The sequence below is a fragment of the Vitis riparia genome, chromosome 6 (assembly GCF_004353265.1).
Source record: "Vitis riparia cultivar Riparia Gloire de Montpellier isolate 1030 chromosome 6, EGFV_Vit.rip_1.0, whole genome shotgun sequence".
NCBI lineage: Eukaryota > Viridiplantae > Streptophyta > Magnoliopsida > Vitales > Vitaceae > Vitis > Vitis riparia.
Window position 1 is genome coordinate 2,682,290 of NC_048436.1, and position 116,275 is coordinate 2,798,564.

Genomic DNA, 116,275 nt, shown 5'->3' on the forward strand with positions numbered 1-116,275 from the left:
AAGTCTAAAGAATATTCTGCTCCGTCACATCACCGGAGGTTGCGTATGCAAGGTTTCAAATTTGTATGCCTCCCTGCATGTGCCTCTTGCCTGTTAGTGGTGGATGTGTGCCATCGTCCCTCTGCCAATTACTACTCTAAACTTGTGATTGGAAACTGTTTTTGTGAGAACTTGTTTTCAAAACAGATATGATACTATGAAAAGTGCTTTTGAAAACATTAGAGAGAAGGAACGATGTTTGGTTGTTATAAGGGGAAGAAAGGGAATGGAGTGAGGTCATGGGACATGATTTTGATGGTTGGAATAGTTTATTGATTTGGGTTGCAGTTGTTGCTCAAAATTCAAAGAGTGTGTGGAAAAAGGTAAAATATATTTATTTATTTGTATCAAGGCAAAAATTATAAACCTAGAAGAAAATAAATATGGTATTTAGTTTAATTTAAAAAAATAAAAAAAAGGGGAAAACGGGGTAATTAAAATAGAAATAATGGGGGCCCAGAAAGTTGAATCAAAGCCCAACCATTTTCAATCTTCCATTACATCATCCGATTACCAAGCAAGAGAAATAAACGCGGTTTCGCCTCTCCAGTCTTCAAGTCTCCACGCTCTGTCTCTCACTTTGCACTCATCACTCGCCAGACATCACCGCTAGTATACTTGCAGTCACTCTACAAACTTTCTCTCTCTCTTTCTCTCTTTCTCTCTCTAGTCCTAGGTTTCCGCTTCCAGGACTCAGCACTCCATCGATTGTGGTTCGTTCAGAAATTTAGAAACCCTAGTCAGAGATCAGATCTACAAGCATTTCTTCGTTTCTTCGCTAGCGATGCATCTATAGTGGGAACCCAAATGGCGAACTCCGACCCCACCAAGCGGCCACGTCCTGGTCCATGGCCGCCGGCGCCAGACTCCACCGCAATGCCGCCGCCCTCCTGGGCCAAGAAGACTGGCTTCCGTCCCAAGTTCTCCGGCGAGACCAATGCAAGTGACTCCGGTCAGATTGTCGTCCCACCCAAGCCTAAAGAGCCTGATTCCAATGTGGATCTTGAATTGGGCCGGGTTAGGCCGCCTCCTGCGGCTCCTGCGGCTCCGGCTGCTCCGGCGGTTCCAGTGGCTCCAGTAGCTAATGGCGTGCCGGAGGGAGAGAAGGTTCCGGTGCCGTCAGAGAAGACTCAGACGGTGAAAAAGAGGCGGAACTCAGATGGCGCTCCGGTGCCTAAGAGTTCGGCACCGGGTCCAAACGGGCAGGCTCCGGCGGCACCGGCCGAGCCGCATCCTCGAAGACCGGCTCGAAGTGAAGAAGCGGTCGATGTACTGCCACAAACAGTTGACGATGATGGGTTTGTGGCTCGGCACTCGCATATGAAGTATGAACTTAGGGATACACCTGGTTTTGGTGAGTTCCATGTAGTTATGCTTGATTACTTGATGTTTTTAGAGTAAGCAGAACTCTAATTTAGCATTAATTTGTCTATAATTTGAAATGGTTTACTGATACTTAGACAAAATGTTTCAGTTCCAATTGGTTTATATGGGTTCCAGCATTATGTTTCGATATTGGGTTCCTTGATTCTAATTCCACTAGTCATAGTTCCGGCAATGGGTGGTGATCATGTAAGTATTTCTAATATATTTCTTCTGACTGATTGTACTTTATATTTGTTTAGATTGAATGCTGTAAATTGTAGATTTGCTTGATCTAATTGAAGATAGTGGGTGTAGGAGGATACTGCGATGGTGGTCTCCACTGTGCTCTTTGTGTCAGGAGTGACAACTCTCTTGCATACATCATTTGGCACGAGGTTGCCCTTGATACAGGGTCCTTCTTTTGTTTATTTGGCTCCAGCTCTTGCGATAATCAACTCTCCTGAGTTCCAAGGATTGAATGGAAATGTATGTTTCTAGTGATATATATATATATATATATATTTGTGGCTACATTCATGAGATAGTGTCTTGTCCTTTTGCTGGTTGGTTACTATGTGATCCTATCCATTCCTTGAGTTATATGCCAAAAATGTAGTATTGTTATATCATGCAATATGGACTTGTAGCATTTGTTTCTATCTGGTGGACTGATATGAGATATACCATTTGATAATACAAATTCATATATTTGTCTAGTTGTATCATATACAATTTAGTGTACTTCAATGATATCTAGAGGCATGCTGCCTGCTATTGGCCTTTAATATCATGGACAGCAGTTTCTTGTTTGCCTCTTATTGTCTGGAAGGAATTCTGAAAAACTATGAGTTAAATGTGGCCATTTGTTTAATCATGCTGATCGATCGCCTAATTTGGAGTCTTACTAGTTCTGTTCTTCTAAAGATAAAAAATGGATTCTACCAGTGCTATTGGTAATTGTCAAGAATGATCAGAAAGAGAAAAATATATTCCCTCTTTCCCTCTCCCTCTCCCTCTCCCTCTCCCTCCCCTCTCTCTCTCTCTCTCTCATATTGTGTGGCTCTATAACATGATTATATATGAATTATTCTCTCCCTTTTGGTTCTCTCTCCTTCTGGGATTCATTAGTCCTCTAGGTCATGGTTTAATGCTTAAAGTACAATTGCACTTAGGGAATCCTCATCGCTTCCTAGACTCTTCATTTGTCACTTCTCCCGTTAGAGCATAGGTACCAATCCTTCTTGATTCTTTGTAGCAATTGACCTTTACACAATGCATTAATAAAGAAAATGTTCTCTTATTGGTATTTTAATTTAATAGACTGGTTAGGTACTTATCCATAAAAAAATATACTGGTTAAGTACTTTTTTTCATATCTCATGAGCAATAAAATCAAATATTTATGGGACAAGGGGCAATAAGAAAACTATATATCCTCTTGTTGGTATTTTAATTTAATATACTGGTTAAGCACTTTTTTTCATATCTCATGAGCAATAAAATAAAATACTTATAGGACAAGGGCCAATAAGAAAACTTAGTTGGGAAAGAAAGATCCAATATATAGATTGGAACTCTAATCTTATAATTTTCCACATGTATAAACATTTGAAAAGCAAAAAGAAAAACATTCAATGGATCAGACTTCTTTAGGAGAGCTAGTCAGGCATTTATTTAGAAGTTCATTTACTTATTAGGCTCGACACCAATAACAAATGTAATATTTGATTGTTTGTTTTACTAATAGTTATATAGTATTTTGGAAGCAAACCTCATATGTCTTCATTTGGAACCAAAAAAAAACGAAAAAGAAGAAAGGAAAATGCAAAAAAATATTACCTAGTTCAGATTTAAACTGAAGCTTGGGATGCATAGAAAGTCTTGACATATTTGATTTCAATGCCTGTCAATTTTGTTTTGTGCTTAGTGTTTTTGGCCATTTCATTTTAATAAAATGTGCCAGTGCTGGACCTTTATGGTGTTCCATTTTGGGTTCTATCACCAATGCTATGAAAAAAGAATCACATTCTGGCTATTTTTGTGGGTTCTTCTTTTTTTTGGTTGATCTTATATTTCAAATATGTTTTATTAGGTGGGTCATGGATGCTACAAAATCTGGGGTGGAGCCATTGTTTTAGAAATCATACCTGAAACTGTCATCAAATTTAACTAGGAACCCAAGCTCTCCTTCCTCCAGTTTCTGGGATTTGTTTAAGCTACCTTGTGGAGATGAGGAATCCCCTAACTTTATCCTTATACATAATCGCCCTATGCTAAATTGCGGCTAGTCTACAAATTTATTTGTCCCATTCTTATAAGATGCAACTCTTTGCTTTGAAATTTGAAGAAGAAGATGAAGAAGCAAATTCCCTCTCCTATCTGTCAAAAAAAGAAAAAAAAAAAGGAGGAAAGAAATGAAAAGAAAAAAAGAAAAAAAAAGATTTAAAAAATTCCATGCACCCTCCACTTTTTCTGATCTCTACTTTTTCTGTGATATTGGCAAACTGAAATTTATCTCCTTTTTCCTCAAAGTATGTGTGTTGGATACTCTGATTAGATTGTTGGAATCTCCCAAATATGGAACATGAACGATCCAAATCAGCTGAGGCTCATGCTGAAAATTTTTCTAATGTATTATTGATACATTTCCTTTTGAGAGAGACGGCTAAAATCACGTTATGTAATTTAAATATTGAATGTTGGAATAGAAAATACGTAAGAATGAACAAATTATATGTTAAGAGCAATATTATTGTTCTCTGTTGACACCTTGGTAAAAAAAAAAAAAACCTTAAGAGAAGCAAAGAGCACTTCACACAGCCTTAACGGATGATGCTTCTGACATGCCACCTGAATCCAAAAAACTATCAACCCAATATAAGCTATCATCCCAAAATATGGATGGATTGAGCCGACATATTTAGGCTGTAGCCTAGATCAGCTTGATGCCACCTTGAGAGCTTGATTTTAGAGGATTCTTTAATTTCATTTTGGCCTCTAAATTGAATGAGTTGAAGGCCAGACTGAAAAGGCTTACAACCATTTAAATTGGGTTTTCTTGCTGTTAATTCTTGACAAAATGGGACTCAGTAAAAAATGGATTGGTTGGATTCTATAGTAAAGTTTTTAGTGCTTGTCAATGGGGTTTATTTAGAGCTCGAGGGGGTTGAGATCAGGGGCCCCTCTTTCTATTTATTTGTTCTGGCTATGGAGGTGTTGAGTCGCCTTTTGGTGGCGGCTAGGGAGGGGAGCTGCTACTTGTTGGGCTTTAGGGCGAGGGGGAGGGGGTGGAGGTGTCTCATCTTTTGTTTGTAGATGATATTTTGTTTTTTTGTGATGATTCTCAAGATCTAAGGTTCACTTAAGTTGGCTGCTCATGTAGTTTGAAGCAATTTTAGGGCTTAAAATGATAACCTTGAGAAAAGTGAATTGATCCCAATTAAGTAGGATTGTATATGTATAAGATTTCGTGATGGAGTTGGTAAGGTGGGGGAGATTCCATTGACTTACTTAGCTTTGCCATTAGGTGCCCCTTTTAGATCAGTTAGGTATGAGATGTAGTGGAGGAGAGGTTTCGTGGACGTGGAAAAGAAAAGCTATTTCTAAAGGGGGAAGGCTTAGGTTGATTAGAAGTATGCTGTGTAGCCTTCCAATCTATTGCATGTCCTTGTTTGTAATTCCTAGAAAGATTTGACTGATATTAGAGAAGATTCAAAGGGACTTTTTTTGGATGGGGGAGACTTTGGAGAAAAGCCTCATTTAGTAAGATGGTTGGCTGTTTTCTTGGATAGGAGGAAGGAGGGATTCAACATTAGTAAGTCTCTCTCTTCCAAATTAGACTCTCATTGTTTAGTGGAGTTGGAGATATGTTTCTGAAGGGAACTTATTTTGGAAGTAGGTTATAGAGAGGAAGTATGAGAAGTTGACACTCTTGTCAAGTGAGAGATGGTTATAATGTTGGAGTATGGAAAGCTATAAGGAAGGGATGAGATCTTTTATTTAATAGTGTCTCCTTTCAAGTAGGTAATGGTGGGAGAGTCAAGGTTTGTAAGAACAGATAGTGTAGCGAGAGCCTTTTGCTTCCCCTCCTTGTATGCGATGGCTTTGTCTAAGGAGCTTTGGGTGACAGATTTATGGGAGGATCAGTGCTTCTCTAGGCACTTAACAATTGGGAGCTGGACATTGTCGAGACTTTTTTCTCTTGATTGCTGGTGAAGTCGATTAGGAGGCAAGAGAATGACAGGGTGATCTGGAAGGATTCTAAGAAAGGTGTGTTTTCTAGTTACATTTTTCTATTCGGTTTTGGAACTAGTGAGGTCAATCCCCTTTCCGATGGACATCATTTGGAATACATGGATCCCACCCAAAGTGAGCTTTTTTGCTTGAAAAGCTAGTTAGGGAAATTTTTTGACTTCATATCAGCCCCAGAAAAGAGGATAGCAACTGGAAAATAGATGTTTTCTATGTGAACTTGAGGGAGACTCTATTAATCATGTTCTAATTCACTATATCAAGATAAGGATTCTATGCAATATGTTGTTCTCCTTATTCGGTGTAGTTTGGGGGATCTCCTCTTCGGTTAAAGAAATTTTGTTAAGTTGGCATGACTCCTTTATAGGAAGGGAAAGAAGGTAGATGTGGAGAGCTGCTTCTCTCTGCATTTTTTGACAATTTGGCAGGAACGAAATTGAAGAGCATTGGAAAACGAGGAAAAAATTGACCAAAAGTTCAAACTTTCATTCCTTTTGCAGTCTTTTAGCTTGGATTAGCATGTGCATAAGAAGAGGCTTGATGCCTTTGATTTTGTAGATTGGGTGGGCTCTCCTTGAGAGTGGGGGTGGTTTTTTGTGGTTTTGCTTTCAGGGCCTTCTTTTGTTTAGGTGCCTTGTGTACTCCTGTGTACTTTTTTTTTATTATACTATACATACCTTTCTCTGCCTATTAGGAAAAAAAAGGAAATTTGCTTACTCTCAACTTTGGCTTTTCTTTGGTTGTCGGTCATCTTAGATATTTCACTTGCTGATTTTGCTGTAGTCAAGAGCAGCTGAAGATTATCGGCACTAAATGTTTCAATATGGTGGTTTGTCAGAAAATGGATCTCTTATTCTTTCAAATTTCAATAGTTCCATGTGGTACTTGAACAACATAAGTTTGGTAGAGTAGCTGTTTGCAACCGGAAATGGACTCTTATTGTGTGGTGCCATGGTGGGAAATGGTTTTGCATGTGGGCCCCACTGTTTTAAATTTTTTGTAACCCTATATGCCTCCTCGGCTCAAAATATTGGAATTTGAAAGATACATGCTTGATATAATTTGTAGATACTTGGTTGAGCCTTTGGAATATGTTATCAAAATTTATGTGCTCTTTGATATTGCATTTTTGCTACTCTATCAAGAAATTTAGGTATGTGCCTCAGCAATTGAATGTGATAGTGGTCTCAGTTGCACATGATTTCAATGGGAGGGGAAGTTAAATGTTTCTTACTATCTTTGTTATTGTGAGGAAGGATGAGGATGATGGTTAAGTCTGATGTCAACTCATGATGAAGATTTTAATTGTCCCTTTTTACTCACTGCTTCATCCCTCCAAATGAACCTCCTTCCATAAAATAAAGTGTTTGATATTTTTTTGGGGGCACATCTCAACGCCATCCTTAAAAAAAACCATCCTTAAATTGGCCGAGTCTTCTACATGTGTCTGTTGCTTCTTTGCATTTTTTGTTGCTTGAGTGTAACACTATTTCCTGAATATCCAATGCATGTTAATAAAAAAAGCAACCATTTTACCTAAAGCATTATGCAATGGCAGACAATAATTGGACTATAACTAATTTTCAGGTTTTTGGCTGTTAAATGGTTTGAAAGGATTAAGGTTTAAAACAAATAACTTGCTGAAGTTTAACAGAAGATTTTGTTGGACTTATGAACAAAACAGAAACTTAGAAGGTCTTTCAGGTATAAAAAATGCTGGGTTAGTTTAAAATGTAATTGCATGAAGATAGAAGAATCAAACAGGACAAAAAAATGGTAGGCCAGAGGAGGATACTTGTTGGAATCTCACCTTTCTTTTTGATGTTGGATTGGTTCCTCATCCATTAGGAGTATGGTTTAAATGGACTTGTACCATTGGATAAGTATGAAATTGTAACACAGTCAAGCAAGTTTGGGAAGAATGCTTTTTACATGACAACTTTCTAATAATTTTTATGGTAAATTATATAAAAAAAGCTGTTAATTTTGTACTTTGTTACGATTGCCTTTTTTGTTTTTCTTTGTTTTTTCCCTCTTTTGGTTGGAATTGAGGTTTCTTCTTTTTGGCAAGGAATTGAATGTGATGGACACTCCCACCAAAGTTTATTATTTTTGCTTTTCCTAATTCCTCTTCCCCCCCCCCCCCCCCCCCCCCCCCTCTCAAAAAAATGAAAAAATAAAAAATTCTATCCCCGATATAATTATCTAATGTATTAATAGGCAAATGATAGCTTTAATTTTTGGTGAAGTTGTATATCATTGTGTTTTAATATTTAATGAGATTTACAATACATCATTTGAATTTCAGAATTTCAAGCATATTATGAAGGAGCTACAGGGAGCAGTAATCATAGCTTCAGCTTTTCAAACAATATTGGGATATAGTGGACTGATGTCAGTACTCTTAAGGTATGGATTTCTACATCTTCAGTGATGTCCATGGTTGATCATTTATCATGTTATCATCAAATGCTTGTGATTCCATTGTCCAAGTGAAGGTTTAAAGAATACTAGAAAGCTTAAGTAGATTGGATGGGAAATTAACTTGTTTTAGTGCTTTATTACTGAAAAGTTGACTTTTAAAAATACATACATACATGTACATACATATATATATATATATATATATATATATATATTGTTGTAAATTGTTTGCTGGTCTTTCCCATTAAAATGTTGAAATATTCTTACTCTTCATTTGAATAATTCAACCATATAAAAAAATTATATGAATTTTATTATTCCTTGGAATCGTGGTTCAAAACTTAGTAAGTCATGAGGTGCATCAATCTCGGTATCTAGGATTGGTATCAGGTGATACGCATAATATATTAGTTAAAAAACTCTAAAGGACTAATGAAAATTTTAGATAAAATAATATAAGTAGATGATCCTATCAAAAAAATAATATAAGTAGATGAACTTAAAAAGTTAACATCACATTTATGATTTAACATGATCTAAATAATTATAAAAGCTTCTTAGCATTAGTTTATGAATAATGTTACGAACTATGAAAATTTAAACACCACCATATTCCATATTCATTTTTAACACAAAGTGCTAATATTTTATAATGGAATATCTTCAAAATAAAAAATAAAAATGATAAAAGGTTGTTGGTGAAAATAATTATTTTGAAAATGAATCAATGTTTTTGTGTTGTAATTTTGAGTTGTATTGTGAGATTGGCAAGTGATTCATAATTGAATTGAAACTGTGTTATTGTTAAACCAAATGATACCAACTCAGGTATCAGACTTGTCGAGACCCTGACCAAGATGAATATGACACTGCTGGTATGTATCGGTATCGGCTGATACTTTGAACCATGCTTGGAATGCTTTTGGTGACGATGTATAGTTTAAATTTGTATCCTTGTTTATTTTTGGTCTTGGTTTGATTCTCCCCCACTCCCTGCGAGTAACATCTGCCTTTCGAAGATTTGGGTGCTCCATTTCTGTTTTGGAAGCCTTCATTGATTGTCATAGTTGTGCATGCAGCAGACAAATGATGCTACACAGGAGTAAATATAAAAATTATTGTTCTCAGAGTCAATTTAGAATTTCTTAGCCGTCCATGCTCTTAAGTTGATTCTCTTTCATTTTATTGCACCAAGTGATATGCTTATGGTACATATACCCATCATCTCATCTTCTGTTCATTTGCATCCTTTTCAGGTTGATTAATCCTGTGGTTGTGTCCCCAACTATCGCTGCTGTTGGACTTTCCTTTTATAGTTATGGTTTCCCACAAGTTGGTACTTGTCTTGAGATTGGTGCAGTGCAGATCTTATTGGTTATAATTTTTTCTCTTGTAAGCTCAAGGTTCCTCAGATTCAGTTTTCAATTTTTTGTTTTTCTTTCTTCTGTTATGTCATCATAGTTTATTTGTTATCACTGCTGAAAAGCTGCAATATTTCATATTTCTGTATGATTGTAACGTGTGCCAAAGTTTCTAATACATCCATCTCCATATTGCCTGCAGTACCTTCGCAAGATATCAGTTATGGGTCATCGTGTATTTCTAATTTATGCGGTATGTTTATTGTTTACAAATCCACATTTTATCATTGTCATTGTTGTTGATTTTTGAGCATATATCTTGTTATGCCAACTGTACCTTTGAGTGTAATTTGCCTATATTTTGGTGCCAGGTTCCCTTGGGTCTGGCAATCACATGGGCCACTGCTTTCCTTCTGACTGAGGCAGGAGTTTATAACTACAAAGGTTGTGATGTAAATGTACCAGCCTCTAATATGATATCCGAGCACTGCAGAAAGCATGTTTCCAGGATGAAGCACTGTCGAGTTGACACTTCCCATGCTTTAAAATCTTCTCCGTGGTTTAGGTTTCCTTATCCATTACAATGGGGTACACCTGTCTTCCACTGGAAAATGGCCATTGTCATGTGTGTGGTTTCTGTAATCTCATCAGTGGACTCAGTAAGTTTGCTTCCATTTATTATATTTAATCTCTTGAATGTTCATATCTTATTTGATTTACTGAAATGAGTAACAAATTATTAGATATTTGAAAGGTGATAGGGTTTCTAAATTTCTATGGAGTGTAAGAGCACTATATCATGTCTGTAGTGATGGAATAAGAGCTGAGGATTTCTCTGACACAGATATACACATGTAAAAGGAACTGAAGGATTTGTCTGGTTATCTGAAGTAGAAGTGATCTTATTACTTGACAGTTATTGTGCTTTTAATCAATTTACAGGTAAGAAACAGAAGGGAAAAAAAAAAAAAAGATTGAAGAAGACTGGAGGAGGGAAAAATATGGAAGTTTAGAAGAACGAAGAAAAGTCACTCAAGAGAAATGTTCTCTTGTATGAAGAATCTGAGAGACTCTAGTATCAAATGCTCTTACACTCAAAAGACTTTCTAGTCCTTGTTAAAAATGCTAGTGTAAATAGATACAATTCCTAGCCTATTAATTATTCTAGCATTCATCCAACACAACATCTCAGTGAGAGATCCTATCTATATTGACCTGTATACAAACTCAAACCTGGATTAAATCAATTTGAAACAAAAACTTTTTTTTATTAGAAAATTTGTCATTTATAATATTTATAAAATTCTTAATTACCCCTAATGATCTCTAAATTCTAATAAGTTTCTAGCTATCTAGATTAGTTAAAAAAATCACAAATAATATCTTTTCCTGAAGTTCCCCTAGAAGTGGCATGAAATTCATGATGAAATTCCCTTAGGACTTCCTTTGGGGGCCTCTTACAAGTCAGAAGCGGTTTGGGACGGTGTTGAGGAGTGGTTTCGCAAAAGATTCTCTTTATGGAAGAGATGGTATATTTCTAAAAGGGGGACAGATTATGCTAATCTGTAGTACTCTTTCTAGCTTACCAATTTACTTCATGTTTTTGTTCACCATCCCAAGACCAATCAGAATGAGATTAGAGAAAATTCAAAGGACTTTCTTTGGGGAGGAGGAGCCTTAGAGAACAAGCCTCACTTAGTGAAGTGGTCATCTATTTGTAGGGCAAAGGAGAAAAGTGGGCTAGGTGTTCGTTTGCTCTCTTTGATGAATAAAGCTCTTCTTTGCAAATGATGTCCATGTGGAAGTTTCGAGCAAATTTCTTGGAAACAGCGACCCAAATAGATGTACACACTTCAAGTAACAGTCACTTAAACATTCACAGTAAAAGCAGCTTGCTTCAGAAGACAAACAATTTCCTTTTGATTCTCATTGGATCTCTTTCACTGATTTTTAGCACTAGCAACCTTTTCACTTCTAGTATTGTAACCTTGGTTTCCCATATTCCCATATTAGTATTCTTCTTCTCTTCTGAAACCAATTCTCTGTGAATGATGTTAAGTTTCTCCTTCCAGTTTTGCTTGGGTTATATTCTGTTCTTTTTTTCTTATATCTCTTCTTATGTGGCATCCTTCTTTTAATTACTTTAAAATCCTTGCATATTTGATGTCTCTTCTGGTTGTTTCACTTTTGAAGGTCACTAGCTGTTTGTATGTTTTTTGAATTTTTGGTATTATAAGACCATACACATTTTCAGATTTTAAAATGGCATCTTTTGTCCCATTCCTTTCCTCAAAACTCATATCTCCTATATGCTTGCTTGCATATTTTACTACCTTTACTTATGTGGCAGTTTAAACCCCTTCAATTAACCTTTTCAAATTAACACTGATTCTTTGGACTAATTCAATCAATCCTTTTTAGAATTCTCTAATGTTTCCATCTTGTCCTACTGGGCCGAAAATGAACTCACTTGTTGCTCGTATCTTTTCAATGTTTATAACTTACTTCCTATAAATGTTTATTGGTAATTGTTCCTACCGTCATGCTGGAAATTTTAAATTAGCCCACCATTGCATCAGATTTAAATGGGTTTGACTTATATAACTGATTGTTAATTTTTTACCTTTGAAGTTTAAGTGACTTACGTGCACCATGGCATGACCAGTTGCTTTCTCTACACCCTTCATTCTTCTTGTTTTTTAAATTTTGTTCTGTGCATCAATGTGTGTATTAATGTTTCTTTTCACGCGTTCAATCTTCTCCCATCATCACCTCCCCACCCCCCAGCCCCCCCAGGATGCACAAGCCCATCTGCTTAGTTTCTTGGACAGATGCTATGCTGACTCTCTTTGTGGTATTGTATCTACCAACTTCGTCGTCTCATCTCCACTTTTCTAAATTGTGAGTCATACTAGATCAACTTGTCCACTCTCACCCATGTTCTGGAAACCATTGCCTACTAATTGCATTAGGACATTGACCCTAGCAGTTTGCTTATCAGGGACTCGTTTGCCATATGAATGTGCCAAATGCTTTGTTTTTATTTTTTATTTTCCCTATAAAAGGACATTATTCTTAATTTTTTTTTTTATAGACACAATTGTTTTTTTTTTTGGATGGGCAATTGACAGACATAAGTGTTAAAAAATTAGTAACTGTATGGCATTCTTTGGTATTTGCATATTGATTCTTTTTCTGCTGGGAGATCTATCAACAAATGTGCTGCGTAAAGACTCCATTTCTTCAAACAAGTGAATTGAATGAGTTTGATGTTAATATTTCATGCAGTAGGTGTAAGAAATGTTGACTTTTTTCTTCAGATTTAATAGAACTATCATTTTCTTTTTAATCTTTTTTAGTTGCATTTTTTGCTGTATGAAGCTTTGTGATCGACTTATTAAGCAATCTTGTACAATTAATCAATTCCCATTTGTTCTTATCAAATAGATAGTCAAGGAAAAAAGGAAAAATATTCCCTTCCTGATTGTTTCTTTTTCTAATTTTCTTTCTTTCTTTTTTTACCTTAGGTGGGCTCCTATCATGCATCATCGTTACTGGTGGCATCCAGGCCTCCAACCCCAGGTGTTCTTAGTCGTGGCATTGGTCTTGAAGGTATTTCTAGTGTCTTGGCTGGTCTCTGGGGTACAGGAACTGGGTCCACGACTCTAACTGAAAATGTGCACACTATTGCTGTGACTAAAATGGGAAGCCGCAGAGCAGTTGAGTTTGGTGCATGCATTTTGATAGCGCTATCCCTTGTAGGTAAGTGTTTATAAAGCACCTATTTTCATATTCTATTGATGAGCATATAAGATATTAAATATAGAAATATTTTGGCTTTTTTTTTGTTCATGAAGGGCAGGTTTTATTTTCTTTCTGTTCACCTGGGCATATGAATTATGATTTTGTATGCATAGACCTAGTAATTTCCATGAATGATGTATTTTTTTGAAGTTCTTGAAGAACCTTCCAAGAAAGAATTGTTTTGCAACCTGGATAGAGCCCATATCGGACACATCTTAAAATTCTTGAAATTGCCAATCCCACAAGGCTGCAGTTCTTGGGACTGCATTTTATTGCCAGTGAAATGAACCTTCAGTATTACTTTGTTTTCTTTTCTTTTTAATTGAAAAAATTGCAGAAAAAATGTGTAGGATAATTGTCCTTTTGTGAGGAATCCTTAGTAGGAATAAATAGTCAACATATGATGATAAGGAGTTTCCTTTTCTGGAAATACACATTTTAATTGCTCTTAAAAAATTGATGTAAGGTTCACTGAGAAGATTTCAAGCAAATTATATGGTATAATAGCCTCTGGTTTGCCAAGAAGGTCTCAATCTGAACTATAATGGCCATGCTAAGTCATTCTTCCTTCATTTTGGCTCCAACAACACCCACATTCAAATAACATAATGTAAGGTTTTATATGAAAGTTGCGAAAATATAAACAAACTTGTCAGACACTCAACAGCTAATCAGCCATTTATGATTAATAAGGCAGTTGTTAAAGGCACACCTTTGGCACACCTAGGCCCAAGGTGCAGTTACTCCCCAGCTGTGCCACCTCATTTGCCAAGGATTGCCTTGTTGAAGAGGTGTACCTTGTCTATCTCTCTCTCTCTCTCTCATTCACTCTCTCTTCTTTCTTCAAGTTCATGGCAAAGTAGTGTCATTTTGACTATTATTTTCCATTTTTAACTGAATATATTTGATGAGAAATGAGTGTATGACAAATACATTCCACTTTCAGTTGGTTAGATGTTATTGTTGATATAACCTACAGTACCTACCAACATCCAGTCTTAGATTGATGCCAAAAATATGCAATCAAGTATTGTTTCACTCAGGTGGGGTGGACATCTAACACCAGTATAGGTGCTAGGTAAATTGGGAAACAACAAAAATAGAAAAGAATCAACATATATTCTATAGGATTTTTAGCATGATGACATGAAATTGGACACTTTGATGCATACCATCTTAGTATGCCTTTCATTGACTTCATAAAGGTATGGAGGTCTCTACTTCTCTGCTATCCTTTAATTTATTGCCCTTCAAGGCCTAATCTCATTTCAATCATGTTCACAGGTAAAGTTGGAGGGTTTATTGCTTCAATTCCTGAAGTCATGGTTGCTGCTCTCCTGTGCTTCATGTGGGCAATGCTTGCAGCATTGGGGTTGTCAAATTTACGTTACAGTGAGGCAGGAAGCTCCAGGAATATTATCATAGTTGGCCTGTCTTTGTTTTTCTCCCTTTCAATCCCAGCCTACTTTCAGCAATATGGCATCTCTCCAAATTCCAATTTGTCTGTTCCAAGTTACTTTCAACCATACATTGTGGCTTCTCATGGACCTTTTCGCAGCAACTATGGAGGGGTAAACATCTCCTTGACCCTTCAATAATCAATAACTTGTCTTGGTTGCTTAATTTCATGCTATTTATCAAATGAGAACCAAAAATGATGTGACCAAACTAAAAGTTCTTATAAAGAATTTTTTTTAGTCAGCTTAGGTCGTTTTCTTTTGCTGCATTATTTCTAGATAGACTTTTGGGGATTTTATTTGATAATTATTACCTTATATATATATATATATATATATATATATACATATGGCTAGTAGATGGCTAGATTTGTGGAGCTGCCTGGGAAAAAATGGTTTAACAATAGATGGTTTTCGTTTGGCACTTCATATCTTTGAGCTACAAACAATTTAATTTTGGCCCTCTCCATTTTTACCAAAGTGCCACTCTAGCGGATCCCATGGTCCAACCGCTACAGGAGACTTGTATTTTTTTTCTGTGCAGGCAAGATAAGTTTTGCTAATGAAAATTCAAAATTTACTTTATTCTGTTTGCTTTGCAGGTAAACTATGTTATGAACACATTATTGTCATTTCACATGGTAATTGCATTCCTGGTAGCTGTGATCCTAGATAACACAGTGCCTGGCAGTCGGCAAGAACGTGGGGTTTATGTCTGGTCTGAACCAGAGGCTGCAAGGAGGGAGCCAGCTGTTGCTAAAGATTACGAGTTGCCCTTCAGAGTTGGGCGAGTGTTCAGATGGGTGAAATGGGTTGGGCTTTGATAGACAGGGATTTTAGTAGGTATGATGGGCATCATGACATTGTGAGGACCATGGGACAGCTTTCTCCTGGGTGGGGAGATTGTCTTTTTTGTTGTGATCCAATATATATATATATATATATATGTATTAAGTCCCAGGGGCTCAAGTGGTAAAATAGGAGTTTGAAAAACTTGTGTTTCTTCTTACACAGGATGGGACGTTTTGGGACTAGATTTTACAGGGGATGAGTTATTTGTGTACATTGGGGGATCCGGGAGGGGATCTGCTTTGTGTTGTAATTTTAAATTATAAACAGTGTATCTAGTTTTGAGTTATTAAAAATGTCCAGCTGGATTTTTTTTTTACTTGCATTCTTTTTTTCCAATTACGTTGATTTTTATAGCCTTTTTTTTTGTTCTTAGAAAAAGTTTCATAATCCATTCATCATATTGACAGTTCTTCACAGAAGTTGTCTGGGCCGGAATCCTGCCTAGTCCTGCTCTGTTGCATGTTCTTCATCTATTTACCACCACCCTTTGGTAAGCCTGAAAAATTGTTGCCTTTCCTGGAAAACAAACTGTTTGAAAATTTAAACCTTCTCTTTTGGGTGGGTTTATGAACTTGATATCTGAAAATCACCTGGGAAGGGATATATGACAAATCAACCAACCACTCTTCCTCATAAACATATATTATTTACACTATTCAACTTCCAAGTTGCGATTCTTTATTCCACTTATCGCAGCAGATTCATCATGCGAGTTTGACTTTCAGATACATTTATTTGTTTTAATTTCGTTTGTCGAAAACCACCCAACAAAACAAAATAACATTGAAGACATGACCTCAATATACTTCAAGTCAAAACCCAAGAGAGCGTTTCCTTCCTCTCTTATTAGCCGTAGAATATGAGATGACATACATGATGCTTGGCAGGATGATTACCATCTACTTGTGAAGGTTTGAGATGTTAAGAAACAAGGTGTTTAAATTTTCATCATTAAGACAAAATTGTCTTTAAAAATAAATAATTTTAAAAATGATTTTAGCCTTAAAACAAGCTGGTAGAGAAACAAATAATTTAATTCTTAATGCCATTAAATATTATTTAGACTTCAATTAAATTAAATTGAAGTGCGTTTAGATTGAAGACAAAAAAAAAAAAAAAAAAGCCACCTTAATAACATGTTCATGAGCAAGGTTCCATCATAGCAACACCATTTGTTGGTTGGGTAAAGGGAGGTGCGGCACCTCCACCATCTCCTTCCTCCTCCTCCTTTCTCCATTCTAATAATCACAATTTGATATAAACATATAACGAGGAAAAGTCAATTCCCATCAACCAATGTCCCCTTAATTGTTGACCACCTCCATTCTGGCATCCTCTCCCTCCCTCCAAAGAGTCAGATATGCCAGCGGCCCTGCGGTAGGTGTGCCAACCTTGTGTCTTACCACCACTGCTTCTACTCAATCTGCCACTCTCTCTCTCTCTCTCAACTAACCATATTTGAATTGTCTGAATCAAAACATGAATGTTTTTTTTTTTTTTTTTTTTTTTTTGCATCTCCTAAAAAATTTATAAAATTTATATTAAATTTCAAAATAAGGTGATAGCTAACAGGCTCATGCTACACATGCTTGCTACTTGCTGCCTCCTTACTTAACAATCAAACATATGACTTTATAACCCAAATGATATCGACACCAACCACACCCTCTCTCAACACCATCACAAACCCATTTCCTAATTAATACTATCTTATGCAAATGGAGCCTCACTAACACTAATTCATACCACCCTCGCTCTCCTCATTTTGCATTCCTTTTGGTTTGGCTCGTTTGGGTTCCCATGTGGACTCATCTCCCGGAATCCCTCCCATTTCCTATGGTGTAGATGCCCTCCACGCTTATCTAATTCCCATAAAGGTTTTGTAGTTAATGGCTAACATTAAAAGGTTAAATGAACTCTGCCATATTATTTGGATTGCAGGGTTCCCAACCCACCCCATCCCCATGCTCAGCCACACGTCTTTAATCTCCTCTTAATACAAGACCACAAAATCATGAATAGTAGATATGTTGCACATGCCAGAGATTCTCGGAGGGATTTCTTAGATATTCATGGAACAATTGGAAATTGGGATTTCAGTAGTGTTATTATAATAAGTAGACCACCCATAATCTCCCTTCACTTAATTATGGGCATGAAAATAGGGGTATGCGTACGCCACATGGCATCCTCTCATTATTGGTGGCGGCCACAACCTCAACTCTCATGAATCTAGCTGTTGTTGCTTTGTGATTTTATAGCCCTTTTTGAACCAACTATAACTGAATCCAGACAAGAAAGCTAACTGAATCAGATTTCTTCACGTTTTTCCTTTTTGCTATTTTTGAAGTGCGCCCACTAAACTTGATTACTTAGAATTATGTTTACCGCATAAAGGAGTTGAGAAATCCGATGAAATACTATGTGTTTGACAGTGATTTTAAGAAGTATTTCTAATTTTTATAATATTTAAAATTTTTCATAATTCAAATATTAAAAATACTAAAAATACTTTTTATAATCACTGTCAAATGTCAAACGCACTTTAAAAACATTTAATTAAAATTATTTTTAATTAATAATATGCCATTGAAGAAGAAAATTCCAAAAAAATCTCATAAGATTGAACTCGCCCTTATCGATTCAAATCATCGTTTATTAAATTTTAATTCAAATTTGAGTACTATTTAAATTTTAGTAATAAAATGGAAATTAGAAGATAAAAATGGGAGAAAAAGAATAATAAAGAGGATTATCATGCATATATTATATGTAGAAAGATGGATAAATACATTTATTTAATACTATATTCCTTTGATGTTATTCGACGTACAATAATTTCTATATGCCTGTTATGGATCTGAACCCCCTGGGATTGATAAACCATTTCCAAAGGGATGTTGTTATGTTGCCTTGAACGATGCACTAATCCCTTTAAATCCGGTACCAACGGGTATCATCCCCCCATGAAAACCTTGTATTCCATGAGGAGGCTCTATCTCGTGGAAACACTCTTTAATAAAACTTTAGCTTTAACTGATCGTGACCAAGAAACCACTGATTTCACTTGGTGGGTCGGGAATGCCTGACTTATCAATTTATCCGGTAAACTCAGAATGAAAACAATTTCAACTCATTCACTTCAAATAATTCTTAAAATAGACATTAATTAACTCCCATAGTTATATCACACACGTGGCACATTATCTGACTTGTCTATATATACAAAAATGGTAGGTTAAGGCCCGCCACAAATTTAAAAATCATTTTGAAGTTAGGATTATAATTCAACAATCACACGTCACATATATTTTTTTTCAAAGATACATGTTAAAATCAGAAAAATATCACAGCAGGCCACGTCATGGAGGAAGATAGTGATGATGGAGTCAATTTAAGAAGCTGATAAATGGAGAAAAAGTAGAGGGGGCTGCACGTGTATTCCAAGTCTTATTTGGAGCGGGCAGACGTAGAGTATTTGAATGTGTAAAACGTGTCACAGTAGTTATATAATATTTGAAAAATTGTAGGTGGGAATGGGTATGAGCAACAAGGAACCCAAAAGGTGGTTGGGAAGAAAATTTTCCCTTCAAAATTTTCTCACCTACTACTTACAAGTTACAACATGCATTAGCATTACTGCCTTGTAATTCAATCAAAGCTTTAGAGGCCCAAAAAGAAAAATGAGACGGTTCTGAGAAATGGGTAATGGAAGTTAAAGCCTTTTCCGGAGTCTTTGAGAGATCTCCAGTCAAGTCAATGTTTTCTAGGGTCAATTTATTGCAGTCGATGGCCCAAGTGGCTTGGCTGCCAACCTTGACACTTTTGTTGGTGGCCGGCGTGTGGCATGGTCAAACTCCCTCCACTTGTGTGCTTCATCCCCAATCCCCAATCTGTCTTTGCCTTTGTTTTGTTTCTGCTTTTGTTTTTTTGTTTTTGTTTTTTTTGTTTTTGTTTTTTTTTTAATATATGTTTTGTTAGTCTATCCTATCTTCTTCGTTTCTTTTGTTTGGATGTTTGTATTTTATATATTTTTTTTTGAAGAAATATTTGGGAATTTCAACCTTATGCGTTTCCCTAACCATGACCCCACCAACCATCTTATCCTTTCAGTCAATGGTCATTCTGCCTTTCGGTTTTTGAGGCTAATTATTATTATATGAGATGAATAGAAAAATTAGTTTAATTATGTACAATTTTTTTAAAACATTAAATAGGGTTGAAATTGACTTTTCTTATATCCGGAGAGTAATTAAGATTTTTTTATGGAATGATGATGATTCTATATTATTTTTAATACTTAGTAATGAGACTTTAGTGTTATTAAATTGGAGGGTAAATATTTTTTTTTGTCAATACATATTTTTATAGGATGTAATGGTTGAAAGAATCAATTTTTCTAAAAACTTAAACGTGTAGGATTTAAATTCAATATGAATATCATAACTCCTTAACATTCTCTTTGATTTTGCGATCCCATATTCGCATATGGAGAGACAAGACCGAAATCAGATTTATATCCAATAAACGGAGATATACACATGAAAAATAGATAGAATTTAGATTCATATCTAATAAATAAATAGGAGAAATGTAAATTGCGGGAATTTCTCACTAATCCAAACTTTGATATCATATTGAGCAACTATTTTTTCTAAAAGTTAAAGTTTATGGGATTTGAGTTCAATATATATATCATGTTTCTTAACAGAAATATGCAAATACTAAACTAATTTATGAAAGGTCTCCATGTGAACAAACACTACTTGGTCTTGGTAGGTTTAAAATTCATTATTATTTTCATTTATTTAAAAAAAAAAGAAAAAAAAAGAAAAAAAAAGAAAAAAAATGGTTTTAATGATGTCAATCATTTTCAGCAAGGTATCATTTAGAAAAAATTGACTTGACCAGAGTTGATCCTGCTGCAACAACCCACTAATGGATACATTGGAAAAACACACTGGATTTTTAGGTAGGTGGGGATGGGGATGAGGAAAGGTGACCTTAAAATATTTGGTAATTTAGAACCATCTGGCTCTCAGGAGTTAAGGCTGCTTGAAAGGTGTTTTGATAAAGTAACTTTTAGTGAGCAATGATCTCATGAGTAGCATTTTTTTGTTTGCAACTTTTACTACTTTCTTATATGATAAGTACTATTTTTTTTTAGAAAAAGCAGCTTTTGAATTGCTTATTTTAAATGATTCTTTAAATTTTTTAAAATTTTGTGGAACAATTGTTTTTTTTTTCTTAATATAAAAGAGTCTTCAAATACCAAAATATACTTTTTAAACATATGATAATGAGCAGATGATATTCATTCAAAACTACATTATATTATGTTAGTGAAGTAGGGCTTTGTTTGGATACATTCTTGTTTTTTTTTTTTTTTTTAAATGAAAACTTATATGTAAAAAAGTAAAATATATAAACTTCCCTTATATTCTTTAAAATTACTTCAAAAAATTTTTAAATTTGAGTTTAAATTTGATTTAATACCTTAATTTTTTTAAAAAACCATTATTTTTGTAAACCTCTAAGAATTCTTGTATTGCATATAGAAGTTACTATTTTTTTTTTAAAGTAAAAAGTGTAATCAAATGGACACTAAGGTGGTTTTTTTTTATTATTATTTTTTGTTTTTTTTAAAACTTGATTCTAAATATAATTTAAGACTAAATAATGCTTAATAGTGTTAAGTATTAAATTGTTTGTTTGTTTTTTTTTTAATATTTTATTTCTATTGAGTACTAAAAAGTAAAGAAAAACCAATAGATTATTTTTCATATAAAAAAAAATCAAATATTTTGATTTTTTCTATTTACTAAAAAATTTAAGAAATAAGTAATAATAAGTCAACAAAAAATAAAAAAAATAAGTTATCTGAATTTTGAAAACAAATTGCACCTAAGTTAGTTTAAGTTAACAACTTTGTTTTATATGTTCTTAGATTAGACTTTACTTCATTAGGGTTTACTCTGACCTTAAAGACTCAAGATCATTGCAATTCATTTTTAGGACAATTCGGGTATCGTTTGAATGTAGAAGGCATATGATGGAGGGAGATTTTCATCAAGTGAGAAAACAAAATTTAAAAAAGAAATTTTACTTTGATCACTTAAGCTTTTGCTGGGAGAAGCTAAACGCCTATTGGGAGTAGTTAAGCATCTTAAATGAGCGCTCAAGTGTTTGTGCCCAAAATTACTAAGTTTCTAATATTTTTCAAAAATTTTCAAGTTTTAAAAATAATTTTTGTTAATTTCGATTTCTAAAATCAACTTGGTCCACTATTAGTTATGTTATTTAACAACTCCACGCCTTAGAGCATATTGCCATTATTTCCATGCAAATCCAATACTCTCAAAGCTAAATTCTTGTTTAGTTGAGAATATGGTGGTTTTAGGGTCAATAGACCTCATGGTTTTTATATGTGTAAAGTCTTTAGGAGACGTTATAGGTAGTCATCCTCACAAGCCATGTGTCTTGTGAGGAATTACTTATTCATTACATTGTTATTTGAAGATCTCTTAGTCAAGGAATAAATGAAGGATAAGAATTTAATTTTTGCACATGGAAAGAACGATTACCTATTCAACGTCCCCCATCCTCTATATAGTTTCATGAACCAAGATTTGAACTTTCAATTGGTATTAGAGTAGGTTAAGTTTTAAAAATTAATTTTTTTTGCTGCTTGATCTTGATTCATTAGAGTTACAAAAAATGGGATCTTCTATAAATAATCCTCTACATTTTGATGGAAATAATTATCCTCATTAGAAAGCCCTAATAGACTTCTTATTAAGGATGTAAGGAGAATGAGTTTGGAATGTTGTAGAATTTGGGTAGAGACATCTATCAAATTTGGATAAGATGTATAGATCTACCAGAGAGTTAAAGCTTCAATAAGAATAAGATAAAATTGATAATGAAGGTAGTGAGGTTAATACTTGAGCTGTTTATGAAATTTTTAATGGTATGAATCTCGATGAGTTTCACATAATAATAAATTGTAGACATGCTAAAACAACATGGAATATACTTTTAGTCACGCATAAGGGCACTTTTGTCTAAATCACAAATGCTTTTGCCATTTTTTAAATAATAGGGATGCAAGGAAGATGAATTCTTCTATGCTAAGCTAATTGATGTTGTCAATTCAAGTTTTAATCTAGGGAAAAAGATTCCCAATTCTAAGGTGGTTAGTAAAATCCCTAAATCTCTTCTTGAGGAATTCAAACTTAGGTACTACCGTAAAAGAAAGTAAGGATATTAACTTTATGAGAGTAGATGAACTTGCTAAATCTTTACAAATGTATGAGATATCCCAACTTAATTCAAAGAAGTGTAAAGGCTTTGTTGGAATAACTTTGTACCGAAAAACTTTTTGAAACTTAATCATTTCAATTCTTTTTGTCATGCATACATTTTAATAGATGTTTTATTTACATTGTTATTATAAATACTCAATCTAATCAACCACATTGAAAACAATATGGGTGTAAGTGGATATACGGAGGATACATCTGGTAAGAATGTTGAGAAAAAGTTTTTTAGGAGCATGATAAAGAGTCTCTTGTACCTTACTACAAGTCGTCCTGACATTGCATTCAATATGAGAACATGTGCTAGATTTCAAGCAAGTCCTAAGAATCTCATCTTGTATTAGTTAAAAAAATTCGATATGCCAATGATACCATAAAAAACATCAACCAAAATATCAAACAATTTAATTTGCAAATCCATAAAAAAAAAAAAATAGAGTTTTGAAATAACGCTTTCTCTACTTCTTTAATTTCTCTTCATTTTTCTGCTTTATTTGTTTTTTTTTCTTTTACTTAAAGAATAGCGTTTCGTTTTTAGAAAAAAAATCATATTTCTCTCTCTCTCTCTCTCTCTCTCCTTTCACGCTTGATACTACCTATAAAAGATGTAACTTTATGCTCGTAGCTTACTTATTGTTGACTACTGTCAGATTGCCATATATTTGATTAGTCATCCTAAGTGTCTCCAAATTACCCTTTTCTCACACTTGTTCCAACCCATTTTCAACTTAATCTTGAGATGACAAATGGCTTCTATTATGACCCTATAAAACTAGAGAAAGTTGCCTAAATTTTCACCCACACAAAATTAAGCAAGCAACTAAGTAAGTTGCTAACTTACATAACTAATGGTATTGCAAAGAATTTTGACTATAATTAACCACCTTTAAGCTACTTTTCAACCAATTGAACATGCTCATTACCTACTAATTATTTTCCTTAATGGTTTAACTAATCAATTTAATAGTTGAGTCATTAGTCCTTATTATAAGACAAAAAAACTTATATTAACTTTTAATAATCTTTAGGTCATTACAAATTCCATGCTTATTGCTTGATCAATGTTGTTGGTTACTTAGTCTATTATCATTTTCTTAAATAGCTACAGTGATCTTATGAATTTGTTAATTGTTTGAGGGATTCTTCTTCTATCTTTCATCCCTAGAAGCACTTTAATTTTCCTAGAGAAATTTAATAATGAAGTAAATAGGAAATTGGATATGATTGATCTATAAGATCTATTATTGTTGCTAATTGAAAGGAAGTCTCTTGAAGCTTGGATTTTCCTATTTATATTCCTCTTTTTGGCTTTATCAAGCCAACATGGATCCTTACCATGTTTGCTATCGACACTTTTTTACCCTTCATCTTATTGAAGCTAAATACAAAGACCCATTATGGGATTTATCCACTATGTTCTTACTAGTTAACCTATTGATATGGCTTAACTTATCATGGATATTATAGTATATTATTGTGAGTTATCTCACTTTCGGAGTTTATCATTTACTCACCATTTCCTATATTCTTCTCAACACTAGGTTTGATTTTCAACATAATTTCCAGGTTCTAAATCCAAGAATTCCTATCAATAAGAGGTTTTAGTCTAAGCACATGAGCCATACATGTGGGCCTTTAGACGGAGCCTATGCCGATAAAGAGACAAAGATCAAGGGGATGAGTAGAACAATCTAAGGTTTTTGAGGACTTTTCGATAGTTAAGGACTTGCCAACATTTCATGATTGACAACTAGATTATCTCATATAAGAGAGGGTCGTTGATAGAGCCCTCAGAGCATATCTTAATACTTGCATTGATGAGCTTTATGATAGGTCACAACACATGGATGCGCAACTTGCCTCTATGAAGTCTTATATTTATTCTCAATTAAGCTTCAACACTCATCCCTTTTGTCTTCTTGACAATTCGTGCTAGATCTTTAGTTATTTGGATATATTTGATTTGTTGATGATTTGGGTGTATTTTAATGATACTTTGATTATCTATCATTTTGTCATGTATTGTGCATTTGGATGTGCCTTGAACATCTTTATTCATTTATAACCATATGACCTGAGGCGACACCAACTTTCTTAAAAACAATTGCTTCAGGAAAGATAAATATTCTAACCTTATAATGTATTCACCCAAACATCCACGACATTCGAATACAAAAGGAGTTGATGAATACGACCAACCCTCCAATCTGCCAAGAATCTCCCCTCTAGCGATACCCCTGGGGTTCGAACCCGTGACCTCAGTTCTGATACCACTTGTAAGACCTCAGGCGCTACCAACTCTCTTAAAAGCAATTGTTGTCAGGAAAGGTGCATACCCTAACCTTATAGTGCATTCACCCAAGCGCTCACGACATTCGAACACAAGAGGAGTTGATGAATACGACCAACCCTTCGATCTGCGAACAATATCTATGCTATTTCATTGTTCTTTCATTGTTTGTCTCTTCTTGATATACTTTGTAATTTTTGTGAAAGAAAAAAAAAGTGGAGAAAGTCATTATGAGCAAGAAATCAAGATGACAATTTATATTTGTGATAGGTTATGATCGATTATGCTTTATTGTAAGATTTAACTATTTTTTTTTCTTATACATTACCTTTCACATGTATTATTTTTTTAAATGTGTGCAAATCACAAGTTTCTAGAAATTTCAAAAATCTTCATGATCATGGTTGAAATGTCAAAAATGATTGTGTTAAATGATCGATTTAGGTTTGAACATCATTAAATAATATGTTAACTTTATTTTAGAGTATTGGAAGTTTATGTAATCATTGCTTTCCCACAAAATTGCTAAAAGGGAAAATTATTAGTAAACTTAAATGATTTTTGGTAAAACTTAATACTTATTACTTAATGACTTAAATTGACTTTAAGTTAAACTATACTTAAGTTGTTAATTTAAAACTTATTACTTAATTCTTATTTTAAGTATTAATGTTGTTTGATAAAATTAACTTAAAATTTATTTTAAATCATCAAATTGATATTTTTATCATCATAAATTATAACTAGGATAAAAGAGATCAAGTAACAATGAAGGTTGTGGAGTAAAGAAAAAGATCATGGAGGATAATTATGACAAATTATAGTAAAAAAGTAAAATAAAAATGTGAACTTCAAAATAAGTTAATTATTTTTATTTATTACTTAAAGTTATGTTTTACTTTAAGTCATGTTATTAAGTTATTTTACTAAACATATTTAATTTACTTAATAACTTAAATTTAAGTTATTAAGTTATTTTAAATTATTAAGTTGGTTTATCAAACACCCACTTACTCTAAGTAAGTTGACTATTTTGTTTCAACATTCTTGGATTCAACTCCACGTGCTCTCTTGAAATTTATATTCCCCTTGAAGACTTCATATCATTGCAATTCATTTTCATGATAATTTAAGTATAATTTAGTTGTTCGAAGTATAATAATATATATATATATATATATATATATATATAATTCGTACACAATGGAGGATGATTTTCATTGGGGAGAAAATGAAATTTGAGGTCTTTGTAGTAGTAGATCTTGTGATTTTATACATTTGTAAGGTTGAGATTGTTTGTTTTTGGTATTATTATTTGAAGATCTCTTAATCAAGACAAACAAAAGATAAAACTTTATTTTTTTGGTCCCAAAAAAAGAACAACCTATTTTCCTTTTCTAGATTTTTTGGTGAACCAAGATTCCAAATTTTACATTATTATATTGCCTAATGTCTTATGGGTCATTGTTTCGTCACAAAGACAATGAGTAATTTTTAATTGTTTTTTATGGTACTTCGTAACTAAAAACATGACTATGCTTTAAAAAAAAAGAATATATGAACTCATTTGATCATGTTTTTTGAAATTTATTTTTAAAAATAATTTTTAAATTAAAAATAAATAAAAAAACATGGTCAAACGGACTCTTAAGATTTTATAATTTTTATTTGTAAAAAATAGAGACTTGATTCTTTTTCAAAAAATTAGTTTTTCCAAATAGAGGGACTAATATTACCATTTCCGATTGTTGTCAAATATTTTACTAGAAAACCAACAAGTAGTTTGGTGTGGATGCATTTAGCTAAACACAAGAACCTCAAGGATCAATGTTTTGGGTTTTACACAAATTTGTATCCTTATTCTTGACAAGAGGGTTGGCCATTTTAGGGGCATCAATATCATGGATTCATGGAAATGGTTAATCAACTCTTCCATCTAATTTTATATTTGATTCACCTAAAAAAATATAAAAATATCTGAAAATATCTATGATTTGACATTTGATTACTATGAGTAGAGACTGAAAATATCTATGTGGATTGCCCAAAAACAGGCTATATAGATTAAGAGGAAATTGGAAATTGGAAATAATTGATGTGGTCTGCCCCACAAAAGGAAATCCCACATCGGAAGTCCGACAACGGGTATACCAAGCAAGACCCTAAGTCCGCATCTTAAAGGGAAAGTACTTCAAAATTGAAATCCAAATTATCAAATTTTATTTCACCATTAGAGGTGGGGTTTAATATCGTTGTTGACAGAATTAAAATTAATGAAATGAATTCGAATTTGAATAGAATGGACGTGCAAAGTGTATCAAGTGTAATATATCAATGGATCTTCGCGGAGGTAAAAAGAAAAATAAAGAAGGTAGGTAGTGTTTATTTGTTTGATTTATTTATTTATTCTTTAAATTTAGAGTATATTTGACAGTAATTTTAAAAAATATTTTTAATATTTATAATATTTAAAAGATAAAAATTTTCAAGTATTAGAAATATTAAAAATATTTTTTAAAATTACAATCAAATACATTCTTAATTTGGATTATAATTTAAAATTAAATAGTGTGTAATGATGTTAAGTATTAAATTATTTATTTTTTACTATTTTATTTTTTAATAAATATTAAAAATTAAAGAAAAATTAACATATTACTTTTACCATTAAAAAAAAAGTGTTAGGGTTTGTTTGGGAGTTATTATAAAATTAGAAGATTGTTTTGCTTGGGACTATATTGAAATGTTAGGTCTGAGTCGTGAACTTGTTGGGCACCGACCACCTCCTAAATAAGGGTTTAGGCCATTCAAGTAACCTGCCTCCTCCCTTGCCCAAAAAAGAGATCTATCATGAATTCCGACTTGAAGAGCCATCTTTCGTATTATTTCTTATTTAATTGTACATTAAAAAGATGGGGATGAGAAACTTTAATTAGTTAAGGAATATAATTTTTATAAATTTTTTTCTTTTTCTTATGAAAAGTAGGCAGAGGTATGATTACTTCCCAGAAAGTTGGAAAGGAAATAAGGAAAAGATATAGTTCCTTTATAATTCAATCCTTATTTAATTAAATCTTAAAAATAAAAAATCTGAAAGTTTCAAAATCAAATAAGATGACATCCATTATTAACAAATTATTAAATAAAATACTAAAAATAAAACTACCATAAATTGAATTTTATTAAAAAAACAATAATATAATAATTTTACAAATGAAAATAATTATTGTATAAAAAAAATGATGAGGATGGTTTAAAAAAAAAAACAGTAAAGAAAAAAGTAACTATAAAGAGCAAATAAATTTTATAATTTTTTTTTTGGTTTTCAATTTCCTTTAAATTTAATACAGAAAATGAGAAATTATGAAATAAATGTTGGTAAGTGTTTTCGAAAATAGTTTTAAAAAATAATTTTCTATTGACGTTTTGTAAAAATTTAACTTGTTTTTAATATTTTTAAATATGTCTTAAAAATAATATTTTTTTTGTCAAATGTGTTTTTTTTTTTTTTCTGAAGAATAGAAAATTGTTGCCACAAACCGTTGTAAAATATGTCCAAACATTCTAATGGTTGTTAACCAAACTTTCATAAATTTTATGTGAAAATAATTATATAAAAAAAAATTTGGATGCATAAAATAAAATAAATATAAGTACTAAAATAATGATCATATTCTTATCTTGATTCATAATAATAATAACACTTTTGAAGTGAGATTAAGTTACTTTATGAATTGTATTATTAAGGTCTTCAATTCACTACTCTCATACAATGGATGAATCACTTGTGTAGTGTATGTTGTTAAAAAATAAAACAAAAAAAATGACATAAGAATGAGAGTATGACTTAGGTTGTACATCTCTTAAGTCTCGTATCAAAAACTATATGAGAGTTATATACATTATTTATTACAAATTAATGGATAAATGTGGGTTATGAACTTAAATGCATCTATATAATCGCATAAGTTATACTTTTCCATTTTCCATAAACATAATGTACAAATTAATTTTCATAATGATTAGATTACAAAAGATATAACACACACATTCATATAAATTAAATCTTCTAACTTTCCATTTATAATTTGAATTTTCCATACATAACACTCTTGAATGTTCAATTCACTTACCTATCAATTAATACCCTTAAATAACATTTGCATAAATATAATTATATATGACAATACATTATAGGAAAAAAAGCTAACAATGTTAAGTAACTTCGTTTATTAGTATATAATTTAGAATAATATATGAAAATAATTTATTAATTTTTTCTAATTTTTGAAGCACCCCATCATAAATTTTAATGGGGGATGGAATGTGTAACGTGAGAGCTTGGTATTATATCGTTCTCATCATCCGATCCACTTGGCAGATGGAGTGGTGTCTGTGAAATTTGAGAGAGAGAGACGTAACATAACCTTTTTATCATTTGGCAGGGAGGGGTGTCGATGTTAGAAAAATACAGAGTCAACTAATTTTTTCTCATTTTCATCTACCGTTTTTCACGTAAACCATGTGGATTAGGGCTTAGGGGACCAAAATTGGAATCTGTTTTTCGATCAATGGGATGAAAGTTACCTGCAAGCCAGGGCACGACAGAGAAGCTCAGATGGGGAAATGCAATTGAGGTTGCCTGGAAGGGCCAACCAATTATGTGGTTTGAAATTTGTATCACGTGGAAATTGAGGAATTTCAGTTATAGAAAATAAGGGTGCGCTGCTGCCTCTCCCATGTGCCGTGGGGGCGGAGTGGTTCTCGACCATGGCGGGGTTCACTAGGATGGATTCTTGGAACCTTGGGCCATCTCCCCCTTCAACGCCAAGCAATCATTCCATCTTTCCTACTATTCTCTTCTCTCTCCACTTTGTTATCAGGGTCAAGACAAGATGTACGGTTACTTGGTAGCTTCAATTTTCAAACCCAAATCCGATTGAAATAGAAGTGTTTCATGTCAGAAAATTTTTAAAAATGTTTTGCACAAGGATTATACCGAATAGAAAGCAATTGATTTGGAATCATCCTATATCCAACAAAGAAAATTGGAAGGATTTTATGTAGAAATTTTTTACCCGATTTGCTAACTATTTTTAAAAATTATAATAACATGGAGAATAAGAATTTATTTGGACAACAATTTTAATATTTCTAAATATATTTTAAAAATAATTTTTATATTTATAACTTTATTTTAAATTATTATATATATTTGTATAATTATTTTTTAAAATAAGAAAATAACTAAAACATTTTGTGTGAAATTCTTTTTAAGAATATAAAACAAAAAAAAAAATTTTGATTATTAAAATCTATATTAACAATCTATTGAAAAAAATAGAAAATTATTTTTTAAAATAAATGTCAAACACCTTTTAGCTTTACAAATGTTAAATCCCTATTTCATCATTTTTTATTATATATGATAATAAAATTATTTATTTTGATAATTAAATTTCTTATTGTTTGATTTTAAATAATTAAAATAATAAAATAAGTTATTTCTTGTCTATTTCTATTACAATGCCAAATAAGTAGAAAAATGGTTTTTATCTCAATTCTCACCCGCAACAAAGAGGATGAAGAAATTGAAATCCATTTCTTTCATTTTAAATTTGTTCCAAAATTTAACTTCTTTATGGAAAATCAATTTCTTAGTTTATATTTGATATCCTTTTTATTTTCAATTTTTTTAAAATAAAAAATAATAATAACTTTGAAATTTTTAGAAAATTATATTAAAAATGTAATGATTTCTAAAACCCAATTTAAAAAAATTGAGGAATTAAATTATTTTTATGAAGTTAAATTTTAAAAGTGATTTTTAAGAACCAACGGTAAATTTATATATATATTTTAAAATTTTTAGCATTTATATAGAATTTTTTTATTTATTTTTCTTTAAAAATAGAAAGTATATGCAAATAATGCTTTAAATCCTCATATTTATTTTTATCTCTTACTATTTAAAAATAGACTAAAAAGTTTACAATGTTTTTGGCTAATCTTGTAAGAGCATGTTTGACAAAACTTTAAAATAAATAATACTTAATTTATTATTTAATTCTTAATTTAAATATTAAGGTTATTTGATAAAATTAATTAAAAACATATTTTAAATCATTAAATTGACATATTTATTCTTATAAATTATAACTATAGTAAAAGAAGTTGAGTAAAGTTAGAGGTGGTAGAATAGCATAGAAGTAATTAGGATAAAAAAGTAAAATAAAGATATTAACTTAAGAAAAAGTTAATTGATTTTACTTATTATTTAAAGTTACTTTTGAATTTAAATTATTAAATTTATTTTATCAAAAACACTTAATTTACTTAATAACTTAAATTAAATTGTTAAGTTATTTTAAGTTATTAATTTGGTTTATCAGACAGCTTATTTAGAATATTTTTTTGTTTATAATTTTTTAAAAACAATAATGATATTATAAAAAGTTAATTAAATATGAAATAAGTTATTGTACAAGATAAAATAAAATAAAGTTTATACAAGAAATGATATTTTCTTTATTTTTATATTAAAATTCTAGCCGTCGAATATGCTATCATGCTTAGAAAAAAGCTTTGAAGTTTTTAAACGGCAATCCAGCGTCAACGTTAAATACTTAAAACATTTATGGAATTCCGTTATGCAACTTTTCTTATCCCATGATATAGCGTACGGCTCACCGTGTAATTTCCATCATTTTTTTCTGGCTTCACAGTGGATAAAGGAAAGATAAAAAAATAAAAATCATGGTGTCATTAATATGGTATGATATTTCCGAAATGAAAATAGAAGCAGTTGTGAGATAGAAAAAGAGGGGGGTAGAGAAGGGTTTGGTTAGTGACGATAAATAGAAGTCACTGTGCGTTTCCAAAGTAAAAGAAAGCTGGGTTACTGCCGTATTGGGAAGGCGGGGCAGAGTTGGTAGGGGCACGGGAGAAGGGAGTGGGGACCTCACAAGAAGAGAGAAAGAAAGAGAGGGGGGTAGGTGTGAGATTGACCGAACCACCTACGCGCACACACATACATACCATCCTCTCAAGACTCGTCCACTGCCCTCTCCCTCTCCCTCTCTATATCTTAATATAAAACCCCCAAACCCCCTTTTCTTTCTCTCAGCTTGACGTTCCCTTGTTAGAGAACACCAAGCTACAAGCCCACAACCAACCCCCCTCTCCTCTCCTCTCCTCTCCTCTCCTCTTTTTCTTTTTCATTTGGTTTTTCCCCTAGTCATCAGAGATTCAGAATATGCAGGCTCTATCTCCATCTCCTAATCTCAAATCCTTAATCAGGACGAGGCCGCTCGTTCCCACTCACCGCGTCGCTCCACACCGACTCGTGGTTCAATGTGTTTACAAATCCGACTACTCTAACTTCTCCGGCGGCATCGGGTTCAGCCGAGCTGATTGGCAAAGCTCTTGCGCCATCTTAGCTAGCAAGGTTGTGTCGCAGCAGCAAGGCACCGAGAAGAGCGGCAACGCCGATCTGACCGCTGTTAATGGCCACAAGACACTAGATCTCGTCCCCATCGAGAATCTGCCCAAGCCGCTCACCATCACCGACCTCTCACCCGCTCCGATGCACGGCTCGGAGCTCCGTGTGGCTTACCAGGGTGTTCCCGGCGCGTACAGCGAGGCCGCCGCCGGAAAAGCGTATCCGAACTGCGAGGCGATACCGTGTGACCAATTCGAGGTGGCGTTTCAGGCTGTAGAGCTGTGGATCGCCGATCGAGCTGTGCTGCCGGTGGAGAACTCGCTCGGAGGCAGCATTCACCGGAATTATGACCTCCTGCTTCGTCACCGCCTCCACATCGTGGGCGAGGTCCAACTTCCGGTGCACCACTGCCTGTTAGCCTTACCGGGAGTGCGAAAAGAGTACCTGACTCGCGTGATAAGCCATCCTCAAGCCCTGGCCCAGTGCGAGCACACGCTCACCAAACTCGGCCTCAACGTCGCTCGCGAGGCCGTGGACGACACCGCCGGAGCCGCGGAGTACGTAGCGTTGAACAACCTCCGAGATACGGCGGCGATCGCGAGCGCCCGAGCGGCGGATCTGTACGGACTCCAGATATTGGCGGACGGCATCCAAGACGACTCGAGCAACGTGACTCGGTTCGTGATGCTTGCGCGCGAGCCAATCATCCCTCGCACCGACCGGCCATTCAAGACCAGCATCGTATTCGCACACGACAAGGGAACGTCCGTACTGTTCAAGGTTCTGTCAGCGTTCGCCTTCAGAAACATAAGCTTGACGAAGATCGAGAGCAGACCTCACCGAAACCGTCCGATCAGATTGGTGGACGACGCGAACGTGGGAACGGCAAAGCACTTCGAGTACATGTTCTACGTGGATTTCGAGGCATCCATGGCAGAAGTCAGAGCCCAGAACGCACTGGCGGAGGTTCAAGAGTTCACATCTTTCTTGAGGGTGTTGGGGAGCTATCCTATGGACATGACGCCTTGGTGCCCTTCTGGGGGAGATTAAGACTTCAGATTTAAGTTAAAAGTTAAAAAAAAAAAAAACACACTTCTCTTGGTCTCTTGGTAGAGCCAGAGATTTGTTATTTGCGTAACCCACCCATCCATCCATCCGCCCCTACAAGAAAAGGCAAAAAGTCCATTTAAATTCCCTTTTTATTATTTTCTTTTTTGGATTTTAAATTCATCAAGGGATTTTAAACAACAAGCAACATTGTTGTTGGGTAAATATGTAGTTTGATTATCCAGCACATTTGTGGTTATTACTCTGTAACAATGTGAATACCATTCCCAGCCAATCTTTGTATGTGATGCTTGGGACATTGAGCAAAAGCAAAAGCAACACCAACAAATAGAATGTCTATTTTTTATTTATTTATTTTAATTTCAATTTTCATTTAATACCTATTCCATTATTTCAATAGCCGTAGGCTTCTTTGTCGTAGTAAGACATTTTTTCAAATCATGCTACTGTTGGTTTGCCATCATTTAACTCCTGTGTTGTAACAATAGATCTGAAATCCAATAATTGATTGTGTGATATGATATCACGTGCTTTAAGTTTTTAACGACGGAATCTAATTTGGTAGACATCTCCTTTTTTGTCGCTTCGTTCCCCCTTGGATTTTCAATTTTTCTGTATGTTGCCCAGCGTCTTCTTCCTCCTTTCTCATAATAAATTCTATCCAATGCTGTTTAATAATTACTTTATCTTATTTAATTCTTGATTTGATTACATTATTGCATAATCACTTAGGGTTGAGAGATGGACGTGCAACTGTTGGGAGGGGCCAAGGCCAAGTTGCTTGGTGGCGTCTAGTGGCCACGTCGTCCTTTCCCCTAGAATGGTGAAGGACACCCATGACAACAAAGATCGGAGGCCCATATACGACCAAGTGTCATCTTCTCCTTTCATCTTCATTTATCCCAAATTTAACTTGCTTTTCTTTTATTATGGTTAAATGAATTCCGGGTAAAAATATATAATTCAATAAAAATGGAAACGAAACCTTTAACATGTGATTTTTTTTATATAAATATTATTGTTATTCTTACTATTATTGAGGAGTTAAACTTTAGGTTATGATTGATTTTTAGAAAGTATTAATAGAAGGGGAAAAATATTAAATTTTTTTTTATATTTGATTTACCATGAAAAATATAAAAAAATTTAAAATTATTTAAAGGCTTATATACTTTTAAATTATAAATTTAGAGAAAAATATGAAAATAATGAAAAAAAATTAAGATAGTAATTCCCCATCTGTCAAATTTTTCTTCTTCATCGTGAAAAACACACAAAATGATCAAAGACATTGAATGAGATAAAGAAGTGTTGCAAGATTCATAACACATAAGGAGGTGTTTGGATAAGAGAATAGCTGGAAACCAAAGCATGTGGTGTTGCCATGATGAGCTCATTAATGGACATGGCAGCACAAATGTTGAAGACTATTGTAGCCCATGGTGTTAGAAAAGGAGTCCATAATTGAGCTTTTGGGTTGGTTTTCCCCATTTGCATTGCCTCATTTTCGATATTTATGATGACTTTATTGTTTGATGTAACTTAATCAAGTCGCAATTCAATGCCCCTGAGGCCTAAATATTCCTGGAATTTGATTGTTTGGGCCCCCTTTTGGTAAATAATTTTCTTTTGAATTGTATGACTAAAGCTTAAATTTAAAGCCTAGCATGAGAAGGAAATAATTAGGGTTAAATGCATTATCCTATTGCATTAATAATTGAAAGTGTTTTTTCAACACTGAACAAATCCAACTTTGGGAAAGGGTTTGGAGTTCGGGTGGAGGTTGATAGCAAAATCTTTTATTTATTTAAATTTTTTAAAAACTTAAATTCTTTGAAGTGAAGGAAGTAAATCAAGAGTAACTTAAACCTATTCCAAATTGAAGAGAGAGAGAGAGAGAGAGAGAGAGGAGGGGGTTGGTGGGAAAATGAAATGGGTGGTAGGTGGGAGTGGGGATGTGGGTGTAAGTTAAAAAGTAGTTGAAAGCAAAAGCTACTCCAAATTATTTTAATGGTTAGTAATAAATATGAGGGTCTCAGGCTCTCACCGCCACCCCCTAATGACGTCTGTCGGCCATTCCTAATTTTGCTTTCATACTTGATTTCTCTCTTTTTCCTTTCCTTTACCTACTTTCATGCATTAAAGCTCGTCACATGCGCGTCACTCCTCGTGCCTAACCCCCTCCCTCTCTCCCTCCTCCCCCCCTTCACATTATTATTATCATGACTCAGCCCACCCAAGGTTTAAAATATCCGTAAGTAAGGATACATTAATATATCAATGAATATTTTTACATAAATATCAATTTAATATAAATAATTCAAAATTAATAAAAAATATTTAATTTTTTTTCAAAAAATAATAAAATAAAAAATAATATATAAGTTATTTTAGAAGTGTAATTGATATAAGTAAGATTAAATATAATATTTATCTAATTTATATAAAAAAAATTAGCTTGAATTCTTTTAGTATATTTATATTTATTTATTTTAAAAATTTTAAAATACTTTTATTAAAACATGTTTTATTACATTTTAAATGAAAAATTAAATTAATTCATATAAAATATTTTATTTGAAATTTAAGTTTTAAAATTTTATTAAAAATATGTGCTAACAATTTTTTCTATTAACATTAATTTATTTAAATAATTAAAATTATTATTAATTTATCTTATCAAATTAATTTTAATTTATAAAATATTAGAATTTTCTTAATTTTTTGTATTGTAGCAATTTTTTTGGGGTAAAATTATATTTTTAATATTTTAAAATAAAAACATTTAAAATTAAATAAAATTGAAAGGATAAATATAAAAAAAAAATTAAGAGTGAAGTGATGATAATTTTTTAAAATAGGATTAATGAGATAACTATGAAAAGTATTTAAAAATAAAATGATTATATAAATTTAAAATGAAAGATAAATAAAAAATAAAAATAAAAACATTGTTGCCAATAAATCACGAAAAAAATTCCTCCACAAGCGTGCTCTCTACTTCCGATGAAATTTCGGTTTTTTACCGAAATATCAATGATATATTAGCGATATAATATTTTTGATTATTTTACTGAAAAATCCCCATAATCGATGGTTTATCACCTCCAATATTCGAAATATCTCCGATATTTCAACGTTATTTTCTGATTTTATCATCAATGGTCCCACCCCATTTCCCACTTCATTACATTCCTACTCAATTCCTTGTTGCCTCCTTCAAAATTCATTAATTCAACCCATCCGACTTTATATTCCATATATAGAATTTTATATTATTATTATTATTATTGCTATTATGTAATTTGGGTCTCATAATTGAAGATTAATAAATCAAGATTTCGTCTCTGCAGTTATCATTTCATCTATATTAAGCTTTTAAAATCTAAGTAGCATAAAATGGTTTAAAGTGTGAGAGACAATCACAAGGCACAAAGGTATCAAGCAAAGTTCTCATATAAATGTAGACACATGCACTAAAGATAGCAAGCCTCAAGTTTTGGATTTACAATTTTTTATTGTTTAACTTTAACCAACCATATTTCACTATAAAATGAATATCATGTACGATGTGGTGAGGACGAGGACACATTCTTGCCCGTTGAGTAATGATGGAAAGAGCAATAATGTAATAGCAATAGCATAATGGGAATTAAAATGTCACGCATTTACAACATGCTTGAAGGTCGAAACAAAGGCAAGGTCCTTGTCAAGGACTCTTTTATCATTACTCATTAGATTGTAATGGGATTGGTGTTTGTTTTTTAACTAAATAAAAAAAAATCAAGATATTTGACTTTTTTATTCAGTTAAAAGTAACTCATTGATATCAACCAATATAATTAAATTAAACTTATTAATAATAAGTTCGTTTTAATAATATTGGTTAATATCAACAAGGTACTATTAATTGAATAGAAAAAATCAAATATTTTGACTTTTTCTATTCAGCCAAAAAACAAACACCACCTGATAGGGTTTGGTGGATTCGAACTTTCAAGTAATTGCAACTCAATGGCTGAATTCTCATTTCAATATTTTATCAACCACCCATGGATTGTTTATTTTTGATATGACCTTGAGTAAATCAGATTCATTCAACTCTACTATATTCTTAGCAACTACTTCATTTAAAGTCTATTAAATATGATACTTACTTCTACTTCTATCCTTCCCTTCATATGGCAAATTAAACTAGTGTTTTCTTCTCAAGTCCATTAATCCAAATTCATTACTAATTAATCCAAACATGCTCTCAACATCTAATCTCTCACGAGCCACAATTAATGTAATCGAAATTAATCAAATCCAACAGCAGTTAGCAGAAGAAGCCAATGGGGGTCCTCTGATTATTGATTATTAATTCAACACTTAGAAGATGAAAGCTGGAAGCATAGCGATCCATCAACCAACTCTTTTGTGTCCGTATAAAAACATATTTTGGAGATTAGGCCTCATTTGTTTATGTTGGATGGTCCATCACAAATTTAAATAGAGATTTGATTTATAGTTTAAAAGATTAAACACCCCCAAGTGTGCCAAACTGAAATTTATCAAATTTAAACCAGCCCAACAACCTCAATCTGGGCCCAAGATTGGCCTATTACTTGAGTATAGATTCAAAGCCTTGGCCCACTGGGTCAGCATGTCACCAACTGGTCCACATGAGAAATTGTTGGGCCAGGCCTGCTTCTGGCCCATAAGGGGGTATGGCAAAAAAAGAAAAATGAATTGTTGAGAGTGGGATTTGAACCCACGCCCTTTCGGACCAGAACCTTAATCTGGCGCCTTAGACCAACTCGGCCATCTCAACTTGATGCTGTTGTTTTCTTGTTTATAATATTTAAAATATTGTACACAATGTGCTAACTTTTTGATCATTGTAGTGCCCCATAATGGGACATGAGTCATTGCTTAAGCTTCTTCATCTATATGTGGGATTATTGTTGGATAGGATAGAATCCAACCCATCTTTGAATTTCTTTTGCTTTATAATAACACTTGACACTAATCCCATAGGTCCCTTTTTTATTCAGGGGGCTACTTTCTCCTTTTCATTTCAATTAAAAATATCTCACATAACACCAATGTCAATCCTTTTCAAATCCACAGTGCAACATGCATGATAAGGTAGACCAACTTAGAAAAAAAAAAAAAAAACAAAACCCTAGAATTTAAAATTGTTGACATGTTGAACACCAATCTCTTGCCTGTCCCAATCCTTTCAATGAACAAGTGAAAGGAGAAGAAGAAAAAAGGGAAAGCCATGAAACACCCACTTTTATCATATCATGTTAATAAATAAACATCCCTTGGTCTTTTGTAATATGACCATTACCTACCCATTAAGGCTGAAATTGGGGGAGAGCTAGGCTAGGTAGGATGTGTGAGTCCATTGCTATAATTGGAGTTTGGGACACTTGGAAAGTGGCATATGGTTGTGGAGAAGCATACTGAAATGGTCAACATGTGTGGTTATGATCCATGAGACAACAACCCAAATGAAGAAAACCCCCTTTTCACACAAAAGTGGAATGTATGTTGATGATAACAAACACTCCCTACCACTAATCCTTTGCATTCATAAAGCAGACACTGACTTAAGGAAATTGCTTATTATTAGTGTCCTTGGATTTGACAACACCACATTGTCTCTTTCAATGCCATACATTATTTATGACCATTGAATTTAAAGCCTGGCTAACACTGATGTGGGTTTGCTTTTAATATTGGGATTGGGCTGGAATGGTTGAATGTGGATGGGTGGGGTGGTTAAATATACTTATATTTTCCATCTAATGTCTCTAACGTCTAATGGGGTTTAGTCTAGTGTTTGTTTACATTATTAAACATTGTTGTAGACGTGGTTTTGAAAAGAAAGGGGACCCAACACCTTAAAAAATGTGTTTGTTTTGTGGTAAATTAGTGCATGAAAATAGTTTTTTTTTTTTAATTATTATTCATATTTTTATAATTTTTTTTATTAAAAAAAACCATATTTTCAATTGGAGGTGAAAGGCTTTACTGTCTTACCAACTTCTATATACAAGTAATTGACTTGGATCCTCATCCAAAAAGGGTCATAAATACATTCATGTGGAAACTAAAAATAATATATGGTGTCATTAATTTTCTTTTCACAACAATGTTTAATAGATACGTACTTCAAAATTATCTAGTATGAAGGATTGCCTTGATAAAGAGGACATGTGGCCAATGGCTATGCAGACCGTGGTGTGTGGTATCCTATGAACTTTGGTACTACAAAGACAATAAATTAAGATTTCTGAGATTTCAGATCAATTCTCAGAGATGATGTAAGGCCTCTTTAGAAAGTGTTCTCAAATATACCTTTTTAATCCCAATATATATAAATTGTGTAGAATAAGTTTTTGGTAAAAATTATTTTCTTTTAAGAAATAATTGAAATTATAAAAAATATTATGTAAACTTTTTATACAGTAAATGTATATCGTTTTTATGGAAATAAATAAAAAACTATTTTTTATATTTGATTATGAAAGTAAGACATGTTTGGGTATTCTTTTTAAGAACAGTTTTCTGTTTTTTAAAATAAAAAACATATAAAATAATTTGATAATTAAAAATTGTTTTTTATTTTTTTTAAAAACAAAAAATAAGATGTTTTCAGAGAAACATCTTTTTGTTATTTTTACTTGTTTTTTGAAGATTATTTTAAAAAATAATTATACAAATACGTAGAATAATTAAAAATAAAACATTGCATATAAAAATTATTTTTAAAATATATTTAAAAATTTTAAAAATATTAAAAACATTTTAAGTTTTCAAATAAACTTTTTTTTTTTATTTACAAAAATCAGAGAATAGTTTTAAAAAACTATTTTTCAAAATCAGTTATCAAATAGACCTTAATTTTTTTTTTTATTGAAAAACAAACAATTAAAAAAAAAATATTCCTAAAGATATTTGAAATCTCCCTATATACCTTTTTGCATCCACTAGGAATTTGTTTTAAAAATTTTAGTAAAAGTAACACAAATGTGGGGAAAAAACTAGAAACATTGCTCACGTAAAATTAGTTAAATTAAAATAAATAAAAAAATTCCCTTGGAATGTGCATTAGTGTGTAGTGAGAAAGGACATGGATTATGAAAATCTTGTCGTTTCATTTATAAAGAATAGGGAGAATACACAAATGTGGCATCCCCCGGATCACAAGAGTGGAAAGATGGTAAAAGGAAGGGCGTACATTGTTTTAATAAAAATAATCCAAAAAAAAGCAGCACTAAAACTGTTTGAAAAAATGCACACAGGATTGAGAGGGAGAGAGAGAAAGAAGAAAAACAGCATGAAAAGCACTGAGATTCTGGTTTCATGGGGCTTGGGGTTAGGACAGATTCCCTTAGGATGATGCCATTGTTGGCCCTCAAATCCACAATGTCCTAAAGCAAACACCATTACCCACCAAAAACAAAGCAAAAGGTTTTTGCTTTATTTTTTTGTTCTTTAACCCAACCACAGAGTTGGAATAGCCCTTGAGCTACTATTTCATAGACGAGCTTCCTTCTTCTTCTTCTTTTTTTTTTTTTTTCAAATGTATATACTTTTGATATTTTGAAAAACTTTAATTAAATGAAAAATCATTTATTTGAGAAAAACAATGACATGTCCTCCAAAATATGAATAAATAAAAAATGTGAAGTGGATATTTCGAAAGTTTTTTGAAAACAGTTTTTAAAAATGATTCTTTTTGTAAAATAAAAATCTGTTTAAAAACTTAAAATGTTTTTAACAAATTTTTAATATTTTAAGAATAATTTTTATATATAATATCTTATTTTTAATCACTATATGCTTGTATAATTAATTTTTAAAATAATCATTATAAAATAAGTGAAAATAATATAAAATAATTAAAAAAATATTATCTGAAAATATCTTATTTTTTATCTAGTTATCAAATGTGTTTTCTTGATTTTTTTTTTATCTTGATAATAAAAAATTATTTTAAAAAACGGTTTTCAAACAAAATCTTAATTTATTTGATTATGTTTGATTCTCACCACGAAAGATTAGAAAATACAAATCTTTAAAAAATTCTAAAATTTTCTTTGACATACTACCATCATTATGATAGGATGCCTCATCTTTCACATCTTTTATTTTTTATTTTTTCAATTTTGTCCTACAATGCAAAACCCTCCAAAGGATATCAATCTCAACTTTTTCTACCAAATCTTAATTAGCTTAAAAATCCAGAAAATTATAGAGAATTTCAAAGTGAGAATGATTGGTAAAAAGGAGAGAGTTGTAGGAAATTATTTTTCTAGATATGTTGAATCATTTTATTATTTTTCACTCTAATTATATAGACTCCCCCCTCCCCCCTCATACAAGCATATCTTTCTGTCTCTTGGACACTAAAAAGCAAAAAGCACCCTCAAAAGCTTTTTGATTCCTTAGAATAGGATATAGCATATGCTTTGCTAATTAAGCCCATTAAAAATACACTTTAAGAGATGAATATATTATATAGTTTAAAATGAAAATAACAAAGCACTATTGATCAATAAATTTTGTGTCCCCCTGAATGATAATTATTAAGAATATGATTAAAAAAAGACTTTGAGCATTTAAGACTTCTGCTCATAGCATAATTGGAAGGAGATGGAGGAAGGCAAAAGACTAAAAAGACAAAAAAAAAAAAGAACAAAGGGGGAAAAAAAGGGAAGAAAAAGTTGATGAATGAAATCTTGAGAAGCTATGTCAGTAGAATATATGCTGCTCTCTGATATAACAACTACGAAACCTCAAAAGAAAAGAAGAAAATGAAAATAATGGTGCGAGGAAAATTTAGAAAAGCATACCAAGTATTCCTCAAGGTGGCACATTTGCTTTACTGACACTAGGCCAGTTTCCCACATATTTTTGAGGTTGATGTGACCTGCAATATATATATATATATATTTGCACTAGTGTAATGCTCTGTGTAGTTGCACCAGGGACTGGAGGCTTCATTTCAATTTCAATCTCAAAATGTGGTACACCCACTTTTAGTTTGATCACTAAACAATTGCTCCAATGGTTTAATTCAAAATTCAATCATAGCAGTCTGAAATACATATGTTAATGACAAAAAGTAAACTGCTGATATTAGAATAGTACATATTGTCATTTCCCAAGGCTAATTGTCAGATAAACAAGGGTTTAAAGCCTTCTCACCAGTTAAACAAGATCTTGTTTTCTAATCAAACTTGTCTGGGAGGAGCAGACACCTCTTTTTTATATTCCCCAGCTCAATTCTCGAGAAACTTGCCTTCATATAATAGACTTGTTAGTTCTCATAAACAATCACCTCTTTTCTTTTAAATCTTTTATTCTTTAAGCAAGCACTGATAGATTCAAATCTTCCAAAAGAGGGGCACAATCTACCCTTCATTTTAAGATAACTTATCCTTTTGTCAGGTTGCATAATACCACACACTGGGGTGACAGCTAGAGTAATGGAGTGGCACCCCATTATATCTTCACTTCCAAATCAATTGAAATCTTCACAAAAAGATTTATGTTTGTTACACAATAAACAAGCAATATATATCAAGTTAAGATATGTAAAATGAAATTGGACAAAGGCCTTAAACTCTAGCATTCAAGGAACTGTCAAGGAAAAAGAATCCTCTGAACAAAGAAAATTTTCATATGGGTTTGTGTTAATCAATTCTGATTAGTTTTCCTCATTTTTAAAACACTGGTAACAAGGTTTCTGGTGCTGTCAGTTTGGAAAAGGTGCCCAGAAGGGAAGTAGGGATGCTAAGTAAAGATAGGTGGAGTTGCCACTCAATATAGGCTGCTAATATTTTGGATGCAATTTCAGTCATGGGGTATAAACTTTATGCTATCACATGAATGCTTTGCCCTTTTGTTTTTTGGGTTGTGAGGAAGTCTTCTTGGTTTAACTAGACATTAATATACAGGCCATGTGTCAAGAGATGGGAAAAGATAAAAAAACAAGGCAGGATGGAGAACAGCTGTCAGCATGTCCAAAAGGTTGACTTTTTGGCACTGTCAACCACTATTGCATAGATTTTTGAAGCCTTTGGACTTTGCCCAGGACCACTAGTGTGACAATGACTAAAGAGCTGTGTCTCTCAGCTCACTCTCATTTCACCCTCACATAGTGGTGTTATCACATGAGCATGGAGTGAAACCAAGATGATGGTGGGTTTGGCCCACCTTCTGATGTATTCTAACCGCCTTCTTTGGGAGAGACTTCATGTGACTTATTGCTTCCCTACTTTGCATGTATTTATATCAAGCATCTGCCCTCCTTCCACCACCCCCAACCACAACCCCAACCCCAACCCCAACCCCAACCCCCATATCAATAAACATAGCATCTGCCCCCTTTCCCAACATCCCCCAGCTCCCAACTCACTAATTTCTATCTCTCCCTCTCTCTGCAATTGAAAAGCTGAATCCATGAAGCAAATCCTTCACTCTAGTACTCTCCTCCTCTTCCTTGTGTTTCTCATCTTCTCCTCTTCCTCAAAGTCATCTGCTCGACTGCTAATAACCAAACAAGGTAACCAAATGTCGTCTTCTTCTGTCTCTTGTCTTGGGTTCAACAATTTTAGGGCTGAAGAGTTTTGCATCCTTGCAGGAGAAGAAGGGGTAAAGCTAAAAGAACTGATTAATGGAGTTTCCCTTTTAGAGATGGAAGGCAATGATTCTTTCGAGGTATATGATGCTTCTACTACTACTTTTTTCTTCTAATAACCAATTTGAACTTCCTCTTCTGATTGTTTTAGTTTTGCGATACTTTGCAGCAGCTGATGGGTGTGGAGGATTGTGAAAATGGAGATGAAGAATGCCTGAAGAGAAGGATTATTTCAGAGGCTCACTTGGACTACATCTACACACAGCACCATAAGCCTTGAGGCTGCCTCTTGGGAGGACTATACAAGTTCAATGGCTTCATTGTAAACTGAAATCTATCCTCCTAGAATTCTAGAGGATCTGCTATTTGGGGGTTCTTTTTAACCAACTATCACAGTATGACAATCATTACAGGCGGTTCAGGGTAGTGTTTAGTTTTTAATATAGAAGGTAACTATTACACCTAAGTATAGATATGACTGGCTTGTGTTGGTATGCTTTTGTTATAATGAGTGATCCTACTAAGGTTTCTACTTTTTACTGCCTAGAATTCTTTCCATGTTGAAATGAAGGAATGGGTGAGTTGCTTGCAAGGACAAGTGGCTTATATAACCTAGATTCACTATAGAGAGATGCTGGGGATAAAACTGAAGTTTGGAAAGGCATATAATCTATTGAAGGATGCTTCCCTTCCAGAATGATATGATGGGACTTATAAAATCTTGTTAGGTGAATTTGGAATGCTGATGAACTAGGCAACTAAGCAATTTATTAAATTGATGGAAAGTTGGGCTCATGACAGGTTTTCTCTGCATTTACTTTCAGCAATTGAAGTGTAGAATTCTATGATATCAGCTACCAACATAAATGCATATCTTCTTCCACCATGTTCCAAGTTCTTTCGACTTAAGGGTTTCACGATCACCCAGCATCTTAGGTGCTGTTTTGATGATACAATAAATGAATACTTTTTTTTTTTTTCTTTCACCATCTTCTGACAAGAAAGCAAAGGAGAAGAGCAGCATGTTCAACCACTCCCTAAACATTGCATTTTCCTTTTGAGATATGCAAAGAGAAGAAATAAGATCTTCAATTTCTCATGCATGGGATGAAGAGAGAGAAACAACTTTATAAGAACTTTCCTCTAATTATCAGCCTAACAATAATCTTTCAAGGGAACAGATTAAAAGAAACCAAAGAGGAAAATTTTATTTTTTTAAAAAAAACTACAAATTTTTTTGTTAATTTCTTCAGAAAGCCAAAAGAACAATTTAAAGCTTTCCTCTTTCTCTATATTGAAGCAATCTAAAACTACCAAAACAAAGGGGAAATGAATTCAACAGCAGCAAAACCATGGGAAATATTATATGATCTTACTCTTCTTTTTCCAGTTTGATATTCAAAAGAATCAGATTCTAACTTCTTGTTATTTTAGTGATAGGAGATCACTCCAATGTTACATTGCTAGCTTGCTTGTTGAAACGATATGGAATCAATTAGAAAAATTCCAGTTTTGTTTGGCCTCCAAAGCCAGAAAGCAAATAGCCTTCTTAAAACTACTTTTGAAAATATCATCTAGAGTTTTCATTAATCTACCTAAATATGCAAATTCATCAGGATAGCTCGTGGAATAATAGATCAAGAGTTATGATATCACTAGTAAATTATACCTGGTTTATTTAATGAAAATGTGGAGAAAAGAAAGAAAGAATACTAAGTAGTGTTCATACCCACTATTCCAAACTAAATAGACCTAAACATCCAATTTTTCCTTCTTAATTTTCTCCTCTTTGCAGCAAGTATATGCAGTAGTATTTTAGTGCAGTACATAACATGACAAGCTGAATGGTGGTGTGTCCCCTTTCTAATGCTAAACAAGGGGGAAGAAGCATTTCAGTGACATTTTTTTCATCGAGGTCCATTATTGGGAAAAAGGGCATACATATATTTTCACAAACTTAGATAGCATGTTAGCTTTCATTTTTCCTTAAAGGGAGATTTAGATAAGATGTTAAAACTGGTTCTGTAAATTTCAATGTAAAAAAACTGAAAAGGATCACTTATCTGATTGTGGAACTGTTCAGCAAAGGCTTGTGAATCAAACTCTTCACCTTTCATTTAGCAATAGCTTCCACCCCAGCAATCATATACTTTGAATTAGCCACTAGGTCATTTACTTTGAATTAGTCACTGGGCCCATCATGCCTGTCCAGTGGGTTATCGAGTTGTCACCCATCAGCAACACGGGAAGAAAGAAGCCCATGAATGCCAAAGCTACACAGCTGAAAGTCATGCACAGATCTCATTATCTGCACTTTCTCTTGGTGGAGCCAAAGGTCTGATAGTCTTTTGAATTTTTTTACCCTGGCAATGGACCCTGCATGCACTGCCCTCATTGTGTCAGAATCAGACTCCTTGTAACCAGTTGTACAAGGCTACATATATGATCTCTCTCTCTCTCTCTCTCTCTCTCTCTCTCTCTTTTAAAGATTAATTGATGAATCTGGATATGGATTTATGACACAAGAGAGGAGATTTCTTTAGGCATCAGACCCTGAAATGAAGCTTGAAGCCATTTCTACAGTGCAAAACTAAAATAATAAAGAAGAGCTAGAAGAGATATCACAGAGATAACATTGAAGATGAAATCTAAGAATAAAATTATTCAGAATATATGAACATATTTCAAATTTTAGATATGAAAAAAAGGAAGTAAGGAAGCATCAGCCATGTTCAACCACAAAAAAATTTAAGATGACAAGCACTGTATATGTATTCTCCTTATAAGACCATCAGTTCATATGATCCTGCAACAAAAACCATACACATTAATGCTCAAGTTATTCAAAACAATGTCCCTTATCCATTGAGGTGGAATAGTCGGAAACTATATATTATCTGCTCTGTTAAAGCAAATAGCAAAGAGTTAATTTATTTATTTTTATCATAATAGCAAAGAATAAATTTCAATAAGCCCAAATAACAGACTTAACATCATAAAAAGAAAATGGAAAATAAAGATTGTTATAAATACTTCCCAAAGCTTGCTACCTTTCCTTTCTTCAACCTTGTTGGAGAGATGACAACTAACTGACTGATTTGACAAGCCATAACTGAGTGATTGTTCTTTTGTGCAAGAACTGCATTAAAAGTGGAGTCCTCTAGTCTCCTTTCATAATTTTCATAAGATGGTTTGATATATATAAATAGATTCACATGAGATAAAAAAATAAAAAATAAAAAAGACAGATCATTCAATATAAGCCAATGATAAAGAAATCACTTATCAAGGAACTATCTACTAAAATCATGTGATTAAGACTCCATTTAGGCCATCTTATGCTGATACCAAATTGTTTACAAATTGAGAAGAACTATAGTTTAAACATCATTCCATTTGTTTCTTTGTAAAGAACTGCTAGTCCCAGCATTCACAAACCCTCTGAAAATAAATGATCCTCTTTGAGTTCACCATTTTTCAAAAGATTAATGGTATCAATTATGCATACCTCTACATGGCAAGATTCAAGCAGATGATCATTGTCTCATAGACATGCGGGATCATGCTAAATGCACTGCAAGCATTGGTAGTAAAAAGAAAATGAGGTTAGGGAAAGGTCATAGATATTTTTTTTTTGTTATAAATAAAATAAAATCTTATTTAAGAACTGAGTGAGGGAGCAAGGCATTCCCAACACCCTAACAGAATAAATATGTAGACGAAAATGCCTCTATAGAGTACTAGTGCAAGCCATTACAAAACAGTGTCTTCAGAGAAAAATGATCAAATAGGCCACATATCCCAGCCACCCAATTGCAGATACACAATAATTTATGGACTCCTTCAGCATAGAAGCATATAGGATATCAGTTAGTCAATATCCTGCCTCTGTTATTGATATCTCCATGTAAGAATTCTTTCCATGGAAGAGCTAAAATTCAATGGTCTTAAGTCCCATAATTATCATGAACTTATGCAACAATTATTGTCAGGAACAATTAGATTTGTTATCTAAGCATGCCATATATGCCATTACAAGATTGTGTTTTTTATTTAATGCACTTTATGCGAAACTAGTGAATGTGTTAAGATTTAATGATCTAAAGCATCACATAGTGGTTACTTTGTGCTTTACTAGAGAAGTATTTCCCTCCTTCCATTTTTGACATTATATTTTATTTAATAGTGCATTTAGTAATAGTGTACATGAAAGTCCTAAAGGGTTATGTTCAAAATAGTAATTGCTTAGAAGGGTGCATCGTTGAGTGTTATATCGTAGAGGAAACTTCAGAGTTTTGTATGGAGTACTTGTCAAGTATGAATGTGTATGAGATTCCTTTTAGGATGAAAGATGAATGGAAATGTGGGAAACCTTTACTTGGAGGTCATGCAATAACCATTCATGATTATAAATTGGTGGAACACATATATAATTATGTTCTACAAGATACAACCATTGTGCAACATTATATCAAGTGTCATGTACTTGAATATATGGATTTGTTACTCTAACAAATGTTTATACAAACCATGACTTTCTTATTTTTACTTGATAGTGAACATATGAAATATTTAAAAGAAAAATATCCTCTTCAATTTAAGAGAGAAATGGTAATTGGAGGATGAACATGTGTACACATTTAGCTATTGACTTAGAAAAAAGGTATGAAACTCATTACGCACTTCCCTTCAAATTTAATACTAACAAATTTTCAATTACACTAACTTACATATCATTAATGAACCTTGTAGGTTTCAAATGAAATAAATAAGAAAGAACCTATTGAAAAAGAACTTAAATGGCTTGCATAAGGACTAACCCAACAAAGAACTTATCATGAATATATCATTAATAATAGATGTTACCATATCAAGAATCATGATGGAACATGAGTAAACCAAAATAGTGTCATTAGTATTGTGACCTCGACCATGCAAATTGCATGTGCCAAAGATGAGAATTCGATGCTTGGTGACGTGTTTTTAAGGGGTTGTTGTAGAGATTTGAGACATTGATTATAACATGCTTAATATTTATGGTTTTAATTGTAATTGGGTTGAAAATAGGAATAATATCAAAGTTTTTGAGCTTAGATTTATATTAGCTGATATGAGAAAGATAAGACATAAATCAAACCCTTCCATTTTGGTAATGTAAACTCACTATGTATTCTATGTTGAAGTCCAAGTTGATCCAAGATGGTTTGTTGTATTACTAAAGCAAAAAATGGAGTTGTTCGACATAGAAGGTGATGACAAACATCACTCATTTGCAAATGGAATGCTTAATATTGAGTCTTTTGACAAAGTTGAAGATTGTGATGAAATTAGTATTCGTATTGAAGATTTGAATTGAGATAGTTGTATTTAATTGAAAATCTTATGAATCTTATCATGATTGATTCATCGAAAATCTTGTTATTTTGTTTAATTAGAAATCTTATTTTTCTGATTCAGCCAAGAAACTGGTTTGCCCAAAATGGCCACTTAGACCCACTGTTTTTGGATCCATAGGTAACATTTTGTCCTCTGGTCGTAAGGCCAATAGGCTTTTGTAGGGAAGGAAATCCCTGTCCCAATGCATAAGGCTAAAGAAGAGGAAAACTTGGGTGCAGACCTAGTCAACTGCTATTTCAGGAGTTCAAAAAACATTGCTGGTTCTATTGCCACTTGTAAAAATGGAGCCCACAAGCTCCTCAACTCCTTATTTGTGTGCCACAAACAAATGCATCAGCATTGCTCCTCCCTTAAATTTCCCCCTCCATGACAAAGAGACACAGGAGAGGAAGATAGGAAAACTTTGGTGAACGGCAGCAGCACAATAATGGCTCAGCTGGACAACAGTCGAAGATATGGGGCGAGTCCTAGAACTTCAGTGCCCGCATCGGTAGACCAAGTTCTCCAAGGTAAGCCCATACATGATCCAACGTCATCTCCAGCTTACCTGGTTTTTGTGATGAATGAATGAATCATAATGTATCTCCATTTGACCTTAAAACGACCAAGAACATTCCTTGCATAGCCTGGTCATGCTTTTTATTCTAAAAGTTTACGTGCGCAGCCGGTGATCCCCAGAATTTGCCGGTGGCGGCCTCGCCTTCATTCAGGAGGGACTATGAACAAGAAGATGATCACAACCCACCTAGCAAGAAATCAGTCCTTGCCAAAGTGAGAGAGAAGGCTAAGAAATGGAAACAAACTCTTGTCAAGAAGAAGCATGACAATGATGATAACGCCACGCCTGCATGGGGTGTTAACTTGGAAGATGAGAATGAGGAGGAAGAGGATCCTGAGTATCTTGGAGCCCCAAGTAAGACCAGTTCTGAAGCCTTTCTGTGTCTTTATTTTCTTGCCTTCAAGCAACTCCACTTCTCCATTAACTGTCTCCTCCTACATATTATCAAGTGTATGAATCAGAGCTGGCACCTGAGGGCTACAAGGAGACTGCAAGGCAGCATCCGAGAGCGATTCCCGTGATTCCTGAGAGTCATGTTTTGCCGAGTAATGCCAGAAATGAGGCGAATGATCAACCAAAAGAGAGCACTCCTATTCCTAATGCCACCAAAACAATAACTGAAACTGTGACTGAGAAGCTAGCACCTGCTTATGCCACAGTAGCAGAAGCAACCCAGACGATAGCTTCCAAGATTCAAGGCCTGACTGTCGCTGCCGCCACATCAACACCTACCACTGGAGGGAATGGGAGTAGCAGTGAGCAGCAAATATGGGATAAAGGGGTTTCAGTGAAAGAGTATCTTATGAACAAGCTGGAGCCAGGGGAAGACGAGAGAGCACTTTCTCAAGTTATCTCCGATGCCATTAGTCCAAGAAAAACTCCTGGTGAAATGGGTGTGGTGGAGAAGGTTAGAGAGGCTGTCACTATGTTGCTCCGGAATGGAGAATCCTCCCCATCAACAACTACCACAATTCCAAAATCATCATCAAACATTCCCATCACCAAGCCATCATCAATCTCTCCCATCTCTACCAAATCACCATCAAACATTTCCATCTCTACCAACTCAGCATCGTTATCTCCCCTTGCTACCAAGTCACCACCAAATATTCCCATCTCCACCAAGTTGGCATCGCAAACTCCCCTCGCCACCAATTCGGTACCACAGCTTCCCCTTTCTACCAATTCAGCATCACAAGTTCCCCTCTCTTCCAAATCACAAACACACATTCCCATCTCTACCAACGCTTATGAAGGTTAGTTTTTCTTTTCTTCTCTTCCTTTTTCACTTTCACACATTGATAAAAAAAAAAAAATTAAAAAAAAAATTGGTGGAAAAAAAATCCATGTGTGGGTGTCCAGATAATTGGGAGATGATCTTCACCACCCACTTTGTTGAAATTTCTTTTCAATCCAGTGCCGGGGATCATTGACACAGTAGGCTGTCTAACTATTGAACTGCTGGCTTACGTGCATGCCAAAGCTATGGAATATTATTTTTGGATGATATTAATTAAAGTCTAACTGTTCCTTCTGCATTGCAGCTAATGTGGAGGAAGAAAATCATGGAAGGATACTCCAAACCAACTGAGGAAGAAGCAAGAAAGGGTTTTCTGTGTGTTCAGTGTACAAGTTTGATGTATTAATAAATAGTAAGCATTCATAATTTTCTCCATTGGTATGAGCTTGATTCTCTATATTTAGCCTGCATTTCTACCTCAATGTATCACAGCAATAAATTCTTCAGTATGCATGATAAATTCTTCAGTATGTGAACGGTATATTCCTTCACTTGTGGAAGACAACATTCTCGTTGATCTATGAGATCCATGGACGGTCAAATTTTGCATATTCTATTTGAGAGTTGAATTTGATATAGTATATTATTTTTCAAACATAGGTTTAAGGTATGACGATCAATTCGTATATTATTAACGTGACATTATTTTTCAAAAGTATCATGACATTGATATTGGCATGATATTTTCTGCCAGCGTTTGAAAATTCCATCTAAGGGCCAAATGATTTGCCATGTGAATTGAAGGTTAATTTTTCTGATTGAAAAGGGATTTAGCCATCTTAATTAATTGAGAACTGGTCCAATAATGTAAATTTTGATATAGTCTTTTTGGTTGAAATGGGTATCGATAATGTAAGCTACGAATTATCAGGCATGGCTAACGATGGAAGAAATGATTAAGCGGAAATTAATTTTTGCTCTGAAATGAAGTGGCATCTAGGAAAACTATTTGCTTGAAACTGAGGCTCAAAGAAAGTCCGAAAGTGAAGGCTGGTGGAATTCTAGCAACAGATCCAAACATGCTTTCTTTCATTTATATATATCTTATGAAAGAAAAATTCTGTAATTGGAACACCCCTTTGGAGTTCTTGATTTGGCACTAGATCGACCTGTTAGTTTCTCAAAAACCAAGTGGTTGCTAGCATTGATATATAGAAAAACCTCGATAAATTAATGTTTGATTCATTAGTGACCTTACTTAAATGATAAAATCTTCTAGTTCCAACTCATGTTAGTGTCCTAAATTAATCACTTTCCTATATATATATATATAATATAATAATTTTTTTTAGAAATCCTTCATGATTTAAGTAAATAGTGAAAGTGAATCTCAAAGATGGATTACACCTAAAGGAAAGGAGGTGGGGTGAATCGGTGTTGTTGAACAATTTAAAAGGTCTTCCAACACAACATATCTAACCTCATAAATTTTTACAATTTTTTATTTTTTCTTCAAACACTTTTTAATAAAAAGTAAAGATCACATGCAGACATGAATGTAACAACATTCTCCCAACAATTTTCAAATAGAAGTCACATGCAATTATTTTAACACTCCAAGAGCAATTTCTTATCAACACAATTTTCGATCTCTATTGAAAATCTATATCAAAATAAACCAAAAAACATATTCAAGATATCCAATGGATGACACCTATTTTAGCTTATTTTTCTTCCATTCAACATATATGCCCAAGTAACTAATGACATCGAAAATTGAAAACAAAATCAAAGAATAGAATGAGAGAAAGAGAGACGATAATACCAGAATTTACATGAAAAACCTCCGAAGAGATAAAAAACCATAGGCCTACCATCGATTGAAAATGTCTAGTATGAAGAACAAAAACTGAATATAAGGTTTTACCTAACTCAAGCATACCAATCATTCCCAAATCACTTGACTAACACCTTTCCACTTTTAGCTTCACACCTTCTTCTTCCAAAGCACACTTGGAGTCCACACTAAGCTCGATTTTAGCCTCTTCTTGAATCCACATAAGAAGAAAATTAGTTTTCACCTAAACCCAATCAACTGAGTAAATGAGAGATGAATGAATGAAAAGAATCAACCCATTTTTTTTTTCCAAGAAAATCCGTTTTGAAATCAAGGTGAAAAGAAGGGGTTTTCTTAGCAATCAAACACCCCAAATTTGGAAAGAAAGGAGAGCACAAAGGGAATGACTACTAGTCTTTTTGGTGTTCTTTTTACATAACATGAAGCAAATTTTAGGTTTTTAATTGAAGGAAGCCCTTGATCCAATGGATGAAATATCATCAAGAAAGTGCAACCTAGATTGGAACAAGACATTTTGAATACTTAGTAAAAAATGCTTCCCAAGCCTTCCTAACTCCTTAAAAAAATATTTCAATAAAATTAACATTTAAATAACATGGTTGATTCAATTTCATCCAACTCCAACCTCAACTATATACCTTGGTCTCTTAGAAAATTCAATAACTTGATTTTCATTAGGCAAGTAATCCGAAAAAGGATTTGAAAAAACTGAGTTAGGAGAGACACTTAGGAATTTTATCTAGAATTGTCAATCTAACTAAACACTCACAAATATAAATTAGTAATTAATGAAGTGCATAAAAAAATGTCATTTATCAATAAATTGATAAATAATGTATACACTTTAACAACACTTACAGTATGTCATGTATATATGTATATTTTTCATGTATGTATTAAAAACATAATATTCCCTATTTATAAATCAATAACTTTTGTTTTGTTTCCAAGTGGATTAACTAATACTAACCCAAACCATAATGAATGATGTGAAAATGAGAAGTTAATGATAGGTTTTGGTATGAGAAGCATAACATTTTTTATGATCACAAGTGAAACTTCAAACACCGACTTTTTAAGGTCTTGTCCAAAGAACTGATTTAGACTACTGTTAACCTTTCACACTAGTAAAGTTTTTAGTCATTGAATTCATGTAAGTCCATTTGGGACCTCATGGTTACACTTTGATGAACTTGAGAGTCAAATTTGGAGCATGTATGCTCCCAATGAAAAGGGAAATGAGAGATTCCTATGTTTCAACCTAAAAGTCCATGTTCAAGAAGCTTTGAAAAGAAGATCAACAAGTCATATGTCAATTGAATCTAGAGTGCCCTTTTGTCTATGCATGGGAGAAATCTTTTCTAACCTTATCTTTTTCAATGAGTGCATGTAATTGTCGTTCACTTTCATGTAGATATTATTTGTTGTAAGTGTATTAACTTACATCGGTTAGATGAAAACCATTTCTAACACTATATATATTTAGCGATCGAACTCCTCTAAACAGTAAATGTGATTTAAAGCCATTAGAATTCGTTAGACCAAGAGTAAACAATATCTACATGGGAAAGAGTGGGTCATTGTAAATAATATTAAAGTCGATCCCCAACCTTAATATGAGACCATGTCTATGTAGTCTCTAAAAGGGTGTTTGTCTATCGAGTGACATTGTAGTTTGTATCCCATTTCTAGGACATAATGAGAATAATGTATTTGCATGGAGAGAGATGAATGCAATATACCATATAAGATAAAAGAGTTTTTTGATACTATATATGTTGTAGACTTTTTTTTAACTATATAAGCACATTTTTTAACTCATAAGGGTCCATCGGGCCTAGAGATTTACTTCAATTGACTTGAATATAAATTTCATTTTTTTACGCATATTCAACATGAAATAGAAAAATATATTTTCTTGAAGAGCCCAAAAGATGTGGTAATTTATTTTGCATATGCTCCTAGCTATAGGACATAGTAAATACTCCTTATAGAACTTTGCTTAATTGAGAACCTTACCGATGGAGCATTCTACCTTTTTTTTGTATGGAAGGTATTTTACTTATCAATAGTGTAATTTCTCTTCAAAACTTAACATTATGGGACCAAAACTTAGTTTTGTATGAATTTTTTTTTAATTTTCAGGGAGGCATGTGCCCTCTAAGCCCCACTTGAATATGTTAGAGTTCAAATATAATAAAAAAGTTGAGAGAAAAAAAAAAAAACTAAAAAATGAAAATAGAAAAAGGAAAATAAAATTGAAAATTATAAAATTTTCAATCAATCTATTATTTATAGAAAAGTTGAAGAAAATTAAATTAAATTTAGGAATGTATGCATCTTTCCACACTTGCCCATCTTATTTTTAAGGAAAATAGATATATATAACATTTTTTCTTCTTCTATTTTTCTTGCTATTTTTCATCTTACATTTCTCCATGATATCTAAATGAATATTATTTTCCTAAGTATATATTTTTTTTTTCACATTCTTCTAAAACTAAACACGGTATTAATATTTGGACTTAAAAAGATACTTTTGATGCTGATTAAATTTAAAATTTGAAAACTAACATTTATATATAAATTGTGAAAACTAATAAAAATTAATACAACATGTAAGGCCGACAATATTAACTCAGCATGTTCAAAGTGAATTTAGTGGTGAACATGTTGATTACTTCAATTAGAGTTTTATTGCCCTTTTCAATGTTGGTTTATCACTCTTTGTGATATTTGATAGTTGCTTACCATGTAAAGATGACTATTTCATACCTAAACACCTAACAAAAAAAATGTATAAAAATAGTTTTAAAATTTGAGGATTAATATAAAATAAAAAGAAATGTGACAATTAAATTATGTAGAAACATTTTTTTTTATTCTATTTTATTTTTAATACAAATATATTTGGAACATTTAACTTATAAAAATGAGTACAATCTAATTATCAAATTATTTTGATAATCTTCATAAGAATATTTAGATTATTCACATTAAACAGGTGTAAAAGAATGTTTGGGTCTGTTTGGGAATTGTTTTTTAAAACGGTTTTTTGTTTTTCGGAACAAAAAACATAGAAAACACATTTGATAACCAAAAGTAATTTTCTATTTTTTATTCTTAAGAACATAAAATATAATGTTTTTAGAGAACATATTTTAATTGTTTTTTTTTTGTTGTTTTCACTTATTTTTGTAAGATTGTTTTAATAAATAATTATACATATTTAAAAATGAAATATTAGATGTAAAAATTATTTTTAAAATATATTTAAAAATATTAAAAACATTTTATATTTCCAAACAAACTTTTATTCTACAAAATTTAGAGAATAAATTTCAAAAACCGTTCTAAAAAATTATTAAAATATGTTCAAAACATTCAATTTTTAGAATAATCTTTCAAAAATTTATTTTCTCCTAAAAGATTGACGACCTTTTTTCAATTTATTATTTTTATCAATTTTTTTATAATACTTAATTTTCAAAATAAAAAATTTTAATTAAAAAATTAAATTTATAGTTAAAAAAGAACTAAAAAAGTATTTATAAAATATATTAGAACTAATACTAATATATGAATTACTTAATATATATATATATATATTCACACATATATAGATATAATTATTTTTACATATTGAATAATATAATATAAAGTTTTTATATATAAATTTTAAATATTTTAATCATAAGTATTGTTCGTAAATAAATAAAAGTCGATTTACTAATTTAAAATTATTGAACAATTTCTAATTATCATAAGAGAAATTTCAATTTTTTTAGCAAATATATTAATGCAATATAGTTTTTATTTTAAATAAATATAAAATATTAAAAATAATATATTTTATTTTATTTTTTATTCATTTTACAAATTAAATATAAAGATGATATAACATATCCTTAGATATCTGATATAATATACAAGGATATCATATCCCATTAAAAATGACATCATATTTAATAGGATATGATATCTTAATATATACATATCTTATCTTACATATCCCACCATCCAAGTGTAGTCTTAGGTTATGTTTGGATTTGGTTTCACAATATATCATGTTCTTTAACACTTTCTTCATCTTATTTTTAAGGAAAATAGAAAGACATAACATTTATCTTCTATTTTTCTTAATATTTTTCATCTTACATTTTTCCATTTCCATGATATTTAAATGAAAAAATATTATTTTCCTAAGAACTTTTTCCTTTTTTTTCTAACATTCTTTAAATCTAAACTATTGACTAACACAAGAAGTAGAATCTAAACTTAAAATGTCATGTTTTATATATTTTCAAATGTTGATGAAAAATGAAAATTTTAATTTTAATTATTCTCTAAATTTATTGAATTATTTTTTAAAATATTCCTAAACAAACAAGTAAAAACAATTAAATTAAATATATTCAAAACATTCGGAATAAGTTTTTTGGCAAACTTATTTTAGAAGAAATCAATCATAGAATAAATTCTTAATTTTTTTAAGCATGTAATTTAATTTATGTATTTTAGTATAATTTAATATTTAATGAATTTTTAATTTTAACATTATTTTATTAATTTCGTTTGAATATATATTCATTTCGAAAATAAGCAAACTCCTCTCATACATATTGAAAAAATCTTATATTTCCAAGAAATCTATGTTCAATTATTTAAGCTTTTTACAATTTTGCTTGAAAATTTCCTTCTTTCCACAAACGTTAATCTACTTTCCTATTCAAAAATAATTATTGATATCTAAAATTATTGTTAATAATTTTTTAAGAGAAAGAATTTGGTTCACCATACAAAATAATCCAGAAGGTTGGCGAACATTTTAGAAGCATATGTTAAAACCTCTTCAAAATTATTGTGGTATGCTCTTGTCCGGCCTTTCTACTATGATCCATTAATATATGAAAGAAAAGAAAATTATCAAATAAGTAAGAAATTTCACTTTAGTATATATATTAAATATTGAATATCTTATTCCTTGTTTAGTTAATTCATTTTACTCGATGTTTTGCATTTATTAATTGAATTCTTTTAGTGTTGTTAATAATTTATTAATTAACACAAACTTGTTAATTCTTATTAATTAATTGCCAATTAGTTAAATTTACAATTAATTACAACATATTTATTAATAAATAAATAAATTATAAATGAGTTAAATTTACAATTAATTACAACATGTATCTCCATGCTCTCCTATAGGTGGACTAGACAATATGAAGTTTACTCTTCATCATCCCCTGCTTTTGCCTTCCCCATATGACTTGGTGAAACATGAAGTCTTCTTACCAAAGGCTTGGGTGCTCTAGTTTTCCGATTGAACCCTCGCACACAAATAAATCCTGCACCAATTTATCTATGATTTTTATTTTCCAATTAAATGATGTGTTAAAAACTAAGTTTCATAAAAAGTGATTTATATAAAATTTCCTATCATAAATAAAAAAAGATTTATATATAATTTCTTTTTATTTCCTTGAAAATATATTCCAATAAAACACAGGAAAATTTATTTCAAAAAAATAAAATTAATAAAATTAATAAAATTTATTAGGAAAATAAAATTAGTAAAAATTATTAAAAAATTGTTTACTAAGTTTTCATTTTTTCTTTTTTCTTTTCTTAATATGTATCACATTACATTCAAAATTTATATTTTGATAGATTTTTATCTAAAATAATATAATAAAATTTCTAATATTCACATGACTAATAAATTAAAATGAATCAAATTTTAAAATAACAATATCTTAACTTATAATAATTTATAATCTAATAAATAATAAATAAAATATTTATATAATATTTCTAAAAAAATATCAAAATTCAAATATGAGATTATATTTTACTCCTATTAATATATATACATTTTGTTACAAGTTCTATAAAATATTTTATATCATTTTATTTATTTCAGAAAAGAATCTGATTTTTTTTTTTCAAAAAAAAAAAATCAAAATAATTTAAACAAACATATTTTAGGACTTAGGGAATCGTAGAATCAGACCTTGCCAAAAGCAATTTTGGATTTCCATAATCGATAAACCTGTAAATACGAACATCATAAGTTATAAGTAGTATTTTGTAAGCCAAAACTATTCCACTATCATTCATCAAACTCTTTTACCTCTAAAAATTGATGTGGCGGAAGTTCCAAAGTATGCCATCCGCCTGGGTAGGTTCCATATCTCCGTCCTTCGAACAATGATTGGGTTTCGACTTGATTCATCATCAGCAAAAACCTACACAAATGATACTTCATGTAAACAATCTGAGATGAAAAGCTAATGATTTAGAATAAGTGACTACCGCTTTGATTACTTCACCTCGTTAACTTGAAAGTATGTACCGTTGAGTGGAAAGCTTCCTCTCATTGCAGTTCGACACGGAATCTGTTCATACATAGTCATGCATATGCCTCACTTTATTGAATTCAAACTTAGAGAGGATAGGTTTCAATTTTTTTTGTTTTTGTTCTCACCAGAAGTGTCCCACGGATTATTTGGGAATCTTGTTCTCGGGTAGCATTACAGAAAGAGCATGTCTCGTCCTTGCAAAGTCCTCCCGACCCCTCCAAATTACATCTTCTTTGAGGTTGTTCAAAAGAATCAGCTGTCTCACCTGGTTTCGAACATTCCCAAAAACAAGCATCTTATTCTAGTAATTTATTTGATTCCAATGATTAGCTCATCAACTCCATATCTAGCTTTCTATGATACCTGGTGACCATATGGCAAAAAGGAATGGGCATGGATCACATGATTCCCGTCTCATTCCACGCTGCAAAATTAACAAAAATAAATAAATACATCAATAGCAATTTTGATTCATACCCCAATTTGAATCCATATACAGTATGATTCATGAGACAGACTTACCTCAGTTAGAAGATGGTGTGAGTCTGGAAGTTCATAGCTACACAAGGGCAAAAAAATTTGTTGGTATATAAATTAGTAGGGTTTTCTCCATTGTCACAACTAAATTATAATGTTTACTTACACATGATGCTCTGTCCTTAAACGACTTATATTCTTCAATTTGCGTGCAGGGATGGAAGTGGCTACACTAACTAAAGCCTGTGAACCATGATGCTCCTCTTGAGTAGTGGGATACATGTGTGGACAATCCTGTACACCAGCTCCAAACTCTTCATCGAGTCTGATAGTAGGAATCTCATCGAAATCTTCATCACAAAAGTCTTCGATATCCTTTTCTTCAGACTTGGGTCCAGGAGATGTGGGCATTTCAATAATTGGTTCACAATTATTGTAAGTCCCTCCTGGTTGATAGTTTGGACCATCCTCCAGAATTGATACCGATACCCGTGGAATATGATTATCCACCACCAAATTTGAACCCACGTAGTTAGGTATACCTTCTTCCTTTGGGGCAGCTGGTTGATTTTCTATTAGTGATGCTAGGTCAAGTTGTCCATCACCTCCATTTTTTATTAATGGCAATCTGTTTCATAATTGATTAAAAAGGTAAGTTGAAAGAATGGTACAGTTATAAAATCAAGAAATTAAATTAACAAATGGATACAAACCTTGAAGCTACCACGCTTGCATAGTGCTTACAGTCTCCTCTCAATGGACACGCATCGCAATATGGATTTTTTTTTGTGCAAAAAACCTGTAAATGTGGTTATCAAATTAGTTTGTGAAAAATAAGGAGCTTGAATGAAGAAAGTAATACATTTTAAGAAATTATTTTAATGACATTATCACACCTTTCCAAAGGTAATCATTTGGTAATGAAGCTCATACCTATATTCAGTGATTAAATAATTCAATAAATTAGTAAAAAGAAAATTTTATAGCTAAGTAGTTCATTTAAGGTTATAATACTTGCAAAACTAAGAGTTGGACTTACAATGTTTTTTGATCAAGAGTGCACAACCGGGGCCATAGATATTTTTGTATGGTATCCATGGGTGGGTACCTATTATAAAACAATATTGTAGAATGTCTCATTTGACTAAAAATGGATGATTAATATGCAGTCTCGGTACTTACTGATCTAGACTATGTAAATAAACATCTGAAGGCAGTGGTTGAAGGGGAACCCAACCGAGACGGACGGTTATCCGACCAACATTTGTGTCAACCTTGTCATAGCAATAAAAATAGAATGCTGAGTGTATGGTTATACTCCATTCACCGTATAATTTAACATACAATTGAACTTCCTAAATTAAATCTTAAATCTTAAATCTTACCGGGAATGCATGATGGTGAAGTGTCAAAAGTCGTACACACTCTACGCTTTTTAATCCCAATCCTCGTATGCTCAACAAGTAATCCCTACAAATTAATAACAATTTGGATAATGAAACTTTCTAAACTTTATAAAATGAAAAATTCCTTTGTGGTGTACTTACTTTGCCTTCTCGGGTGGAACATTTCTTAGCCATTCCAAGTCAAGCTTACCATGGTCTCGTACCAGGCGATCAAGAAAATCCTGCAAAAACAACTCTAATTAGCTTCTATTAGAGTAATAATTTCACTTAAATGTCTTAATTAGTATTTTAATGTACCTTGATTCTTGCAGCAAGTACATTACTCATTCCTCGTGTTGAAATAGCTTTGGCTACATGCGTAACATTTGCATGCCTAACTGCTTCCCAATCAAGTGAATCCCTTGCATCATGGATTCTACTTTTCCGCCCTCTATTGGAATAGAATCTCCTTAAACTATCCCAATCAAAAGAATGATCTTCTTTGTCATTAGTTTTTCCTCTCTTTCCCTCATTAGAATTATTCAAATTTTTACTTTCCGAGTAACTAGTGGAACTTTCCATACAATGAGGATTAGATTCTGTGGCAGAAACAAATTGGATTCGATCCCTAGTTTGACAATCTTCCTCCTCGTCCTCCTCATCCTCGTCTACCAAGTAGCATGCACCATCATTCGCTGTTGAAGGGAGGGGAAATAGAGCAGCCAGAGCCATGAACGCAGAACTGCGAAAGATAACAAAAGAAGGTAAATATTTTCCCAATTTGAGATAAATGGACCTATAACTTTTCCTTTACCTTGAAAGTTTGTCCGACACATTTTGAGTTAGGAAGACTCCTACAACTGAGTCGAGAACGGAGCCTTTCCATGGATGGAAACGCCTATCTCCTGTGAATTTCATCGTAAGGTTATTAATAAACTTGCATATAAATAGCTTAAATAGCCTCGTCCCATTAAAAAACATTAATGATTTATAATGTGGTGGACATTGTGTTAAGAATGGTGTCATGCAGTTGGTAACAATGGTCTGGAAATTATGCAAAGAATGGTGCCATGCAATTATGTTTCCTCACCTATTTTAGCAAGGTAACTATTTTAGGGGGAGAGACGAGATACCTTGGAGAAGATGCATGCAAGCAAGGAATGATTTCACTCGTCCCCGAAACACTTCTCTTTCTTCTTCCCACCTTTTCTCGTCTTTCTTATCCATTTCTTCTTCTACCCCTTCACTTCTATTTTTGAGGACTATTAGATTCCACATTTTCAGGGTCTCCGGGTCAAGATCAACTTTTGGTGCAGGCTTTTTGGCTTGGTAGCGAACAAGTTGATTACCTTTTGGTGCTGACTTCTGGTAAGGAACCAACTGATTGATTTTATCACTTATAGATAGAAGCTCTAATTTCTGGATCAGGGAATCTACACGGACTTCTTCTGCTTCCCAACCTGTTTACAAACAACATTAGAAATTAATGGATAAAATAAGTTTGAATAATGTTTGTGATAATTACCAATAATGTTGGCCTGCTGCCTTTCAATTTTAAGAGGCTTATTCTTTGTCTGTCCCTTTCTTTTCTTCTTACTTGATTGTCGAGGGGGAGTGGTAGATGTTGGGGAATGTTTTGCAATGCAATTTTTATCACAAATTCCTTCCCCTATATCTGTAACTCTCTTAGGTACAGTCTTTTTAGGCCTCTTAGGCTTGACTGAAGGAATGCCTTTTTTCCCCCTATTCCATGGCAACTCATCACATATTGGTATTGCAATTAGGGAAGCCAGATTGCGTCTTGGAGTAAACATGTTGGATCTCTTCTTTCGCCTTATTACTGATAAGGGGGAAGCGGTTTGACAAGCTGTTGCTGTTGTGACAAACAACATCATTGCTTCTCTTCTCCTCCTCTGCGACCTCTTTTTCTTGTATATTTTGGGGAAAACGGGACCCATTTTTTTGCTATTAGAAAGACATTGATCTCTTCGGAATATCCTTCGATACACCTGCATGGAATTGCAATCACTGCAAACTTCACCTTCTTGATCAACTCTACTTTTCAAATCCCTCATCTCATTATCAACCATATTCCTCATCTCATTATCAACCATATTCATTTCCCCAGTGATCCCATTTTCCCTTTTGATCACTTCATTTTCATATGACTCATCATCATCATATTGAAATTCCAAATTCAAATCAAATCTCCATTTGCATGATCTGTTGGCATTTCGAAGCTGGTATTGATGAGTTATTTGGTTGACATTTTGATCTCTTTGGGCATATATCTCCTCTGTCAATAAGTTTTCTAACTCAAAATTCAAGCCTTTCTTGCATGATTTCGTAGGAGGTTCCTCTGGAGCTTCACTGCCAAGGGGCTTCTTCTTTTCCTTCCTTTTCCTTTTTAAAATCACTGGCTTTGGGGTTAAAGGTTTTGGAGTTTTCGGGGTAACCTTTCGAGCCTTGGACTTGGACTTCGGAATCTTCTTCTTTTTCCCATCATCATCAACAACTACCTTAGGCCGATGTTTTTTCTTTTTAGGCTTCTGTTGGCGCGGCTTCTTATTCAAGTCTATTTTCTTCTTGCTTCCTTTCTCATGTGTCAGAATTGATTCAACACTAGAAGCTATCCCAACAGTGGCCGTATTTTGCAGAGGAATGGACTCTGCTAACCCAATATTAGGACATGCTACCCCATCAGTGGATCCGGCGTTTTGCTTAGACTCTGCAGTAGACACTAACCCTATAGTGGGACTTGAGGGTTCATTTTGATTCTGTCCATGATCTGTTAAAAAAAATAAACTACAATTATTATTGAATTATGCATAAATTTTTCCATAGAAAACCTACAATAACCATACAAATATGAGAACCATCTACTAGAACAGAGATGATATAGAATACTAATACTAATACTTACAATTAGATATAGGGCCTTCCATGTTTTTGGTGTAGCTCCACTGATTGGAACCAGGGTTCACAACACTAGACTCTTGCGAATCTGGAAACAAAGAAACATGAGGTGTATGAAGAGGCGTTGTGTCGTCGGACGGGGCAGCAGAATAAGCTAATCCCAAAAGCTCAGTAAAGGAAATATTTGCCAGTGATGCCTCCCAAGTTTCAATTCCTTTATTTGAACTTCCATAGCCCAAGTCTTCCAAGTTTATATAATTATCCTCCCCCACTTGTCCCCCATTCTCACAATCAACCTTGCCTGAATCTCCAGTCTCCTTGTTGCCTGAATCTCCAGTCTCCTTGTTATCCAAAGGACTTACATTTTGGGAATCAGGACTCGCTTCCTTCGCTCTCCCCAGCCAACTAAATCCAGCAAACCCTGGCGGTAAACTAGGATGGTTTTTCCATAGATCATCCATATCCATTGGCGGACTAGGCTTCACCGGGGTTCCGGGCATCCAAGGACCCTGCGGCTGCACCTCCTGTTCCTTTGAAAACCCCGGTGGAAGGCTAGGATGGGTTTTCCACAGGCTCTCGAAATCAACAAGCGGCAGCATCAGTGAATCCTCTTCACCTAACTCCTTTTGCTTTGAATTCCCAAAATCCATCTCTGTCTACTACTCAGTTCTCCCCCTATGCACACAAGAAAAAAAAAAAAGAAACTCTTCTGAATCACACCCAAATTATTAATTGCAAAAAAAAAAAATAATAATAACGTTAGAAATCTAGAGCAATTAAAACAAGTACATGAACACAATCACAGTTATACAAAATCTGAAAAAATACCTTCAATAAAATAAAAATTAAAAAATTAAAAAATCCAAAATAAAAGCTCTTGCAATCATGAAAAAGAAGAACAAAAAGGAAACCCAACCGTTTTCTTCAATAACATGGCTGTTATCTCGGCTTTCCGTTAACTGCATAATCAAACGGCAAAAAGGAAAATTTATATGAAAAAAATATATATACTCACCAGTGATAGTAGAGATTCCAGAAGACGAAGAACAAAAATGTTGTAGGCTAGAGCTCGAGTGATGCAACCAAAAAGAGTTTGACGGTATCAACCAAAAAGAGTTTGATGCTGAGCAGAGTTTTAGGGTTGCATGTAAACGGCTTCCTAACCTGAGTTAAAATTTGAATATGTAAACGGCTTCCTAACCCTAGTTAGAAGTTACAACACACGTATCGTGTAGAGATTATGGTGACCCCGGATTGGGCCATATTTGATGAAATTTGAATATATATGTATATATAGAATTTTTTTATTTATTTTTAATTATGGTGATAAAATAGATTGAATTGTTTTCTATTTTTAGTTCTAATAAAATTAAAATAAAATAAAATTTTAAATTAATTGTTTTACCATCTTTTTAGGTTTTTTTTTTTTATTCCTAGTTTTTCTTAACAAAGTTGAGATAATGATGAGTGGAGTAGTGTGTGGATGGAACGGAGAACCAAACCTCTATGGGAATAAATTTCCCTTATAAAATGCTAAAATATTTTATTTATTAATTATTTTTGAATTTTTTTTCCCTAAATGAATCACTTCTTCTCAAAATGGAATTATTCCAAATAATATTAAAAAAATATGTTTTTAATTAAATAATAAATTTCACAATCAATTAGCAAAGGATTTTAAAATTTGTAAATTCAAAAATATATTGTATGAAATTCAAATGTCAAGGGGACTGGTCCAAGGTCATCAAAATAATTTTATTTTTAGAATGTTAAATTTAATTAATAAATATTTAGTAAAAAGTGATAAAATGATCTTTAAATTGTATATCTAATCATTTTTATGTTTTTATTTGAAAAATAACTCATTTTTTATATAAATATTCTTTACTATGTTGAGTATTTATACATATGTTTTTAAAGAAAATATTATTTTTACAAGAAAATAATTGAAAATATTTTTATTAAAATGAGAAAAAAAAATGATAGATGATTAAATTTCAAAATTTGGGTTTTCACTAACTTTTAAATCAAATCAAAAAGATTATTTTGACTGAATTGTGTTTGAAAGTTTCTTTGTAGTTGAGTTGTCACCCGATGGATGATCTAATTATAATTATATATATTTTTTTAATTTATGAACAATAATACTAAGAACTAGAAGAATTAGAAAACTTTCTTAACACCATTTATATTATAAAAAATAAATATTTTTAATAAAATTTCAAAAGTTATTATATTTGATAAATATTTTATTAATATCTTATTACCAAAAGTAATTTCAAAATGTTTATTTAATTTATATTTGTACTTTTGAATTTATTGTTATGAAAATATTTTAAATAAAAGTACTAATTAACCGAATAAAAATGCTTGAAAATCTCTCTTCAACGGCACCTAAATTATAATAAAAAAGATTATTTAAATAATACGTTAATGAAGAGTTTGGACATTTGAGATGTACTTTTACTAGCTTATACAATGAATATGAACATATGACATTTATCACCTCTTTTTGCATTGTCACGATGCAACTTGACCTAATTAATTTTTTTCCTTAATTATTCATTGGATGCGCTTTCCATTTTATATTTTTGAAATAAATAATAATAATTCCTTGTCCACAAGATACAAAAATTCTTACATTAAAATGATTTTAAAAACCATTTAAGAAAATTAAGGCTCTATTGGTAACCCAAAACAGTTCTGAAATTTTTTATATTTTGTAAAACAAAAATTTGTTTAGGAATCTAAAATATTTTTAATTTATTTTGAATATTTTTAAATATAATTTTAAAATAATTTTTATATCTAATGTTTTATGTTTAATCATTCTACACACTTGTATAATTATTTTTTAAAACAACACTTAGAAAATATGCAAAAACAACTAAAGATATTACCTAAAAATATCATATTTTCCATTTTTAAAAACATAAAACAAAAAATATAAACTAGTTGTCAAAGAGGCCCTAAGTATCCCAAAAAAAAATTATCACCTCAAGTTTTATATTTTCAAAGGTTATTTCTAAATATATGAAATAAATTAATACTTTTAGTATAAGAGGTTCTATTTTTATATAGAATTTATTATTATTTTTATTTTTTAAATTCAAAAATAGTAGTAGGCTATATATATATATATATATATAAGAATTCTCACATATTTACGTTTAAAAAAAATAATTGTTTTAAAAACTATTTAAGATAATTAAAATATAAAAAAAAATTGAAACCTCAAATTTTGAAAAATTTTAAATTGATATTTAAAACATACAAGATGTTTAATTTTATGTATATAGAAGTTTTTTATTTTAAAAACAAAATCATATTCAAATCAACACTTAATAATTTCCTTCCCATTTTTTATACAATTATCATAGCCTCTCTTTGATAACAAATTGTTGAAAATGTAGTTGAATGTGGCCAGTCAAACTTTCTTGAAACAAGATCACAACAAAATCTTCTCTACCTTAATTTCTAAAATTGAAAGAAAAAAAAAATTCAAAAACTTTTAAAATTATACATGGAATATCCTATACCTACACAATCTTAAAATATTGTAGAAGAGAATGATGGAGATTCTCTACCTCTATTTCGACTTATGACAATTTGAATAATAAAATATTATTAAAAAAATAAATAAAAATATAGTACTTTTTATTACTTATTTTATTTTCATATGCCACCATGAATCCACTTTTTATATTTAACTTGTGCTTTTAAAAAATTAATTTTTCAAATAATGGTTTCTACTTGAAACCCAAAAATATGGTTGTACCATTATTTAAAAAAAATTAAAAATTATCACTCATATTAAATAAAAAATGACTCTTTTACCCTACTACTTAGATATTTTTTACGTTATAAAAGGTGATGTTCCTCCAAAAAAAACCACAAATTTTTTCTCCATATTGCATATCCTCCACCAATCTCTATCACCCTACTGCTCACCACCACCAATTTCAAGTTCTATCAAAGTGATAGGACTTTTATGTAATTTCACTTCCTCCGTAAATTTTCATTTCTTTTTCCACGTTTCTTTGATAAGATTTTTTTTTAAATCATTTTCTAATTTTTCTTCCCTAAAATGTAAATCTAATGAATTATTTTCATTCTCTTTTTCTAAAATTTTTGTCACATTCTAATCATGATTTTTAATGAAAATCGAAGATACCAACCTAAATTTTTATTAGTTGCAACATTTCTCACAATAATTGACCTATTTACTTAAAGATGATAAATGAGTTGCTAATAGAAACGGATGACCACTTTTGTGATGTATGGTAAATTAGAATTTGGATCAACTTTTCTTATCGCTACATGGTAGAGTTTCGATATCTCATTTCTATGTATAATTGAGTGAATGAAGTACATGACAAGAGAGAAAACCCAAAATTTATTTGGTTGTTTGGTTGCTCGGTGGATTCACTTCAACTCTCAAGTTAGAAAGCAATTAAAGGAAATGTAGCAAGAGATAAGGAGAATCCTTCATACCTTAAAGCCTAGAGTTGCACTCTATTTACATAGAGGTCTCATTTTTCTAGAATAAGGATATATAAAACGTGGTGATAGGTTTTGTCTTGGCATTAACCCTATTAGTGCAAGCCCTGTAGGGCTTTGTAAATTATATTGAAGAGTATTTGGATGAAATTATTAATTGATAGAGAAGGCTATTTAAGTTAACATATTCTTTTTTTTTTTGGCCCACCATAAGCATTAAATGGATTATAAGATCAAACAAATGTTTTGTGCTTTTTTAGTAGGCAAACATTCAAATAGAATGTTTTATATCTATCATAGGTTGTTTAAAAATGTTGGTAAATTGTATGTTCTTGGCTTTGTTATACTCAAATGCAAGTTCTTAAGTTTTCCCAAATCAATTTATGATCAGGATTACTCAATCTAGTCTACACCCAAAATTACATTTAGGAAGGGTAAGTCAAGTATTGAATTTTATTATTATCAGCATCTGGAGACAAATCTTGGCTCGTCAACCCTACCCCAAGTTTGATTGGAGATGTATTTATTCTATGGAGGTGGAATCCATATCAAAGTAACCTTTTGAAATCCCTAGATAAGGATCTATACAAAAGGTTTTGAAGAGTCTTCAAAATCTCCATTCTTGAAGCACTTTAATTCAAGTGTTCCATCTTTATGTAGACTTTTTTTTTCAACAGCACTTATGTCAAGAATACTAAGTGCTAATGTCATTTTCAATTAAACAAATGGAAGGGGATAAATATACATAAACAAGAGACTTAAGACTTGTTAACCATGAAGAGTCCAAGAAATAGTGAAATGAGTGGGTTATTATGGGTATTAAATACTAGAAATGAATGTTATAGAGAGCAAGTAACCATGATAGATGAAGTTTCTAGATCACGTGTCTAAGTTCAAATAAATATTTGCTCAAACAAAAGCAATTGCAACACAACTAACTTTGTACTAAATTTTAGGCCATTTCTCAAAATTATTTTCGGACAAGCTATATATCGTTCAAAACTTAAAAATTCAAGAGTCTAGCACTTCAAATGATGTACAAATTGGAGTTGAACAAGGGAGATATGACCATTTGAAGATGGTTGTACAAAATAAGCAGAAGCTAAATTCAAAATTCAAGAGAATTTTGAATTAAACTTTGAATGATAAAAACTAGGTTCAAAAATTTCAAACTCAACATCTAGATTTCAAACTCAACTTTCCAAATACAAACCAAGCCCCTCTAAGCTTTCCTTACTTTAATTTTTGGGCCTCCCAAGCCCTAAGAAGAGTCTAATAAGCCCAAGATTCAAGAATTTTATGATTTTTGAGATACCTTTAATTGTTTTTGGATATTTTTGGCCAAAAAGGTTATGCCATGTGTCTAAGTTTAGTTTTTACTATTCAAACTCAATTCCTTTTAGGTTTTGGAGAAGATGGAATATGAGAAAAGAGATATGATATTTTCTCATGAAATTCTTCAATAAAGTTTTAGGTTTTTTTTTTTCCATTCTATTTTCTTGGAAACCAAATGTGGGTTATGAGGAGAATCTTCCACCATGTTTGGCTAATTTTATGAGTTTCGAAGATGCTAACATGAAAATGTAGAATCTAAAGGAAGAGTGGCTAGAAACAATAATGTTTTGAATGTTATGATTATGTTTTCAACTTTGAATTGATAGAAACAAATCCTCTATGTTAGTTCACCCTAAATAAGGTATAGAGAATTCTTACCACAATATTAGTGATTCTTAGAAAAACTTTAATCACTAGTTACCTCAATTTGATCTTAATGTTAATGAATTTGAGGGTCAAATCTACAAGATGGATATAAGCTTTTGATTGAATAGATCTGAAAACCAAAAATTAACCATTAGATTTAATTGAGTTAAGAGATATGTTTTCTAAACTTTTAAAATCTTAGTTTTGGATGTGAATCGATCTTAAGACTCAACTTCAATCTCAAGTTGACTTTGATCCTAAACCTAGATTTTATAATGTCCTTTCTTTCTAAGGATTCAATGCCTAATTGTCAAACTCTCTAAAACATTTTCTTTTATTATATTTATTTCATTGAATATTTTAGGAAATCTTTATTTATATTTTATTTCAAATAACTAAATTAAGTTTTTATTAACTTTAGCAAATAATTAATCCTTCTAACCTAAAAACAATTGATTAGAGTTTGATTCCAGAGGACAACAACTCATAATACTATAGAGTCATGGCAACTCCATCTCTAGTTTTCTTGGTTAGGGTTATCATGTATTTAAACTTCTGTATTTTAATTATGGTAAAGATTTGTAGTCAATCCCCCTCAATAAAAAATAAAATAAAATTACATATCTTGTCATGCCACCATTATGAAAAATTTGTCTCATTTTCAAACTATATATATATATATATATATATATATAAAACTTCATACATCACCCATAAAACTATAAATAAATGGGTCATTCTTAGTCAACCCACACATCCTAATGCTCTTATTATGCCATCTCCTTTTTTAGCTCTATCTAATACCTCACCTCCATTATCACAATGCTTACCTTTATCATATCCAACCATGACTTCAAAAGATCTCATTTATATGACATTAGTTCATACACATTAGCATGCATCCCTCACAACAAGTAATGGCATCTTGTCTTCAATGTATCTTGTGTAACCCTTCTCAACCTAGATAGGACCTTGTCCTTTCCCATTCAAACACACTCTATAACCACTCATTCACTTGACAATATTTTTAAGTCCTGGTAGCTTTATCACACCACATCAAATATGTTGACATCATTGAACTAATGTCACTCAAGTTTTTTCTAACCCTCATTGGTACATCGTTCTGAGTGATGAATTTATTGCTCTCATTTGGAACTCCACATGAGATCTTGTTCTTCATAGTTTTGCATAGGATATTGTTGGATGCAAATTGATTTTTAGAATAAATAATCTTAATGGCTCTATATCTCATAATAAAGTATGATTGTAGCACAAAGGTTTTATCAATGACCTTATATTTATTTCTAGGACACTTTTAGCCCTATAGTAAGACCAATCACCAATCACCTTGTGTTTTCTATTAGTTACCCATGGATGTCTATTTGTCAAATAGATGTTAAAAATGTCTTTTATTAAGGCACTCTAAGTGATTATATTTATATGAAACAATCATCTTGATTTATCAATTCTCAATATTTGACCCATGAGAAACCACCAATCACCCTATGCTTATTCTATTAGTTACCCATAAATGTTTATTTGTCAACTAGATGTAGCAACACCTTTTATTAAGGCACTCTAGGTGGTGATATTTATATGAAACAACCAACTTGGTTTATTAATTCTCAATATCTAACTTGTGAGTGCAAACTAAAAAAGGCAATCTATTGTCTTTGTTAAGCTTTAAGGGCATGGTACATTGAACTAAAAGAATTTTTAGTACTTTAGGGTTTTCAATTCAAAATCTGACCATTCCTCTTTTATTTACTCTCACAAGATTATCACTCTTTATGCTTTAGTTTATGTTGATGACTTGATGATTACAACAACTCTTCTTACTTTTTAAATCTATTTCATATTTTCTATAAAAACCTGGCAAGTTAAATTATTTCTTAGGCATGGTAACAACCATCACCAAAATTAAATTATTCTCATCACAACAAAAGTATATTTGTCATTTATTAGAGAAGACCAAAATTAAAGGTGGTAAAGACTTCTCAACTCCACTATTGACATCCAAATCACCCACTCTTGAAGAAGAAACCTCTTTTATTAATACTACTCCATATCAATAAGTAATTGGAGTCATGCAATGCATTTCTTTAACAAGACCTAATATATTCTTTTCCAATGAATAACTTGTCATAATTTATGCATCACTTATCAATCAAACATTGGGTTATAATCAAATGTCTATACTATCCAAAAGTAACCATATGTTTGGTCTTCTCATTTAGAAAAATTTGTCATCCACTTTGCACACCTTTGCAAATGAAAATTAGTTGGCAAATATACTTGTGTTGGTGATAAATTAGAGCTGTAAGAAACAAAAAGCCATGACATTTATTTTTCTATCAAAGTTGAATACTATGTAGTTGCAACCACTATTTAGAATTGAACTTAATGCAAAACTTTTTGTGTGAATTAAAAGTAAAAGAGTTTCAAACACCAATAATCTCCTATGACAACATTAGTATTACTTATCTTTATGCCAACCTAGTTTTTCATTCTAAAATGAAACAAATAGCATTTGACTTCCCCTTAATATGCAAGCAAGTCTTGAAAAGTAGTTAGGGTCTGTCACGTTAATAGTGCAAACAATCTTGTGAACTCTTCAACTAGTGTGTGATCATAATGAACTTATTCGTTATACACAATCAAATCTTAAAAATGTAGCTAAGGTTCTCCCATGTTAGTAGTGAAAATAATATTGTAAACACTTCAATAAAAGCTCTAATATGATGAAAGCTACTACAACAATCCAAACTTAGAATTCTTTATAAAACTCCAATCATGTAAGGGCATATTAGGAAAAAATCATTAAGTTCTCAAGATTAGCTACCAAATCACATTAATGATCAAGTCGTGTATGTATCGCACGAATATTAGTATTTGAAATTGCAAAGAGTAAATTCTAAAAATATATCCATTAGGTATAATTCATTGGTGTAAATAATATTTTTCTTAGATGCATTCCTAATTGAGAAAATATTTGTAAGAAAATTTAGAAACCATCCGTTAGGTGTGGCTCATTTATCGGAATAAAAAGTAAAGTTTTGATAAATAAATTCCTAAAATATAATGCATTTCCATGAGTTATGGAACTGGTCACTAGACTCGAGAATGAAAAATCATATTAATAAATTCCTAAAACATAATGAATGTTCATTAGGTATAAATCATTTGTCTCTACATATATGAATTCCTAATATATAATGAATATGTGATTCTTGCAAAAGTATTCATATTCCAATGTTTGATTACCTTAGAATTAGTTGGAAACTCACGCTAGTTTACTTAACAATCTTTGAAAAAAAAAAATTATAAAACTTAGATTTATTAATAATTGAATAGAAAATAAAAATGGCTTTTATTTTAACTTTCTACAAATGAGAAAAAAAAAATATAATCTTTCATGAGTAAGATATTTTTTCCATTTTTTTTTTTAGGGAATCTCTATTTAAGGAAATCAAAATTTCCAAAACTATTTACACCATAAATATAGTAATTGTACTTGAAAATAAGATATTCATTCGCTAATTAAAAACTCATACACAATTAGACATTTTTTATTCCAATGAATAAAAATAGAAGGAAAACACAATCAATTCTTATTTTATCTTTATTTAGTAAATAAAAAAAATTTATATACATAATTCCTAAAATAACCAAATGTTATTATAATAATAAAATTGGGTGAGAAATTCATTTATTTTGTCACAAAAAGCTTGTCAAGTTTTATTCTCATTCTAGCATTCAGTTGTCTTAGAAATTATGTTAAAATTGGGTTGTTTAAACCAAATATTAAAATGAAAATCTCATATCTATACCTTTAGAAATTTCCTTTTTTTGTAATATGTTTTTCATTTTTGAATTTTAATGCTTATATACCGAATATGTTCTTGTTGTGTTTGGTCTGCAAACATGTAAACTTGATGAGAAATGCATAAATCATATTAAGCTAAATTTTTTTGTCATCAAACTTGTCATAATCAAAATTTAAGGTTGCAAATTATATTTCAAAAATGAATCCCCAAAATGTAATGGAAATGAGATTAAAATTGGGTTGTTTAAACCAAAGAGAATATCAAAACTTCTCACCCAAATTTGAATTTGAGCAACAGATTACCATGCTTAGGATTCTCTTTGGGAGTTCTAATTTTCATAGACATGAAATTTCTTTCAAATTAAGAAAAAAAAAAAAAAACTCTCACCTATTTAGAACTCAATAGTTTTTTTGTCATCGTTATTAGGAAATGGAATTAAAAGAAAGGTGGACAATTGTCTTTTATTATCTTCCTATTTAGGAATAAATCTATGTGAATAAATGCTTATATAAATTTCCATCAACTTTTCCAAGCAATTATGAAATAACCAAATGTTCTTATAAGAACAATTCTTTACTAGGATCTCAAATTGAAATATGATTTTGATTCTCGAATTTAGATGATGCTCCTAGACAATGTTTTTAAATTTGGACCAAACCTCCTGATCAAACTAACGAACTATCAATCGATCCTATCTTCAATTCAATTCACTTTTTAAGTTATTTTTTAGTGTTGAACTAGTCAACCAAACTAATGGTTTGACCTATTGTTTTTTTTAGAGGGGGCTCAAAGTTAGACCTTAGGCCTTCAATTCGATTCACTTCTTAAATTATCTTTAGCTTAGAACTAGTTGGTCAAGCTAATGGTTTGACCTTTTTTTTTTTTTTTTGTAATGAGAGAGAAAGCTCAAAGTTTGGTCTTCTCTAAAAAAAAAAATGTAAGAATAGGTTACCACTAAGACAAACTTCTCTTTAATTATATTAGTAGCCTATAATAAATACGTTAAATATTTAGAATAAATTTAACTTTCACATGCATTTGTAACAAAAACATATTAAGAGAGTAAAATAATAAATTATAAAGCTAATGAAATGTGAATAAAAAAATTATAAAATATAAAATTAATGAAATGTAAATAGACTAATAAAATTCCATTTCACTCTTTTATATGTGATATATCTTCTTAACATTTAAATATTATAATTTTGTTATAAACAAAAAATATGAATACATTAATTACAAATTATCCTTATCATGATTTAATATAGTAATATTAAATATAAAATAATATTTTAAGTTAGAAGTTTTGCTAAGCAAACCTTGGTAATCACCCAAGAAGGAGGGGGTATGGGGTGAATTGGGTAATATAATATTTTTAAAAAAAAATTCTTTACCAAATTTTAACATAATCAATATATGTATGCAAACAAAGAAACTAAAACACTGGGAAAAAAAAATGCAAGGGAAGAGAGATTGCATAAGCCTTGAGGTATTCTACTAATCTAAGAGTTTCTTTTAACCAAAACTCATTAAGACAAGATCTTCTTTACACTTAGATTGATTAGGTTCCAATAAACTTTCATAACTATAAGGTAACATATTCACACCATCCTCACAAGATTGCAATCAAGAAAAATACAATGAACAATCTCACAAACGTGGAGATACGTAATTTAGTGCTCAAATGTGGGTACTTTAAATAAGGGTTAAGAAATCTAGGTTCAAAGTACTCTTAAAAATTATGAAGATAACTCTTAGTGGAGTAGTAAAGATTTTTAAGTGTTAGGTTTATGTTGAATATGTCCAATGAATTGTATTTATGCATTTTGGAATAAAATTAATTATTAGACATAAAGTACTCTCCTAAAACCAGGCATCTCAGACATCTAACTAGTGATTTAAGTATTTAATGCATTGCAAATAGCTTTTATAGGTTGAAAAACATATATGGACGTCTACTCGAATGACCACATAGTCATGTAGACATTCACTTACATGACCACAAAGTCATATGGACATCTACTTAGACATCTCCATGATAGATAGTAGCTAAAAACTCCCATTTACAAATCTCAGCATAAGAAGGGATATGGACATCCGCCTAGATAACCAAATGCATACCTTGATTGGAGCTAAAATATGTGCTCTATTGGTGAATATATGATAAAATGTTTAAATTACCCAACTTTACTTAAATTGATGCTAAGATCCTAGTTGTAGATCTAACAAACATTTTGAGTTTAATTTCATGTATAAAAGAGGAAAATGATGCAAATTGTAAGAGTCAATTTTGACCAAGAAAGAGAAATGTGTCATATATGCATAAATGAGAGACTTAGAACTTGTGAAGTGTGAGGAAACCTAAGCAAAGAAAAATAAACGAGTCATGGGTATGAAAGATGAGCAACAAATGTTAATGAGAGGGTTAGAGAACAAGAAAACATGAAAAAGAAAGTTGCAGGCCATAAGTTCAAGATGGAAATTGGAATTCAAAATCTAAGCAGCATCATATATTGTTTGAAAGCTTGGAAAGCCAAGAGTCCAATACTTAAATAGTGTGCAAATTAAAGGTCAAATGTGAAAGTTGTAGTCATTTAAAGTCAACTCATCAAAACATGTGCTAATTTTGAGTTGAAAATTATGAATTCGAAATGTTACTAATTTTGAATTCATCCATTACTAAGTTAAGAAAACCAACTTCCCAATTTGAAATCCAATTCAAAAATGGCCTAATTTTGAATTGGTTCACTTCCACATCAATCACGAACATTCTCTACTTTGAATTTGAAATTTGTGGCACTCAACCAACTCAAGATAGGTTCCATATCATTTAGATATTATTATTTGACATGTTTTAATTTATTTTAAATAAGCAGTTAATTAGAAAGTGTCACAAAAAAACATAAAGGGAAAAATTGATCTTTTTTTTCTTCAATTCTTTAAGAAATTTGTAGTTTTCTTTATTTTATTTTATTTTCAATCTTTCTATTTTATTTTCTTGGTAACCAAACATAAGTTGTGAGGAGAAATCCTCCACAATATTTGGCCAATTTGATCAATCCAGAGATCGTAACATGAAGGTGAAGAATCTAAAGAAAAAATGGCAAAAATACAATAAAGTTATAATTTTCTTTATGTTTCATTTATGAATTGGTAGGAATAAATTCTCTATGTTTGTTTATCCTACAAAGGATTTTTATCAATATATTAATGATTATTGGAAATATCTTAATCACTAGTTACCTCAATTTGATACTACTATTAACAAATTCAATGGTTGAATCTATAAGATGGATATAAGCTTTTAATTGGATAGAATTGAAAACCAAAATTAACCATCCTATTTAATTGATTTAAGAAATATGATTTTAAAAATAAAAATTTAAGTTTCGAATGTAATATTGGTCCTAAGATTCAATTTGATCTTGGATTAATTTTGATTTTAAACCCTAGCTAGATTTTATCATGTCCTTTTAAGAATTCAACACTGGTATGTGAAAGTCTCCAAGATATTTTCTTTTATTTTATTAAATATTTTAGGAATTTTTTATTCATATTTTAGTCTTATTATTATAAATTAGGGTTTTATTAACTTCAACAAATAATTAATCCTTCTAATATAAAAATAATTTAACATATTAGAGTTGATCCCAATGGATGACAACCCAAAGTACTACAAAGGTATGGTCACTTTATCTCTAGTTTTTTCTTGGCCAAGGTTATCACATATTTAGGTTTTAGTATTTTAATTACAATAGAGATTTGTGTTAATACCTCCTTTGCATTTCAAGGCTTCAATGACTCATGTTAAGAACTAAAACCATCATTTATGAAATTCAACCTCATTTAAGAGAGTTTAACCTTGTTTGAGTATTTTTCAAATGTAAAACATCTCAAGTAAACCACTAAAAACCTTAAAAGATTAGCATGTAGAACTATAAGTTCAAGGTGGTCTCTTAAGCTAGTCTTTTTATCCTTATGTAATGCATTCTACTTAACTTACAAGCAAAAAAAACTAAAATATAGCTTAATTAAAGTCTTTACAATAATCTTTAAGTCTTCTTGCTAAGAATCATCTTCTTCTTGAAATGCACTTTGATTTGTTTCTTTGAAGATATAAAGATCTTTTGAACCTTGGCATGTAGAATGATGTAGTCTTTTTAAGCCTATACATTAGAAAATAAAATCATTAGTCTCCCTTAAAATTTTCTTTGTTAGCATTAAAATTATAATTATGTAATCCTTAGGCTAGCATAGGTCTATGCTAAACCAACCTAGGCGAATACCAAAGAATGGGGGTGAATTGAGTGTCAATCTCTTCTTATAATTTTTACAAATATGATTTTAGATTAATGCAAAAGACTATTTAAGAAATTACATAGAAAATATAATGAATAAACAATCACATATAAAAGAGAAAGAGAAAAGACAAAGAAATTGCAAACTCAAGATTTTATAGTGGTTCGAGGTAACCCAACTTACATTCACTCTCCTTAACCTCTAACTAAGATAAAGGTTTCATTATGTCTTCAAACTCTAACAATTGCATTATAGTTCCAATGAACCCTTTAAAGAGATGTTTTGGTCTTGAAATCCCCAAATGTTACCTTACACCTAACAAAACCTCTCATGTGATCCCTCACACTTGATAAACCTCACAAAGTCATAATTTGCACAAATTTGATCTCACAATATCTTAGAACAAGTTAAGCCTAAATGGGCACAAGATAAAACTAGGATTAAGAGGTGACTAAGTGAAAATACAAGTTAAAGCTCAGTTGCCTCATAAATATTGTTCAAGCCTCAAAGATGATTTAACAATGATTTGAAACTCTCTTCCATGTAATAATGAAGCTTAGGGCCTTTAAATACGAGTCAGAGACTCAAAATAGTCATTACACACTATTTAAGGTCAACTTTTTGGGCCAACCAGTTACTAGATATTAGAGGTCAGAAGGAATAATAGGTGATCACAAGAGAAAAAAAACCTCGATCAATTGAGTTATCAATCAACTGATTCCTCGATTAATCAAGTTATAAACTCAATCAATGACTTCTTCCAATCATTTTTAAAAAAAAAAATCCTCAATCGATTGACCATTTTAATGAATCCATAACCAACCATTCAAAAAGATATAGAAAATTGATGCATAAATGACCTTTAACGACTCTGAATGTTTTAATATAAAAACTTAAGGTTGAAATACCATTTTGAATGATGATATGCATGTCAAAATATAGGGTTTTATCCTTGAAATAATCAATCCCATTCTTTATAAAAATCATTAAAACACATAAATGAGCTATATAATTTTTACTATTTTTGTATATTTTATGCAAAATCCTTAAGGAAACTTGACTAGATAAACCTATTAATATTTTGAAAACTTTTTTAATTATGAATAACATTAATCAAAGTCATTTAGAAAGATTCTTCATCTAATTTTGAAAAGATTCGAGACCGATTTAAGCTTAAGATTTTCTCCAAAACAATTTTCATCTAGTTTACAAAAATGTAAAATCAATTTAGGTGCTTATATGAATTAAGGTACTCTAAAAGGATCCAATGCAACATGAACCTAGAGCACTAACAACCATACAAAAAGATCTCTTTGAATTCCTTTTAGTTTGATATATCTTCTTGATTATCTTTTTGGAAATCTTTTTGCCTAATATATTCAAATTTAAAACATTCGATCCCAACCTTATTTTGTTATCATCAAACTTAAGATTGAACAAATCTTAGCTTAATAGTCTCTTTTTTTATGATGACAAAACCAAGGTTACTAAAATACTTCCCCTTAATAAATGTTCTTTTTTTATTTACAAAAATATTATAGTCTATGAACTTGAAAGAGTATATTAAGGATGATAAAAAAATAACATAATCTATATAAGTAGCATAAAGAGGAATCAATAGTTGGAAAGATAGAGATATTACACAAGATGTATGTGTAAAGATTGAACCCCTAAAAGTAAGACATGATGTAATAAAATTAGACTTAATTGTCTCTTAGTTATCCATTTTATGCATTGATATTGATTTGAGCATTCAGCCCACATAACTTGCATTATATATAATTCAAGAATTACATAGATGATAGAAATTATGAGTTTCTTACAAGATGATAAGTTGTTCATAGTCGATTTATAGATTTGGACAATCCAGTAGAAATTGTGCATTACCTCATAATTTGAGGGATGACTTGTCTTAGTCATCAAGATGTGGTTCTCATGGTGAGTGCACTAGTGTGTATGGTTATACATTGAACCAAACCTATAGTGAATCATGACATAAAACTATTAGATAATTATGATTCGTCAAACTAATATGTTACATGGACTCTCAATCTTGAAAGAATATTGAGCTTGTACTAAAATCAACAAAAAACTTTGACCTATGGGTAAAACTCTAAAGTGGTCATATTTCCCACGTATATGGTCACTATTAATGGAAGTTGGTGATAACGGGTATTTTTAGTAAAGACACTATGATATCTCATAGGATACTTGTTGCTACCAACTTCCACCAACAATGGCTCAATCCATAAAAAAAAATATATGACCACTATAAGATTTTACCCATTAGTCAAAGTTACTGCTAACTTTCACATAAGATTGGTATTTTCTCAAGGTTGAAAGACAATTCAGTATAACAACTGACTCATCGTAGGTCCTATTTAATGTGTAACTGTACACACTAGTGCACTCACTACGAGAACCTCATCCCGATAACCAAAACTCGTCATTCTTCCAATTAGATAGTGGTGTACTACAACCGTAAATGGATTTTCTAAGTCCATATACCAACTATGAGCAAACCATCTATTTATAAGGAACCTACAACTTAGATCTTCCATACAACGCCTAATGCACTCAAGTTATGTACAATGCAAAAGATGCAGACTAGAAGGCTAAAAAGAAATAATACATGGAACAAAGATAGATAAAAGCGCAATTGGAATGTGATTAAATAAATAATAAATTCTAAAATTCGTTACATCATGTCATACTTTTAAGAACATTATCATAACAATAGAAGGGATACTAAACAACATGACGAAATTCAACATCTATTGAGACCATTCACTAGTGAAGTCAATTTTGCACTCTATATACAAAATGAAAACTACGGATATAGGAGAATTGGTTCATGCATTGCAGCCATTAGAAAGTCATATAAAGGGAGCAAACAACAAAGGATGACAACATTTGTCAAAGACTCTTTTTCTATTAAGTTTGAGTCCATCATTATAAAGTTGACTTAATAATTGAGATTCATGTTTATCCTTCGTATTTCATAGGATATGACCAACCTCCTAAATATTATGGGATGGATTCAAGTTCAATTCATAAGGACTATAATATATTTAACTATTTTCATATATAAATGTCATACAACATTTCTTATTAGATGTATGAAGGATTTCAAACAAACACATAGGTGACTTTAGAGCTTCTCATATGTGGAGAAGCAATGGATTGAGGCAATAGACTTATGCATGATACATTCATGATTATAATCAATATTATGAAAACTCAATTTCATGGAACCAATGTCTCCATTAAGACAATCATCCTTCATCCTCAAATATCATAAAACCACATCATTTTTTATTTTGATATTAAAAAGAACCATTATAATTGAGGTTCATGTTTATCCTTCGTATTTCATAGGATATGACCAATCTCCTAAATATTATGGGATGGATTCAAGTTCAATTCATAAGGACTATAATATATTTAACTATTTTCATATATAAATGTCATACAACTTTTCTTATTAGATGTAAGAAGGATTTCAAACAAACACATAGGTGACTTTAGAGCTTCTCATATGTGGAGAAGCAATGGAGTGAGGCAAGAGACTGACTTATGCATGATACATTCATGATTATAATCAATATTATGCAAACTCAATTTCATGGAACCAATGTCTCCATTAAGACTGGCATCCTTCATCCTCAAATATCATAAAACCACATCATTTTTTATTTTGATATTAAAAAGAACCATTATAATGCAATTTATATTAACGGCTCATATTTAATGAAATCAAATATTTACTCCAAATTACTATCGAGTGCACACTTTGAAAATTTATATTTCTTATTAAGGTACATTATATTATTGTCAATTGTCACAAATTATATATATATATATATATATATATATATATATATATATATATATATATATATATATATATATGTAGTTAGTTAGTTAGTTTTCTCCAATAAAATAATTCCAATATGTATATTATTACTTCTTTTATCATTTCTTTGTATTTTTTTCAATATTTTTGCAAGATTTGATGAATGTCCATTTTACTAATATTTTTAATATTTTCCAAAATTTTCATAAAATTTAATCACCAATATTTTGTTAATTTCCAATATGTTGATTACCTACATGGGAAGTTGAATGTATGATCCCACTTCAGGGAGAAGTTTTTAACACTTGGTAAAACTAACTCATCTCATATGCCTGGATTCACTTTAAAATGCTAAGGCTAATAGGCCTAATGTGTGAAGCCACTCAACACAACTCTCCTATTTATTGCCTTGATCTTGTTATGTCAGCCTCTCATGTATTAGGATTTTGTAAAGGAAAAAGAAAAAAAAATACATATACACTTATGTAAGCAAAGTCACAAAATACAAAATAAAAAATCCTTAAATTTGTTTTTCTTGGAACTAGATGGAATATCTACACCATATAAATTTGAATAGAATCAAATGCATTTGTTAATTGAATCAATCCAAAGAAATATTTGCTATATTTCTCTTTTTTTTTAATTAATATTTTATATCTATGATATTTTTGTAATTTTAAAAACAATTATTAATTTAGAAGAAAGGTAAATAGTAAAATTTTAAGTGATATTTCATTACGAAAAAGTGTGAAAGAAATAAAATAAAAGAGAGAATAAAATAAAGGAAAGAGTTACAGGAAATTAACTTACAAAATTTTTCGAAATATGTTTGGTTTTGGAAAATTTGAGGGAAAATATAAGGAAAAAAAATATAGAGAAAAAAATAAAATAAAATAAGTGAAGAAAAAAATAGATTTAAAATCAATAAATCATTTGTATATATTATTTCAAACTTATTTTACTTGTTTTCATTCTTCGATATAAATATTAAATAATTTAAAAATGTATAAGTTTCTAATTAGTTTTAACTATATTTTATTTTCTTTGATATTTTTCGTAGGACAACCAAATTTGCAAAAATCAATTTTCTTAACATTTTTTTTTCTTTTCTTAGTCTTTTTTGAAAACCAAACATAACTTAAATGATTTTTAAAAACACAAAAAAAAAGGCACTTCCTTTAAATATACTTTAGAAAAAAGAGAAAGAAAATTTTGTAGTTTTTTCTTTTTTTCTTCTTATTATTTAAATATAAGAAATTATTTGTTTTCTATTCTTGACATTTTTTAGTAATTACAAAGCAAGCAAACCTTACAAGTAGTAACCAAATCTAGTTTATATTAAGATTAATAGATTGAAATGGACAAAATAATCTTAAATTTGTAAATCTAATGTGTTTTATGTTTGAATTTGAAAAATAATTTTTTTTATATAAATTTTTTTAATATTTTAATTATATTTATATATAAGTTTTAAAAGAAAAGATTATTTTGATAAGAAAAATGAGGATATATTTATTAAAATTTGATAGTTTTTTAAGCTAAAAAATTGAAAGATTAAATTCACAAAATAGGGATTATTTCATCCTTTGATCAAATATGAAATACCCTTTGAGTTGCCCTCAGCTTTTCTTGTGTGAGAGCATCTATTGACCAAATAAACCCTGGGCCTGCGGCTCGCTTTTGTTGCTATTTGCCAACTATCCCTTGTTTCAGACAGCTCCTCCGACTCCCTTCCACCTTATCTTCTTCTTCTTCTATCTCAGCAATGGCGGATGATGACTCAATCACACCCGCAGACACACAAGAAGGCGAGAATGAGCCAAATCCAGAAAACCCACCACCCCCACCTCCTTCGGATGATGACGATTACACCGACTCCGACTACGAGTCCGGCGACTCCGACCTCGAAGAAGTCTTCTACACTCGCCCTGGTGAGGAACCCGACCCACGCGCATACGACAACAAGCCTGAGACCAACATCATGCGCTTTACCCGAATCCTCGAGAGCAGGCGGATGAAGAAGATGCAAGAGGAGGAGGAGAAAGAGTACGTGTTCTATGAAGACCTCTTTGATTTTCCAGAGGACCCGGAGAAATGGAGAGAAGAGGATTTGAAGGAGCTTTGGGCGGATGCTCCATTGGAGATGACCAAACCCGGTTGGGACCCGGTTTGGGCCGATGAGGAGGAATGGGAGATTGTGAAGGAGGAGACTAAGGCTGGGCGAGACCCGCCCATTGCCCCTTTTTATGTGCCGTATCGGAAGCCGTACCCGGCTATTCCAGATAATCATTATGATATTTCTAGCCCCAAATCGGTGATTGAGGAGTTGGATAGGATTGAGGAGTTTCTCAACTGGGTCAGCTACATTTTCCCCGATGGAAGCTCGTATGTCTTCATTGTCTGCTTGCATAATTGTTGTTATATTGCTCTTAATTTGGTTTAATTATTGTCATTGTTGTCTTGATGGATGGACTTTAATTGGATACCCAATTTTGTTCATGGTTTGCACCACTGTTATGTCACGTTCTCAAGCATTTGTGTGTCTTTATGTGTTTTGAGTTAGTTTGAGTATTGATAGTCGCAGCCATTTTGAACCCCAGATCAATTATCAATAAGTTTGATGAGATTGAGTTGTTTCTCAAGTGGTTAGCTTCATTTCCCCTATGGGCATTTGGAACCTAATTTCATTATTCCTAACTTCATGTTGTATACATTTTTATAATTTTATCTGTTTAGGGGTGTGATATGGATTGAAGAATTTGTCATTTGAATTTTTGTTTTTTTTAAATGATTTCTGTTGTATTTCTTCGGACTTTTATTCATGTAACTCACCGCCCTCACAGAATATGATGTTCTTAAGTAGGATGTAAGGGTTCCAATTTGTTCATATAGGCATTACAGCATTCAAGAGGTTGATAGGATTGAGAAGCTTCTCAAGTGGGTCAACTACATTTTTCCTTAAGGAGGCTCAAATGTATTTGTTATCTCCTAGTTTGTTATTTGATTCATGATGTGGGCTCATTTACTCTGGATTTTTGGTTAGATAGACTGATGAGTGTAATCTTGATCAAAGAGTTGAATTTTTCTTGATGTGGTAGTGCATATATATGATCTTATTTATTTTTTCAGGTGTTTACATTCTATGGCTATTGGCTTTTATTTGGCAATGTGATTTTGGTTGAATATTGCATTGTTTCTCTACAATTTCTGTTGCTTATCATTTCATTATTATATTTTTTTAAAGGTATGAAGGCACAGTTTGGGATGACTTGGCTCATGGGAAGGGTGTTTATGTTGCTGAACAGGGGCTGGTCAGGTTTGTCCATTCCTGATTTGAGCATTTCTCACTGCTCTCTTGAAACTTTCTTTGGCAGAATATATGAAAATAATAAACCCTTTGATATACTAGTAACCCATTCCTCAGTCTGCTCAGATTTCAATTCAGATGTCTAGGTTACATAAGAATTACTAACCATGCTGATCTTTCAATAGGTATGAAGGTGAATGGCTTCAGAACAACATGGAGGGTCATGGGGTTGTTGAAGTTGAGGTACCCGATATGGAACCTGTGCCAGGTTCCAAGTATGTTGTCATCCCAGTCTGTTTGTGAATCTGGCTATTCTGCAAGTCAGCAACTACAATCTAATTTTCTTATTAAAGTAAGTCACTGAGTAGTTATTAATTATTATTCCAGACTTGAAATGAAGATGCGGGCTGAAGGGAAGATAATATCAAGAGATTTCATGACCCCAGAGGATAAAGAATGGCTAGAGATGGATATTGAGGATAGCATTAATACAGCTAATGGGAATTATGAAATCCCTTTCTATGAGAATGATGAATGGATCAAACAGTTTGGGAGGAAACCGTAAGTTTTTGCTTTGGTTGCTGATTGTTTTTTGTTTGATAATAACCATAGTGCTTCTTTCTGCTACTTCTAGTTTCATATATTTGTTATTCAGTATCTCTTATTTTAAAAGTTATTATCATCATTATCCATATGTTCTGGATATCGATGCATGCAACTAGATACCTAGCATTTTCTCAAAACTTCCATACTCTATAGAAAAAGGAGACAGATAATTCAAGTAGAAGAGTATTCACCTTCATCAATCTTATTTCTCTTTGACATTTGATTTTGGAGATGGTTTTAATTCTCTAAAATGCTCTATCTGCTTGATTTCATATTCATACCTTCTTCTAGAAAAGAAAATAAGCATGAGTGGGAGAACTTTTCAGTTTTCTAATCATAATCTTTCTCACAGTGGGTTTGGTGGAAATTTATTAGTAACTAATTGAGAGGCAATTGCTTGGGCAGTATATCAAGCAATTTTGGTGATTGAACACCATGATTAGGGCTTTGCAGTGTTCTAGACAAAAGGGAACCGATAATGGATTGAAATGTTTTACTAAAACATTGATGCTAATATCAAATAATTTAGAAAGTTTCAAAATATATAAATAACATTCATAATAAATGTTTTCATGCATACATACAAGAAGGTCAATTGATGGATTGGAAGTTGCATTTTGATATAATTTTAATGCATTAAATAGTAAAATGAGATGGTTTTAATAACCACTGGAAACATTTTTCAGTTCACATATTGTTCGTAGTACTGTTTGGGCTCAACCATGTAGTTCAATTTCTTGATGTCCTCATACCATTTCCAACTATAAGATTAGCTCAATTTCATTTTCGCCTCTTTGCATTTGAGAATCTTTTGCTAAAGTGATCTTTATAGGTTTATTGATGATAATGTTTCTATGCCAGGGAGAAAGGTCGGTACCGCTACGCTGGTCAGTGGAAGCATGGCAGAATGCATGGCTGTGGTGTGTATGAAGTCAACGAACGTACCATATATGTAGGTTCAAAATATGAGCCATTAGTGACTGGGCACAACCTGTTTTACTGTTATAGGCACAGGGTTTCTCTTAATTTATTGAAGAAATTACTAATATCAGAAATACCATTGGTTATTTGAATCTTTTCTTATTAGTAACATTGGCTATTTCAATTATGGCTCTCTCCTGGTTTCTATACTTCTTTATTCCCAAGTGTTCTTCAAACTATCATTCTATGAAATTTAAGATTTAGAATTAAATAGTTGAGACCATGATTGTTATATTGGACAATAGTAGCTAAAATATGCACGGTATCTGATTATGATGATGATGGTAATGATGAAGATCATGTAATAGTAATAGTAATGATAATATATAATAAGAAACACACTAAATATTTTCTGTTAAGAATTCAAGATATTTCACTAATAGATTTGTGGTTGTTCAATACATGTTTTGCACTTTAATTATGTATATGGTTTGTCCTTGTTAAATAGTCTAATACTGTACTTTTATTAATGCCTAATAAATTAAACTGTCATAAGAAAAGTGTGATTAATACTTTCGTACTGTGTATTCAGGGTAGGTTTTACTTTGGAGAGCTCTTGGAGGATTTTTATGGCTGTGATGAAAATACTTCAGCGGTATCCTAAGAACCTTTTTCATTGGACATCTCTTTTTTCTTTTTCCCATTTTTTTCCTCCTTTTTGGGAACTTATACTGCAACAAGGATATTTTTTTCTTACAATGTGGTCTTTCAGCTGCATGCGGGAATAGCAGAAGTAGCTGCTGCTAAGGCTCGAATGTTTATCAACAAGCCTGATGGAAGTATGTCTCTTTGTAATTAAAGATAGTTCATAAATGTTAGATTGCAAATTATTCTATAGTCAGAAGCGGAAACCTCCAACCACCTGTCAATTTGAAATTCAATCTGAGTCATTATTTACATCTTAGATGAAAATTGTCTTGTTCATCATAGATGATTATCCATTGATGGCCAAAGTTATTTTAAGAGTTGAAAATTAAGGGTCTTTTGGTTGCAGAAATGAAAATTGTTTTTCTCAGAAATTTTTTCATTTTCAAAAAATGAAAACAATGAACATGTTCATCTTTGGATTGTTTTCAATTTGTAATCTTTTTGAAGTTTTGAAAAATGAGAAACCACATTTTGGTGTTTTCTAAAAAATATCTGATTTCAGGAATTGTTTTAAAAACAGCTCTTGAAAATGTGTAAGTAGATTTTTGATAGATTATTGAATTAAAGTTATAGAAAATATGTTTGGTAACGTGTTTCATTGCATCTTTTTCTTATTCTCTATTTCAAAAAACAGTTCTCATTTCTCCTACCAAACAAGCTCTAAGTCTATTGTACATTGCATTTAGCAGAATTTTTCCTCAAGAACTCCTGCTGTCATATTAAATTCATGAGATGGCAATTCACTGAACAGAAACTATTGGAGTTTTCAGCTACCAAACGAGCTCTAAGTTTCTTATAGGTTTCATTCAGTACATTTAGCTCCTTGAGAACTCCTATTCTTGTATTTAATTCTCAAGAAGTTGGCAATTCACTGAGTGGAAACTATTGGAGTGTTTGGAGTCTTTGGATATAGTGGTAGTGGGGGAGGGTGGTAGGAGGGGGAAGGGAATGAGAAACCATCCGTTATAGGTAACCTTTTTTTTTCAGTACCTGGAACCATCCAATCTCCACCAACAACCCCTTGCTAGTTGAGCCAGGCCTTTGGGGCTGAAAAACGAGAAGCCATTTTCCTGGAAATAGGATTTTTATATGCGAACCATCCATTTTCAATGTATACATTATTTCAATTCAAAGCATGTGGGGCACCATCATCAACCTTATAGTTTAACATAACATCATCCAACAATGTGGATACACTTTTTTTTCCTAATTTCATTTGCCATCTAAGCCACTAGATCATTAGTTGATGTTAGCAATTTGGCTATATGTGCATCATCTGAGAACTATTCCGTTTTTACCCTTCGCAGAACATTTTTGCGTTTTTTTTTTTTTCTTTTGGTTTTATGCCAGCTTTTTTCTAATGATTTTGGGTAATGCTTTGCCTGGCAGTGGTCAGGGAAGAGAGGGGTCCATATAGTGATCCTCAACATCCCTATTTCTATGAGGAAGAAGATGTGTGGATGGCACCAGGGTTCATCAACCAGTTTTATGAAGTAAGTTAGCACTCATGTTTTACGAGTGACAAATTGACTTATCATTGGAACATGTAGGAGAACATGAACATATTTTGTTTGGCAGGTCCCTGATTATTGGAAAACATATGCATCTGAGGTGGATCAGGAACGAGAAATGTGGTTAAACTCCTTCTATAAAGCCCCACTGAGGATACCTATGCCTGCTGAGCTTGAACACTGGTGGTCAAAAGGTATTAATTGGAGGACATTGTTCTGATAGGCAAAGATAGAATATATTGAAGCACCTAACAAAAAGGTGAATAAAGGTATACACGGTGTGTTCAAATGTGCCTAAATGACCAAATAATGCTAAGAGAAAACAAAAAACAACTCCCTCACCTCATTTAGAGCTTTGCCAATCAATGAAGTCCAACATGGACAAAAGGCTATCACCTATATATATTCTAACCCACTCTTAAAAAATGTACGTGAAAGTTTGCTTGATCACGTGATCCCCTTTTTCAAAAGCTCTATTATTTCTTTCTTTCCAAATTATCCAAAATAAACACGAGGGCAGCTCTCTTAGCCTTCATCCTCTTCTTCCTGACGCAAGAACTATTCCAACTTAGAAGAGCCCCTCATACAGTAGAGTGCATTACCCATTTTATCCTAAAAAGGCATAATAAGACGCCATAATATGACTGCTTTATTAATTGGAGGGAACTGATTTGCAGTACTAAATTGCTTTTGGTTACTAGAATATTTAGATTATTTTGATTTTGGTAGTTTAATTTTATTCACTTTAGAAGTTTCTTGGGGTTATTCTTTACAAAGAGAATGGTTTGTGTATTGAGGATAGGTTTTAAACTTTAATTATTTTTGCTTGAAAAGAGAGTGTCTCTCCTTTATTTTGAGTTGGTTCTATATTATGTCACTCATATTGCTCCTCATTCCTTATTACATCCTCATTTTAGCTACCCTCATTTGTTGAACATATTATTTCTTTTTCCTTTTATTTTTTATTTTTTTTGTTAAAGGCAAACAAAAAGATATATTAAAAAGCGTTAATCAATAAAAGCAGGCATGCCCTAAGAACGAAGGGATGTTAGTTCTTGGGTTTTGCAACTAGGATTTGTTATTTAAGTTGTGGTGATCAACCTAACATGTGATCTCTATCCTTTTGTGATTTTGACATGGCAAGATCAGAGTGTCAAGAGGTGCTATTGAAGAGATAGCTTGTCATTAGAATCTTCTATTTTGAAATTTTATTAAAATATGTTATGTTGATCATTTGTGTTAAACTACTAAACAACCAAAAGCTTAAGCTATTAAGAGTGTGTTTGGCAGTGTTTCTACTCAAGGTGTTTTTAGTGAAAGTGTTTTCTCTAGAAGTGTTTTTAGGAGAATCACCTATCAATTGTTTCTCTAGAAAACACCACAATTGATTTTTTAACGTTACAATTGACTTTTCAAAATTTTAAAAATGTTTCTTAAATTTGATCAAATACCTTATTTTTCTTCAAAAACACTTTTTGGGGTAAAAGTGTTTTTTCAAAACACTACCAAATGGACTCTAAATACGTTTGATAAAGTAACTTAGAGGGTGTTTAGTAAATCAACATAATGATTTAATATGACTTATTAATTTAATTTAAGTCATTAAGTAGATTAAGCATGTTTGGTAAAATAACTTAAAATTACAATTTAAAAGTAAAAATAAGTTTAAGTATCAAGTTAAAATACTTAACTTATTTTTAATCTCAAATCCTTTTTGCTTCATTTACCCACACTAGCAAGAGTATATTTTACAACTATGATTCCACATTCACAACTCATTTTTTATAATAAATATTTTTTTGTTATCTTATATATCTTAAATATGTATGTTTAATAAATAAATTTATTACTTAAAATTAATGAAAAGAAATATTAGTTAAAATCAATGAGGATAACTATTAGTTAAAATTAAAAAGGGTAAATATGTCAATTTGATGATTTAAAATAAATTTTAAGTTAACTTTACCAAATAACCTTAATACTTAAAGTAATAAGTTTTAAGTCAACAATTTAAGAATAATTTGACTTAAAGTCAACTTAAATCATTGAGTAATACGTATTAAGTTTTATCAAACACTCTCTTAATATTACAACCTAAAGTGAAAAATGATTTTGATAAATCAACTTAATAATTTAAGCATAATTTATTTTAAAGTCATTTTAAGTCTTTAAGCATCAAGTATTAAGTTTTATCAAACGCCCTCTTAAATCAACTTAATAACTTAACGTAAGTCGTTAAGTCATAAAGTTCGTAAAAAGGTTTGGCAAGTGGCCCCCTTATGTATTTTTTTTGTCAATATGAAAGAAAAGGGATTTGTTAACGTTTGAGAAGGAGTTATCGGTTCAAAGGCTGAAATATTCTTTTGTATGTAATTTGTCGTCTTGGTTTAGGGTGTCTATAGATATGTGCCCTAATTCTCTTGTTAGTTTCATTGATTGGTTAGGTTCTAAGTAAGGACAAGTGATGTTTTTTGTTTCTTCCCCTTTCCCTCTTGGTTGAGCATATAAGCTTTTGTTGTATATACATCCTGTATACTTAGGGGCGCTATTATGGTGTCACCCTTTTATTTATATACACTTTTTGCTCTTACCTATTAAAAAAAAAAAATGTAGATTAAGCGCGTTTGATAAAATAACTTAATGTCATAACTTTAAATATTAATTCAAAATAATTAATTTATTCTTAATTCTAAATCTCTTTTGTTTCATTTGTTCACATCTAGTGATAGTCTTATTTTCTTCCATGATTTCATATCTACGATTCACTTTTATAGTAAATATTTTGTAGTGATTTTATACGTTTATAATATTTTTAATATGGATGTATAACAAACAAATTTATTTCTTAGAATTAATAAAAGTAAATATTTGTTAAAATTAACATGGATAAATATTAGATAAAATTATTTAGGGTAGTAAATAAGAACAGTGGAAAGAAGGTTAGACATCGTCAATTCCTAGCCCTATCAGGCCAGCTACTTCATATCATACCTGATTCTATCACTCTTCAATTCTGGCCCTATCAATTTGATGATTTGGAAAAAAAATTAACTTTACCAAACAAATTTAATACTTAAAGTAAAAATGAAGTAATAAGTTTTAAGTCAACAACTTCAAAATGATATAACTTTTTTTTTTTTTGATAAGTAACTTCACAATAATATAACTTAAAGTCCACTTAAGTCATTAAGTAAAAAGTAATAAGTTTTACTAAACACCCTCTTAGACTAAAACTTTAATGTCAGGGCTCACATAAGTCTCCACACACACGAGTTCAATGAATGATAGAGTAATAGTCAGTGAGATTTGAACTCATGAAAAACCAAGGCTTGATTTCATGTTGAGTTGCATAATTAACTGAAAAACCTAAGTTGTTAGGTAATGGGTTAACATTGTAATCAAATTGAGTAATAATTTGGTTGATGCCTTAACAAAGTATTATTTTAAAATAGTAGTTGGAAAAGATAGTTGCTAGTGCAACTTCAATAGATTAGAAAACACAGTGAATGTTTTCAGTTGGAAAGATTAGCCATTTGATGGGTGGTAGTTTACCTGGAGCATTGTTTCTGTGCCTTTCTTAATGGTTTTTTACTTGACAGATCTCTCAATCAAGTTATGATGGTGAATCCTATCTCCCATGCATGTGCGTGTGTTCTGTAGATGACAGGAACATGAATTTGGCATATTCCAAAAGAAATTTCCTGTTGCTCTGGGATGGAGAACAAGAAAAGGAAATTTTAGATCTAACAACCTTTTGGTGTGGGAATGGTTTATCATTCAAATGTCTTTCCTTTCCCTTTATGTTCTTGACAAAATAATGAATAATTATTTTCTTTATACCAGTAATAATTCTGGAAAGAAAAGCTTCTTGTTTCTAAGGTACCATCTTCAATCCCCCACCCCCCATTTGTTTCCTTGAAAATTGAACTGGAGATGCTTTCTAATGATTTTTCATTAAAAAAATAAAATGAACACAGGGATTGGACATCTGGTTTTCTTCTAAAAGGATAATTTAGTGGTTTGGAAGTAGTAGTAATTAAAGAAATGAAGGAAGAAAATATTAGACCTGATTATTCATTGAAACAAACACTTGAGTGGTTTAGCATTTAGTACTTTCTATTGTTTCATCTTTTGCTTTCATGCCTGTTTATTATTGCCTCAATTAGTTTACTCTTCCAGCCCTTTTCTGATAGATTTGCTGCTGTCTTTTCTAGTTTGTCGCACTGCAAGCATGTTTCCTGCTTGATGTTTGTAATTTTGTTTCATCAGATGAGACTCCAGAGTTTGTTCTTGTTAACAAGGAACCAGAGCCTGACCCTGAAGATCCATCAAAGCTAATATGTACTGAAGACCCCCTCATCCTACACACACCAACTGGACGTCTAATCAATTATGTTGAAGATGAAACGCATGGGCTCCGGTTATTTTGGCAACCGCCTTTGAAAGATGGGGAAGATGTGGACCCAGAGAAGGCCCCGTTTCTACCCCTTGGTTTTGATGAGTTCTATGGACGTGAAGTGAGCACACAGGATGAAAACATATGGAAGCGTCTTATAACAGCAGTGGAAAATGCATGTAACCCTGTGTTGGAAAAACTAGAGAAATGGAGTGAAGAGAAGAAGAAAGAGAGTGAAATGAAAAGGAAGCTAATGGAAGCAGAGCTTGAATTCATAGAGGCTGAATTGTGCCTGGAAGAGGCCATTGAAGACATGGATGACGAGTTGAAGAAGAAGGAGAAAGAGGAAGAGAAGAAAATGGAAAGGGGTTTCCAGGAGGAAGAGGATACTTTTACACTGAGCAACCAAGATGAGAATGTTTCAGCTGAGAAGGTAGATGAAGAGAGAGAGGGAGAGGGAGAGGGAGAGGGAGATGGAGAGGAAGAGGATGGGGAAGAGGAAGATGAGGAGGATGCACCATCAAGTTTTGGTACTGTTATTCAAGAACAAGACAAAACAAAGAATGATCAGAAGGGAAACAAACCTGGGAAATCTCCATTTTCTACATCCTCATTGTCATTTGCTTCCTGTAGCCTGATCTCAATGGTGAGCTCTGATTTCCTATAGAATTCTTCATAGATTCTTTTTGACACAATCATTGCTATAGGTGACAAGATAGGGATGATTCAGGATTCAGAAGTTAGTAGGTATCTATTGTGGAATAATTTGGAGACAAACCCAAGGATGAATTTAAGATTAAGAAAATCAATCCTGTTTAAAAACAAAAAAAATAGAAAGTAAAAATCAATACCTATCATGTAAAAGAAGTAAATAATTTAGGGATTATTTGCAATGTTGGGTGTATTTTTTAGTACTCATCTCTCAAATCATTTGAGAATTATTGAATGCATTTTGTAAGTTTAGAATAGGTTTATGCCTTTGAGGCCTAGCTCATGTGGTGGAGGGTTGGGCAGGTGGGGAACAGGGGGTTGGGTTTGTGGGAGGTTATAGGTCCTAGTCCCAATAGTGACAAAAATTTACCTGTGTTGGAATTTTGATTTGGCAACCATATATAACCATGCCTTGTAAGTTATAGCTCTGAAGCAATGGCCGTCAGCTCATGGAATTGAAAGTTCTGAACATTGTTGGCTGGCTACAATGCGAAAGTTCTATATATACACCATCATCTGGCTTTTGAATGATTATTTTCCTTATTCCTCTTGTATGTGTGGAAATATGAAAACTGAGCTCCTCCCTGAATTTCCTGATTCCTTGTTCTCACAACTAGACATAATATTTTTCCGTAAACCTGAGCCAAGTAAGCACAGTGAAACGAAACTAAAAATTTGCTTTCATTGCCTTGACAGGTTCCATCTAGACTACAACAGTCATTTGTATCGTGGAAGGAAAGAACATCGTCAAGGAAATTAGTTATCACCCCATCAATTGAGGGCACAAATGATCGCTCGGAAACATTTGATTCAGTGAGTTTCCCTTTAGTGCTTGGCCAAAATGGAAGGTTGAGGGCCACAACACAAGCAGGACAGCAGTTTCAGGTGAGATGCCACTCAAGCCATGGGAAATCTCAATCTCGGATTATATCATCATGTTCTGCAGCCTCTGTCAACTCCAAAAGAAAGCCAAAACCTGAGAAGACGTCACAGGGCCATATATGGCAGCATGCAGCACCAGAAGGAGATTTAGATAATATCTTGTCCTTGCATATACCCATACATTACTTGGAACCAAATACTAATAAAATCTTGAGGTGAGCTGCTACTTTTCTTTACATCTCTTTTTGACATTTTTGGCAGAGAAACTAGATGGGTTGTGGAAGATGGTCAATTTTGTGGTGCCCTGTTGTACCTTCTGTTCAGCATGAGCCATGCAGAACTGCTACTCTCATTTTTGCATCTCATTTACTGTATGTTCTTTTAAACTATATCTTGTTTAAGGTCAAAGAAAATCACAAAATAATGTTAGTTCAGATGTGTTTTTGGGGTCATTTCAGTGGGCTTGTTCTGAATGAATGGCTAGGCTCTGAGATTTGTTAGTTGCACCATCATCACTGTCAACCAGTCTAGCTCTTGACTGGGATATCTTCTACTTCCTTTGCCAGCTCTTTCTTCCATTGTTTTCTTTTAGCTTAATGAGAACAGGAAGGAAATTATAGAACTACGTGTTGACTTTTTATTGTTATTTAAAAAAGTAACTTATTTCTCAAGTAGTTTTTAAAAATTATTTTTATCATAGATCCCCATGGTGTATTTAATTACACAATGTTTGGTAGTTATGTTTGTTTCTTGGAAAAATTGGGGAAAAGGGGAAGAAAATAGATGGCTATGTTTGTTCCAGGAGAATGCAAAGGGAAAGAAGATGAAAAAAAAAAAAAAAAATTGGATTTAAAATTAATAAATTATTTTTATAAGTTACGTTAAATTTATTTTATTTATTTTTATGTTTTTATATAAAATAAATAAATAATATCAAAATGTAGAAGTTTTTAATTAATTTGAATTATAATTTTTTCAAGTATTCTTATAGTAAAATCAAATATGAAACAATATTTTTCTCTTTCTTTTCTTTTTTTTTTTCTTAAAACTTTCTTGGGATCCAACATAACAAATTTAAGAAAAAGGAAATAAAGAAAATACCATCTATTGACCTAGACTCACGTGACAAAGTCCTAGTAAAGAAAATTCTTATTTTTCCGTAAAAGGAAAAAAAAAAAACACTCCTTAGTTATTTAGTACTTGTTTGTAAATATTTACAAATACAATTTTTAAAAATATATATTAAGAATAATTTCCAATTATTTTTAGAAATAAAATTCTATTTTGAAATTAAAATATAAAAAATAATTTTCTCATTTAAAAAAAAATAGAAAAGACAAGAAAAGCAGAAGACACTTCAAATTTATTTTAAAAAATAACATGTTTTTGAACAAATTCTCATAAAACTATACCAAATACATTTTTTGAATTAGAAAATTATTTTCTCTTTTTCTTATTTTCTTGGGGAAAAAAAACTATTCTAATCAAAAAAATATATATTTAAAAAAATGGAATCAAAGATAAAAGAAGCAAAACATGATACACGTTGCCACTAGGAACAAGCACAGTTAGTGACTTCGTGCCTGAATCTAAAAAATAATAATTATTATTATTATAATGTGAAACACATGGGTAAAATGAAAAATAAAAAAATAGCCCAACCTAAAAAAAAAGAAAAAGAAAAAACAAATCATGGTCACGTGTCATGAGTAGTTGAAAATGCAAATTTGACGCATCAACGCGCATCTTTTAATTGTGCCCCCAATAATTTTGGACCCACTAGTAATTTAAAACATGGTGAATTTTCGAATATTGTCTAGACAAGTTAAAGTAACGAAATCTTTCTACTATAAGTTGACGTCCCAAAGTGAAACTCCCGTATAAATCTTCTTTTGAACTTATACCTACCAATTTAATAACATAACATAAATGGTTTACCATATCAAATAAATTTCTTAAAAGGGTATCTAATTGCACTTTTTTTTATTTCTCCTATCTTGTAATCGGACCATGGGGACATTGGGGAGTCCAATCTTCATGGGTCGAATCTTGAATGCAATGTATTTATATAAGAAACAAAAGTGAAGGTGACATATCCCAATCGGATGTATGTGTCGATTTCGACACAATTTTGATTTGTCTTGTGAATGTCTCACTTAAAATCATAATTTCGTTTACTAAAATTGCGAAAATTCACACAATAATCATATGCCAAGCAACCATAATGTCACACACCTAATGGTGGACCCGTCAAACTAAGAACCGTTCTCAATTATTAATTTATTATTCAAGATGTTTCATTTTCAATTACCAAGTTGTTAGAATTACTTTCAGCTACTTGTTGGAAGCTCTTGCAGGGTCAGGATTAGATGGGGCGGGTTTTTTCAAATATCTATCTTGCGTCGCCTCTGAAAGGATAGATTTAAAATTTAAATAAAAGAATTTAATGTGGATTTAAGGTTTTTTTTTTTAATATGACGGTTTCAAATATTGCCTTATTACATACCATCTCGATTAGATATAAAATTAATTTTAAATTTTAATTTAATTTAATTTTTAGTTTCTTATTTTGAATATAATAATAAAAAATATTTTTTAATAAATTAAATTATAAAAAATTATAATATTTTAATTATTTATAAAATATATTTATTTTATTGAAATTTTTACCCATGGCTCCCTCCTTGCCCCGTATTGTCCCATTTAATTTTTTTATATGACGGGAATAAAAATTATTTTAAATAAAAAGGGCACAATTAAGACAAGGTGACCTACCCCAAACACAACTTCATTAAATAATGATTTGCCACTTATAGCAAAACATAATAGATATTTTCAATTTCTATTCTTAGTACAAATTTTCATCAAAACAAACTTAATTTAATTGTAAAACAAATTCTCGATATTCTTAGTTAGAGGAATCAATTTATTTGTAAAGTAAATGCTTTTATTTTATTATTTTTTAAAATTTTAATATTAAAATTTAATTTTATTACTTTATTCTTAAATCTCTTTTCCCAAATTATTTTTAACAATATTTATTTATTTTTTTCATCAAGAATTATAGATCTAGAGGGTTGTCAGTATTTTTCAAGACATTATAACTTATTAATGTTAAATTTTGGATAATTGTTTTATTTATATATAAGATTTTTTTTTCAAGGGGATGGTACACGTCCCATCATTTTTACCATTTACATATATGGCAAATATAATAATAATAAAAAATTCATTTATTAAATGAAAGTTTATTAACAATTTAACATGCAATCACTATATCCCATCTAGCAAATTGACAAAATATTGATAAACGCGTCAATAAAATCAATATTTTCTGTTTATGATACAAGAAAATAAATATCTACCTTTATGAATTATTAGAATATTTCTACCATCTTTATAATTTTTGTCTTCCCCGTCAAAATCATTGACTAGCCTTTTTTAGGTGACTATTATTGTGGGGCATATTTGATTTAGGAGATAAAGTTCCCTTTATTAATTATCAATTGAAAAAGAATATGACTTTTATCCTGTCATTATTGTTATGAAATTTGTTATATAAATCAAATTTTATTTAGCAACGCAATTAAGACTGTATTTGGTAATATTTTTATTCTACTTATTTTTAATGGAAGTGTTTTTTTTAAGTGTTTTTAAGATGACTATTTATAAAGTATTTCTATGTAAAATACTACAAAAAAATTTCTAATATGATTTTTTAAATTGTTTGTAAAATTTGTCAAACATTTTTTTTTTCAAAAACATTTTTAAGGCTAAAAATGCTTTTTAGAATTACTGTGAAATGGATTTCAAATCAAAGCGAAAAATATCTACATGATTATAAGTGGGTCGTTACAAATTGTATTAAAGTTGATCTCTGAACCCGTGTGAGGGTTTGTTTGACCCATATGAGATGTTTGTCCATTTGCCCCCATAATCTTAGTACTTTATAAGTATGAACTATTTTCCTCTTAATACTATAGATGTATTTTCAAAACAAACATAATCTAAATTATAACTAAAATTAATTCAAATAAAATTATTATTTCACAATTTAAGAAGATAATATACTTTCTAATTTTGAAAGTAGAAAATAGTTATCATTTGTACAACTACTTAAAGATATGTTTAGCTTTTAAAAAATATTAAGAAAAAGTAATAAAAAATTAAATTTTTATATTTAATTTTACTATAAAAGTTATATATAAATAAAATTAGTTATAGATTTATATATATTTAAAATTATTTAATCTTTATATAAAAAATTTTAAATAAATGAAATGAGTATAGTAGTATATAAAAATAAATCATCGACTAAAAAAATTATGTCTTGAAATTCTAGTGGGAAGCATGAGTTGGGATGAAGCTTGCGTGTGAAAGTGTGTATGGATGAAGACATACAAAACGTAAACATCAAAAACTGGCAACTTATACACTATATTTAATAGGAAAATCCATTATCCACCCAAATAAAATGTAGAAATATTGATTTTGATTTGTGTGTGTGTGGAGAGAGAGAGAGAGAGAGAGAGAGAGAGAGAGAGAGGGAGGAGAGAGAGAATAGGGCTTGGAGGGTGAAAGGCCATCAGTGATGGACGGTGGAGGTGAATGGTGACAGGTTCCCTATATTCTCATAATCTCACTACTTCCCCTTTTGCTTATAAAACCCAAAACCCCATAATAATTGATGTAATGACAACACGTGTAGTGTAAGCACTACCAACACCAAGTAACCAACTACGAACTCCGAACTCCGAACTCCGAACAGGCCCCCCGTTCTTGTTCACGTGCTTCCCAACCTCCTCCACCAGTCTACCCCCACCCTCCCCCTGGGCCCCACTTGTCTTTTCTCCCTTCTAAATCCATCCACTTCAACAACCATTCTCTCCTATTAAGGTGTAAACCTAGACATAAATAGATTGTGAAAATTATATTTGAAGGCCATCAATTATTATTGTTGTTTTGTACATAGATTGTAAATATGATTTTTATTGATATTTGTGCAATTGATTTATGGAAAAAATTAAATAAAACAAAAAAAAAAAAACACAGATTTAACATAATTTGACAGATTGTCTACGAAATAATAAAAAAGACTTTCACTATATCTGAAATTAGGGTTACATAAAAAAATATTTATATTAACCCTCATATAATGAAACTCCAAAAATACTCTTGAGCCATACTCCCCAACCTATCGTTCGCCCTCAACAATAAAAATACAAGTTCGAATGAAAAATGTCTGTCGTTCCACTCCATTTTATTCCGACATTTGCCTTTTTTTTTTTATATGTCTTTCACTCCATATGAGTCACATATTACAACAGATTTTAATTTTGAATTAAGATCACATTTAGCAAATGCGGTCTCACTTTTAAACCAAAACTATATTTATTAAATGCGATTTTATGTTTGAACTAAAACAGTATTTCCCTTATGTATATTTACTTTTAAACTAAAACCTTAGTTGTCAAATGAGATTTTAATTTAAACCTTTTGTATTTTTAACTTTATATTTTTAAATATATTTTAATGATTTTGTTTTTCATTTTGTATTATTTTATTAGTATAGCTTTATTACTTTAATATTATTAATTTATTAATAAATAAAATCATAATTTATTAATATTTTAAAATTTTTGTTTTTATTGAAATAATACTAGACTCTTACAATGAAATATATATACATATATATTATTAAAGCTTATATTTTTAAAAATATTAATTAATCACTATTTTATGTATATGTGAAAAATAAGAAAAAAAGAAAAAAAATCATAAAAAATTGTAAAAGTGTAAATTTAAAAGTACCAAAAGTCCAAAAGCGAAACATTGATAATCAAATCACATTTGGGTGCTTAGAATTTATATTTTATCCTATTATAGGGTTATTTTGGTCCAAAACTCCATTTTCTTTTTTAATAAAACTATAGATGTAGTCATAAAGATAATTATGAATATATTTTTAAAATAGTCATTTACATTCACATTAAAATCATATTTTAAAGTTTTATTCCTATTAAGAAGAAATTATTTTTTGAAAAATAATTTTAAAAGTGCCATAGGTTTTAGAATATTGTTCTCAAAAACTATTTAAAAATAATATTATTATTTTTATTAAAAAAAAATCCAAATGAAATTGATATGTGATTGCTAGATGAAGAATATCACAACTTCTATGACTATTTTAAAATTTGTTGTTTTCTACAAAGCATACTGGATATGCATAATCAGCACATATCAAACTGGTTAGGATTTTTTATTTAAATAATATTATGTCTATAATAGAGATATAGAGAGAGAGTAAATTAGATTCCTTCAAACTCTCCAATTGATTAGGTTAATAACTGGCGATTGAAAGCAACCTCCACCGTTCCACAACCAAATTTCAAAAAGTCACTAACTCACAATCCCCACTCAATCACCCTCGCTAATTGCGTGCGTATGACGTGTCCTCATAACTTACAGTGGACTAGTAGTGTCCACCTGGCATCTCCAACCTTTGTCTTTTACTAATCAATGAGGCTTCACCACCACAACATATGGTCGACATGGCACGTCTTCCTCGCTCGCGTGGACAGGGACCCTTGAAGATGATAGGTGGCTTGAACTGATTAACAACTCAGGGACTCTGCTCGCTTTGTTTTTTTTTAATGGGGTTCAACTGACGTCCACGTGGCGGACAGTTCGGCAACACTCTAGAGCCGCCACACTCAATTATTGTCTCCGTGACGTGTCTACGCTCCGCACCCCTCCACGCCAAACGCGGAGGGGGCCACAGGGAAACTTCCACGTCTGCAGTGGAGGGACTCGAGGGAGGGAGGAAACATCCTGGCAGCCCACCGGCGCACTTTAGCAGAAAGACCTCCCCTCATCACTGATTGCATCACGAGGGTGCATTTGGTTCATGCATCCAGGGTTTATACATTTTTTGTCGCCACTCCTCTACCACTGCTCTCTCGCAGCCAAGAGTCCGCGGTGGCCACCACCGCAGAGTCCGCAACTTTGACCCATCTTGCGGACTTTGCCTTCCATTTAACTATAAATACTTTCCTGTTAATTTTTTTTTATATATTAAACTTATTTTTTACAATAGATAAAAAAATAAGTTTAATTTTTCAAGATATATTTTTAATTGAAAACTCCTGGGGCAAATTGCAAAGATTGTAACATAAATTTTTATTTTTCATATTTTTATAAGATGAATTATTTTCTAATTTTTTTTTTCAAAAATTTGTATATTTTTTTAAGTGAACAAATCAAAACTATAAGTTTAATATTTTTTATTAATAAGATTGCATATATTTTTAACGTTTTCTTTTAGCAAACGTAAAAGGATATCTGCGCACAACAAAATATTATTTAAAACTATTTTTTTAAGAATATATATTTTTTGTCAATATATTATTATAATATTTAGAAATAAGACACGCGGGCCATATTGTACAGGGAACCGGCTACAGCCGGTGAGACTGCGACGAAAAATCTAGTGAAGTTCTTATCTCCTTCTCCCACCTCTCCTTCTCCATATATATAAATCCAGCGTGGGCATTCCTTGATTCCTCGTCCGAATTTTGCATATGTCACACTTTTGCCCTTTAATGTTTCTTTTATTCACTCTTCCACATGGTAGCTTCCTATCGCCGGAAACCAAAGAGCACTAGCTCTTCTCCACTTCTCGGCTTCCCTCGCCTCAGATTCGTCCGTTACCGCCGATTGAGATAATCTGTTCATTAAAATTTCCTTTTAGAATTATACTATTATCATCATGTCTACTTCCAAGACTCACCGGAGAGGACACGAAGAGAAGAACCGGAAGGGGAGGCTGGCCCAGAGATCGTCGTCGTTCCACTCCGGTATTCCGATGACTATGGCCCCGCAGGCGGAGCTTCGCCGTCCAAAGACCTTGCCGGATCTGCTCTCAGGTAGGAGTGTCTCTGGACTCTCGCCGGAGGGAGGGCCACGGTTGACCAAGTTGCTGCTCAATGTCACCGTTCAGAGGAGTTTAGGGCCAGTCCAGGTAGTGATGTCGCCGGATTCAACAGTCGGAGATCTGATCGCGGCGGTTCTGCGGCAGTACGCGAAGGAGGGGCGGCGGCTGGCCTTACCGACCACGGATCCCGCCGGTTTCGATCTTCATTATTCGCAGTTCAGTTTAGAAAGTAAGCCCTCTCTCCCCATATCTTCATCGTTGAATCTCAGCCGTAAAAAAAAAAAAAATTGTTGTTGAATTCAACACGTGTAGTGGTGGTGATTGATACGGTTTTTGAATGGACGGCAGGTCTGGACAGAAACGAAAAGCTGATGACATTGGGATCGCGAAACTTCTTCCTGTGCTGCAAAAAATCTGAACCAGACGTTGGCGAGAGCGCCGCCGAAGCTAGCGAAACGACGTCGTCTTCAACCTGTTCTACTGAAGCAGACAAAGTATCCAAGATTTCAGTTCCATGGCTCAAATTCATAGATTTCTTATTCTGAATCACTGATATAGTGAATCCGTACTATCGCCCTATTGATTTCTTCATCTCTGGGCTATGTAATTGTGAATATCAACAGTTTGCATCTGTAATTTTGACAGAGTTTTAGCTTGTCTGCAAAAATTGCAAAAGCCTTTGTATGGTATATAAAGATTGTAATACAAGTATTTGCAGTTGAAATTCAGAAATTCTTAGTTGGGTGTTTCATTCATTCTCAACATGGAAGCTCCCTCAACTCAATAGTCTACTCAGAGGGCAATTACCCAAACAAGAATACCTAAATTAGGTGTATACAAATGGCAGATAAATTGGGTATGGAATTAGGTATGAAATTGGGTGTTCTTCCATGGCATTCGGGAGGGAAGTTATGAAGTTAATCACTACACTAGCGGATAAATTTCTCAAATAATTGTCTAAATGTAGAGTAGTCTTTGCCTTACTTTTCTCCCCTACCAACCATGAAAATGAAAATACAAGCATTTTAAAACTATTCAAAGACTAACTATTAAAAAATAAATAAATAAAAGTTCTTTTTTTATAATTATCTCTCTTTCTCTTTGAGTGAAAAACTCTCTCGGTGAGAATTCTTTCCTAACAAACCAAAAAAAGATATTTGATATTTTGAGTCTTCCCTTCCAAATAGAGATATTTTATATTTTGACTATTCTCTCGAAAACCATAAAAAGAAGAAATATAATTTCTTCTCTCTCAAAGGAACAAAAAAAGTAAAAATATAATTCTTTTAAAAAAACAAAAATATTTACACTTAAAATTATTCTTAATTTTCTATATGAAACGAAGGTTAAGACTTTTGTATCGTGAGAAACGAATTACTAGTAATTTCATTCATGACTTGAGATAATAAATTTGATTCGTGAAACAACCAATTTAGGCATTTCTTAAGTTAATTGAAAATTTTATTATTCATCAAAAGTCATCTTGATTAATGATCGAATGATGTGAGGATTGTGTTTCTCAATACACCTAAAACAAGTATTGCTGTACAAGGTGACATTGGAATAGGATTAGGGCCCATGCGGCAACTCTCCCCACTCGTTTCTAGGTTTTTGGAGGTCCCATTCTGAATTGATTGTGAAATTACGTTAATGCTTTTTGTGAAGATGGATACAAAGACCTAAAGATAGTGCTGGTACGTGGGTGGATAGCCATTTTATTGACATTGAAAAGAAGTTTCAACAGAGAATTTTGTATTGAATTACTTTCTGGTTAACTGGGACCAAAGGGGCTGGCGGATATGTTTTCATTGTTTTGGCTTGTCTTCAAAAGTGATTTCGAATTGTGGGTGATAAAATTTGATATCATTCGTTAATGGGATTTGAATCCATCGTGTGTTGACCCATAAATAAATTACTTTTTTATTAATTTGCATTATTAAAATATGATTTAAATTGACCTATTTAATATTTATATTGATTAATCTAATTAAATCATTTTAATTTTTTTAATAAATATATCATTTGAGTAGTTAAGATATCATAATATAAACTTATATAAAACTTAATTTAATTTTATTATTAAATAGAAGGACTTGATTGTCAAATGGATTAAATAGGTGATATGACATGTTACTTATTTAATAATATATGTTTTTATTTTGATTATTATGTATATCATGGTTGAGTTAAAGCTTAACCGGTGTAATGTTGAAAAACCATCAACACAAATTGTGAACTCTAATCCAAACTCCAAGAAACCAAGGCGATTTTATTTTTTAATGCATTTAAGTTAGAATCAATATCAAGAGAAAAGTCCAGACCCGCAATAGTAACGGGACCATAGAGATGCCCCACCCAAACACCAAAAGTGGGCACTAGGTAACATGTATTTTCCCTCCCTTTTCTTGCCATGTTTCTTAGTAAAAAGGAAAGGTGTTTCCGTTTTGCTTGTTGATCGCCTCATAAGTCATAAATGAGTTTGTAAATCTTGTACGAGACTTGATCCAACTTGGGCTTTGTTTGGCTAATAAAGGACAAGACAAATTATAAATGTGGGGAAATGGGTCATATGAAGAGTACGACTATTCTCATTTGTCATTTAGTCTTATCATCTTCCTCACCCACTAGGCCAGTAGTAGTCCCTCTCCAGCATTTAGATGGGTGGTGGTCACCTAAGCTGCCAGGGTCATTTTACACTAGTGGGGGTGGTCGTGGTCACATGAAATGCCAAGACATTTATACCATTGGTTGCATAAGCTGCTAGTTGAGTGACCTACCATGTCTGCTCGAGTAGACTGATCCAAGAAAAGAAACATATTGCAAGTGGCATTGGTCTAAATGTCTACTTCTTCAGAATGTTATTAACAAGATGCTGCATGTATTTTTGAAAATTCTGTAATTCCTCCTAAGAAAAGGTAGTGAAGGTGTTGTAGTGGAATAAGTTCCAACGACAATGTGTGGCTCCATTTAATGGAATCATCATGATTTCTTGGCTACCTGCTCGTATTTTTCAATCCATGGTATTCTCTCTTTGACACTCATTTGGGCCCATGATTTAGGGTCCGTTTGGATGTGGTTTCAAAAAATGGCCTTTCCTCAAAAAATAATGCATTATACTAATTTTGAAAAAAAATCATCTGATGAAAAAAGTGCATTATACTTTTTCTTAATAAAAAACTATTAACCATTACTAATTTTAAGTGCATATACTATTTTTAAATAAATATTAAAAATGAAAAAAGTGCTTATTTTGTGGGCATGAAAAATATCATCTCAATTTTTTTTCAAATTACATTATTATTTTCTACCATTTATAATTAATAAATAAAAACCTTTAGTATACAAGTAATTACTATTTTATTTTTAATTCAATAATGATTAAAAAAAACTATTTTTCTTAATCTTGAATTTTTTTATTGAGAATTAATTTATACCAATTAATTATAAAAAAAAAGAAATTGATTTATTTTCTATATTTTTAGTCCTTTTACTAAGAAATGTTTTTCAAATTAGGATTAAAAGGGTTGAATTTGAAATTAAAGAATAAATGTTTTTAAATTTAAATTTTACTATGGACCCCGTATTTTGCACGATGTGTTCCCACTCGATGGCGAACTCGCTTTTTATTTGAAAAATGATTTATTTATTAAGAAAATACTTAGAATTGTCATTTATTTTTGTTTTATTTTTAAAGTGTAAACAAAATAAGAAAGAAAACCCTAAGTGTAACTCCTTATTTGAAAAAGATGGTTTGCGAAAAACCAAATCGAGGCTTGGGGGTCAGGTTTCTTATTGGGAAGGTACTATAAAGACCGTAACATCCCTCTAAGTCCCTAAAAATGGGTCTCTACTAATAAAATGAAGCACATGTGACAATTGGTTGATTAAACGTGGATACCAAAAGATATCATACACTAGGAGCCAAAACAAAACGTAGAGAATGGTCAGAGTGAGAGCGGGTGTGTACCTTGGTAGCAAGCGAATAATGCGCTATCATGAAATGGGGTTAGGGTACAAGAATGAACATAAAATATATCACATGCATCACCAAATAGAATATGAAATCACCTATGACACACATGACATTTCACTCAAGTTTATTTTTATTTTAAGTAAAACTTCATTGATGTTGGGTCTCCCATCAAAGCCCATTTTATCTTGCATGAATTGGTCTGACAAATTTCATTATTTCAGAATTATGAAAAATTCATTCTTACTTATGTAAAATCAAGAGAAACAGAAGGTTATTTGAAAACCAGAGTATAATTAAAATTGTTCAAGAGAAAACTGGATTTTTTTAAATTTATTTGAAAATTAGAGTCTTGAGAATTAAATTTAAGAATTGGAATTTTGGAAATTAAATTTGAAAGAAATTGAAAATTTTAAAATTATTTGAAAATTAGAGTTTTGAAAATTAAACTAAGGAATTGGAACTTTGGAAAATTAAACTTGAGATAAATTAGCAAATTATTTGAGAATTAGAGTTTTGAAAATTAAATTTAAGAATTAGAATTTTGGAGATTAAATTTGAAAGAAATTAGAATTTTGAAAATTATTTGAGAAGTGGAAACTATGAAAATTAAATTATAAAAATTGAAATATTGGAAATTAAGTTCGGAAATTGGAAAATTGGAGTTTTAGAAATTGAGGACTAAATTTAGAAATAAAGATTGAATTTTTAAAAATAAATAAATAAATAAAATAAAAATAAAAATAACGAAAATAATAATGATTCAATAAATAAATGTGAAAATTAGAATTTTGGAAATTGGAATTTGAAAAATTGTTTAAAGATGGAATTTTAAAAATAAATAAATAAATAGAATAATAATAATAATAACGAAAATAATAATTAAATAAATGAACGTGAATATTGGAATTTTTTAAATTGGAAATTAAATTTGGAAGTCGGAATTTTAAAAAATTGTTTAAATATGGAATTTTAAAAATAAATAAATAGAATAGAATAATAACAATAATAACGAAAATAATAATTAAATAAATGAACATGAATATTGGAATTTTTTTAATCGGAAATTAAATTTGGAAGTCAGAATTTTAAAGAATTGTTTAAGGATGAATTTTATTTAAAAAAATAAATAGAATAATAATAACGAAAATAATAATTAAATAAATGAATGTGACTATTAGAATTTTTGAAATAGGAAATTAAATTTGGAAGTCGGAATTTTGAAGAATTGTTTAAGGATGAATTTTATTTAAAAAAATAAATAGAATAATAATAATAACGAAAATAATAATTAAATAAATGAATATGAATATTAGAATTTTTGAAATGGGAAATTAAATTTGGAAGTTGGAATTTTGAAGAATTGTTTAAGGATGAATTTTTTTAAAAAATAAATAGAATAATAATTATAACGAAAATAATAATTAAATAAATGAACGTGAATATTGGAATTTTTGAAATTGGAAATTAAATTAAAAAATCGGAATTTAAAAAAATAAAAATAAATGAATAAATAGAATAGAATAATAATAATAACGAAAATAATAATGATTAAATGAATAAAATGTGAAAATCATAATTTTAGAAATTGGAAATTAAATTCGAAAATCGGAATTTTGAAGAATTAAACTTGGGTATCAAAATACGAAGAGTTAATAAAAAATAAATAAATAAATAAGTGAAAATGTGTGGCACTTTGGGTTGGCCAAGGGTGGCCATGTGAAAATAGGGTCATGCACATGGGCTTGGGTGCAACTAGCACTGCACTCAGGGGTGGGTCTAAGGTGGAGAAAGGCCTTTAAATGGTGCTCATGGGCCTTGGGCATCCAAGCAGCCCAAAGAAGGTGCAACGTGTGCGTCATGCATGCAAGCATACATTTTCCGGCAACTTGTTCTTGGTGCTCCCATTCCACGACCCCCTTAATTGGAAGTGCATTCCCATCGAGCCAGACAGCAACAAACGGTGAACCACCGGTACCCAAGGTGGCTCAAATCTTGGTCTCGCCATCGGAAAATGATAGTTGATGTCCATCGGAGCCAATTCACGGCGAATCAATCAGCTGGTAGCGAATTCCTCAAAGAACCAACTTCGGATTCCTGTGGATCCTCCTTTTCATGCCTTCCAACCCCTCCGCCATCTTCGAACCCAATATACGGAAAGGTTCCCCCGCTCCAAGCACCATCAACCTCCGAGGACTTGACACGGTCGTCCGTTTCCGATATAAAAATGTAGAGCGGCGACGAGATTGATGTTGACACGTACCGAGTGCTCATGTGGAGTGGATCTCTTGCACAAAGCTTCAATGCAATACACATCTGTTGAGGAGAAGAAAAATGGTATTCTTCTATATATTAAAAGATACAGCAGATGAGGGCTATATATAACCTGTACATGAAGTTAATTTGGAATAAACTAATCACACTAATCTAGGCTACAATCTTGGATGATTTACAATCAAATCAAACTAACTTGGTAACTAGAATATTTTTATTTCTATAATTGCTCCTTCAACAACTCACGTCAATACTTCCCTTCAAGTTGGTGCATAGATATCATCAATGCCCAATTTGTCAAGTGAGTTGTGAAATATTTTGCTAGAGACAGCCTTTGTAAGAATATCTGCTAGTTGATCTTCTGACTTCACAAAAGGAAATTGAATGACCTTGTCTTCGAGCTTCTGCTTGATAAAATGCCGATCCACTTCAACATGTTTGGTGCGATCATGTTGAACCGGGTTGTGTGCGATTGCTATGGCTGCCTTATTATCACAAAACAGGTTCATTGTATCCTGAGATGAACACTCAATTTCCTCTAATAATCTTTTTAACCAAAGTAGCTCACACAATCCTTTAGTCATGCCTCTAAACTCAGCCTCTGCACTAGATAAAGCAACTACCTTCTGTTTTTTACTCCTCCAAGTGACCAGATTGCCTCCCACAAATGTGAAGTAGCCCGATGTAGATTTTCTATCAGTAATGTTCCCTGCCCAGTCTGCGTTCGTATAGCCGTCAATGTGCAGATGTTGGTTTTTCGTGAACATCAGTCCTCGTCCTGGAGAAGATTTCAAGTACCGTAAAATACGAACCACTACACTCATATGATCTTCGCTAGGACAATGCATGAATTGACTCACCAAGCTCACCGCATAAGCAATATCAGGTCGTGTGTGAGATAAGTATATCAACTTTCCCACAAGGCGTTGATACCTTTCTTTATTGGTAGGGGTCTGGTTAGGAAATTCTCCCAAGCCATGGTTTTGAACAACTGGTGTATTAGCAGGTCTATAATCAAACATTCATGTTTCAGACAACAAGTCAAGCACGTACTTCCTTTGGGATAGAAATATGCCTCGTTTTGATCGAGCTACTTCAATCCCCAAAAAATACTTCAACCCTCCAAGATTTTTCATCTCAAATTCAGTTGCTAAATGCTCTTGTAATTTAGAGATTTCTTCCTCGTCATTTCCTGTAATTATCATATCATCAACATAGATTATTAGAGCTGTTACCTTCCCCCGTTGGTGCTTCAAGAAGAGAGTATGATCTGAATTACTTTGCTTGAAATCGTGCTTTCTCATGGCAAGGCTAAATCGTCCAAACCATGCTCTAGGAGACTGTTTCAATCCGTATAACACCTTTTGTAACTTGCAAACTTCCTTCCCCTGTGTCGAAGAAACAAAACCCGGTGGAATGTCCATGTACACCTCCTCTTCAAGATCCCCATGGAGAAAGACATTTTTTACGTCAAATTGGTGCAACGGCCAGTCCAAGTTTGCAGCAAGAGAGATTAGTACTCTCACAGTATTTAATTTTGCTACATGTGAGAAAGTTTCTTGATAATCTACCCCATATGTCTGAGTATATCCCTTCGCAACGAGCCTTGCTTTATATCTTTCAACTGATCTATCTGCTTTGTGTTTGACAGAGAACACCCATCGACATCCCACAGTTTTCTTCCCCTCAGGCAATGGCACAAGCGCCCAAGTATCATTTTTCTGTAATGCTTTCATCTCTTCCTCTATCGCTTGGATCCATTTGGGATTATTCATGGCTTCACTCACTGTATCAGGAACACCATCTGCAGATAATTTATGAACCAATGCCTTGAGAGGTTCAGACAATTTTTGAGTTGAGATATGGTTGGCAATTGGGTACTTTGACTTGCTCGTTCCATGATCGGGTGAATAGCGATTTGGTGGTTGCCCGCGGTTATGCCTGAAAGGTAGTTTATAGCCAGCAAAAATATTGTGAGGAGAGTTTAGAACTTGTACCTCAGGAATATTCTCAGGAGATTGGTCTAATTGTGGTACTATCAAGTCATGGAAGGGTTGTTCACTTTCAATTTCCGTAACTTCTCCATTTCGATCTACTCTTGTTGGTTGTTGTTTGATCTCTGCTTCGACATGCTCAGCATTTTCAACTTCTCCTCTTTGATATATCAGTATTGCCATTGGTTCTCTTGGTTGAACCTCCCTTATATCATTTGAAGTTTCTTCGAAGCCTGACCAATTTTCCCAATTCTACTCTTCACTCATCATCTCCCCCTGAAGAGAGGAGCGGGAAGATTGAGAAGTGAAGAAATTCTTCGATTCAATAAAGGTGACATCCATGGTGGTATAGAGTCACCTTGTAGCTGGATCATAACATCGGTATCCTTTCTTGTGAGCTGCATAGCCAAGAAAAACACAACGGACAGCACATGGATCAAGCTTTGTCCGTTGATTCTTGTGTAGATGAACATATGTAACACAACCAAACTTTCTTGGAGGAAGCATTAGAACTGATGGTAATGTCACATGTTGTGCGAGAACTTGAAGAGGGGTTTTGTAGTGCAAAACTCGTGATGGCAATCGGTTCATTAAGTATACAGCAGTCATTACTGCATCTGGCCAAAATCGCTTAGGGACATAAGCAGCAGTCAAGAGAGCTCGAGTGATTTCCAAGATGTGTCTATTCTTGCGCTCTGCAACACCGTTCTGTTGCGGTGTTTGAGAACAAGATGTCTCATGATGCAAACCATGTTCCTGAAAGTATCTGTGAAATTGTGCATTATCATATTCCCCACCATTATCAGATCGAAGAATTTGAAGTTTAGCAGAAAATTGTGTTCGAATCATATTATGAAATGATCGAAATATTTCAAACACTTCATGTTTATTTTTCATCACATAAAGCCAAGTCATTCGTGTACAATCATCGACAAAGGTTATGTAGACCCTCAATTTTGTCCCTTTAACACATGTCTTTAAGTTCGTTTTCAGTGCTCCACAGTAGTTCCTTGGTGGCCCAGTACTACTCACTACTTACCTTTTTCTGAGTCACCTTGGAGACTTTGGTTGAGGGATTATCTGACCCCTTATTGTGACCCTTGGCAGCCCTATTTTAGACTTAGGCTTTTCGTTCATTTTTAGGATAGCTTTTAGGGTAGCTCATTTAGGCACTCTAGGCCCACTTAAGCACCCTAGGCCCATTTAGGCATTCTAGGCCCATTTAGGCACCCTAGGTCCACTTTAGGACACTTAGTTCATTAGGCACCCATGTAGGGCCGTTTAAACACTTCATCGGGCTTAACTTTTGTATATATAACTCTTATTATTATTATTATTATTGCATGCATTCGATAATTATATTTATTTTGTTTATTCATTTTCATTTTTTTACTCTTTATTTGTTTATTATTATCATTATTATTATTATTATTATTATTATTATTATTACTATTTTTTTATTCACTTATCTAATAGGAAATTGCTTGAATTGTTTAGACTTCAAAATGTGCATACAACCCCCTTATTGAATGATGGAATTGTACAACCTGATATCTCATTTTCTCTTTCATTTTCTTTTAATCATATTTCATTTTATTACCAATTTCATGACTTTCATTAGTTTCTTCTCTTTTCCTTTAATTTTAAATTTTATCTTATTTTGTTTTGCATGGGGAGCACCCTCTTAGGGAATTCGAGGGGGAGACACGGGCTGCCACTTGGAGATGTGAGGGTTACGTAGCATAGTGGGATTAAATTAGAAGAGTTCCATGCACAATCCGGAAAAGGTATATGCAGTGCACATGATTGGAGGATAGACACGCGGGCTGCCATGTTGATAAGGATTGACACACAGCCGGAGTGATTGAAGAGGACACTTACCAAACTGGACAGGGGGCGGTAGAATCTCCAAGGGAGTGACCATGTACGCACTTTCCAGAGAGAGAGATAGGGATTAAAAAAAAAAAAGAAACAAGATATTCCGGAGGATGGTGAGGCTGCCAGATGAGAAAGGAAGGGGGCAGTAGAGAGCTGAAGGGATTCTGGGGAAAAGTGGAGAAGGTGCAGTCGCACCATTCAGAGATCCAGAGGAAGGTGAAGGAAACTGGAAATAAGAGGGGAGAAAAAAAAGCTGGGTTTCGGAGACAATCTTTGGTCCAGTTTCTCTCATCAGAGACACCACAGCCGCACCAGAATTTTAAGGGGAGAGTCTTCTATCCAGACAGCTATAGATCGGGTTCCGAAACGTGATCCTCCACTGTTTGTGTTGCCGCAACACTTTGTGCCATACTCATGCATCTCCGGAAACACCCAACTACCATTGGAGATCCACACCAGTTTGTCAATCCCGCTACCTGAACACCACAAGCGCACCAGAATTTTAAGGGAAAGGCTTCCACCACTCTACGGATCTTCACGACTTCATCTTCAAGAGCACAAGTGTGCACACTGTCAAAGGAAATTCCTCTCCATTAACGTGCAGCACTTTAAGGACTTGTTGTGCATGGGTATCCATCACACAAGTCACCTTTGGAATTGTTTTTTTTAATTAAAAACTCTTACGGGTGGAAAGTGGCCTTCACGTTTTAAGGTAATCTAATTCATGCTATTATAATTTCGTTTCATGAAATATTCAATTCAATTCATACTTGTTTAGGATTTTATCTATTGTTTAGGTTTAATTATTTCCAATAACATTATATTCATGATTTAGTTTTAAAATTATTCCTATTTGGCCTATGCATTTTAAATTTTATTTTATTTTTTATTGTAAATTCATATTTAGTTTAAATGTTAATTTTAATTTCTTTTTCTTAACTAAATAAATTAATTTTGATTTATTATCCTAGCTTGAAGATTATGATTTTTTGTTTAACGTAGTTACAATTTATTTGTTTAGTTTGGCAAATTAGATTTTTTTTAGTATTAGTTTGGGCAATTTTTGTTGATGATGGAAAAGTTAGGATTTTTTAGAGTTTGGATAATTCATGATGATGGTTAAAAATTTAAAATTTAGATTAGCATTATTTTTGTTCTCAATAAGGAAATCCATGTTTAGCTTAAACGTTAATTTTTAATTTTTCTTAACTATTATTGATTTATTATTCCATCTTAAAAATTATGATTTTTGTTTAATGTTGTTACAATTTATTTTCTTAGTTTGACAAATTATATATATATATATATATATATATATATATATATTTTAGTATTAGTTTGGGCAATTTTTGTTGATAATGGAAAAGTTAGGATTTTTTTAGAGTTTGGATAATTCATGATGATAGTTAAAAATTTAGAATTTTGATTTGCATTATTTTTGTTCTCAATTAGGAAATAATAATAATAATAAAAATAAAATCAAATAAACAAATAAAAAATAAATAATTATTTTAGTTTGGATTGATCCTGTTTTAGTTGATATTTTTTAGAGTTTTAATTAATTTGATTGGTTTCATTTTGTTTAGTTTATGTTAAGATTTTTTATTTTTTATTTTTTTTTCTATTCCATTTTTCCATTAATTTTATGCTTTCGAATTGTAGGCTATTAGTTTAATCTATTCCCATGTTGTCATTTTGTGTTTAAAAGTAGTTCATTTTAGTTTTTGACTAATTTTATTTATTCTATGTGTTTGTTTTCTTTTATTCAATTGTTTAGTTAGTCGATTAAATTTATGACTCCAAATCATCAATATTAGTTGATACGTATCGTTTGTACTATTTTAAAGATCACATAATATTTAGTGTTTGATTAAGTTTATCTTAAGATTAAATGTTGTTAAAGCTTCAGTGCTTGTAAGATCTATGGTTTTGGTTTATCACTTTGGTCATCCTTTGTCAAATTCAATTTTTAGAGGCTATCGGAAAATAGTGAAGATTAGCCTCCATTCTCACCTTCAATTTTCTTGGTTGTCAAAAATTCTACTTTGTGATTTTGTTCTTTTTTGTTTTGCTTGGTATTTTGATTCATACATTTTATTGCTTTCAAATTAATTTCTTTTTATTTTTAAAATACAACACTATTCTCAAAATCTCATTTTCCTTAAAAATCCATTTCAAAAATTCATTTAGAGTTCTTAGAATCAAAATCTCATTTTTTAAAAATAATGTGCAACCATGTTTTGATCGGTTCACATCTTTCAAATAAAATTACAGTTTTGAATAAAACACGAATCAAAGCTTGTGGTCCCAAATAAATGGGATAATTCTAAGCTAAATTCGTGTATATCGATTGGGGAATTGGTGAAACCCCTACATAAGAAAATCTTCTCAAAATTTATTTTTGTTGCCACATTTAACACTTGTTGAAATCATATCTATCTATTTTTTTAGGAATTATATACAAGATGTATGTGATAATTGATGATTCTGTATA

At 31.9% G+C, this 116,275-nt stretch overlaps 7 protein-coding genes and 1 non-coding gene across 10 annotated transcripts; 6 read left to right on the forward strand and 2 right to left on the reverse strand.

Moving 5' to 3' along the window:
• Positions 1-553: 553 nt before the first annotated feature.
• Positions 554-15,869, forward strand: LOC117916175 (nucleobase-ascorbate transporter 12). 2 transcript variants are annotated; one of them, XM_034832071.1, is made up of 10 exons: positions 554-1,393; positions 1,514-1,611; positions 1,720-1,890; positions 7,964-8,064; positions 9,336-9,471; positions 9,643-9,693; positions 9,812-10,099; positions 12,968-13,202; positions 14,529-14,815; positions 15,304-15,869. In XM_034832071.1, exons 1-10 carry the CDS (start codon positions 847-849, stop codon positions 15,523-15,525), a joined length of 2,136 nt encoding a protein of 711 aa, XP_034687962.1. In that variant the 5' UTR covers positions 554-846; the 3' UTR covers positions 15,526-15,869. The 2 variants fall into 2 exon arrangements, with proteins under 2 accessions (XP_034687962.1, XP_034687963.1); XM_034832072.1 differs by lacking the exon at positions 1,720-1,890.
• Positions 15,870-32,293: 16,424 nt separating this feature from the next.
• Positions 32,294-34,031, forward strand: LOC117916592 (arogenate dehydratase 3, chloroplastic-like). Its single transcript, XM_034832706.1, has one exon. The coding sequence runs from the start codon at positions 32,418-32,420 to the stop codon at positions 33,651-33,653; it is 1,236 nt and encodes a 411-aa protein (XP_034688597.1). The 5' UTR covers positions 32,294-32,417; the 3' UTR covers positions 33,654-34,031.
• A 4,372-nt stretch (positions 34,032-38,403) lies between these two features.
• On the reverse strand, positions 38,404-38,484 carry TRNAL-AAG. Its single transcript has one exon. It is a non-coding gene; the product is annotated as a tRNA-Leu (tRNA).
• Positions 38,485-44,008: 5,524 nt separating this feature from the next.
• Positions 44,009-45,013, forward strand: LOC117915815 (putative phytosulfokines 6). 2 transcript variants are annotated; one of them, XM_034831509.1, is made up of 3 exons: positions 44,009-44,238; positions 44,317-44,393; positions 44,483-45,013. In XM_034831509.1, the coding sequence occupies exons 1-3, from the start codon at positions 44,136-44,138 to the stop codon at positions 44,591-44,593; spliced, it is 291 nt and encodes a 96-aa protein (XP_034687400.1). In that variant the 5' UTR covers positions 44,009-44,135; the 3' UTR covers positions 44,594-45,013. The 2 variants fall into 2 exon arrangements, with proteins under 2 accessions (XP_034687400.1, XP_034687401.1); XM_034831510.1 differs by having other exon boundaries at positions 44,486-45,013.
• A 5,041-nt stretch (positions 45,014-50,054) lies between these two features.
• On the forward strand, positions 50,055-52,118 carry LOC117916788 (low-temperature-induced 65 kDa protein). The gene is made up of 4 exons (XM_034832960.1): positions 50,055-50,219; positions 50,375-50,623; positions 50,719-51,525; positions 51,814-52,118. Exons 1-4 carry the CDS (start codon positions 50,138-50,140, stop codon positions 51,858-51,860), a joined length of 1,185 nt encoding a protein of 394 aa, XP_034688851.1. The 5' UTR covers positions 50,055-50,137; the 3' UTR covers positions 51,861-52,118.
• Positions 52,119-58,563: 6,445 nt separating this feature from the next.
• LOC117916715 (DNA glycosylase/AP lyase ROS1-like) lies at positions 58,564-65,614 on the reverse strand. Its single transcript, XM_034832865.1, has 20 exons — positions 65,523-65,614; positions 64,515-65,182; positions 63,117-64,379; positions 62,725-63,051; positions 62,406-62,496; positions 61,910-62,333; positions 61,754-61,833; positions 61,592-61,676; positions 61,389-61,480; positions 61,246-61,314; positions 61,103-61,139; positions 60,920-61,005; positions 60,373-60,834; positions 60,252-60,288; positions 60,093-60,153; positions 59,855-59,994; positions 59,700-59,765; positions 59,501-59,615; positions 59,381-59,419; positions 58,564-58,715 (listed from the first exon to the last, which is right to left on the reverse strand). The coding sequence occupies exons 2-20, from the start codon at positions 65,155-65,157 to the stop codon at positions 58,597-58,599; spliced, it is 4,236 nt and encodes a 1,411-aa protein (XP_034688756.1). The 5' UTR covers positions 65,158-65,182; positions 65,523-65,614; the 3' UTR covers positions 58,564-58,596.
• Positions 65,615-84,357: 18,743 nt separating this feature from the next.
• LOC117916400 (protein TIC 100) lies at positions 84,358-96,205 on the forward strand. Its single transcript, XM_034832371.1, has 11 exons — positions 84,358-85,075; positions 85,935-86,006; positions 86,183-86,272; positions 86,385-86,558; positions 87,465-87,555; positions 88,117-88,179; positions 88,297-88,363; positions 89,622-89,725; positions 89,811-89,937; positions 94,013-94,785; positions 95,547-96,205. The coding sequence occupies exons 1-11, from the start codon at positions 84,456-84,458 to the stop codon at positions 95,949-95,951; spliced, it is 2,586 nt and encodes an 861-aa protein (XP_034688262.1). The 5' UTR covers positions 84,358-84,455; the 3' UTR covers positions 95,952-96,205.
• Positions 96,206-103,310: 7,105 nt separating this feature from the next.
• On the forward strand, positions 103,311-104,416 carry LOC117915644 (uncharacterized protein At4g22758). Its single transcript, XM_034831260.1, has 2 exons — positions 103,311-103,894; positions 104,014-104,416. Exons 1-2 carry the CDS (start codon positions 103,501-103,503, stop codon positions 104,208-104,210), a joined length of 591 nt encoding a protein of 196 aa, XP_034687151.1. The 5' UTR covers positions 103,311-103,500; the 3' UTR covers positions 104,211-104,416.
• Positions 104,417-116,275: the final 11,859 nt, after the last annotated feature.

What these genes read in the sequence shown, in the direction of transcription:
- LOC117916175 (XM_034832071.1), top strand. Translation starts at nt 847, where the DNA reads ATGGCGAACTCCGACCCCACCAAGCGGCCACGTCCTGGTCCATGGCCG. An exon ending in TAGGGATACACCTGGTTTTG is followed by an intron (nt 1,394 to 1,513) that starts GTGAGTTCCATG and finishes AAAATGTTTCAG; the next exon opens with TTCCAATTGGTTTATATGGG. An exon ending in TTCGCAGCAACTATGGAGGG is followed by an intron (nt 14,816 to 15,303) that starts GTAAACATCTCC and finishes TTTGCTTTGCAG; the next exon opens with GTAAACTATGTTATGAACAC.
- LOC117916592 (XM_034832706.1), top strand. Translation starts at nt 32,418, where the DNA reads ATGCAGGCTCTATCTCCATCTCCTAATCTCAAATCCTTAATCAGGACG.
- LOC117915815 (XM_034831509.1), top strand. Translation starts at nt 44,136, where the DNA reads ATGAAGCAAATCCTTCACTCTAGTACTCTCCTCCTCTTCCTTGTGTTT. An exon ending in ACTGCTAATAACCAAACAAG is followed by an intron (nt 44,239 to 44,316) that starts GTAACCAAATGT and finishes GCATCCTTGCAG; the next exon opens with GAGAAGAAGGGGTAAAGCTA. An exon ending in AAGGCAATGATTCTTTCGAG is followed by an intron (nt 44,394 to 44,482) that starts GTATATGATGCT and finishes GATACTTTGCAG; the next exon opens with CAGCTGATGGGTGTGGAGGA.
- LOC117916788 (XM_034832960.1), top strand. Translation starts at nt 50,138, where the DNA reads ATGGCTCAGCTGGACAACAGTCGAAGATATGGGGCGAGTCCTAGAACT. An exon ending in GGTAGACCAAGTTCTCCAAG is followed by an intron (nt 50,220 to 50,374) that starts GTAAGCCCATAC and finishes TTACGTGCGCAG; the next exon opens with CCGGTGATCCCCAGAATTTG. An exon ending in TGAGTATCTTGGAGCCCCAA is followed by an intron (nt 50,624 to 50,718) that starts GTAAGACCAGTT and finishes CATATTATCAAG; the next exon opens with TGTATGAATCAGAGCTGGCA.
- LOC117916715 (XM_034832865.1), bottom strand. Translation starts at nt 65,157, where the DNA reads ATGGATTTTGGGAATTCAAAGCAAAAGGAGTTAGGTGAAGAGGATTCA. An exon ending in TACTTGCTGCAAGAATCAAG is followed by an intron (nt 61,834 to 61,909) that starts GTACATTAAAAT and finishes TTGTTTTTGCAG; the next exon opens with GATTTTCTTGATCGCCTGGT. An exon ending in TAATCCGTGGGACACTTCTG is followed by an intron (nt 59,766 to 59,854) that starts GTGAGAACAAAA and finishes ATGTATGAACAG; the next exon opens with ATTCCGTGTCGAACTGCAAT.
- LOC117916400 (XM_034832371.1), top strand. Translation starts at nt 84,456, where the DNA reads ATGGCGGATGATGACTCAATCACACCCGCAGACACACAAGAAGGCGAG. An exon ending in GTGATGAAAATACTTCAGCG is followed by an intron (nt 88,180 to 88,296) that starts GTATCCTAAGAA and finishes GTGGTCTTTCAG; the next exon opens with CTGCATGCGGGAATAGCAGA. An exon ending in TCATCAACCAGTTTTATGAA is followed by an intron (nt 89,726 to 89,810) that starts GTAAGTTAGCAC and finishes TTTGTTTGGCAG; the next exon opens with GTCCCTGATTATTGGAAAAC.
- LOC117915644 (XM_034831260.1), top strand. Translation starts at nt 103,501, where the DNA reads ATGTCTACTTCCAAGACTCACCGGAGAGGACACGAAGAGAAGAACCGG. An exon ending in TTCGCAGTTCAGTTTAGAAA is followed by an intron (nt 103,895 to 104,013) that starts GTAAGCCCTCTC and finishes AATGGACGGCAG; the next exon opens with GTCTGGACAGAAACGAAAAG.